The 141,062-nt window shown below is 41.8% G+C and overlaps 12 protein-coding genes across 17 annotated transcripts in view; 9 read left to right on the top strand and 3 right to left on the bottom strand.

Annotated features, from left to right (window-relative positions):
• The window catches only part of ass1 (argininosuccinate synthase 1), a 28,565-nt gene extending 26,307 nt beyond the window's left edge, over positions 1-2,258 (top strand). Inside the window, exons 14-15 of the mRNA XM_056432393.1 lie at positions 1,751-1,816; positions 1,916-2,258. Coding sequence (XP_056288368.1) covers positions 1,751-1,816; positions 1,916-1,964 — 115 coding nt within the window. The 3' untranslated portion in view covers positions 1,965-2,258. The remainder of the gene's footprint in view (positions 1-1,750; positions 1,817-1,915) is intronic.
• A 10,767-nt stretch (positions 2,259-13,025) lies between these two features.
• Positions 13,026-31,719, top strand: fubp3 (far upstream element (FUSE) binding protein 3). 3 transcript variants are annotated; one of them, XM_056432391.1, is made up of 19 exons: positions 13,026-13,150; positions 17,813-17,924; positions 19,897-19,927; positions 20,895-20,944; positions 21,098-21,169; positions 21,846-21,903; positions 22,113-22,272; positions 23,097-23,195; positions 23,378-23,482; positions 23,584-23,686; positions 23,970-24,070; positions 24,293-24,422; positions 27,965-28,125; positions 28,386-28,459; positions 28,600-28,742; positions 29,146-29,202; positions 29,472-29,522; positions 29,654-29,781; positions 30,289-31,719. In XM_056432391.1, the coding sequence occupies exons 1-19, from the start codon at positions 13,055-13,057 to the stop codon at positions 30,295-30,297; spliced, it is 1,740 nt and encodes a 579-aa protein (XP_056288366.1). In that variant the 5' UTR covers positions 13,026-13,054; the 3' UTR covers positions 30,298-31,719. The 3 variants fall into 3 exon arrangements, with proteins under 3 accessions (XP_056288366.1, XP_056288365.1, XP_056288367.1); XM_056432390.1 differs by having other exon boundaries at positions 19,894-19,927; XM_056432392.1 differs by lacking the exon at positions 29,146-29,202 and having other exon boundaries at positions 13,028-13,150; positions 19,894-19,927.
• A 4,084-nt stretch (positions 31,720-35,803) lies between these two features.
• LOC130205430 (PR domain zinc finger protein 12-like) lies at positions 35,804-40,588 on the top strand. The gene is made up of 5 exons (XM_056432801.1): positions 35,804-36,165; positions 37,553-37,743; positions 37,893-38,048; positions 38,277-38,391; positions 39,534-40,588. The coding sequence occupies exons 1-5, from the start codon at positions 35,949-35,951 to the stop codon at positions 39,962-39,964; spliced, it is 1,110 nt and encodes a 369-aa protein (XP_056288776.1). The 5' UTR covers positions 35,804-35,948; the 3' UTR covers positions 39,965-40,588.
• A 2,553-nt stretch (positions 40,589-43,141) lies between these two features.
• Positions 43,142-51,425, top strand: fbxw5 (F-box and WD repeat domain containing 5). The gene is made up of 11 exons (XM_056431813.1): positions 43,142-43,238; positions 44,453-44,648; positions 44,791-44,948; positions 47,441-47,624; positions 47,727-47,875; positions 48,000-48,320; positions 48,419-48,602; positions 48,730-48,877; positions 49,177-49,389; positions 49,806-50,096; positions 51,269-51,425. The coding sequence occupies exons 2-10, from the start codon at positions 44,462-44,464 to the stop codon at positions 50,089-50,091; spliced, it is 1,830 nt and encodes a 609-aa protein (XP_056287788.1). The 5' UTR covers positions 43,142-43,238; positions 44,453-44,461; the 3' UTR covers positions 50,092-50,096; positions 51,269-51,425.
• Positions 51,426-51,834: 409 nt separating this feature from the next.
• Positions 51,835-65,293, bottom strand: traf2b (Tnf receptor-associated factor 2b). 3 transcript variants are annotated; one of them, XM_056431816.1, is made up of 11 exons: positions 65,082-65,293; positions 60,955-61,157; positions 60,038-60,116; positions 59,722-59,820; positions 57,665-57,826; positions 57,503-57,577; positions 56,914-56,988; positions 55,978-56,202; positions 55,590-55,893; positions 55,190-55,338; positions 51,835-55,098 (listed from the first exon to the last, which is right to left on the bottom strand). In XM_056431816.1, the coding sequence occupies exons 2-11, from the start codon at positions 61,128-61,130 to the stop codon at positions 54,880-54,882; spliced, it is 1,563 nt and encodes a 520-aa protein (XP_056287791.1). In that variant the 5' UTR covers positions 61,131-61,157; positions 65,082-65,293; the 3' UTR covers positions 51,835-54,879. The 3 variants fall into 3 exon arrangements, with proteins under 3 accessions (XP_056287791.1, XP_056287792.1, XP_056287789.1); XM_056431817.1 differs by lacking the exon at positions 65,082-65,293 and adding an exon at positions 64,730-64,903; XM_056431814.1 differs by lacking the exon at positions 65,082-65,293 and having other exon boundaries at positions 60,955-64,710.
• A 17-nt stretch (positions 65,294-65,310) lies between these two features.
• coq4 (coenzyme Q4 homolog (S. cerevisiae)) lies at positions 65,311-69,843 on the top strand. Of its 2 annotated transcripts, none has more exons than XM_056431819.1 (7): positions 65,311-65,408; positions 66,022-66,165; positions 67,120-67,216; positions 67,324-67,426; positions 67,526-67,655; positions 68,047-68,140; positions 68,882-69,843. In XM_056431819.1, the coding sequence occupies exons 1-7, from the start codon at positions 65,345-65,347 to the stop codon at positions 69,120-69,122; spliced, it is 873 nt and encodes a 290-aa protein (XP_056287794.1). In that variant the 5' UTR covers positions 65,311-65,344; the 3' UTR covers positions 69,123-69,843. The 2 variants fall into 2 exon arrangements, with proteins under 2 accessions (XP_056287794.1, XP_056287793.1); XM_056431818.1 differs by having other exon boundaries at positions 66,019-66,165.
• Positions 69,844-81,072: 11,229 nt separating this feature from the next.
• On the bottom strand, positions 81,073-84,303 carry zmynd19 (zinc finger, MYND-type containing 19). Its single transcript, XM_056432786.1, has 6 exons — positions 84,068-84,303; positions 82,647-82,706; positions 82,442-82,548; positions 81,744-81,884; positions 81,373-81,553; positions 81,073-81,233 (listed from the first exon to the last, which is right to left on the bottom strand). The coding sequence occupies exons 1-6, from the start codon at positions 84,116-84,118 to the stop codon at positions 81,090-81,092; spliced, it is 684 nt and encodes a 227-aa protein (XP_056288761.1). The 5' UTR covers positions 84,119-84,303; the 3' UTR covers positions 81,073-81,089.
• A 7,880-nt stretch (positions 84,304-92,183) lies between these two features.
• bspry (B-box and SPRY domain containing) lies at positions 92,184-97,343 on the top strand. Its single transcript, XM_056432624.1, has 6 exons — positions 92,184-92,633; positions 93,315-93,413; positions 95,311-95,541; positions 95,703-95,728; positions 95,831-95,955; positions 96,363-97,343. The coding sequence occupies exons 1-6, from the start codon at positions 92,268-92,270 to the stop codon at positions 96,896-96,898; spliced, it is 1,383 nt and encodes a 460-aa protein (XP_056288599.1). The 5' UTR covers positions 92,184-92,267; the 3' UTR covers positions 96,899-97,343.
• A 6,657-nt stretch (positions 97,344-104,000) lies between these two features.
• sapcd2 (suppressor APC domain containing 2) lies at positions 104,001-115,119 on the top strand. Its single transcript, XM_056433332.1, has 6 exons — positions 104,001-104,955; positions 108,661-108,794; positions 111,837-111,983; positions 112,555-112,656; positions 113,431-113,541; positions 113,628-115,119. Exons 1-6 carry the CDS (start codon positions 104,163-104,165, stop codon positions 113,754-113,756), a joined length of 1,416 nt encoding a protein of 471 aa, XP_056289307.1. The 5' UTR covers positions 104,001-104,162; the 3' UTR covers positions 113,757-115,119.
• A 3,596-nt stretch (positions 115,120-118,715) lies between these two features.
• On the top strand, positions 118,716-119,594 carry LOC130205698 (proteinase-activated receptor 3). Its single transcript, XM_056433193.1, has one exon. It carries the CDS (start codon positions 118,716-118,718, stop codon positions 119,592-119,594), a length of 879 nt encoding a protein of 292 aa, XP_056289168.1.
• Positions 119,595-121,429: 1,835 nt separating this feature from the next.
• Positions 121,430-125,550, bottom strand: LOC130205240 (zinc finger protein 436). Its single transcript, XM_056432474.1, has 2 exons — positions 125,251-125,550; positions 121,430-124,168 (listed from the first exon to the last, which is right to left on the bottom strand). Exons 1-2 carry the CDS (start codon positions 125,447-125,449, stop codon positions 122,553-122,555), a joined length of 1,815 nt encoding a protein of 604 aa, XP_056288449.1. The 5' UTR covers positions 125,450-125,550; the 3' UTR covers positions 121,430-122,552.
• A 121-nt stretch (positions 125,551-125,671) lies between these two features.
• Positions 125,672-136,678, top strand: LOC130205239 (PH and SEC7 domain-containing protein 4). The gene is made up of 18 exons (XM_056432473.1): positions 125,672-125,880; positions 126,562-126,744; positions 126,859-126,950; positions 129,185-129,882; positions 130,204-130,285; positions 130,466-130,778; positions 130,920-131,906; positions 132,606-132,686; positions 132,778-132,890; positions 132,980-133,038; positions 133,139-133,228; positions 133,322-133,365; positions 133,456-133,628; positions 134,297-134,367; positions 134,469-134,614; positions 134,700-134,844; positions 135,577-135,723; positions 135,802-136,678. Exons 4-18 carry the CDS (start codon positions 129,349-129,351, stop codon positions 136,087-136,089), a joined length of 3,273 nt encoding a protein of 1,090 aa, XP_056288448.1. The 5' UTR covers positions 125,672-125,880; positions 126,562-126,744; positions 126,859-126,950; positions 129,185-129,348; the 3' UTR covers positions 136,090-136,678.
• Positions 136,679-141,062: the final 4,384 nt, after the last annotated feature.

The raw sequence follows: 141,062 nt of genomic DNA, 5'->3' as shown, positions 1-141,062 counted from the left end.
CTTGCCCAAGTTCTCCTCTGACCTCCACATCAACGTACTAAACCGACCCTGCCTCACAAAGACATCTGAAGTGTCAAGCTCAGTTCCTGGAGGGCAGACCCGACCCCAACCCCTCCTACTGCACCCCCGTGGCCTCTTAGCCGCAGTAACAGTGGGTTTGTTCAGGACGCTGACCCCGGATGCCCTCTGGGCAGGCTCAGCGCTGACCAAAGTAAAACCCCTCCATATGCCTCTCCATCTCCACTTCAGTCTCTCCAGTTGTACCCTAGAGTCAGAGAGCTAATGGCGTTTTCAGCCAGAGGAGAGAAGGGATTTCACTGGGCTTTTAAGAGGAAAGTACCTGGGTGTCATGCTAGTTAAGTAGGTCAGAAAGAGGGAGACGAGGAGACGTGTCTCAGGCAGCCGTTCGATTTCTTGGTCTGGTTGGGAAAGTGAAAAGTAGTCAAAGAAATTCCAATATATTGTGTCCTTTGTAAGAGAGGGAGATGAAGAGTGATACAGACTTAGTGCTGAGTGGCCATGGTATAAATGGTCATCTGTGGCATCAATTTTCATTTGTGATTCCCTCAATTTTATTCTTTTATTTTGACTTATCAAAACTTCTATAGTGCCGTTATAGCAGTACAAGCATGTCCTGTACCTAACAGTGATACACCTGGAAGCTGCAGTTTCTCTCGCACACACTTCTTTGTCACTGCAAGCAGACCTGCCACAAGCGCACACACACACACACACACACACACACACACACACACACACACACACACACAGAGAGCAGATTAGGCATGAAAGCCCCGCTGACATCCTGTTGGCTCTCCACGGGCAACAGTAAACGGCGTCATTAACACAGTGGTAATACAGCCGGTCACCGCACCCATCTGAGACAGAAATGTCACCGCGCTCGCTGTCCACTGGCTCCACTCTCAATTAGACTGCAGGGTTTCTTAAAGGAATACACAAAATATCACATGCTTGCACACATACACGCATGCACACACACACACACACGCGCATTCTTTAAAGCCACTCACTCGTAATGGTGTTCAGGTGCCGGGTAGGGAGCCTTGTATTGAGAGTTGATTATTTAGTTGTCCGTCTTTCTTTTTATGGTGTTTATCCTATCATTTGTTGGCAATTTCCTCTTTTGCTAAGTGCTTTTGAAGAACGAGTGCAAGCTGTCCATTGGTAGTTGGGGGTGTCGTAGGGGGAGAGGACTCGGTGAGGGAGTGTATTAAGCACTGCAGGTAGAAACTGCTGTAATTACACAGTACACAGGCACACTTTGAGACTCTCACACACACTAAGACGAGATGACAGCCTAAACGACAAAGAACGCGCAGTGGCACAAGTTATAGATTTGAGTGTTTTTCGTTTTTTTAGAAAAAGCAGATAAACTTGAAGACAAAAAACAACAGATTAGAAAATCCTCGAGTCACTTAGCTCACACTGATATGATGGTATTGTTTTAAAATGGGTTTATGTGTGTCTGTGTTCCTGTGTACATGATGGTGTTTTCACTCTGAGATATTGATTCCATGTCATTCGGGACAAACAATGCTAAAGGGGAGCATTCAGAGGACAATCGATCGGAACATTATTTCAAAAGAGTAGATTATCAATGATCCAGTTATATTCTAATTCTAGTTGATGAGGCCCCACGTCTCTTATGTTTACTGCAATGATACCAAACATTTCAATCCTTTTGTCAGGAGAATATCTTGTAACTCTATTTTTATTCTTTTCACTCCAGCATGGACGTGCAGGGAGACTACGACCCAAGTGATGCCTCTGGGTTCATCAGGATTAATGCAGTCAGGTTAGTGCCATTACAAGTAGTTCATCTGTACCAAACCGTTGAGTTGTCTTTCAAATGGGACGTGATCACGATCTAATTATTTGTCCTTCTCCTCCACAGGTTGAGGGAACACCACCGTCTGCAGGGTGTCTCCAGCATCAAGAAGTAGCCGTCGCAGTCCTTGGAATCGGCTTCCCTTCTTTCCTCCTCTCTCTGCCAGTGTCTTAAGCAGCAGCAGTAGTAGACTTAGTATTCAACTTTGTGCCTCCATTGTCTACTGTTGTCTTTCATCAGGTTATCTCGTACACTTGTATTGGGTGGTGAATAGTATACAAATGTGTGTGAGCGTTCTAAAAGTGTGTATTTCGTAGAGTTTACTCATTCTTGCCATCAGCTGGTCGGTGCACAAATATTCAAACTTCGAATTCTTCGTCTCAGAAATCAAATAAAGAAATTAATTGTGTTTTCTCAGCTCTTTACTTCATTAATGTCGGAAAACAGTTTGTGAGCAGTTACATGCACACACTGTGGAGATGCACCACAAGCCCCATCAGTGTGGATGTGCTGGTGATTAATAGTTCATGTCTGTGGCAGACAGCCTATTTATTGGTGTCTGCCTGTTTAACTCTTCGGGCTGTATCGCCGCTGACCTGTGAAGATTTCAGGGCAGCGAGGATGCTCTGTCTCATTTTACAATATGTAGATGAAGCGGTAGCAGTGCATGGGTTTGAATAGAATAAGGTCGACAATGTGGCTCGCTGACGGCCGCTGGAGCAGAAGTGATGAGGTCATTTCTGAGCTCTAATGGCAAGTCAGATGGAAGGAACCAATTGGCCACAGATGTATATTTCCCTACTCTGCATGGGGTCTCCGGGTTTATGGAACAGAGGAAAGGGCAAGAAGCATTTTAAAGAGTATCGTGTCATTCATTATCATTTTTGAAATATAGATCATCCTGAAATGGATGAACTTGCTGCCGTCTCATATATTATCACAAATTTAAAAGCATTTTTCAAGATGAGGAAATATGAGGCTAAACACTAAAATATAAAGAATACAAGCCACCTTATTATTTTGTGGTGCGAACACGGCTTCATCATGACCGTCACCTAGTCGGAGATGAATAACAGTGTTTTAAAATGTTTTTTCTGATCACTTCATGGAAGTTAAACTTCCTTAACGCAAAGTTTTTAAGATTTATTTATCACCCACTTAGTCCCTCAAACAGAGTTCAGTCTATGACGGCAAAGTCTGAGAGGATGTGTTTGCATATTGTAAAATGTCAAATTGATTTCCCCTATATTATGCTCCATACTCTATCACCCTTCAGCTGCTGTTTCTGTGCAGTCTCCACCTCTGAAAGAAGCCAGTCCGGCATAGAAGTGCTGGATACGGTGTGGGCCTTAAGGTGGAGTCCACAGACACAGGAGACCCCCCGCCAGGTCTAATGGGCAATGAGGGCTCCTCAGACCCTTTCAGTCCTGCAAGAGCCCCTCAGCTCCTGCTCAATTACACGGCAGGCGTCTCAGTCTTTGCCTGGTCAATTACCAGACAGCCCCTGCATTTACTGTCGTGCACTCACAGGTTGCAAGATAATCAGTGTTCAAAATTGCCCGCTTAGAATGAAGGGATGGATGGAGAGGTATTCAGATTAGTCAGTCGAGCTGACTCAATCTGGCTTCAGTGGTTGGAGGGGGAGGATCGTGGTGACCTTTCAACTTAGTTTCTGGAAAGATATGATCCCGAGGAATCTTTGCTGATGTGAAAGTGGTCTCGTACAGTGTGTGTGTTTTGGGAATGGAAAGATGGCTTCTGTTAGGGAGGTCTTCTCTGTGCTTAGTTTGATTCCTTCTTTAATTAGCCACCCTGACTGCGCGTGTATGTGCGCCTGGACACGCATCCACTTACCCACTCACCTAAGTCTCATATTCCACTTCTCCCTCCGACAAGTCTACCCAGCCAGCCAGGTATGAAAACTAGCTGACACCTGACCAAGGGAATTAATCATCCTTGACCCTCTACCAATTACCCCTCATTACCCACTCTGTGTCCACCTCTCAGGGGAGAGCCGTGTAACAATAGCGCAACATGAAAGTCAACGGCGTCACAGGGCCCTAATGGACACTCCTGTGCGACCGTGCCTCCTCAGGAGTCCAGGTCGACTAACCTTCAAGTCCTTGTCACTCTCCAACAGCACACGTACAAAGGAGGCTATTGTTCAGGATCAGGGTCTATGACCTCTTGAGATGAAGTGAAGAGGGCCGCTGGCAATGAGAGGGCAGCCATGTTGGAAATGGATGATTCTAGGGTTGAGAGAACAAGAAAGTGGAGAGACACTTGATGATGGGATGTTTGCTGACACTTTCTAATGAGACACCCTTTTAACATATGGTTTGTAAATTGAAACTAATAGCTATATTTGGTCATTCAATTCAATATATTGTTTATCCCGTAATAAATGAACCTTTGTCACTCCCTTTTTCAAAATGTAATCTGTTAAGTCATAAATAATAGATACCTATCATCTCTAATATTCTCTTTCTGTCTTGCCAGTTCATGATCTGCTTTTAAATCACAATTGTGAACACTTCTGTATGATTTTGGAGTTTTCTTTGTATTTCATTGAATTTTTTATAATTGAATTTATTGTATGTGGTGTCTTGTGAATCAACCTTTGTGCTGCAGTAAGAATTAATGGTACAATCAAACTTTTATTACAGACTCAAGGGCCAGATAGTACAAAACAAAACATAAAAATATAATAAAAATACATACACAACCTTGCATGATAGAGCTTTTTAAAACCCACAAAACACAAATGTAAAAAAATCACTGACATTGGAATTGCCAGGTTTTCACTCGGCAACAGTGATATTGTGGGAACAAAAAAAAGAATACCTGGAACAAAGCACACAGACTCTTTCACCCATCAGAATATGTTGTGGTCATTCAATCTGTTCTTCAGCTACCTGTCTGTGTGGAGAAGGCCCCCATGTTCACTGACCTCTCCTCTTTAAACACAATGAGAAAAGAACAATGACCATGGGGGTTAATTACCACCGATTAGAGACAGAAGTGGCTCTCCTTCACTATGGTTTGTGTAACCTGAACCCAGGGAGCTGTATCTTGTCTGTTTCCAGATTTTAACATTTAATTAAACTTGTGCATAGAACATTTTAACATTTTCTACTTAAACATATAAAATGTAATGAGAGTATGTCAGATAACTGGATTTTCTTTTAATTGCTTTCTTTTATTTGTCACTTATCTTTCTATTTGTTTTGCTCTTACCATTATTGTATCATATTTTATCAGTGATAGCTCAATAAAATGCCAATTGCTCCTTGTTTTTGAACATTTCACTGAATGCTACTTTACTTAGCAGGTAAGGGGTTAATGGTCAGGTCCCCCGTGGTGTGTGCAGAAAGCTAATGGGCCTGGCATAGATGATGAGGTCACTCTCTTACTGCTCAAAAACAATGAGCGATTTACAGGCCAGTATACCGTGCCAATAGTGCTGGCTTAATATTGATAAATTATTTAGATTTAAAAATTTTATATCCATGGATAGCATTAGATGGAGTTAGATAAATGGAAACAGCCAGATGTTGAGCACATATTTTCTGATCTACAATACAAGTGTGAAGAATGTGAGGATGAGAAACCCTTCTAAATGTGGTAGCTGACGAAAGAATAAGTAATAAAATTATCAAAGTGATTCTAAGTAAACCCGGAAAATCGATCAAGTACTGGGCGAGTAGGCATTTCAACAGTTGGGATTGGTATCAATTTTGTTAATGAATACTGTGGCTCAGATCACACCATTGATGTACTTGAACAGAGCTGATTTGTCCTCGTTGCTGAAATTCGTACTCTTGAAACTTGATCTCCTGCTACAACATGAAGAGACCATCTGTGAGGAACCATCCAAATAAAGCAGGATACACTTTGCCTTCCAGGCTAGCTAACATCCATGGATCCTGTGAGTGTGAGTGCAGTGCTTTTCCTTGATCTCGAAGCCTATGGTGTCAAAGGACACCCATACACTGATGTCCTCAAGATCTATAGACAGATGGGACCATTACAGTCAAAGCCTCTGGCTTTGTTTGGCCTCAGCCCGTGATGAAATATTGATGGAAAGATAGAAATATTTTGCCTGCTGCTCAATGTTGCCAAACTAAAAGGGTTAATGAGTGTGATGACTTCCCAGGCTCCTGTTACAACAGCATGGAGCTCAACCACCCACTAACATTGACTAGACCGGATTGTGCAGGCTCTACGGGGCAATCAAGAATCAATAACCTTTCTCAATGTTGGATTAAGTTACCCTGTTTTAGTTGCTCTTTTGCTGAATTTGCGAACTGTTGAGTTGTAGGTTGCTATCTTTTTGGGAATTTACATTAATAATAGGAACACTTATTGAAACCAGTTGACTGTCTTACAAATATTAATATTATATATTGTGTATGTATTTGAGACTAAAAGCAAAGAAGGAGGGGTTTCAAACAAGAAGGTTACGGAAGGATCATCTCTGAGACAGGAGCAGTGACTTCCTGGAGTCCTGCCGGCGCCTTGAGGTTGCCAAGCAAGCTTTACAGGTGTGTGTTGGTTTTGTTGCCTTTGGAGAGAGCAGGCTAGCTGTTCCCAGACTTCATGCTAAGCCAGTCTAAGTGACTCTTGGCTCAAATTAAGCTGTTTTTATTTCTACATAAACTGTAAGTTCACTCCTGAAAGATAACTTTTTCAGCAAACTGACCCCAGTACAGACTGTCATGTAATAAATGTGCTTTTCATAACTTGCTATTAGTCAGCAGCAACTTTTTGAGCCTCAGTATGACTGTGATCCAGATCCATGTGGATGGCTAAACAGCCACGACACACACACACACACACACACACACACACACACACAGATCTAATACACAGCTCCTTTGCCTGCTGTTTAGACCTGTTGAGCCTGCAGTGATTTGCCTGTTCCTATTTCATGTATACACACCAACTTCAGTTCAGGAGCCCATCTGCACGTTATGAATCACAGTAAGGTTGCAGCGTGCCGGCTGTCTGTTCCATTTCGGTTGAGTCCTGTGGCTTTATGCCTCTTTGAAGCTGCTATTATGGGCATGCTAACAAGCTCACAGTGACAATGCTGTTAATATGTTAAGGAGGTCAAATGTTAACCATGCTTACTGTCTCATGTTGGCGTGTTAGCGTGCACCCATTTGCTCAGTAGCACTAAACACAAAGTACAGGTGAAGCTGATGAGAATGTCATTGGCACAGGTATTTAGTCAGAAAGCAAAGTTTTGACAAACTTAAGTTTTGACGTGATGATGGATCAACAAAGTGTTAACAACTCATCCGGAGGGCAACGTAAACCACTTTGTTGTATTTATGAATTATAAATTCTTGTTGAGACATTTCACTAGAAGCCACACATTTTTCCATCTTGGTGGTGATAGAGGGAAAGACAGGAGATCAAGATGTAAAGTAAGACGGATTTATCCTCTGGGCACCATGAATGTCTGTACCAAACTTCATGGCAATCAAGCTAGTCGTTGGTATTTTAGTCTGGACAAAAGTCATAGACTGAAATCACGATATCTAGAGCCGTGCCAATAACCACCTTCACCATTACACCCTCCTCCACTTCCCAGATCCTCCGGGGCAGCAACAGTAATGCAGCACGCTGATCTCAAATCAATAGATTTATCTCTCTTATTTGAAAGGGACTTGGTTCCTGCCTCCCCCGTTCTCCTCCTCTCCCGGGGGTCTACTGGTGGGGTTTGTTTGCTGGCACACATTCTTTTATGTTCTTCGATCTGTTGGTCTGCGAGGAGGAGGATGGATGAGGGGCCTATCAGGTTCAAGGAGGCTGTCCTGGCAGCTTTGTCTTCCCCACTCTCAGTGAATCCCTTGGCCGGTCTAAATGTTTAATGGCGCTGGTTATTTGGTTGTTATGGCGTGTGTTATGATGGATGGTAATGCAGTGTAGGTTTTTCCGATGGTGCCTGAATAACACCACAGGGTATGCAGGCTGTTTGGGTTGGGTCTTTTAATTTTCATTAGTGGGCCAAGCAAGTATATTCTAAAATTATAGGGAAAGGATTTTGTTTTGTTTTGTTGTGATCAAATGTTTATTGCTTTTATTCCATCCTCTTTGTATACACACTGTGTAGGTGCAGCCAGACGCTATAGTGTAACCATATACACATACGTTAAATGTTGCTTACATCCACATGTGTCCAAAGTGTCAACACTTTATCATTTCAGACACAAATTATAATAATTATCATATATTCTTGAGTTAGGGCCAAAATTATTTTGTGATGTCAGAGCGGCCTTGACCTTTCACCATCAAACACTTATTAGTTCATTCTTGAGTCCAAGCGGACGTTTGTGCCCAATGTGAAGAAATTCCCTCTCTGCGTTATTGAGAAATGCTGATCAGGAGAATGTATGAGATGTAGGGACAACACAAAGACATAATACCTCCGGGCACAACTGTTGAAGGCATTAAAGATGTTAAAGAGGAGTTAAATGCCCATTGTACTCTATAAGTTCATAAAGCCTGTCGTAGAGAAGTAATAATCAGGGATTTTAAAACATTGCCTTCAAGCTAACATCCTGACAGTGGAACAGATTTGTAGTTGCTGTGTCCTTTAAAGCACAACACAGCAACGAATGAAGATGGCCAATAACTGTGATGTTTCATTTGAATGAAATGAAGAAGACTTGTTTTGCTTCATGGGGCTTGTATCCGTGTTGCCATCCTAAAGCTGTTCCAGCCGTGTGCTTCGGTTGAGCATTACTTGTCACCTTGCACCTCGGTGAGTGAACGGCACAGCAGTCGACCTCAGAGAGGGTTTTTATTTTGAAAGTAGATTCAACAGCTACAGAGAACATCAAAGATAGATTCCACTTTTATCATACCACCGACCCCAGTAAGATGAGGGTTTAAAGTGCTGAAAAGAATCACAACACTGCTTTGCTTTAGATAAATAAATAAAAACACTGTCCATCTCTGCAGCTCAGCCTGTTGCGTGTGCTTTTATTTCTGTCATGCCTGGTGTTTCGATTTGAACAGCACCCCCTGTCATCTTTAAGAAACTCTTTCCTGTGACTTGTTGTGTGGTCGCGGCAGAAGAATTACCTGCAAACACTCTTTGTCAACTCACTCTGCCGAGCGCTCACTAACAACACCATTTAGCTATTATTCCCTCGCAGATACACACTGCAAAATAAACGTTTATCAACTGTGGGAGAGGAGGAAAATAGGACAGGTGGAGAGAGAGGCCGGGAAAGAGGGATGAAGGGAAGAAGGGGTGTTATTGGAGCCGGGGAGGGGTCATGGTGTCCCAGTGGAGAGAAATAGTGGAAAACATCCGTAATTTTCACCGCGGGATCCCATGTAATTGAGTCATTTAAAATACAGATACAGAGCTGAATCAAAGCAAAGTGGCTCGTGTAGGAGGAGGAGGAGACGGCGAAGTAAAATGGAAGAGAGGTAAAAAAAACTACGAGGAAGAAGTGTGTGCCTCCTATTATTGGACAAAGCTGGTCTGTTTATCCTTTTCATCTGTCAATCTTCTCTATCAAGACAAGATGTTACCTTTGTTCTTACTTTTTTTTCATATACTCTCTTCTCAAAATGTATTTCATTTAGCAGTAAAAACACTTTTTAAAATGATTTCTCCATACTTGTTTTGTTATTTAATTCTGTGGATTTCTGATGCTTGTAATAGATTTCTGAAAACTTGCCTTATACCCATTTCACATATTCATATTTTGACAGAGATTTTAACTGACCGAGGAAAGTTTAAATATGCATATATTCCTGAATGAGAACAAAAGTTACGATTTCACACATTAAACCAACTTAAGATTTTTTTAAATCTAACTGCAGGTAGAAAAAGTTAAAAGACAAAAACCTGCTGGTTACAAGCTTTATTGAGTACAGGTCTTTGGGAGTACTACTGCAGGTGGAAAATGTTGTATTGTGTTTTTCTTCAGCGTCCAGAGAGAGCTGATCATTCGCCTCAAATATGTCACTTGAGTCAGTGTCAATTGGGGCTGAATACTACAAATGTAATAATAAACTGAATTTGAGTATTGAAATATAAGAACAGAGCTGAACAGTTTTCTTTCGCAAGCTCCTCATCTCTACGTGAGCTCGAGCCTCGCTGCTAACGTGACACACCTGAATCTCTGATCAAACGGTTGCCGCTCACGTTACATTAGGTAAACGTTTTTGAGAAGAAGGAATAATTTGTGGAATTAAAAAGATCATATCTCTGGTTCTGTTGCATATATTTAATCCTTCTTCTTTTTTTGCTGTCCCTCGTGAGTCTGACAATCTGGCTCTAGCAGTTGTGAAGAACTATTTTAGTATATTGTCAGAAAAATGTAAGAATAGATCAGTGAATAAGATAGTAAAATAATGAGGTTCATTCCGAAAATAAAAACATAATTAGAATGAAAGAAAAGGATTAAAATGGAGTTGTATAAATGATTTCTAAAAAATTTAAATGTATTTCATCCGGTGTGTTTTTCAAGTATGACAAATATGAATATATTAAAACCACTACCTATTTATTCACTGCTTCCCACTGCATGAACAATGTGTTCATGAATGAAAGCACCACAGGGATACCTTAGAGGTCTCTCAATGAAACACTATCCGTTTCTTGTATCCTGCCTTTAGAAATGTATGCCCGTAGCAGAATTGTGGTAATTATGAAGCAATTACAGTTTCATATGGCCTGTTCTTTTGAGATTTAGGAGGAGAAAGGAGGAGGTAAAAGCTCAGTAGTTAAAAAGAGTAAGTGTGCCACTATTGATGTTCCTTTTTCTAAATGCTCGGTTGTCTAGCTGGGCAGGTTGTTCAGCACACGTTGATCATTTCTTGAAATGTGTTATTCTTGAGAGACCAAATGCTTTGCTGAAGATGCACTCCAAGTGTACCCTGGGAACAAGAAACTGTTCTCTGCAAGACAATGACAGGCAGGAAGCTGTGTTTGTGTGTGACACTTGATCAGCCTGCTACGGTAACCACAGCTCCACACAAACACACGCACACACACACACTTGTTCAACTCTGAGTCAATTCCCACTGCTTGATTGGCAGGACGCCAGCGATCCACACCTGCTTTAACTACCTTTACTGCCTAACCTGTTTGACTTTATGGGGGTAGAATATATAATGGTTTTTTTTTGCACCCATACTTATGTCTGAATCTCCTGTCTGTATATGACGACCACCACCTGACTTACCCTTTGATACCAGAGCTCTAAAACCATATCCACATTGAATACTTTGGACAGCACATGGTAGCAATATGTTTGAAAAGACGGGATCATACTTCAATCATGCTAAATTAGAGGTCTTTATTTAGAGGTGCTGGTCTGGAAACAGCCTTCAGCTCCCGCTTAATTTTCCTACTTCTTTTTTTGGAGGTGATAACATGCCCAGGGGCTGACAAGGAAGGGAAATTGATATCTGTACGGATGTCTGTAAGACACAGCACGCCAATCTGTTTGTCAAGTTCGAGGTCAATCATCCCTGTTCAAGCAGCTGCATGAGCATGTTGCATATATGTAACCATACTGGGAGACGGTTATTTAAGTGTTAAGATACAGCACATATGTTATCTAAATGTATCATGAGCTTCAGCTTGTGCTTGTGCTGTCATGTTTTGTAATTATGTTTTTGTGAATAAGAGATCTGACAGATTTGAGCCTGAGATATCAGGATGGTGGCCCCACTGTACATCATTAAAACAATGCATTCAGCCTGAAGAAAAGCTTTATCAGATACCCAGAAACAAACCCTGAAATAACTATGAAGGTTTCTAATTCTGTTGGACTACACAATAATTTTTGTCCTTACTGGTCGGACTGCTCATTGAGGTTTGGATTCAATTTATGGAGCAGGAACTGTTTTGCATAAACAGTTTGAAAATGTGCAGCAATTTTACTTTCTTCTGTCTGGCTGCTGGCATGTTCCAGATGTGCAACAAGATGTTTCCACATGTGCAGCAAGGGAAAAAACAATATTCCCCAATGTGTATTTTCTTTGTGAAAAAAAATCCCAACTGGATTTTATTTTATTCTGACAAGACAGCTTGAAATAAAAATAATAATAATAATACATTACATTTTATAGCACTTTTCGAAGTACTCAAAGACGCAATGTTATGACTATACATTTCAAAAGTCAGTTTAAAAGATCTATTTGGCTCTTTTTTCCCCTTTTTTAAACAAGATTACAAAACACATTGAGGGACATGATGGAGCAAAGTGGCACAGTGCAGATGTCTCTAGTAGCTGAATAACAACTCAACATGGCTCTCTCTTTGCCATAGAGGCCTTGGCCAAGGCCTGCTGCTGTTAGCTGATGGCTTTAGTTGTCTTCAACTATATTTCAACTTTAACTTGATTTAAATTTCCACATATACATGAAATTTGATATATGTATATTCAACCCATCCTGAGGATTTTAGGAGCTGTGGGCTGCTGAAAAGATCCCAGGGAGCAACTTTGACAAGCGGACAGTAGGAGCCAGCGATCCCACTGCCAACTTTGGGATTTAAGGACCATCAGGTCCATCCTCTGAGCCACAACCACCCCAATGCATGGGAAGTATAGCAAATTTTGTTGGCCCAATTCTACCAGAATCAGAATCAATTGAATTGTCTGGGTGTATGTTCACATACAAAGATACAGGACTCCAGTTCTATTTTAACATACCTAGTTACATATAGCTGATGTGTGATATATAACACAAATAATAATCCTGCAATGATCTCTTCTTTTATCAGAATTATCTCTGGTTGAATTATTATACATAATTCATACATGCATGAAAACTATTTAATATAAACTTTGACAGCATACAATTTACATTTTTTATTTTGTTTTAAGTATATTATTAATGTATATTTGTTGTTGTTGTTGTGTATATATATATATCATATATATATCATATATATTTCATACATATACATTATTACTTACTATATATATAGTAATAATGTATTTTTTAATTATAATTTAATTATAAATTCCATACACATAAATACTCACATATGTTGCATGTTATAAAAAAATATCATCTTTATTATGGTAACGTTGTATTTGCCTACATGCTATGTAGTCCCTGATCAACTCGCGAGATCACCTGGCTCGCGGAGCTTTGGTTTGGCACGTGTGCTGTTCTTTTTTCTTCTCTTTTTTTAAGTGTGGCTCTCAGCTGCCGAGGCGGATGATGATGATGGCGGAGCTGGTTCAGGGACAGGCCTCGGTGGCTCAGCCCGGAACGAAAGATGACTTCGCAGACACGATACGCCGGGTTCGACAGGTAAAAGGCTCGTCGGCGAACGCAAGTGTCGTTCTTTCGGACCGCGAACAACGTGTTTGCACGTGGCGCAGGGCAGGACTTTGGTCGGGGCACCCCGGACCCCCTCCTACAAACACTCCTCATGCACCCAGCAAGCTAGCGAGCTAACGTTAAGTAGACGAGGCACCATAGCTGAGAGGACAGAGTAGAGTTCACACGGGACACGAGACGCATTAAGAAACCGAGTGAAAGCTGTCGGCGCGTCCACGCAAACCATGTCTGGCGCAAAACACGAAGGGCCTCTTATTGCGTCGAAGTTTGTGCAACTTTAGTAAGTTAACCCGACACACTGCAACCTGTTGTCAAGCGACATAAGTTGCAGTTAGCCAAGCTAGCTAACTTACTATCACAAGTTTGATTCCCTGACAGCGTGACCCGCGACGTGACCGTGGACAATATTTAGTTTGGACATTAATATTTAACTACCGAGCTGCCTGACGCGCTGTCAAAAAGTTAGCCGGCTAGTTTCTGCTCCTGAGTTAGCTAGCTCCAAGTTAACTGACGGTTGCCCCAGTTGAAGAGACGCACTTGTAGCTTAAACCGGGATCACGTCCGCGAATCACGTCTCCTGCCCGTCGTCAATTCAACAAAGAGCCTGTATATTAAACTTGAAGCGTGTTTTTTGTTGTTGCGTATTAGCATAAACGTGTGTACGCTAGCTGTGCCCTGGAGTTAGCTGGCGTTAGCTAGCGTGTGTGGCACAGTGTTCCGAGAGGCAGCGCCGGAGTGAGGCCATGTAATGAAACGTCATCTGTTCAAATAAGCGCCCCTCCACTCCTGCTGTTGAGCACACTTGTTTTTTTCCATTGCTGCCTGGAAAATACCAGAAAATTACAAAATGTTCACTCCAATCTGCATTTCTCTGCTCCCCTGTTTAGCTGACATTGCTTAGTTTCAGATCGTGACTGGTGCAGAGGGTCACTGGAGTTAGGCGACGATTAAGTTAATCAAAAGAAGTAGCTGTAATGGAAGATAAGTATATCATTGTGCATTGGACTTCACGCAGATAACAGTTAAGCTTTCCCTTGTGTGGATTATATCCTAAACAGCCACGTGTGCAATGCAGACTTTAATCCCCTAATTCATACATAGTAGTAGGAAGTACATGAGTAGATGGTGCAAAGATGTGTATAAGTATATGCCATAACATATATTGAGTTTAATGCTCATTATTAGTTCTTTTGAAAATATTGGAGTGTGTTGTCCAATTTTGAGTGCACCCAGATACAAACGTGACATGTCAAATCCACTGTCTGCTTTTACATCCCTTCATAAACCCTCTTTCCTCCACTTTCTCACATGTATGCTGACCCCCTGTCATGTCATGTTAGCAGTGACAACAAATAGGTTACACCGGGTTTAGTTGAGGTTATCTACCACCCTCTTGCATCATTAATTGCAGAAAGTCATAAATACTGCTGTTTATAATCTAAGATTATGATCGGAAGAATTGCATATTAACCCTTGTAAAGTTCTGTATGCCACATTGTGTTTTTCCTGATGTTAGTTACATTGGACATTTTTCATATGTACTCTAAAGAAAAGGGAAGTGATCTTGTTGTTTTGTGTCTTATCGTATGACATTGAGGTAGCAGAAGTCTGAGAGATAGGAAGTGGAGGCCAGTGTCACAGCGTCCCTACATGTACCCATCTTCATCAGAAACATAACCATTTATATTAGCCCACTGTAAACTGATCACTATATATACACACACACATTCTTGCATTATATGAAGACCATATCAAGTACAATTGAGTTCCATGAGTAACGAAGATCTGTGGACAACCCGTTCTGCCACAGCCGCTATTGGACAACATGTTCTTGGACCCTAAAAATAAACCGTACATAACTTCGTCCCATGTAACCAAATGTCACATGACTTCGTTTGTGTTATTTTTAGACAAATCCGACATTTACGTACATATTTTAAGACTTCATGGTTAAACCTGGCGGTAGTTTCAATGAACTATTTTTTTCCCTATTATACATATCAATAATTGCCTTCCAGGAGTTGAGTTGGTCTTAGAGGCCAGTCCAGGCCACAGAAGTGTTTACTCAGACGACTCCGTGAACATCAAGGGGTTTCTGCTGTAAGATGGACAGTTTTACACAAAATCCACCTGACTGTACTTGACCTGACCGATGCAAATGTTTATGTGCATGCAAATGCATCTTTGATTATATTTGCTACACTCAGGTACTTTTTTAATAGTAAGTTTAGTTCTTTAAACCCTAAAGCTGGCAACACTTTATTTATACTCGTTGTTTATGATTAAAGTCTTGGTGACCCAAATCAACAATAATTCATGACACTTAAAACTATTATCTATATTAAACAGTTTAAAATGACACAAAAAAACATGCGTCTGTACTAGCATTTTCCCGTTGTTTTCAGAGACCTCGACCACCGGTGAAACCAGAACAAAAGACAAACTGCTAAAGCTTCATCTCTGTCTTTTTCTTTTTAGTTATTCAATAACAAAATTGTGAATCGCAGCCAACATCTGGCAAGGAATGGGACGGACAAAACCTGGCAGGTCTGCTGTGTCTCGCCCTGTTACCCCTCCATTTATCCCCCTCCTGCTGTCAGATCTCCTTTACGTTGTTTTTAATAGAGCATAATTTAGTTCACATTTACATTTTTCTTCTGAGACCAAAGCGGTACTGTGTTCGTGCATGATCACAAATATTTTAAAATATAAACTCTTGTTTGCTGCTGCAACTTACCTGATATTTGTCTCACTGAACAATCAACATACAAGTTGGAATTGAATCATGTTGCAGCAGCAATCTGATCAAAAGTACCCACTTTGAGTAATAAAACAAGATACAAACAAGATCATTTGTCTTGTAAACTAAACTTGGGAACTAAATTCAACATGTCAATACAAATACTGTAAAATCCAGTAACAACCTACACCCATGCTATTCTGGCCACCTTTAAAACAGGCAGTTGACGTGTGAGATATTACTCCGGTATCTGCTCATCTGTAGTGGAATTTAACTTTTGAGTGAAACTAATTAAACTCAAAAGTTTAAGCATTTTCTTGAGGATTGACTCATCTAAAATGCTTTTCAGGCTGCTTGACATGCAGGGCTACAAAGATGTCATGGAAAACAGCAACCCCACACCTGCTTCCCTTTCTGCCTCCTTATTTTCATTGCACCCCGCTCACTTTAGGTGGGCTCTGAAGTGCATAATCATCCCTGACGGTGATGGAAGACTCTAATTGCTGTCACCATATTTTCATATCGTGAAAGAAATTCCTTTCAGGCACAGATGTCAATTTGGTGTAATTTTTCCGAAATGCTATACTTTTGTATGGAAAGAGAGGTGGCACATTCACGGCTAGTGGAACATGCTGTTGGTGCTCACATGCAGCAGATCTGAAGATTTAATTGCCCATCGCTGCAGAACACAAGTATTTACTTTAGTTTGGCAAGTGGATGATTTTGAAGGTAGAAATAGATTGGTCTTTAGCTACTCTGTGATGCAAATAACTGCGCTCTACTTTCAGTTATTTGCGGGAATTGGACACTTCATCAAAAGAGAAACACGTGAAATTTGTCTGCAACAGTGAACTATTGAAAATATTTAAGACACAAAATGCACAAAATCTAATTCCGTATTGATTTTGATTCGCAAAAGTAAACAGTTTCTTGTGTGCGCCAATACTTTTTTAGTATGGAGAGTAAAAACTGGTTGAATACCGACAGCTGATATTGATTTAAATTACATTTTTGCCGAGTTTTATTTACTGGAGGCAAAGGTCTTGTACAGCTGCGTGTAACAACACAGCTCGGTTGTTAGGGATTCATGTCTAAACTAAATGTTGGCTGTCGTCATGTTGCAGGCTACTTGATGCTTCTTGTGTCCCAGATAAACTTATCTTTCCTAGTAAGGTATCAAATTCATGATTTAGTATTGTATTGCCACTCGTGTATTCATTTGTGAGACTAACGCAAATAGAGATGCATTACAGTATAACAGTTTAAAATGACACAAACTACAGCTCATAACATTTCACTTTTTTAATATATATATATATAATCAATTGGGCAATTAAAATAGTTTTAAGATAAAGGTATTTGGCTCGGGCTGCAACAACAAACCTATAAAATTGATTATTAAAATAGTTGGCACGAATCGATAACGAATTTCATTGGTGATTTCGTTGTGTCGCGCGATTATGAAGGCTCTTGCAGTCGTGTGTCATTGTTCTGGGTAGCAGTCATATCTGTCTGCTGGCAAATTCAATCTGTTGAGGAACTGACATGCGCTGGGATGATCTGCGTGATTTGTCAGTGAAAGCGTTACAAAAAAGTTCGGTGAGACCCGACTGATGACCGATGTTTCAAGGAAAACACAAGGCTCGCTAGTCTAGACTGCTTCAAGCTGCGGTGACAATGTACAAAGTGCAGTTTTCAGCTGCTGTCAAAAAGATGACACTCCCCAACAGATGACTTTTTCAAGGCCCAACTTCACAGCAAAGAAGAAAAGAGCATGTCGCCCTTTTCATCAAGGGTTGTCTTGGAAAAAGAATTGTATGTTCAAAGATAATATCGTAGCATATCTACTTTTCACTTATTATTCCATCTGTTTTCCTGTTCTGTGTCTCCAGATGGCAGCCAAGATGGGAGGAGACCAGATGCCCAACATGAACAGTTCCCCTCCGGTCATAGACCACTCCCTCTATGGCTTTGGAGGTCAAAAACGTTCACTCGACAATGGAGGTAAGAGGCCTTCACTGCAAACGCATACATGTCATGGTTGCAGGTCTGCAGAATGATCTGATGTATTGATCCACTCGACTTAAGTCATTGCCAGATGAAATTGAGCCATGTTCAACTTGTAATGATCAGCAGTCTGAACGTGGCTCATCTCATTATTTATTGACCGTGTCTTAAATTCTCACAAAGCAGATTTTGTACAGAATATAATCAGTAAAAAGCACTTGAATTAAATAAACCATGTTAGTGGAACAATAATGAGAATATGGCAGCATTTCTTCAGTCAGGACTGTCTCAGTGTTGCTGGTAAACAACCTAAATGTTGTGTGCAAAGAAAACCTACCTGCAGAAATAAGCTTTGTCTCTACAATAAACTAATCAAAACTGTGCCCCAGTGTGATCCAGCACGACTTGGAGCTGTTTCTCTTTTTTTGTAAACAAAGTTTCTGTTTACATTCAGTGTGAACTCGCCAAAACACTGTATCCTCGAGGCCAAATAAATGCGCTGACTATTACAAAGCACGTTATTTTTTTATTTAGAAATTGGCATCGTTTACATTCATTTTATTGATCATAACCCCGGTCAGAGTATGCCAGGCAGACACACGGCTGACAAACTCGCAGCTCAACTAATTGATGTGTTGAAGACTTATTAAGAAAGTGGCTGCAGCTGTCCATGACAATGCCCGCTGTGGTGTCTGGTGCGGTTTTATTACAGTAGTGTTCCCAACTACACGAGCACAGTATCGGACCAAAAGCAGATACTGGGATTGTTGCATCCTTGGCTAACAGATTTACCGAAGGGAGGAATAATAAACCACAACGAATGCTTTCAGAGTGCAGGAGCTATGCAGGGGGAACGCTACAATCTGTATTGAGAGCCATCGCCTTGTGTTTTCATGTTTCTATGAACTATTGATGTATGGCATCGTATGGATGTGAATGTTGGTGGTGGTCGGAGGCGCTGATTGGCTGCCACGCTTCTGTCAGTCTGCCCCAGGGCAGCTGTGGCTACTGATGTAGCTTACCACCACCGGGATGACTGTGTGTGTGACTACTGGACTCTGGACTCTGTAAAGCAACTTCCGGTGTCTTGAGAAGCGCTATATAAAATAAATGATTATTATATTATTGAGTATCTTGACACTGCTGTGTTGTGAAAGACGTGTCTTTCTATCTTGCTTTCCGTCGCAGACGTACCAAACAAATAATTCATCCATTTCATCGCCATGAAGTGGAAATACTAAGTATCTAACCGGTTGTCCACTTATGTTGTCACCGCTATTTATATGTTAATGTAGTCCTGACGGCATGGATAGATGCATTGAACACAATGCTGGTTTAGACTTGTTTGCAACAAGTTGTCCTAAGTATCTTTCTGTGAAGGGGATATGACAGAAATGGTATCTTTTATCGCGCTGTGGTAGCTCTCAGTATTTAGTGATCAAATGTACTCTAAGCATTCCCATTTGATCCTTGTATAAATGCGGTACACCTCCTGTTTTATATTCATAGCTGTTCCATTCTCAAACGTTAACCCCGGTGCATTTCCAGAGGAAGTGAAATCGGTTCAAACGACCATAAAATTGATTTGAAGTTGCTAGATATCAACTCGGGTGTTCACGTTCATGGCAGCACATCCTCCACTGACCCTGCAGGACCCTTGCTTGGTGCTACCCGGCAAAATAGAATTCAGGACCAGCAGCCACTGACCCGTCTGCTGCCTCGCTTTTCTGAGCGGCTCTGATTGAAACACTCACTCAAACACTCACAGGCCTGATTACCATGCTGGGGAAAGCCCCCCGCTGTGGGTCCGACACGAAGGATTGGCAGGACCGTATCCATCTGCTCCCATCCCCAAGCATGACTCGTTCTTTTTCATTGCGCTGCTTCGTCACTTTCGTTATCTTTCTCCATGATCTCTGATTTATTTCTCATGTTAATTGGTCTGCTTTGCTCTCGCCTCTCTCAGTAGGGAACCACCTTGGTGCAATGGTACATCAAAGGTGAGCAGAGTTTCCTAACATCTGTGTTTCTGTTCATTTTAATGCACTTGGTTGTCTTTTCTCACCTGCATATACTCTTCTGCTCGAAAGTAACAGGTCACCTGACATCCTGATGTCTTGTCTTTCCTTTCATAGGGATTATTTTAACGCCAATAAAAAACTGTAGAGTTCAGACACCAAATTCCTTTACATTTGGAATGGTTTTGCCACCGAAAGAAGTCATTAAAACCTTTTGTGTACGCGATGCCTAGTTCAGTCTGCACACATTTTGATGCTGACTAAGTCTTTCAGTTTCTTTTACCAATGACAGTTGAATCGGAAAATAATTAAATCACCAGATGGATTTTTTTCTGCCGTTTCTACAGTTAGTTTAGTTGAATCCATTCCGTTTTCTTTCTCTATCTAGGAAAACATGACCCTTCATACAACATTCATTTGGAAAGAGGACTTTCAAAAGATGATTAAGAAATATGTAATAGTCCTCATCTGACTATTGAACCAAGCTATGTGGCAGGCGACTCCACTTTTCAGCAGTCGTGTTCACATTTTGCACCCCTACTAAAACATTGTAATCGAAGGAAGTAAGGAGAACAAGATGATATCTTTTGTGCTGCATATAACTGTGTGGTTATCAAAAAGCTATATGACATGAAGTCATAATAAAATACCCTATTTGAATTTCTTTGATATTTGATCAATAAATTGGAAATGATAGCATCTATATATAAAATTCTTCGTAGTGTCGTTTAGTTCATCAGAAAATAAATCGCCAATTCTGTTCTCTTAATGATTTACATCTTTTTTGTCCTCAGCCATAATGCCATAATATACTGTTCCAGCGTCTTAAATGTGTATATTTTCTGTTTTTGTACTTCTTCAATGACCGTGAACTGAATATCTTTGGGTTTTAGATCAAAGAAAAGAAGCAATCAGAAAACATTATTGATCATGTCCTAATCTCTCCCAGGGCTCTTGCTACAGAAGACTACAAAGTGCCTGATAAGATGGTGGGATTCAGTAAGTAGCTCTTCAGTTCATTATAGTCAGTATTAATGTTTGACATGTAATCATCAGTATTGACATTCTGCTCAGTTTTTGGGTCACTGCTTTAGGCCCCTGTCTAAATTCAAAAAGGCTCATAAACTCTTTTTCTCTCTCCTGCTTCTGTAGTCATTGGAAAAGGAGGAGAACAGATCTCAAGAATTCAGCTGGAATCGGGTTGTAAGATCCAGATTGCTTCAGGTAAGATGTGACGAAACACATTATCTAAGCCCCTTGTTTCTGCTTTAGGTGTGACTTTTCAAGATATCATTGTATCTCCTCAGAGGCCAGAAACATGTTTTAACTGACTGTCATGATCCATAAACTGAAATAGGCAGTAGAATATGGCTTCTTTTAAAAATTGCCATGATTTAGACTTGTGTGCAGTAGTGTTGGAAATGTTAGGTATTCGTTAGATTATCACAATGACTTTCAGACTTCTTACTCTTTCCTTTTTCAAAGGATTCAAATTGTTTGGCTTTCCAACTTTCAGGTTTGGGGCAACTACAATGTTAAATGAGCAGCAGCCTAAGTCCCCACTATTCAACATGTATGAGCATTTTTTTTACCTTGATTGGTGTCACTTTGTTTGCCCTGTAGTTGACTGGCAACTTGGGCCAGGAAGCTCTCGGTGCCTCACAATTGAATTCTGATTTAGAGGGCTGCGATGTGATTACAAAGCAATTATTGATCGTAATGCATCAAAAACTTTGTGTGATATTTTTTCTTAATGACTATTTGCTATTTAGCCAAAATAATCCATACCTTGGCTTTTAAGCCAGGTGATTGTCTAAATTTGTTCTGTGTGAATTTAAGTATTTCCATTCTTGTTTCCACATGAGCACTATCTTTAATTGTTGTGCTCATGCTGTTACAGACAGCGGAGGCATGTTGGACAGACCCTGCACGTTGACTGGAAGCCCAGAAAACATTGAGTGAGTTTCAACTTTGACAGATTTACTGAAAGTGTGCCCTATTGTTGTAACACAGAGGGCATGAACTCAATCTCTTTTCACATCGCCACTTAATTAGTCACTGACTCAACTGAACACCTCTTTCACATTTGACAAAGAAAAATGTGAGGAGAGTTTTTTTGTGTTGCGTCTGTAACTGTTGATAAATGTATTTCTTGCTCCACCCCCAGTCAGGCCAAGAGGCTGTTGAGTGAGATTGTGGAGCAGTGTCGGTATGGTCCAGGCTTTCACTGTGACATGGACGGCAGTTCGATCCAACAGATTCTCATCCCTGCCAACAAAGTTGGCCTTGTCATCGGCAAAGGAGGAGAGACCATCAAACAACTGCAGGTCTGGTAGTGGACCACACTGAATGAAACAGTTTTGTGCTTTTGACAACTGTACTCTTTTAGTCGGCCAGTTAAACATTTGAATCCATCACACATGCAGATTGCACGAAAGATAACTTCACAATAAAAACATTTATTAGAGTTGTCAAATAAAGAAATGCAGACTTTCCTCCATTTGCAGTGCACCTTTTAGCCATGTGAGGGAGCCTAGATGTTTTTACTGCTTGATAATCAGAGCCTTTTTATAACCGTCATATAAATGGCTGGTGTACGATTGTTTTACTGAGGGGTGGAAAAAAAGTCACTAAACTCTGGCTAAATTTATGTATTTGTCATTTATAGTATTTCACATGTTTTTAATGACAATATTTTTGAAATTGTTATCTCTTCCATTGTTATTTTACAAATTCCTTATGATTTATAGATGAGGCCTGTAAAGTGTCGCAGTGGTTTTTCTTTTATTTTGGATTTATTTTTAAGCTGCTAGCTAAAGGTTTCATAAACTGCTCTAAAAAGAGACACGGGATACAAGATTTATGATCCTCGTCTGAAGTGGACAAAATGCAATAAAGTACCATTAAAGGGTAATATTTTGATCACTGTATTTCAACAGATGCCTTGATTCTTTACAAATGTGGCTTCGTACCCTCCACTACACACAAACAACAACAACTTCTGGTCTAGATACAGACCAAAATTACATCAAATTATAAAACCTGTTCTTCAACATGTGGCAGAATTTCCTCCCTTCAGCGTGAATAGTCTTTTGAGCTCCAAGTAACTTCTCGCTGTGTGTTTCTCTTCCCGTCTGTTGTACCCCTGCAGGAGAGGACAGGAGTGCAGATGATAATGATTCAGGATGACCCCATGCCCACTGGAGCAGACAAGCCCCTGAGAATCACTGGGGATCCCCACAAAGTGCAGGTCGGTCTCAGGGGAGCTCAGTGCTGGCTGCTATCTGGACAGTTTACACTCAATTTTACACATTTTATACCTTTAGTGTTCCAGTTATTTTGAAAGCCTCTTTGAAAGCTATACATTTATAATTCACATTAATAATTAAACAAAAGAAGAAGAAACGGTATGTTTTTCAATCTTCTTTATAGCAAGCTCGTGAACTTGTGGTAAAGCTCATCCGGGACAAGGACCAAGGAGACTTCAGGGTTGGCAGGGCAGACTTTGGATCTAAAATGGGGGGAAGCAGCCTGGATGTAAGAGCTTTTGTTCTGCTTACCCAGATGCTAGACATCTAAGATGATTTGATTTAATTCACTCACATAATATATTTTTTGAATGTTTTCTCTTCGTCCAGGTGGTTGTGCCCAGATTTGCTGTCGGCATCATCATCGGCAGGAACGGAGAAATGATCAAGAAGATTCAGAATGATGCCGGGGTCAGGATCCAGTTCAAACAAGGTAAGAGGAGTCAACAAGTCCTCATGTCAGCAAATAAGTAAAGTAGAAATATGCGTAATCCCTAAAGCTGGTCTTTATATTCATGTTGTATTTGACTGATATTATTCCAGACCAATAATTTGAAAGTTGATCATGTTTTCCTACTTCTTATCACTTCTCACTTGACTTGTGAAATCCAAACTTTAAGTAAAAAAATATCCCCCCGGTTTTACATAATTAATTGTAATTTAAGCAGTCTTGAAACGGTTAAAAAGCTTTTGTGTCCCTTGTCTTTGTCGTTTAGATGATGGAGTCAGCCCTGACCGAATTGCTCAGGTGATGGGCCAGCCAGACCACTGCCACCACGCGGTCCACCTCATCAATGAACTGGTTCAAACTGCTCAGGTTTGTGTTTTTGCTTTGTCTTCAGTTGACATCGCTCCAGTAAATACAATTTTATTTGAATACCAGCAGCAAGACACTATTTTAATAAAAAGGATAATGTATGTTTAATAATCACTGTTGCAACCCAAAATAGGGGAAAGTAAACGCAACGGAAAGTGTCATGGGTAAATGTATATTAAATGAGAGTGGGAGCCTTAACTTTTCCTGCTTCCCTTCCTGTAGGAGCGAGATGGATTTGGAGGTGTAATCGGACGTCGGGGGCGGAGTGACTGTAACATGGGGAGCTCTGGAGGACTGCAGGAGGTGACATATGCGGTTCCTGCCGATAAGTGTGGACTCGTGATTGGCAAAGGTAAAGAACATGCTTTCATTAAGTTTCATATTTCTTTGTCTTTATAGTGCAGACTTTTTCGTGAGACTTCAGTGTGAGCCTGCCAGGTATAATCAATGTCTTGCTGTCTGAGAGAAATAATAGAGTCCATCAATATGAACAGTCTTAATAAGAGTATATCCAAATCGCCAGATTGCCTTTTCTCTTTAATAACTGAAAGCCGTTCGGTGTTCTGCCACTGCGTGAAACTGATGAGAAGAGGGGGGGTGTAACTACCCTCCTATTCTCTCTCCAGGGCTCATGTATACAGCACAAGTGGCATTCATTGGCTTCACTAAGGGCTTAATGACGGGGATAATGCGTGTAATGTGACATTAATTGTTAACGGTGCATAATAACAGCCCTCAATCATGTGGAAGGCTGCCTGGCATCTAATGAGGGTCTTTCAGCCCAATAGAGTGCAGCAAGGGAATGAATAGAAGGAATTAGCTTATTGGCTATTCATGCCCACTCTATTGCCAGCTATTTAAAAGTCATTGACCATTGCATTGGAAGGAGCTTGTGTGTGCGCATGCATGTTGCCTTGGTGTGTGCGTGTGTGTGCGTCGAGTTGTGGGCGGGTTCGGAGTGGGCCTCTTTACCTAAGATAAAAACATGGCAATAGAAATGTCAAGTGGCTTTTGTGCATGTAGTGGGGCGAGGGAAACAAATAAACCTGGGCGTTGCGTCCCCTTCTCTGTGCATTAGCATATGAAGTGGGCCAATATGGTGGGGATGGCGGTGGGTCTGGGTGCTGTCAGCCGTCCCTTAAAGGGTGCGGTGATTAATATCTTTACGATGCCATATGCAGCCCGTTGGCCCTCTGTCTTGACCCCCTACACACAGACACACCGCTTGATAAATCAAGCCACCCACCAACCTGCTCAGACTTTATTACAGGCGTGAATTCGGTGCAAGAGCCAAAACGAGCATCCCATAACTTTACCCATGAATTTTTAAATAAAAATGCAAACTTAAAGGTCCTTTTACTAGGTTTTCCAGGGCTTCCAGTCGCTTCTCGTAGTGGAAGTTGAAATTAGCTTGTTCTTTTTTGAAGCTGTGGAAAAACCTAGTAGGTGGACCATAAGTTAACATTTATTAGCCAAACTATTGCTTTTTAATGTGACTTTCACATATACTCCTGATTCAAATTGTTGCTTTAAATCCAATCTTCCATCATGTACACTTGTTTTTGCACGTTTTTGTTTATTATATTTAATCATCTATTCCCTTTTTACATAAGTATTTAATTTTTTTACTGTCATGAGGCAAAGAGAATATAGCGTCGATTTTTATCTCCATTGTACGTCTCGGTTGAAATTAAATTATTTTTTAAATGTGTTTGCAAAATTATCATAAGATGTAATTCTACGAATCTGGTCACCAAATTAATAATGGTAATTATAATGTTACAGATGTAGCATTAAGTTAGCTTTTGTTTCAGGGTTGATGGTTTACTACCCGGCTCTTTCTGCCCACATGTGGGAGTGTCTTTGGGCGAGAGACGGCACCCTAAATTGGGGATTTGTGCGTTTTCTCTGAGTTGTTGGAGGTTAGTGGACTCGTATGTGTCGATGTGAGCGTGAATGGTTGTCTGTCTCCGTCAGCCCTCTGATGGACTGGAGACGTGTCCAGGCTGTACCCCGCCTTTCGCCAAATGACAGCTGGTATCGGCTGCTACCAGCCCCCCTGCGATCCTCTCAAGGATAAGCGGATAGATGGATGGATTATCGGTTAATGTTCAATGACTCGACTAACTGATCATGTCAGCTTTAGAACAGGGTATAAGACAGATCACACTTATAAAAACACTTAATTAACATAGTGAAATATACACAAACAAGCTGGACCTTTCCTTTTCTTTAAGTTGTCGTTTGAGTTTTTCCAAAAAAACACTCTGCATCTAAATTTATCCTCAAGGATAAATCGATTGATCTCAATCTTCTTAATGGAGCTTACTAAACATGTCTTTCCTGATTATATGTTGATATCAATAAACTCGACATAATATTAACTTCAACCATACTGCATGCCCTTTTGGTTTGACATAAAACTGCTGCTGCAGTAGAAATATCCTCGATGCACCTTCTGGGAATGTTATTTTCCCTCGAGGCCTGAGACTTTTACCCCACCAGCAGCTCACCAGTCCATTGGGGTTGACTCCTTGAATGCCGTCACCAGTTGCACTTTTGTACCCCCTCCTTTTCTCCAGCTCACTAAACCAGTCTCATTAATAAGGCCCGTATTATCTGTCCTCACTACAGGCCAGTCCATGAAATGAATAGTCAGGGTCTTCATTGCACTCTGCTGTCTGACTAGAAGAGCTCATAATGGCTTCATTAAGGCAGAAGTTTCATTTGGTTGACAATGGGTTAATGGGCCGTGTGCAGTCTGTTGGCAGCAAGGAATAGGCTCCGGGAGGAGGAGAGGTTTTTGATGAGCGTTTTCATTCGGAGGTCAGCCAGGGTCATCAGTGTCAGCCACAAGTGAACAAATGTGTAATTGATGTTGGGACAGCCCCGGTGTCCCCCCGGGAAGCACCCTCAGCCTTTTTCGTTCAGATGGGTATTGTGGCGGGGGGTGGCGTCTATAACGGGGGGGTTCACTCCCTCCTCTCATCACGGAGGACAACACAGAGTCAAGAATGAAAAGGGTAAAAGAGACAAACGATATCCCAGAAGGAGGATACGCTTCAATTTTGGCCCTTTTCTCCTGCCAGCTATGTTTAATTTCTCCCTGCTGGTGTAATTGCTCTCCCCACACGTCGGGAAGCTGGCATCTGATGCAGCGGAGGGGGGGAGGGGGGGGTGGGGTGCAGAAGGAGATGTCTCCTTTTGTTTCCTGATTTGCATGGATGTTGCCACAGAATGGTAGATAAGTGGTGAGACACAATAAGGTAGCACTATCGCTCCACTTTCCAAGTCTGGCTTAATGCTACGTTCATTTCATACCGGCTGGCTGGTAAGATGGGGAAGATTTTAAAAACAAATAATTATGACAAGCATTCATGTATTTTGAGAAGTTTAAAACAATTGCATGATTCCACACTTGGACAAGTTATGGTTCGTCTTGTCTCAAAGGCATCGTTTGTGTTTCACTCCTTTCTACATAAACATAATGGTATTTTGTGATGGATGTGGAAAGAGAAGAGTTTCTGATGTCCGTTGTCTTGACGAGCATCTCATGTTGACGTGTGTTGTGAAAGTCTTGCATGAGCAGCATGTGATCCTATGTGTTAAACGTTTATAAATCAGTTGGACGATTGACAGACGTTTATCGAAATCAATGCCATGTCTTTTTTTTTATTGTTGTTTTCACCAGTTCCTGGTTCTCAATGTAAGATTGTTTTCCTATGTCTTTTGTGATGGTAAACCTCATGTTGGACAGTTGGTCCACCGTGGGCTCTTTCTGTATTTTCTGAAATTCTTAGGCTGATAAATGTATCGGTAGATTCACTAATAACAAACACAGCTGTTAGTCGCAGCCCTAGTTGAATACAATGTGTTACTGGCTGCTTTCCCCAGGTGGAGAAACCATCAAGAACATCAAAGAGCAGTCTCGTGCCCACGTGGAGCTCCAGAGAAACCCACCGCCGAACACCGACCCCAACGTGCGCATCTTCTCCATCCGAGGCACCCCTCAGCAGTTGGAAAAGGCCCGCCAGCTGATCGATGAGAGGATTGGGGTAGGTGGTCTGGCTCTGGCCCAAAACACTATTGTCTGGCCTGATATTCATGAGCGCACATGTCATTGTGGAGAGCTGCTGGGTTGCTGTGGTCCTGGTGGCCAGCAGGATGTCACCAGAGGTTAAACATAAAGAATCCATCAAATGGACTTAATGGAGTGCATCAGCGCCCGGCCCTGCCCTCTGACCTTGCCTGTTGGCTCCCTTTTAAACACAAGTGTGGTCCCTCACTTGCCTCCTCTTCCCTTTCTATGCTCTAGGGCCCAGGAATGGGGGGCAACAGCAGCTTCGGTATGAATCCCTACAACCAAGGACCAACCACTCCTCCTCAACAGTATGCTTCAATTTCTTGACAAACCATCTAAAATTTGCGTGTAATTTTCATGTTTTACCGTTCAGACGTGCACTGACAGTCAGAATGTGATTGTCACGTTTAATACTGACATTCAATTGTCTTGTTTATTTTTACATAAGTGGGGCTCAGACGTTCATGACTGGAGGAGGGTGGGGTACAACTTTTCAAATATGGCAGCCTCAAGGCCAACAACAACAACAACAACAGCAGCAGCAGCAACAGCAGCAGCAACAACAGCAGCAACAGCAGCAGCAGGAGCACAGTAAGTAAAATGCACCAATAACTATTGTAGCTGCTAAAGCAACCTGACCTGATATGAATACAATTCACAATCAATAAATCTGATGCGTTCCCAGCGAGATCGTTCTGCTCAATGAGCAAACAAAAAATATAGAAATAATTTTCTTTGGCCTTTTTTAAATGTCTGAAAGCGTAGCCGGGCTGGTTTTATGTGAGTTTCATGTGCTGCAGTGTGTTCAAAGTGTTCAGCAGGCGAGGATACAATGGCCATGCTCCCTGTGGCTAACCAGCTCTTTCCTGTACAGACTGATTTTATATTTGCTGTCGATGGAAATCATTCTGAATCGGATGAGATCAGAAGGTGAAAAGTAAAAAGCAAAGCCCCCCTCTCAGTAACTGGTGGTGTTATCTGTGTCTGGTTTCAGGTCACAAAGGATCCCATACGAGCCAGATGGACTGGGAGCAGTATTATAAAAAGCTAGGCAAGAGAAAAGGATATTTTGTTTAAACGTCCACTTTATTCTACAATCTTGTTGCACAGACCTTTTAATTTAAGTTTCTCTTTTCTTATATAAAAGTAATTTCTTCATTTTAGCCTGATGAAGCCATTTATTCACCATGTTGGAAAGATGAGCATAAATCCAATTTAAATCTTAATCTCTGGTCACTAAAACTGAACGTCAGTGGGGAAAGACTTTATTTAAGGTTAGTATTAAAATACTAAATAGAAACTCTTCTGTTGGGTTTCCAGGTCAGCAAAACCAAGCCCAGAGCACTGCTCCTGAATTCAACAAATCCTGGGGTGAGTCCTTGTGGAAGTATTTCATTAAGAGCTCTAACAGATTTCTTTTTGAGCTCAAACCTGCAGATTGACTTAATTTACTGGATTCCGGCTCTTATGTTTCTTTCCTTATTGTGTTTTTCCCCCTTAAGGCCAGACAGCTGGTCCTGGATCTCAGCAGACCTCTAATCCGGACTACAACGCCTGGGTGGATTTCTACAGACAGCCCATGGCCTACTTCAACCAGGGCGCGCAGCAAACACAAGCCCAGGGCCTTCAGGTGAGAACCGACCGCCTTCGCTCATATTTACCACCATGTTTTTCTTATTGCCAACAAATCGCTGAAAAAGACCAAAACCAATCATGTTCTGCTTCTCAACACTTTTAGACTTCCATACTTTTAGCTCTCGGCTTCTACTGACGATGTTAACGTTTTAAGAAAGGGCTCTCCAAATATTATGAATGTTTAAAAAGGCTTCGTCCCTTCCTCAAACCGCTCTGAACTGTAGTTATTAGCACATTAAACTTTTAAAAACAAGAGAGCTTAAGCGATGAGCGAATCAACAGAAAATTGACCTTTAACTTTAATCATTTAATCTGTGAAAGGAAATGTTTTTTAATAGTTGTATGTCAATGAAGCTCTATGGGACAGTTATTACTGGTTGGATTGGTTGACGGTAAGAAAATATAAAATATCATCTGATTTCTCTTTTTAAATCTCTAAACAAATGTTAGTGGAATCTGCTGCGGCATTGTGTAATGATGAACCAACTGGTTTTATTCCCAGGATCATTAAGAGAAGACGCCCAGGTGGAAGACTTGAATCACTGAGAATGAAAACAACCCTTTTTTTTTAACCGAGGGGTTCTAGATTTGCAATGCCTTGAAGACTTTTTTTCTTAGTGAGAAACACTAGCTGTAGAACGACTTATATGATAAAGTAATATTTCTAAAAATCAGGAACAGTTATTTGTTACTAAATGCTTGTGTACACTGTTATTTTGAATAGACAGTATCTGGGATCCCTTTTTGGACTTGAGAGAGCTGTTTCGTTTTTCTATATTTTCCTGTCTTTGACTCAGATTGTACCGCCAAAACTGACCGAAGAGTTGTAACATTTCAAAAGGCAATATGATCTATTTTTTCTAGTTTTGTTGAAATGAAACATGATTATGTGCTTAGCAGTCTTGAATACCATTTGTCATAAGAGGTTTAAAAGCGTGTTAAAATGTTTTCTTTTTACAAAATTCAGTGAAATGAAACTGTGATGTTTTGTTACAGGAAATGTATTTTTGTTACACGGTTTAAAAACAAGGATTAATGTCTACCAGCGGCAATAGTTCTGATTTAATTCCTGTTGTGCATTGTATGCTGTTTTTCATTGTCATTTTATTGTACTCTGGTTTAAAAAAGGTGCAATATCTAATTTCACTTTTGAAACAAAGATGGGTTCTTTAATATTTTGACCGACTTTTAACTTGTAGTTTTAAGATGTTTTTTTTTTTCAAATTGAAATGTCATGGATAATGTTATTACAATTATCTGTCATGATAGGATTTAGGGGGATGTTGCAAATAGCTTTTTTGCCTTTGCTACCTTGTACAACTATGTATATATGCTCATATATTTGACTGTTAATTTAAAATATATATGTCTCATATATATATATACTTATATAAAAAATATTTTTTCCTGTGATCAGTGTTGCAGGAAAACTGTCCCTCTTTTTCTGTTCTGTTTTCATCCTGAAAATGTTCAAAGATTGTGAATGTGTGATTTGAAATTTGATGTTGCATCTCGTTATGAAGAAAAATAAGTGATAGATTTTTGTGTATGTTCTGTACCTGAACTATTCAAGACTGCTAAGCCTCTGTACTTCTACCTGTGTAATAATTAATATAGTATTTTTATGTTTTAAGTATTATGATCAAAAACTGTCTTATTTGGTACCTCCCAGTTCACCAACGCCCCGCTAAGCCCTCGCTGTGGACTCAGTGGGGTGTTGGACTCAGTCCAATGCTAATAACTTTTTAATTAATTTTTTTATTTCTTTGTGTGGTCTAATATAAATGATATAAATGATGCGTCATTATGGAAAAATGATTCTGGTATTAACGTCATTTCTTAATGAAAAGGGATATAATTTCAAAATGTCTAATTATGGTGGTTTTTTTCCTTTGTGTACAGTTAACCATGTATTAAAAACATCCAGACTACCGTTGTTGTGCACTGTTGAGCTCATTTCCATTACATTATCAACATTTGTGTGTCTTTTGTTGCATTCTGATTGTGTTAATAATATTCTGACAAACCGTGAGAGGTTAGAAAGAATATACCGGCCAACTGTATTTTCATGAAAAAACTCAGGAGATTGTGACTCGACATGTGGGACTGTTGTTCCTGACTTTGGTATCTGGTACCGGGACCGGTTTCGTTAGTCTCGTCATAAAATCAAAATGTGAGATCTCAGGTGTGACGATTGCCTTAATAGGAACTTAATGTTGACAATTTTCTTATTTCTTCCGATTTCTGTTTGCGCGGTTACAGAATTGAGTTTGATACTCAAACAAAAAAAACTTGACTGATTGATGTCGGTCGTATCGTCTCATTGCTCCCTAAAACAATCCATGTAACATTCCCATCCCTCCCCCTCTTTGCACATGTTAAATGTCCACTTCCAGCAGCACGTCATCCCTTGGCGATCCTGTCCAACCCCCCCCCCCCCCCTCCTCTCCAGCCCCCCCTCCAGCTTTGTCACTGCACATCTTTGCACTCAGCAGGGAGACTCCTTCCACAGGGGACCCTGCGTGGCCCCATACTGTCCGCTGCATTGATGCAGGGCAGCTGTTTCCAAATCCAGCCCTTGATTTTGATCCTCTTCCTTCTTCTTAACGCGGCGGCGTCCCCGTGGACACTTCTGACCTGGTGGTCTATTGTGGCGGTCTAATGATTTGGTTGTTCCAGGATCATTCAGACTGAGTTTGAGAGGCATGATTATTATTCATATAGACCTTTCTTGCACCTTTGCTCCTTCAGGGATTATTTTCTGCTGCAGCATGTGAACCGTCCTCCTCCATAGAAACAGGAACGTAGAGTCGGACAAAGGGCTCGTGATGTTTTTATTGTACAGTGGAAAACTCTTTGGGGCAAATTGGATGTTATGCTAATTTAACTTGACAACATACAGTATTACAAGCCTTAAATAAATTACCAAACATACAATATGGGAATATTTAAAATAGTAGTTGCAGGGAAATAATTCACATTGTGTTTTATTCAATGATAAATGTTCTTTACTTAAGAATAATAATTTCCTTCTACTTTTCACTTTTTATTCCTTTAATTTTGTTTCAGCTTTTCTTACAAATTAAGTTGACTTGTTACTTAAAAAAATATATGATCAGTTTATAAAATATATTGAATAAAGCAATACAATGACACTATACCTTGGTGGAAGCAGCCTCAAGAGAACCTTTACTTTTGACACTTTAAATACATCTATCCCCTTGTATTGTACTTTTATGTGCACTACTGAGGCCCATACACTGAATCACTCCTATATAATGACTGATCGTTTTCTCAATTAGTCTTATTGATCTGTTTAAAGAGCGTTGGAAGAAGTATTCAAATCAATTTGCGATACCTCAGGGTAGAAATACTTTGTCATGGAAACAACATTTACTTGAGTAAAAGTGAAAAGGTATTTGCATCAAAATATATTTAAAAGTCCTCATTTAAAATGACCCATTTCATAAAAATACATGATTATTGAGTGTGTCACCAGTGGGTGGAGCAACTTGTAATCCTTAACATTCAATCATAAATTATTTTTTTGTATTCCGGTAATTGAAATTTGCGCTAATTAAAGCTGTCAAATAGAGTATATAGTGGAAATGGAGTGACTCGAGTACAACATTACATGTTTAGTTACTGTTCGCCTGCAGTGTGTTCGCACTACATTGAGTGATTGTTTTAATTGTTGGAGAGGATGAATACACTTTCCCAATTTAATATTTGAGGCTTAACAATTAAAAACCTGCTCTCCTCGCTGTGTAAATTAAGGTGAACTGCTCCTCCACATCAAGCAGGTGTCGTGACTCCCCCCCTGCGCTGTCCAACCAGGGAGGGTGGAGGACCCCGCTCTTTGGGGAGGGAGGAGGTGGTGGGACTTGCACCACCTCGCTCACCTTTGCAACCGATGAGCCGATCCTCGGTCTCCTCCACACTGTGGCACCGTAATCTGTTTTTAAGGACCCTGCGGAGGATCCCCAGAGACTCTCTCCTCCCAGCTGGTTGGATGACAGCACTGTGCAGGTGTGTGCGCGCGTGTCACTGATTCGTAATGTGAATAGGAGTTTTAGCCACATGTGTTTTCAAAGGGGATTATTATTTTACCAGGAAAACAACTTATATTTATCGCGAAAGTAAGAACATAAAAAAATGTCTATTTTAATCTAATTATAACGTATTCTATTTAAAAATGTGTCTTTTACTTTAAGTTATTTTGTCATTAAAGTTTAAACGTTCACATGTATTACTTTGACATGACCGAGTCTCCCCCCCCCACAACCTTTTTTCTTTTCTCTCAATAAGCTTAAACTCTATTTATCCACAAACAAAAGATTTTCTTTGATAGGTTTCCCAGCAGCTCTTTGAAATAAAACCATTACCGCATTCTTTGTGCAATAATTGTCAATCATCCACATTAAATTGATAAGCTTTAAATGGACAGAATAATAGCTTAAATTGTTTTACAATGGAACAGCTAAGCAGGATAATTTGCTATTGCTGACATGCCCGCGGCTTTACTAGCTCCAGATAATGCCATAGGTTAATGCATAAATAAGCAAATCAAATCCATGCGTTACCCCAATTCAATTCATTTAATTCCTCTTTAATAAAGAAGCGGCCCCACCCCCTGTCCTTCGCCATTTACCTCGGATTTGTGCGATGAATGCTATAAATGTAAATCAATCTAGATGAGAAACAATCCCATTGAAAGAGCAGAGAAATTTCATCTGGGAAAAGGAGACAAATGTAGGAGGGGCCCGCTCATAAAAAGCAGCTGTTTCACAGTAATCTTTTTTTCGTGCCCTGTCACTCACCTTGCCTTTTCACTATCTCCTCAGCTACAAAAAAACCTCCTTCATTGTATTTAGTTGCCATATCTTCTTTCTCATTAAATTGCCATAATCCATATTCGTCCAGCGAGAGAGAAAAAGAGAGAAAAAGAAAGAGGGAGCACAACCTGCCCCCTTTTCGGACAATCCCCTTGTAGTTGTTGGAGTGAAAAGAGGAGTGCATGGATGTCAAATTGCCCTCAAAACACCATGAAAGATTGATTTGCAGCACTTTTCAGGGCCCTGACATTACTTGGAGGGGAGCTGAATAGGAAACCTGTGAGCCGGGGATGGAATAAAGATGTCCTCTCTGCTGGAAAAGAAGGAAAACTGCCCATTTAGCCCCAGTCCATCAAGCCCGAAAAATAGGCAAGAGAGGAAAAAACACAGTGGACTGTGACTATAGAGAAGAAAAGGGCCGTATATACTCATCTAAACGTTGTCACAATACCGAAGGGGCTCCGAACAACCATGAATATTAAACCGCTTACCTCAACAAGGGCTTGAAAAAGTGAACCACGTCAAAGCAGCTTTGCATTTTTTGCATGTGAACAATGCTATAAAAAAACTCCACGTCGAGCTTGTTTCCATTCTTGTGATTCCCGCGCTAACTCCTCACAAAAAAAATTATTACTACCACATGAATAACAAATGCATGAGAAAAAAATGGGCGAGCAACTCCCAGACTCAATGACCCACTTGTGCACAGAACCATTATCACTCCAACTTCCAGAACATTGTCTTTATTCTCTGTGTACAACCTGACACCTGGTTGCATTATGGTTTTTTTGTTATAAATACAGACATGTTTTTTCGTGAAATCGTTTAATTTAATTGTATTTTACACTTCATTGCATTTGTACAACTATTTCTGGCTTTCCATGCGCGTAAAACTTTCATCATATGTTTCTTCACTCTAAAATATATGTAACGACAGTTCAGACATTTTCAGCGTCGCAAAAAAAATGTTGCTTTAATTTTGACACTTTAAATGCAGATAACACCTAAAATGAAGTTTGGGCAACGGTTATCCTCTCTAGTGGGTCGGCTGCGCGCCTTGGATGTCTGCTGGTGCGCTGCAGCGGGCAGCTCCTCGCGGCGAGGGGTGTGTCATTAATAAGTTATTAGACAGGGGTCACACTGGCCACTTATATAAAGAGACCCTGCGCAGCCGGGCAGGGCAGCTTTACGCACAGACGGTTTGGAGCAGAAGGACGCACTGAGGAGCAGCTCTACTTTCCCTTTTTTTTTCTTCTCAAATCGCTCCATTTGCAGCTGCAACCGCTGTTGTCACTTCGCAGGGTTCTTCTTTTTTTTAATTTGCAACATGGGCTCCGTGCTACCCGCCGACGCTTTGGTTCTCAAGTCTGGATTTAAGTGTCCGAGCCGCTCGCTGTCCGACGTGATCACCTCGGACATCCTGCACAGCTTCCTGTACGGCAGGTGGAGGAACGTGCTGGGCGAACACCTGGCGGAGGAGCGGCAGAGCGGCAGCCCCAAGACCGCCTTCACCGCGGAGGTGCTGGCGCAGTCCTTCGTCGGAGGTAGGCTGACACGCTGGTCCATGTGATTTCACTTGAATGTTATCATTGAGCTGTGCGCGTTTGGAACTCGGGGTTGTAATAATGTCAAGGATATATTTAGTTAAATGTGTTTTTTTCTTATTTTATTACAGATTTAATGAATCCTGTATAGCCTATATTTATTTTCCAAATAATGTGTTTAGTTTTGATTGTATCACCTTTTACTTTATTTGTTCACTGACATACACATTTGGGCATTTAGTCCCAATAATATAATCTCCTATATATCCTCCTCATTCAAAGGAGACTATACCTCGCCCAGGAACAAAACACATTCCACTGCCCGTCTCCCACATTTATTTCCCAAAGTTTCTCTCACTCAACTTGTTGCTGTTTTCTCCATTTTCCCTCGTTTGCTGCTTTTATTTCGACTCATTTAAAGCGTTAACTCTTTCATGGCGCTGGCACCTCGCGTTTCGAGGCTTGTTAGGCGTGTAGCTGCCGCTGATTGAAAGACGCAGGGCATTAAATTCATTTGGTTAACTTTGTGCTTGACCTGGGAAAGTTTCCACTTAAACCTCGAGGAGAGAAAGCTTTCCTTTCTTTGAGACGTCCCGGGTTTTTATCCCGCATTCATCAATCTCCGGACAGTCTCTTTTCCTCTCTTGGCAGCTATGGGGCTCCGGAGCTTTTCTCTTTCTCTCTCCTTAAAAGATTTGCTGTTCCTCGCATAATGCACCGTGAAGGGTAAATCTAATGCTATTCATTGCATGTCAACCTTCTAATCTCCTTTCCATTTTTTTGTTGCAGAAATTCCTGAGTCTTTTAAACAAGTCCTCATTTCATTCAGCGCAAATGTATTGCAACAAAGTTCTTGAAAGGATAATGAATTTGGAATTAGCCGTTTCTTTTCCAGTAAACTTTAATGAATATCACATCTGAAGCATGACAAATTGCTGGACCCTGGGCAATAGAGGACCATTTAACCCCTATTCGGCCGGGCTTTTTGCGAAGCCTAAAAAAAAAAAAAGATCTTTGATTTTGACATTAAAGAAGCGCACGATTTCCCCCCTTCTTTTTCCCCCTTTATGATGGGGATAAAAAAAGCTTTCCGAGGGGGTTTCTCTGCCCAACAAAAACTTTCAATTCAACTAGTTAATCGAATTAAACGGAGGATAAGGTGTAGCGTAATATTTCGTGACTAAAATAAGATCCAGTCCATTAGCTGCTTTCAAGGCTTTTCCAGCTCTCCTGTTGCATGAGGCGCATTGACATGACTCCATGTGCTTATTGGAACTGCCTTTTGGTGCAGTTGTATTGCACATATCTTAATGCAGTCTCTATTTGAAACATCTATCCATATTTAGCTTCCATTTAACATGCTCACGTTTCTTATTTCTATTTGCAGAGGTGCAGAAGCTGTCCAGCCTGGTGCTGCCCAGTGAAGTGATCATCGCCCAGAGCTCCATCCCTGGAGAAGGTCTGGGCATCTTCTCAAAGACCTGGATCAAAGCGGGGGCCGAGATGGGCCCTTTCACAGGGAGAGTCCTGTCCCCTGAACACGTGGACCTGCTCAAGAACAACAACCTCATGTGGGAGGTGAGCTCAGACTTAAACTACAGACTTAATTCATTCAGCTTGCAGCACGTGATGCGTAAAACACGACCAAGTTCAGCCGATCCAGAGTCGGTGTTTTATAACTTACTCTCGATATTTACGCGTTTTTTCTCGCTGTTGTGCGCGCTCAGGTGTTCAACGAGGACGGCACGGTGCGCTACTTCATCGATGCCAGCCAGGAGGACCAACGCAGCTGGATGACTTACATCAAGTGCGCCCGGAATGAACAAGAGCAAAACCTGGAGGTGGTGCAGATCGGCAGCAGCATCTTCTACAAGGCGTCGGAGGTGAGAATGGACTCGAGTATCTTGTGATACTAGGCCGTGAGTGGCTTTATGGGATCTTACTGGCCATGCTATGTAAATGCCCTTTAGAACAGCGCCGTCTGCCGGCCAGAGGAGGGATGATTGGATATGTGATTTCTGTAATATAATACAGCTATATATATTCATTGTCATGTTGCACCAGCCACAAAGCCACATGCTCATCAGCTGACGTGTGCCCTCTTTCCTCAGACTATCCCGCCAGACCAGGAGCTTCTTGTCTGGTATGGAAACACCCACAACACGTTCCTGGGAATCCCTGGAGTTCCGGGGATAGATGAAGAACACCTGAAGAAAAGCAGGAATGGTGAGTGCAGGCACGTGCACAGATAGAGCCCTAGTGGTGCTCAAGCACCAGCCCCTTTGCCCTGGATGAGTAAAGTGCCCTTTTTGCTGGAGACACATTTTTTTTATTCATCCGTATTTAAGAATAAAAGTTACTCTTTCTGTCATCAAGTCCCCCCAAATGTGTTTTAATATCCGACGGGGCATTTATTTGAGTTCTTGTGAGAATTTCGCCTAGACCCGCTCCGCGGCGCTCACGAGCCCCCCCTCCTCTCCCCCGCCGCGCCCCTCCCTCCTCCACTTCCTCCTCCGCGCAGTGCTCCTCGCGCCACCGAACGGCTGCACCTCCTTCTCCTCTTACCCGCAGCATCAGACACACAGATCCTGACGGTGTTTGTCCCCTAACGTTGTTTTGTGATAAATCAACCACAACATTAGCGCTGCTGAAAACATGACGTCACAACTGGTCCGACGTTTCCTAAAAAAATAAACAAACAAAAACTCCGTGATTTCAAAGCCTCGTCCAGGTGTTTACTGACGTTAGTTATGTTTAGAGAATAGAGAGAGAGGAGAGAGAGAAAAGAGAGAGAGAGAATTCTTATTCCGTTCTATTTATCAGGGGCTAGTCTAGGATTTGCGTGGCCAGACTGAAAAAAAAATCATACGGCCTCTGGTATTGTTCAGAGGGCCGGGCCAAATGTGGAGGCGGGCCGCGGGCCTTAGTTTGAGGACCACTGCTCTTGGCTGTTGATGTCTATCAATATCGCTCATTTTGAAAATGACGTAAGAGGGCAATACGGATCCGTATCAGACCAGCGAGGAGGGCAATACATGGCTGGCATGACGACCCATTAGCCGATCAGAACGCTTGTACTGTTGTTGCTATAGATAATTCATCTTTATTCATAAAGAAAATGTAAGCTAGCTGTCTGATGCTGCCCAGAGGAAACGCAGGTCGAGGACAGCATCATCAGTGTAATGCATGCTTAGGCTATGCTTCAACTCCGTCAGAATTTTTTTTTGGCATTGGTGGCCCAGATACTTTTACGGATCAATATCTGCATCATAATTGTAAAATATATCAAAATACAGATATATCTGAGCGGCAGCACCCATCTGAGACAAACTTAATCTCACCTCCCTCTTTTTTGTCCCCTCTGCCAGAGGACTCCCACTCCTGCGAGGGCCCTTCCTCTTGCTCCCCGCCCGCCCCCACGATCACCGCCGGTCGGATGCGCTGCGTCATCTGCCACCGCGGCTTCAACTCCCGCAGCAACCTGCGCTCCCACATGCGCATCCACACTCTGGACAAGCCGTTCGTCTGCCGCTTCTGCAACCGCCGCTTCAGCCAGTCGTCCACCCTCCGAAACCACGTGCGCCTGCACACCGGGGAGCGGCCCTACAAGTGTCACGTGTGTCATAGCGCCTACTCGCAGCTGGCGGGCCTCAGGGCGCACCAGAAGAGCGCGCGGCACAAACCGGCGGCGCACGCAGCTGAAGCGTCGTCCAAAGTGTCTCCTCCTCCCCCACAGACGACGGCTATGTCCCACCACCAGATGCCCCTGGTGCACCACATCCCCACCATGGTGCTATGATGACACGCGGAGGGACAGTCATGCAGAACAACGATGCACTTTAGGTTCTAGCTGTAGTGGAGAAGTAAAGGAGACGCTAATGGGACAGGCCTTCACAGGAAATAAAGGAGTTGATGTGATAACAAAGCATCAGACGTTTAAATATATTGCCTTATTTGTATTGCTTGTTTATTTCGCTATATTGTGATCAGAATTCCAGCAGAAAGATGTTTTAATTTGTGTCTGTATTTTGGAAAGATGAAAATATGCTGAAAAACAACACTGAAGATTTTACAAAAAAATTGTTATTATCTGTGTAATCTTTAAACCCGTGTCATGTACATCACCACAAATGTGAGACAAAACCGATATTTTCTACATTTTTTTATTTTGCATCACATCCTCGCCAGCTCAGGTGAAAACAGTCAGATATTTGTAGAGTAAGTCGACACTAAGGGACATGGCCATCGGTGTACATTGTTTCAGCTGCATCCTCACTGTAAACTGAAATTGTCACTTTAATCTTGCACAGACTGTATTCTATACTGTTGTGTATTGGTCAAATTGTATTGAATGCTATACTGTACATGTGAATGTAAAAACATTTGTGCTTTCTTCTATTCTAAATAAATATAAGATATAACACATGATGGTAATTATTCTCAGAAGTCACCCATCAAAAAACAGATGCTGCTGCTTTCCGGGCATGTATATACGATTCAAGATTATATACGTCTTTTCCTAATCCTTCATGGATATCATATATATATATATATATATCGTATATCACTGCAGTACGTTGGAAATACAAATAGGAATGAATCCATCACTTAAATAATTATATTATGAGGAATTAACCATTGCTGAGAAACAGGTTCTTGAAATAATATAAAGGTTTGTTTGTTTCTCATACCAGTAAAATACGTAAAGAAAGGTCTATAAACAAACCTTCCTTCCATTATCTAAACTGACTGTTCTGCATCATGGGGGATTTTGACTTTCTCAGTTGGCGACAAGTCAAGCAGAGTAAAGCAGGTGGTGGGGTCAAACACTGGACAGGTAAACAGCACATTGGCTCAGTGCCAAAGGCTTCCTCCCCCCCCCCCTTCTTAGTGTGTCTGCCCTTTGATAGACTTGCAACTTGTTCAGGGTTTACCTGGCTGCTGTTTCTCAAGGATTTACATATCCGTTTCTTAGAGAAATGGATTTTAATCTTTCGTTTTACTTTTCTGAAATGTTGTGTATTCTCTTTTGAGTTAACATACTGTCAGTGTTCTTGTTGTGTGATGTCTGTGGATGCACGTTTTGGTGTTTTGATGAATTGCCAGATGGACCAGTTTTCCACCTTTGTGGACAATAAAGTTGTCTTCATCAAAACCTTTTAATGCTTAGAAAAGTAGAAATTAATAGTTAATATATAACAAAACGGAATATTTTATGTTTATCAAAGAGGCGGACATTCGGAAAACGTTTTAATCGTACACACTACATTGTAAGTGAGTGATGAACAAATCAGTGTTCTGTCTAGCTGCTATCAGAAGGTACTTGCAGTTGTTTTGTCTTCCACAGGGTGGCGCCAGATAATCAGAAAAAGAGAGTCTCGTAAAAGAAAATTGAGCCTTTCCTAGAGAAACAGTGTGGACTTACATTACAGAGATAATGACATGATCTTCATAACCACATACACAATTCATTGGATTAACTTGCTGTATTGACCTCGTTGTATTTATTCCATATACATAATTGGTAAACAGGAGATACGCCATTTCTGAGCCACTGCTGCACATGTCTTCTGTCAGACATTATCCAACTTCCAAACAAGGAGTTTTCAGATAAGTCATCATTATAATAAGTACAGAGCAACCAAGATCAACATACTGCAAGTTAATGAACTTCAGAAATAAATAAGGTGGAGGGGAAATGTGGCCATCTCTTCTGTCCAAAAGGAATTAAAGAGGATTTTGACTGGATGTTGTCTCATCATTAGAGATTGTCCACACTTTTGAACCTGCACCTTGAAGAAAAAAAGACAGTTTAGCCATCACATCGACATTGGTTCATTATCTCAAATTAGTTTTATTTCCCAGCTGGGAGCACCTTGACACTGGTATAGTCATCCTCTAGTTGTTCTGTCCTTCTTTGAGGAGCCACAGCAAGAAGTTATCCACGCAGCGGCATTGCGCAGCGCTGAAGGAAGGAAGAAACAGACAGGAATATGTATATTATCTGTTTAAAGTATCAGTGGCACTGCTCCTGAGATCATGTTGTGGCAGGTAATCTGATCCCAACCCTATCAGGTTTAACCCGCTTACACACAATCCTACCCTGCATTTTCATGTTATAGTCTCTAGTTGATACAAATGTATTTCTCACCACAGTGAAAAATAATACGGCTGTTTATTGGGTAAAGATGTCATTCAATAACATCTAGTTAATAAAACCTTTTTTGCAACAAAAATTGCCAGTTTAAATTGTATGAAAAAGTTTGAATACTTACTTACCAGAGAATATTAGTCAAAGCATAGATCCAAATGAATTTCTTCCTTATGAGTTAGTCTTAAAGTAGTCCGTTCCAATGTGATCCAACGAGCGTTTATTCTGTAACAGAGACTCAAACTCACTGACTGATGGGCCACCACACAGATACAGGAAGTATAGTATTACCGTTATGTCTTTTCCTTAATGTTTCCTTTGCATGTTTGTTTCAAAGACATGAAAATGGTGAACAAAGACATATTGCCACAAACAGTAATTAATATAATAATTGTGTCCACGTTTATCTTTTTCAAGTCATCTTTTCATGTGTATACATAGTGTATATTAGAATATGTATATATCCATCATGAGCATTTAGTTGCAATAACAACTGCAATCAAAGACAAAAGTACATTTCATTCAAAAATATTGTAACATTGAAAAGATACATCGAAAATAATAGATATATTAATAATATTATATATAAATTTATATTAATATATTTAGTAAAAATACAAGAAAATCAGAATCAGCCTCGTGATAATGTATCTAAATTAAAAAAGGGCATATATTATGGCCAAGAGATGGTTTCATCATAATCAAGAGGAAAATGTATCTTAAAAGCCGAATAGATTGAGTTGGACTCGATTGGCCGATGATGCTGTGATCTGTTCGTACAGTCTTGAGCGATGATGCTGTGATTTGCAGTACAGTCTGGTTGACTCACCGCTACTGCAGGATTGTTGTCATTTTTTCTGTGGCTATCTATCGGCTCTAGCTAGCCGCTTGATTTTCTCACCAACATACTTTGATCCAGCAGGTGGGTCACAGTTTATGTCAACACGTGTTACCTGAGCCAAGCTCATTTCATCCTACAACGAAAACACGAGTTTATAAAAGTAACCACCTGTTGTCAGAAATAAATGTCGAAGCTAAAAGTTGAGAGCAAATGTCAGCTAACAGCTAGCTAGCTGGCTAGTTTAACGTTAGCTTGATGGGCATTTCTGCTAGCATAGTTTGAAATGAAACTTACAAAGTACAAACAAACGCACGCTCGCCATCAGATCATTATCTATGCGTCGTGTCATAAGTGACCAGAACATCGAGACAGTCTGCTTTCAGTGTAAACACAGGAACGTGTGATGGGTTTTAACTGTTATGCACATGCGACAACGATGTCCATGTTAGGTCATCTTCACCCGACGGGCTGTTTCTTCAAAGAAGAGCTGCTTGCACGCGCTCGTTGAGTTAGACGAGGGTGCCGATTATTTCTTATCAAGTGTCGTTTCCGTGCATTTCACTAACGTGATGCGCTGTTTGAGCTTTTAATTGAGGACGCCCCACGTTAACGTGGCTCTTTTCCACCAGCAACTCGGATGGTGTGCATTTCCCTCAAACCCTCCTTTTGAGTTTCCCTTTCCTCGTGCAGCGCAGTGGCCGAGGAGCCTTCATGGAGAAGCAGAACAGTGATCGCTTTAATAAGCTGCTCGGTGCTGTCCATGTATTGAAATACACACCGGTGGGCTCAAATACCCGTACAAGGTGGGACCTCTAGTTATTTTTGGATGGTGTCACAATAACCTTAATGATTGCAGGGTTTTTTCTTTTAAAATATAATATATATACTTAGTTATATGTCTTATTTCTATAAGTATCCCCCCCCGATAGTTCATATAAAAACAATTTAGTGATTAGATGTTTTTACTCAAGGTCGAGTCGGTATTTCTCTGTGCTACACACAGTGAAGGTTTTTTTTTCAAGCGAAATTACGTGGAGAGTCTGTTATTAATTTAAAATCTGGAATAAAAGAAAACGTTTCAAACTTATCGGTGGAATATTATTGCTAAGAGTAAAAACAAATACTGACTTTAGTTATTTTGCAAGACCTAGCATTTTTTTTAAATCAGTCAAGTGCATCTAATCCGATTTGAGTTCAGGTCATGGCTTTATTATTTTGACAAACGTAGAGCTACTTAAGCGGAAACTAGACATTACATCACCTCCATGTACATGTGATGTGTGTGTTGTACACAGGATGTTAGGATGGAGTGTGGCCCAGTCCTGCCGGACAGCCTGGTGTTGGAGATCTTCTTGCATCTTCCCCATGATGATGTGCTTCAAGCAGGTCTGACCTGCAGGCAGTGGCTGGCTGTCTCCAGAGATGAGTTCCTTTGGAGGGAGCTGTTCTACAGCTACTACCGCATCCCGCGTTCGGTACCCCGACACCCAGGTAAATAATCTTTTGTTCAACAGAAGAAATCAAAGTTAGTTGTATTCAGTTCAAAACAAACAAAAACATTAAAACCAGCTTTGAGTGCAGATATTGAGAGGCCTGTTGTCGGTTTAAATAACCTATATCTTTCTTTGTGCAGCGGCGGTGTCATGGTACAGGGAGTTCAGGCGCCTGTTTGACTGTATCCCCTGTGTGGAGGTTCAGACGCTGAGAGAGCACACGGACCAGGTCCTCCACCTGGCTTTTTCTCACAAGGGTCACCGCTTTTCCTCCTGCTCCAAAGACTGCACTGTTAAGGTAGAGATTAAAAGGTTATTGAGGTTACCTTCAGCCCGGAGCTTTTTTCCCCCTTCTGCCAGCGTGAAATGTGATTGTGTTTACAATTTGGTTACTTAACTTTAGTAGAGCTTTTCTTTTCTCTGGTTAACTGGTAGTCCAGCTTCAAAGTAGGCCAACACACTTTTAAGGGCCCAAGTGAGCTCCAACAAGTGAGCTCCAACAAGTGAGCTCCAACAAGTGAGCTCCAACAAGTGAGCTCCAACAAGTGAGCTCCAACAAGTGAGCTCCAACAAGTGAGCTCCAACAAGTGAGCTCCAACAAGTGAGCTCCAACAAGTGAGCTCCAACAAGTGAGCTCCAACAAGTGAGCTCCAACAAGTGAACCTAAAAGTTCAACATGTTACACGTGTGTTTCACAAATGTAAAACTAATCTCTTTGTGTTCTTATTTATTGCCCCGTTTATTTCTCCAGGTTGTAAATACTCTTTATGAGTTTCATTAGAACTTTAATTAATCTTAATCTTAATTCAATCATATTTTTTAAATGTTGGACCTTTTCTGCTGAGAAGCAGCTCACCTTGTGAATTAGAGACCCGCAAAACAGCTGATTTTAAACTCCAATCAATAATTTGGCAAAAATAGGGTCAGACTAAAAGTAACCATAACACTTTTTTATCTAGTCACCTCCTTGGCGTTCATTCTCCCTACATGGATGACGGAGCTGTTATAATGCTGATGATTTGACATGAGTCTGGATTTCTTGGTTCTTTGAAGCTTTAAAATGAATCTGGAGCTGTCAAAGCAACAAGTGATGAAACACAAATCTGAAGCAAAGCAGCTTATTAACAGCTGGATCCAGACATTTTAGGGTGAAACACAAACATTTTTATATTGCATGCTTTCTCAGATTCAACATTTAAAAAAGGAATATATATATTCCTGGTTTTAGATGAGAACAAGCAGGTTATTGAGAAGTCATTATGATCTGTTGCCTATCCATGGAACAATGTACTAAACTCCACTCCTTAGATACTGTCTACCATGGAGCATTGAGGTTCATAACTAATCTTAACCCTTGTGTTGCCTTCGGGTCATTTTGACCCGATTCAATATTTAACCCTCCTGTCGCCTTCGGGTCAATTTGACCCGATTCAATGTTTAATGTCGGTGTTCTTTCGGGAGTCAACAAACAAACATAAAGTACCTCACACTTAAACTTGGAAAACAATATTAATTCTAATAATTTTCTGGAGATTTTAATAGCTGGGGTCATATTGACCTCAAGGGTAAAATAACAGGAGGGTTAGACATTGAATCAGGTCATATTGACCCGAAGGCGACAGGAGGGTGAAACATTGAATCGGGTCAAATTGACCCGAAGGCAACACAAGGGTTAAGGCTCTGACTCACCATTGCTCCCTGTATGCTAGGGTTGGTTGGACTCCTCTGTTCATCCGCAGACAAAATCATTGGCATGTCCTTATTTATAAGGCTATTCTACACATTCTTCCATCGTATCTTTGTACTCTAATTCAGCTGAAAAATCCTGGAAGCTACCATCTTCGCTCTGTGACCTCTGCTGAAGGCCTCCTCTTGCTCTCCGTCCCTCATGTCCGTTTGGAAATGGGAAAAATAGGTTTTAAGTTTGCTGCTCCTGCGGCTTGGAATTTGCTGCAGACAGACCTGGGTCTCCGGGAGCCGGTCTCCTTAGGTGTTTTTAAAAATAGATTGAAAATATTGGAGGGAAATTCATCGAGCTGTCGATGTTTTATATGACGGAGGTATGTGCTCCTGTGTAAGCTGGGTTGTGTGACTTGAGTCTTAGTTTTGGTTTTATTCATGCTGTGATTTTGTTTTTCTCTTCTTTTTTATATATTGTCTGTCACTGTTTTATGTTGTATTGTATGGAACTTTGTGTGACGTGCTGCTGCTGCTGTCTTGGCCAGGACACTCTTGTAAAGGAGATTTTTAATCTCAATGAGGCATTTCCTGGTTAAATAAATGTAAAAAAGAAAATAAAAATAAAAATAATAACTAAACAAAAACTAATTTCTGTGAGAGAAAAAGACAACCTGAACTAAAATATGAGTATTAAAAGACCAAGAGAGCCAGAGCATGTGTCATTTAATTCAGCATTAACACGGGAAGTGTATTATTTGAACACTGATCAATTATTAACTTGCTTTGCTGAAACTTGTTAATGCAATTTCTGCTTGTTGAGAAACTTTCGTACGGTTTCATTTTCACAGCAGGTTTATGATGATCACTGTCTCCTGCATGTCCATTGGAGCTCCCCGATCAGCAGATTTCCACTAAACCCAGATGCAACATGTTAGGGAAACTCCCCGTTGACAGGTGTAAGCAGTAACCTCTGGTTACATATAGATGTAATTACAATAAACCCTCTTTATAAATGATCTGATCCCTAAATGTGTCACCACCATCTGCTGTTTTCCTTCTTATCATCCACTCACTGCTTTTCAAACCTGTCCTCTGGCTTCTTGTTTGCAGCTATGGGACACGGAGCGGCTGGACGGTAATATCTCGATGGTGCACAGCTCCAGCATGCGGGAGTTTAACTGGGGCTACACCCAGTTCTCCCAGTTCAACACTGACGACACCCTGCTGCTCGTGTCTGGTGTCTATCTGGGCCCACATCACTCCTCGTCGGGGGAAATCGCTGTGATCAGTCTGGGTAGGAACCAAAACACCCCCTCACATTTGGTCTTTCCTTAACTAAGAGTTAGTGTGTGCGTTTCAAACTCTTCCGTTCCCCCCATGTCTTTAAACACTGCAGACAACTACACGCTGTTGTCGCGTGTGAGCAACAAGCCGTACGATGTGTTCGGCTGCTGGCTGAACGAGACCCACTTGATCTCGGGGAACTTGCACTGGATCGGCAACATGACGTCCTGCTCGGTGCTCTGGCTCAACAAAGCCTTCCAGGTGAGACCCGGCGCAGCAGCTAAAGCCTCTTTGGTCAAGCCGGTCACAAACACGTTTGGTGGAGAACAAAAACAAAGACGCACTCAAGGTCTCTTTTCTCCCCCCTTTACTTTCTCCCATACAGGATGTTGAATCGGAGAACGCCAACGTAGTCAAGCGCCTTTTCAAGATCCAGAACGTCAACGCCAGCACCATTCGCACGGTGATGGTGGCCCACTGCCGTCGTCACGACACCCCGGATTTGCTGCTGGACTACGAGGCCCAATCCCAGGCTCGAAGGCAGAAAGGGCAGCAGCAGCCGCAGCAGCACCAGCCCCTCCTCTTTGATCTGGGAACTTCCGGCAGTGAGGAAGACGATGAGGGCGCGGAGAGGGGCGAGGAAGCAAGGCTTCCCAGGGCTCACTTTGCTAAGCCCTCCATCTCAGGCATGGATCATGTTATACAGGTGAGTGGGAGATAAAACTCAAGACCTCTTGATGCTTTAAAAAAATCATACTGTTCTTCATTCCGCCTCTTTTTTGTGCTTCTCTTCATCCCTGTTAGAGTTGTAAAACTGTAGGGCGCACGGAGTTGGCGATTGAGAGCCACGTGGCTAAGGTCATGGGCAAAGCCCACACGAAGGCCCCCGAGTCCAGCCTCATTGAGCCCTCTGAGCCTGGAGACGGAGAGGACAAAACGTACTTACTCTTCACCACCGGCAGCCTTACATACTCCCCTCACCAGATCGGTAAGTCAAGCTGAGGCATCAAAGCTAAAATATGAAGGAATAATGCCAGAATTTATGAAACTTTGTATCAGAAAAATTCCACACGATGCTGTCGGTGACTCACAGGGTCCTGTTTGCCCCTTTCTAGGTATTAAGCGGATCAAGCCTGACCAGATGACCACTTGTGGTCCCGTACTCGGGGAAGAGCGGAGTTCAGAAGCGTTTTTTGATTCCCTAGACCATGTTATTGATATCCATGGACACATCATTGGGATGGGCCTTTCTCCAGACCACAGGTAATACAATATGTATAGATTCGGTCTGCTTTCCAGTGGGCTCACATTAATGAACTGGAAAAGTGACGGCAACATCCAGGGCCAAATGCTGTTTTGCAAAAACAGGAGAAAATATGCCAAAATCTCATGTGATGTCTACCCAGGAGAGTGGAGGCTATTATATTACTGGAGATGTTCAGCTTTCACATATGGATCTAATGTTTGTGTTTTCTGTTTTCACAGATTTTTCAGCATAAAATCAACTTTTTTCAGATTTCTGTTTGGCATTGAATCATGAATTTACTTCTTTCATTCATCAGGTACCTTTATGTGAATAGCCGGGCGTGGCCAGCCGGGTGTGTGATCTCTGACCCCATGTCCCCCCCTCCCATTGCCGAGGAGATCGACCTGCATGTCATCGATCTGAAGAGTTTGAGGGAGGAGAGAAGGAGCCTGCGCGCTCACCGAGCCTTCACGCCGAACGATGAGTGCTTCTTCATCTTCCTCGACGTCAGCAGAGACTTTGTTGCCAGGTTGGTGTCCAAAGAGCAGCTCTTCACATAGGCAGCCCTCGCCATTCATTTGCCTATGTTTTGCCATAAAGTTGTCATGTATGATAAGGGAATTGATATTGTAACGTCAACACAAGGCTTGTGTCGTAGAATCATCTGTGTTTCCATGGTAATGTTACATTGACAGAAGCGTCACAATGCTCCCGTGTTTACATGTGACGGGAATAATTTTAAGCACCTGTTGTCGTGTCATTTATTTACATTGTCTCTAAAGCACCGACACTCGCAAGATGTCGGAGATACACCTGCATAAAAATCAAAAATGAAATAATCGCTTGTTCCAGCCCCACTAATAACAGACTCTGTTTTGCCATAATGTTGAAATAATGATATCACGAAAGCTTCTGCTGATTACGTCTCTAATCTCCTCCCCGTAGTGGAGCAGAGGACAAACATGGCTACATCTGGGACCGCCACTACAACATCTGCCTGGCACGCCTGGCGCATGACGACGTGGTGAACTCGGTGGCGTTCAGCCCCGCCGACCAGGAGCTGCTGCTGTCTGCGAGCGATGACTCCACCATTAAGGTGTGGCGTTCGCCGCGCATGGTCCGCCTGGCGCAGGCCCCCACCCGGCAGCCGAGGCCCCGCAACCTCCTGCCGTCCTGGCTGAGCCGCAACAAGAACTCACCGTCTGCCGGCAGTGTGAATGGAAAACCATGAGTCAGGTTGGAAACCACGAAGCAGGGGGTGGGGGGGGGGAATAGTGTAGCGTAGCGTGACACCTGAGTGCATAAGAAAGACGTCCACACGTGTCGCTACCCAAGCGACGGTGTTTGTCTGTTTTTTATCTGTATGAACCGGTCCGGTGCACTTTAGGTGTAACGGGATGTGACGTCAACGCTGCAGAGACAAAACCTCGTGATCGCGGCTCATCTGAGGCAAAATGCTGTAACTGAGAATTACTTCAGAAATGTATTCTCTTATTAATGGATATGTCCAATTGATGTTTTGAGTAGAAACACCCGAGAACAAATTTTTCTGATAATTATACAACCATTTAAAACCAAAAGGGACGACGACAGTCAGCTGCTTTTGGTGCAGCCAGCCTTGGTTTTTAATTATTTCTTTTCCCATTGTTTGTGTCCCTTAAATGATCGATCTCTCTATGCAAAGTAGAATGATTGAGTAATTTAATCAAGAAGAGTCGATGAGGAACAGTTGGCGTGAAGCATGACTGAACAACATTTTTGTTTGTTTGTGTGGCTTATTGTTTTTTGGGCCTATATTATGTAGAAATGTATTTATACACCTTTATTCATTTGTAGCACAATAATGCACCCTTTAATTTTGTCAGGCTTTCTTAAGCGACAGATAAATCAGAAATTGGTCTCCCAGCTATTTTTTATTTAAGAAGAAAACATGCAGATGGATCACTTGGAACCTACGAATTTATGTCTTTTTGTGACATATTATACTGTGACTTTTAAAGACATTCTATGATATGGCATTATTTTCTGGCTCTTTAATACTATACTATTTTATTTCATGACATTTTTCACATTTGTTCAGACTTTTTTTTCCCTTTAAGACTTCATACTACACTATTGCTTCTTAATAACTTTCTTTGACAATTCTTTACAATGTTTATAATTTTACATTTTCATGACATTTCACTATGGATTTTGTTTTATGACATTTATTTATATACATTGACTTATTTCCGACTTTATTTCAATATCAACCTCTTTTTTTCACGAGCTTATCTACAATGAACTTTTTCGTGACTTAATGACTATTCCACGACACTTTAAACTAAGTTAACTGACTTATATTGTGATGACCCCTTCTGTCCACCAGGGGTCAGTGTCCTGTTTCCCGGCTCTTCTTTGTCTTGCAGGGTGTTGCTCATCAGCTGATGTTGTTTCCGGTTTTAAAGCTCAACACCTAAACTTGGAGCTTCTCTTCCTCGTCTGAGACGACTGCTGTTGTTTTGTTTGCTCTTGACATTTCCAAATATCCTGACTGTATACTTCAATAAATGTGTTGTCACTGTTGCTCTCGTCCGGTCACCCGTTTGTGTTTCAGCCTTCGAGCTGCGCTGTAACCACTTTTTTTACAACATACTATAGCTTATCTTTTTTGTTTTATAACATACAACACTGCCTTTTTGGCATTTTAATAGAATACTGTCCTAAAATTATTATTCTCAGACTTAAAAAAAAATACTAATCTATAACGAAAGGGCAATGATTTCTAATATTTTGCATATCCTATATTTTTTACAACATAATATACATAATTTCTTCATGAAATACTATACTACGACATTACTTTTTCTGGCATATTATGACTACGATGCAAATGTTCACTTAATTGCTCTTCAAGCAATGTGAAGCTGAAGCTGATGGGAATCTTAAGTCTTGCAGGTTTTTAGTCTTAAAACAAGGATTGAACAAATTGTAATGAGGTAACCTGTTTCTCCAGGCATAGACTTTATTACACACCGTGTTATTCAACAACATTTATTTTCATTTTGCTTAATGATGCACTTTTGACAAAAAACAAGTACATGTATTATTTGACAGACCTCGTGTGAATGTTTGACTTTAAAGTGTCGTGCAGTCCAGGAGGTCTGTGTGTGAAAGGCTTTTACAAAGAAAGTAACATGCAACTAAGAATGAAACCAATTCCAAGATTATAATCTCACATTCTACCTCCGGTTCTTCAAATGCAGAATAAAAAACTAGATATTCAGTTTCACAGGAAGATACAAATAAAGTGTATTGATGCAAACGAAAGACATTTTTTAAACAATCTGTGAATCAGAGGTAGGATATGCTTTGAATTATTTGTAAACGCACTTCTTGTTTGAGTTTACTACAGTGAGCATTTCAAACAGCGCACGTCCACATTCGTCACAACAGCAAAACAGGAAGAGAAAATACATAATTAATGAGCTTAACATACAGCCGGCCAGAACCGGTTGTGACATCGTGGTATGTGGTTGTTATCTTTACAGGTGACATTTTCCATGCCAGAAGAGGGTTGTTACTTGTTACAACACGTCTCATCACTCTGGAGCAGACGCATCGACATGTTGCACAGAACATGAAAATGCCTCCGACGCCCACAGGGGAAATATTCATAAGTGACTATTTGGGGAAATCATGAGGTAAAAGTGATACTTTTATTCTAACCCCATTTGTGACGCTTCTCCTCACTTCACAATTTCTAGAAATATTATGATAGTTCAAAGAGTTTATCAGTACTATAACCTTAATCTAATCTATGTTAGGGTTATGCTGCGAGCTAGATTCACAAGATGAGTCAATGGCTAGGTGCTCTATAGTTTAAAAGTTCAGGTATTTTCTTTAGTAGGGTCTATCTATTATTATTTATCAATATAGAGATTATCTTATTTCTATGAAGTGTGACAAATAACATAAGACTCCCTTTAAGCCCAGGATACATATATTATAATAGGTAACCAAAAGTATTAAACAGTCCAAATCCCCCAAAACTTACATTTTCTGATTATAATTTCATGTTGATCTTTTCCACACTGTATATGCATTACTTCATAATGATATTTTGAATGGTCCCAACTGATAGTGAACATGGCATCACACTTATAAATGCATATAAAAACAATGGAACAAAAGCAGGAATAAATGTAAAATCAATTCACTATAGTACTTTATTATAGTCATTCACGTCAAAGGAGTTGTGTTTAACATCCAAAATATTAATAAAGCATATATATATACACACGTATAAACACATTTATATATGTATTCATATTCTATTGTAAAGCACTTGCATAAAGTGGAAATAAAATCAGCAATTACATGTTGTGGCTTTATCCTAATATATATATATTTATAGACTTTATGATTGAAGCATGTATAATAAGATTATAATGTGAATGTAATATTGAGCTAATATTAATTAATGATTTCTTGTAAATTGTAACTAGGAGCACTAGCACTGATTTGCACTAAATAGTAAAAGGTATACGTTAACAAAAACAAAAAAAACAAAAAATATATTTATATATACGTTAACAAAAACAAAAAAAACAAAAATATATTTATATATATTCAACTGCTAAGAATTTAATTAAAACCCGACCAGAATAGCAGGCATCAGTACCAAGCTTCAGTGGTGTGAGGTGCAGACGTATCTGCTGACGTGCAACCACACCACAATAAACAAAATGTTAACCTATGACTTAATTCTATGTCAGTCTTGTGTTGGTGTTCCCTGTAAGGAAACTTTAACATTGGTTTCAATGTTTAATAGGGGCAGGGGAAACACAGGCCTATGTTTTGATTGTTTATTTCTTTAATTAATTTGTATTATTTTCAATACATTTGAGTAATAAAACATTGTCATAGGGACAGTTTGGGTTCTGTTGGTAACAAATCTGTTTTCGGTAAACTGTGGAATGTAAACTGAATTCACAGGGTACTCGAAGATAAATTATATAATCACTTTTAAATGAACTAGTCGGTTGCATATGATTACATTTCAGCTTGTTGCGTTGTTCAGACGGCCCGGTGCAGTCGGGTACACGACGTGCCTCTTCACGTGGGGGCAGTATTAGATGTTACGGTCATATTTAGGATTTAAACAAATAAATCCTGCAAAAGTTGAAATGGAAATGGCCACCTGTGAGATGGATTTGACCCATTTGACCCGGGTGTGACGAACCACATAATGCAATTCGGCGTATTCTAATTATTATAAAATAGTCTATACTATATACAAAGTATTTGATACAAATATTTGTTATATGATTTAGTTATAAGTTGTAAGCTTTCATTTGAATGCCAACAGGGTCACATTAAGATGATTGCAGGTCTTTTTTTTATCATGACAGAGATATTTAAGTGGCATCCTGATATTTCAGTGTTGGATGATTAATAATTTCTATGAGTGAAAACAATAGAGTTCAGCAGCAGGATGTTTTGGCTGCTTCCAAAAATGTCATACTAACTTACTATTTTTCAGAATTGTGTTTCAAAATTTGTTTTGTGTATGAAAACTGTCATACAGCATTTCCTCCCAGTAATGTCGTTACAGACACCCAGTTTGTAATAATGCGAATATTCATAACATTGCCACTTTAATGTTCCTAAAACTCAACGCCGTAACTCTTGCTGACGACTTTAAACCAAAATACTAACTTTTAATGTCATTTTAAGCACTGCCAAAGTCTTAACTTTACGAGCTATAAACAGAAATAGCTAAACCTCCATAAAGCTCGGGGGCTACGACTGACTCAGAGTTACGGGATTACCATGAACATCACAGATCCACCATGCGATTGAACACAACCTTGTGCATCCTTCATAATGTGACACTTGGTGACATTCTTCTTGTATAGTTGAGATATAATGTAATAATAGTCAAATTATGCATACTTAATTATTATAGATACTATCATAATATAAAATATAGATATATATTTATTTTTGCTTTGGTGTAACTTCCACAGACTACACCTTACAAGCCTGTGAGGTCTACGATAGCTTTGATGAAGATGGTATCATCTCTCAGGTAGGGGCTCTTGCCCGCCAGCTTAGCCAGCGGACAGAAGAGCGGGCAGCCGCTGGCGATGTTCATCTCACTGATTGGCCGCTGAAAGGAGGTGGAGGTGACGTCAGGGCGGAACGCATCGATAATGTGCTCCCTGTTGTTTTGATCCAAGAGCATGAGAGTCACCTGGGGAAAGAGGAGGAGCTTGTTTTCAGCTATTTGTTGCGGCGTTTGTGGATCAAAATGGGCAGAAAGACTGTTTTTAAAGCGCTGCTACCTTCTGGCTGAACGGCCATTTGAGCAGAGCGTCACACTTTCCCCTCATGACGACGAAGAACAGCGAGAGGTGAGTTCCCCGACCCGTCCCGTCGCCGTTCAAATACAGCCTCAGACACATCTTGTAGCCGTATTTGCTGGTGTAAAACGCTGCGAGGAGAGAAAAGAGGAATGGACACTGTGACCGCGAGCTTGAAAACAGGCTCCCGTGTTAATGGGAGTGACATGTTCACTCCCTCAAACACAACACGGGTGGAGGGAAGGGAAATTCCCCTCGACTACACGCCAACACAACATGCAACCCACATGATCTCAGCTCACTCAAATTCATTTGACCCAGGACACGCCATGTGTACAGAGGACCTTTAAGTGGGGGGGGGGCAGTGCGTCCTTCCTCTCACCTGGGGAGAACATCGCAGGCGTTCGACCGGCCACAGCATCCTGTCTGCGCCGGGCGAAGTCGGAGACTTTCCACACGAATATGCCGTCGTAGGTGCAGAACTGGAGTTCTCTGAGCAGCTGTTCGGTTTCAGACAGCTGCAGGTCTCTCATGGAGACGGTCCGCTCGAGCTGACGCACTTTATTGGAGAGGTTTTCAATCTTTTCCTGGTCTAATCGATGCTGATGGGAGAAAGCCTCCAACGTCATGGAGTTGCGCTCCACCTCTCGGTTCAAGACGCACACAATGTTTTCTAAAGCGTTCACCTGTCAAAACAACAACAAATGCATTCAGAACCTGTGAACATCAGCTATGCATCAACAAAGAGCATTAAAGCCATTGAGACTCACCTTTTTCTCCACATCCACAGACTGCATGGAGGCTGCAGCTCCGGTTTCCGTAGCGACTCCCTCCTCAGGAGCCCTGTACAGACCCAGACCCGAGTCCTCCTGCCACTCTCCTTGACCGGGAGCCTCGGCACACGCCCGAGACATGGACAGCACCATGGGCAGCAGCAGACGCAAGTGCTCCATGGTGCTGCTGTGCTCGTGGTCGCCGAGCTTCCCGTTGTCCATCTGAGGAACGACGGAGCTCGTTGAGACGCTATTGTAACTTAAACACAACTGAAGTGAAAACTTTAACACTGCAGGACGTACATGATGTTACTTTTTAGGATAGTACCATGTTGTCCATCGGTTTTAAGGTAACAAATGTTTTTAATTAAATACATCTTGTGAAATAGAGACTATAGATTGTCAAATAGACAATTTTGAATCATTTTAAGAATTTATATTTCTTGCGCCAATGCTAATGAATAGTTGAGAGAAAAATCATTGCGATAATGAATTTTCAACTAATTGTTTTAACACACATCAGGCACACACATTTTTCATAGGGATCTCCTGAAAAACTGGTTTGAAATATTAACTTTATATATTAACATTTATAACATGAACTATTTAACATATTAACTAATAAGCAACACAATTAAGTTCTGATCTGCGACATCAACGCAACTGGAGGCAGATGATAGAGCTATGCTAGCTGCTAGTTAGCTTCCGGTTCCTTTCTTTATGCTCAGCTAACCTTGCAGACATATTCATCTTCTCATATAACTCTTGGCCATAAAGTGAATGTGCACATTTCCTAAAATGTCAAACTTCCATTAAAACACGCCACCCTCCAAAAACAATATTTGCATCAATGTTTTTGGGAACCTGCTTCACTAAAAAATAAAGGAAATAAATGAACTTTGACATTATATTTCATTAGATTACAGTACATACCACATATTTACAGCCCACATCACTGAACGGACAGGCACTCTTTGACTTGGCACATAACTTGCTGTGCTCAGTGAACTGAAGGTGGAATGGTAAAAAGAAAAGAGAAACGGTCATGAGTCGGTGGACCAACTCCAAACCGGCATCAACATGAAACAGAAAAGTAAAAGTGAAGCTCAGATCACGTCAGACAGGAACTAGAGGTCATAAAGGGAATTTGAAGTCTGCCTCCATTCAAAATAATACGTTCACTGTTGTGGAATTCACATGCATCTAGTTTCGTGGTATATTTCCTGTAACTTGTAATGTTCTTTCTGTTGTTTGTGTTTTCATGTATTTTGGATCACTCAGGGGCAGGTGTTGCATGTGTGCTGAAGCTATGAATGCTCTCTGTAGCATTACTCCATTCAGTGACTATTCTATGCTGAGGAACAGCACAAAGAAGCTACCTGTCACTCTATAGTTTTATTTTACGAGTATAACGTCAAGGAGCCTTTGGTCATAAAGTTGTCAAGCATTATATTACAGATTTCTTTGAAACCACTTCACTCCAGAAAGGGATTGATACTGAAAGTTGAGGCGCAGCTCTAACCTTTTCTCTTGGGATCTTCTTCTTGCCACAGTCCTTGCATTGTAAGGGAAACCTTAAACAGATCTCATCATGGGCCTAGAAGACACCATGCAGGAGCAAGGACATATTATTTTGTGTCCTGTGTACAAAACAACTGTTTCACACTTGATCTCAATCCCTGACCTTGATTTCTTTAAAGTTGAAGGTCGTTTTGCAGTATTTACAGTTGAGCGTTCGTGCTTCACATTCTCTCTCGTCATGTCGCTCCTTCTCCGTACGAAGGATGGAGGTTTGGCAGGCCTCGCACTGCATCTTTTCAAATTCACAGCGGTCTTCATGCTGAGCCTTAAGATGGAGGACAGATATATTATTACTATGTTCTAACTGCCCGCACGGATCTGGAGTTCATTGTGATTTTTAAATGACTCCAAAGAAAAGCCGTTGGTGTTACAGCATCTGTGCGTGCAGATGGTGTAATTCACATGGCAGCATGCCACGAAAGCGTGTCAGTTTCTGTTATATGAAGACGGCACACCCTCGACAATCTTTGTTCAACTGAATGCTCCGAGCACATAGAAGTGCCAGACACGCCTGCATGTGTGGTACAGGATGTACCGACAGCTGAAATGTGGAAAAACAACCTCTATCTGATTCTTCTCCAGCGTATACAAAGCAAATGAAAGGTATCACCTCAGCGCACTTACTTACAAAAGGGATTAAAAGTCATGATAATTAAGTTGTTTTCTGGTGTAGTTATGATGATCTTCCTGTTATTAAATTAGGAGAACTATGTACAATTTAATTATTTGTACTATATCATTGTTAAAACACAAAGTATCATAAAGCAGCACAAACCAAACAGAAACGCCAGAAGATGAATAAATGAAATGACAGTGCGTGACAATACGTAACATTACTTGGAAGCAAACTTTAATACCTCAAACATTTTTGAAAAGGGCCGGGAGACGAAAGGGGCGGACCGGTCGGTGACGCGTTAACGACAAGGAAGTGATTCTCTTTCAGAATGACTACCCACAGCACGCTGGAGCCACCGAGCAGACCACAGGTAGGCGAGTCCGCTGACCGCTTTGACTGCTCACTCTGCAGACACGCCACACTGGAAACTCTCAAACCGAATATGAATCATCTTTCACGGCTTTCCAGTCGAATCCCGCCCGCACCACTCACGCCGCGTTTAGTTCATTTTTCCAGCTATTTTTGGGAGTGATTGGAAAGATCTGCACAGTTGTTAGCTAGCCGAGTATTTTGGTGTATTACACAGCATAGTAATCATTTCATAAAAAATGATATCCAGTTACACTTTGATCACATGGTCAATAATAGGGATCGTGCAGGTTTTTTACAGCGTCAGCAAGCTAACCAGTCAGAGCCACATCATGCAAATCATGCTAAAATAATCTCCAGCTCGATGCTCTCATTGTAAATATGACCCGCCATCACATCGTTTCAATATTTCCTGTTTAAAGTCTGATCTAGATTGGTTAAACAGTACAATTGTTCAAAACCACAAACATCCCTCTTCACAGAAAAAGCATCAGGACGTCAACTCTTTACTCAACAATCTAACTTGCCACACACATATTTAGTCAAAGCAAAATTAAAAAGAGATGAGGCAACATGGGATTCAGATGGGGGCTTTTCTGTGATCGTACACACCACAGTTGACCTGCTGACTGTGGTGTGTACGATCACAGAAAAGGTTCTTTGTCTGAACGAGTTACTTTTATATGGAATTAACCGTGAGTAGAAATGAAGTAGTTCCCTTGTGCAGCCTTATCTCTAGTTTCATGGTCATGTAATGATTAACGTTACTCTTTATCAGGAGTTGAAATGGCCTTTTATATCCTGGTACTTTCCCACTGAGTTATTGTTGTTATCTGAGCTGGTAACATGGGGACTTTCCAGGCTGCATGTTAAGTTTCACTTCCTGTTCCTCAGCCTCTACAGCATTGCTGCAGTGTGCAATACAACCACAGTTTCATCTGAAATGCTAGCACGAGGCTGCAGCGGAACAAAGTGACCCTGACAAACGGATGCAGACAGTAGATGTCAGGGCAAACTCTGCGCGCTTTAGAAATATTGAAAAGATACCGACAGTACAGGTTTGGGTGGAACAAATCAACACTTGTACACGGTTAATCTGGGCCAGAGAGGACAATCACTTAAGAAGAAAGCAAAAACCCACAGGGACTAAATAAAAGCTGAACTTAATACTTTACCTCATACTCTTTTATTGAGCCTGTCCAATCACAGCCCTGGTTCAAACACCTGGCAGGCAGACTTGCTATTTCTCGACCAGCTGCATTGTCTGGAAATGCCTGGTGGCCGAACACAGATGAAAGTGAGGGGGAATCCTACAGCAAATCATTATAATAGCGAACAGACATAAGAGCATTGTGTGCCGGAGGAAACCCCCATTGGGCTAGTCACAGTTCCATCATTTGAATCAGAGGGAGTGAGGAATAGTATACAAATTACTCAGAAGACGTCTCAAACAACCATGTTGGCTGACAAATGATGTACTTCATAACTTACCTCATTGCAATTGAGAATGGAAAAAGGTTCCTCATATATCTCCTCTTGGCGGCAGGCTTCACAAGGCTTCGGCCCACAACTAACAAACAAAACAGGTATGTGACTTTAGCAAAGACAAATAACTGGATGGTTCTAGAAACCAGAAACTATTTGCTGCTGATTCATTACAGCAACAAGTGCTGAACACCAGTATGGCCCACAGCTCAATAAGCTGACTAATGAAAATAACAAAATACAACAGGAGCGATAGAAGTTTAGCGCTATATAAATAATGCAACTTGAAACCTTTCATGAGGTGTGGGAAATGTATGAAAACAAGTTTCAGCTTTTGCAAGACACATGAACAAGTGCATAGGAATGTCTTTATAACACGATGTATTCTCATGTAGAAGCAGACGTGGGTTTCCAACAGGTCACATGAAATTTAAATGTCCCCTGTTTTGTATAAAGGTTAAAAAGTAGTACATGTGAAGCAATATTTCACGTGTAAGGGAAGTCACAGGACACAGGTTTTGAAACCATTCACATGAGTCACGTGAAAATAAAGGGATTTTGCCATTGTGTGAATGTTGGAAGATTATGCCTAATGATACCGTCAAACAATCATTAGAAATAAGGTGATAGACCAATGTATTTGTTGTAAATTCCCTTTTCATAAGTCAGTGACAGGAGAAAGACAAAGAAAAGAAATGGAGACCTTTAAAAAGTATCAGCATTGTCAGATCCTTGCAATTCACTGATTTCAGAAAAACAAGTCCAATCATATGAGGGATGAGTCTGAATAAATTATTTGATCTTGGGTGCAAAAAATCCCCAGAGGCCAGCAGAGATAAGAACACGGGGCGTGCTGGAGCATGTCCGGTAAGAGGGAAGGATCAGGGGGTAAGGGGTTTGCGGTCTGAGGACCTCCGGCCTACCTGGTGAGCTGCTTGAAGCAGTGGACACAGAAGCGGTGGCCGCACTGAGCCTGGACAGGCTTCCTCAGGACCTGGAGACACTGCTGACATTTGTACTTATTCTCCATGGGCACCGACAGCACACTCAGGGGGATCCCTGGTAGAGTGTTGGGGCAGTCCAACGAGATTCGGGCCATTCTTCTCCATCAATCTTGTGCTATATCCTGTGAATGAATACCACAAATAACAGCTGTTATCAGTTAAAGTGTTTTCGCTGACATACACATAATGACTGACAGTTACCCTCGATTACTTCGGGGTCAGAGTTACATATCCTGGAAGTGTCAGCACATGGGACATTCAACAGTGGGACTGAAAGCGCAATATGGGCAGCATGAAAGCCTTTAATCACAGGATTGTACAATGAGAGTCTGAGGCTGATTCATCATTGTGAAACCTCTCATCTGCAAGCCAAATGATGTTTGCATGTTGTAATAAATGGGATGGTCATTTTGCAATATATGCAAATAACACATGGTTTTGCATACAATTCAAACGGATGTAAAACCATCGAGACTTCAATGGAACTCGTCTGCGACAAGGAAAACATGTGAGGAAAACATTTTTGTGTTTGTTTAGAAATTGTACAAAGGGTAATAATAGCAGAACCATTGTCTAATTCACCAACAGGATGTCTTTGCTGTGAACCTTATTCATGCACCATGGTCAAATGGTTTGTCCTTCCAAAATGCTTTCCTTATCCACGAAGCAGAGATTCGAAGTCTTTCCAAAAACATCGTGGTGAGAGATTTGTTTGATGAGTTGCTGTAGAAGTTAAACATGGTGGGGCTGTGGTGGTTCAGTAAAGACTAAACACTGACACCAAGAGACATTTCCCAATATCAGGGAAACGGAAGACATTTTCACTTCATAGTTCAGAATTACTTACCGAATTAAAAACACTTCCCAAAGTTTACAAACGAAACAGAGCCAACCTAACACAGTTCAGGAGATGCATCCCAAACATGCACCACGATGTACTCAATCCGTCACTGAGTTTTCTCTCTCTCGTTACGCCATCGACATTTTAATGCTTCCAGTCTTCCAAACTGTTGCTAGGGGCCAGTGAACTCCAGCTATGAGTCATAAACGCGACTTGCTACATTTTCGCAAACACTTTTGTTTTTAAACATGTGCACCATTTACGACTCAAAAGATAGACTTTCATCACAGTTAACACAAGGCCAATAAGTGTGCCTGTGCTGCCATTAAGTAGTCACTATATACTATGTACACTATATATGCAGAACAACATAAAGCACAATACACAATCAATAAAAGTTGGGTGTGGTTCCAATATTGACAATAATAACCTTTTCTTGTCTGGTATCTGTGCTTTACAACTATTTAAAGCCCTTGTGTTTATGAATGGAAGATTCTTTGCTTGGGAACTACCAAAACATTGTTGTGAAATCTTTGTACGGACCAAAAGAAGTCTCAAGTGTTTGCAAGTTTTCCATCCAATAAAACAATATGTTGCTTTAGGAATGTTAAGCGCTACGAGGAGCTGTTGCATCAAGTCTTTTAAGGTAATAAAATTGTTACACTGACCTCTACGGGTCAAAGTGGTTCTGGTTCAAATATTTTCTCTGTTGCACTCTGGACGACACTGACCAGTGTTCAGCAAGGCTGAACATTGGAGACTCAACCTCTGTGTCACTCCTGCTGCTGCAAAGGTTGACGAGATCTTGGCTGGTGATGCGTGACGTCATAACCTTATCCCTTTATCCAGGGTAAATAAGGGCATGGATAAGATATCTCATCAACTCCCTACTCTCAAACAATAAAAGCATTGTTCATCAGATTAAGCTGGAAGTATCGCTGCCAGGAACTGAGCATGTGTTCTACATTGGTGTTAGTAAAAGGCGACGTCAAAGTCTGACTAAATAACAAATTGTTTGCGACCATAATTTCCCCTCACAAGGTTGTGTTACCTCAGTACAAGAAACATGCAAATGTTTCCCTGTCACAGTGCCAAGTGGGTTAAGTAATGCACACAGATGCAGAAAATGGAATTGTATCAGTGTGCATGCAAGTACAGTGTGCCACATACCATATAGTTAATGTGTCTCAGCAAACTCTCCAAAGAACATAAGCAGATTGCAGCTCTGCGTGCCACGACATGAAACTGCAACTGGTTTTCTGCAATGTTTCAGGTTAAGGTTGATTGATAATATGTAGTTTATCTGGTTTGAACTCTACTCTAGAAAGCCAAATAGTAGAGCACTGTTGTCTCAACCTTTTAATTTGCTTAAGTCATCATATATTTGACTTAATTCACCCTTTAATTAAAATTCTGTGCAAGTCAAAATGACACCAATTTTATTTTTTTATTGTACGAGAAGTTTTTATAGAATGCAAAGCTGTCTGTTCATATTTCTTTATTTGATACATTTCCAAACATAGCATTGTTTGGTTACAAAAAACTGTAATTATTCTGGAGGAAAATGTATGGAAATTATGTGCCTTGGTAAAAAAAAAGACAGCCAGCCAAACAGTTGAGGCGGATATAAGCTTACTGAGCTGTGGTGATGTGGCTTAAAAGGACATTTCTGAACCCTCTTTTTGGTAAGACTTATTTTTAGGAATTTAAGCCTTTTCCCAGACACAGGAAATCTCCCAAAACGTTTGTGTAAGGAAGTGAAATTATGAGTGGCTCTGGGATCAAAACTACACAGCTACGCAAATGACACACACACACACACACACTTTTCACATACACAAAGGCAAGAAAGAGACATGTTTCAATGAAAGTTTCAACCAAGTAAATACAAAATTACATGGTGTGTGAAAAAGCAATTTGGGTTATCTTACAGTGAATGTTCTAGAATAATGATACTCATAAAATTGTCTTCTTCCACTCTATAGATCATGTCAACCTCAAGAAGACTGCTGTTTGAGGCAAGAAGATAAATACTTCAATTCTTAGAAAACCCTGATGCTGTTTATCATTGGAAAGCCACTGGCGTTTTACTGGCATCATTCCCCGAATGCATATCTCATCACCACATCCAGTACACGATGACGAATACGTGTATAGATTTCTACATGCTACTCATGTTGAAACCCGTTTTGTATTTTGCACTTTAAAATGTGTTTAAACATGTCCACATGGAACCGAAAGCTAAAATTATTTCATTACCTGTAAAACATTGTTCAGTGATGTGAAAAACAGCCTCAAACTGAACAGTGAGGCAAACCGTATTTAGGGCATGAATACACCCAAACTCTCGTTTAGTTTATGCCCATATCGAAACTTTGAGATACAAACCAAGTGAAACCCTAAAATCAAGAATGATGGAGAAAACATCTGCCGATTTCCTTTGCATACACTCCGACATCCGGAACAGGCTGAAACAAGAACTGAAGTAACATGACAAGCACCCATTCACCAAACACAACGAAGACCGAACTGCATCTGGACTTTAAGTTACACTTGTTGAAAGTTTCTGAAATAATAATGAACACGAGTAGCTGCACTCTCTATCAAAACAACGCCTTACAAAACGAGTCCTATCAAAGTGTCCCTTCAGTCTTCACATCAATTCCTTTGTGTCACAAATAACTGCTCCTCGTTGCGTTTGAAAGCTAGTGGCAGCTGTTTGAAGCCTGAACAGCAGCCTCTACTCTGCCTGCTCCCTGTGAACTCGCCTTCTCTGTTCGCCATGTTCTTGCAGAGTTGTGGAGCTGCAAACCTCTGAGATGCTGCGCAGTGAACAGCCGAATATCTACTCACCCAGTTCAGAAAGTCTGCCCGTTTACGTCGTAATCGCGCACCGCCCAAGCTTAGTATTTAAGTAAAGTCACACCCACAACCCACGTGGGTATTTTCGTAGTCACCCCTTCGTGCTACAGACCAACATTTTGACTCAAGCGGGTGACGTTACTTCCCTTTGGTGATTGAGTTAAACGTTGACCTCCATTTCACTTCTGGGTTTGTGTGAGTGACGTTAGCTAGCGGACACAACTTTAGGCAGTTAGCTTAGCTAACTCAGGAGGTGTTTATAGGTTCGGCAAATTATCTCCTCAAATGGCAAACTGCGAAGTCATTCACATGGAACGCAGAAACACGGAGTTGTTTTTCTAACCTCGGCCTCTTCACCTCTTCGTCAATAACGAAACTAGTATATGCCCGCTGTCGCATGAAGAAGGACATCTCGCCATTTAGCTGTGTTTACCATTTCATTGCTACGTGCGCTTACTTTCATACATGGCAGCGGGCGGCAAAGCGAAGTCACTCTCTGCATTAGTGCGTTCAGCAAAACTGGCCAACACCGCCCCTTCGCCCGGGCTGCCCCGGAGTACAAAGTAAGTGCGGTTATGAGATGACGCATGCGCATTAGCGTCCAAAATGTGGCAGCCCGTACTAGGTCGACCTTGCCAGCGCTTACATCGGCTATATTTGATTTCCAAAGGTATGAGTTTCTACAGATAGCTAGGCGTTTCCGCGTTAGTTGAAATGAAAAGCTACCACTACTTTTCAAATTAGTCTTACTAACTCGATGTAAGTTAACAGTTTTAACACAGAACTCTATGAATGTCGGAGCCTAGTGGCATCATTTGCCAGAGACGATGGGCTACACACCCCTCCGCTAATCCTTGGAATTATTAAAACATATTTAAATGTTATTTATTCTCCCTAAACTAAACTGGTATTATAATTTAGTAGCCTACAAAGGAACAGACCGCTTATGAATTATGATTCGTCTCGCTTTGCTTGTCTTGTTGCAGGCATACATGTCAACTGAGGAGCACTACATCATAACAGATGCACTCAAACTTTGGTTATATTTCCCCAAATAACATACACTCTCAAGCATGCACCAGTACTGGTCCCAGTATATATGCTTTATACTGCATTAGTACACTTACTGGCTCCTGGAGAGCATGTCGAATGGTTTTGCTTTGACAAACATCAATAAACTAAGTTTTTATGAGGTCAACATGTATCAATTAGTATATAATAACATAGCCTTTTCCCAGGAGTGTAAGTGTTTCTAACGCTGTCCCACATTGCTGCTCAAGCAGCATGTGTCCATAGCAGTAGCAGCGTGCTGACAGACAGCTGCTATGATGGGCTGTATCCTGGACATATCCACACCACCCCCTTCCAGAAAGCCCTGCTGGCTGTTGGGTCAGGTGTGGCTGCACTACAAAACCCCTACAGACACGGTGAGACTACTGTCTTCTTCTTTTTTCTTTTATTAAAAATTCATGAACCCTCAAGCTCAATTCAACAAACTTGATGGTCTTTTTCAGACCTGGATACATTATTCTGTTATTTGGTTTGTAAATTGATTAACTTTGAGAATCAATTGTGTTAAATTGATCTCATTAGCAATTGCATTCTAACTGAATACTATAACGTATAATTCAAATTGTGTTTGCCTTTCAGTACATTCAAAGATAAAGACTTGAATGTCTCATCATACATAACGTTTTCAGTGAAATTTAACCAACAGTTGGGGACTGTACCCAAGGTTTCTTTTCTCATGTATTGTTGAGGTACAGTTTCTCATTTCTCAATCTATTGATCTCAGGAGACCACTGTTACACACTTTGAAATTTCTTGGAAACAGAATTGAGAATAAATACAAAGCAAGGCCATATGTCGATGCAGTTACCCTGAAACTTTCAGGGAGGAAGAGAGCACTAACACCTGTCCTGTGACATTTAGTGTAGAGTCTGCAGGTGTCATTAATGTTCTCCTCCTGCCTGTAAACAGCCATGTTATTCTAACTCCACACCCACCCTTTTAATGCAGGCTTTCTGTTTACCGTTAAAACAAGATAAACCCGATGACATCAGAATTGATAGTTTCAGCCAGACATTCTGTCAGACTTAAACAATCTCCTTCAAAGCAGACAATAAGCAGCTGTTTTCACCGGCTGACTCTTACTCCCGGTGATGAGTAAACTGATTATTATGTGGAAAATGTCTGTAATGGCCCTGAAATCAAGTACATTTAAACTATATTACACAATCTACTTGAAGCATATTATCAATCTAACATATTGTATAATCTTTAAGTCAAATTGTACATGATTCTATGGGAATCAATTGTAGATTCAGCAGTAACCCATCTCTATTGTACATTTAATACTATAACTGCATGAAACTCTACAGACATGGTTGCAGTGCTCGGGGAGACGACAGGACACCTAGCGTTAATAAAAATCAGGGACAAGATGAGAAACGACCCTGAAGGCCACACGATCCTTACGTGAGTCACTGTAGCACCGTACAGTAACTCTCTGATTTATAGGCACTTTTATACAGCCTTTTCTCTTCCGTGAATGACATTTTATTATGTATGACTTGTGATCGCAGAGAAAGGCCCAGGATCCGGCTGTCTACACTTGATTTGAACGAGATGGCCTCTCTGCCTGACGGCTCTTTTGGGAGAGAATACCTTCGTTTTCTAGAGGACAATGTGAGTGTTGGTGTTCAGACTGATTACATTTCCTAAGAATTCCCTCTTTTAAGTTTCTGTTTCATCTTCACTCACACTTTCACTTTCCTGTTCTGTCAGCTCGTGACCCCTGACTCGAGGGCAGACGTGAGGTTTGTGGATGATGAGGAGCTAGCGTACGTCATGCAGAGATACAGAGAGGTCCATGATTTGCTCCACACCTTACTGGGCATGCCCACCAACATGCTGGGTGAGTCAGGCTTCACAATTTGAAACTGAAATGGGTACCCAAGATATTAAGTCATGATATTTCAGTCCATCATTATCCTGCACATATCTTGTATCTCCCATCCTTTTTCAGTAAATCCTTTATTAAGGAGATTTAGAGCGAAGCAGTTTAATAGGACAACAAATGGTGTTCGAAAGAATTACTGTGTGCATGACAGACAAAGACAATTTAAGGGTGCACCTGGAGCTACCTGTTGGATTGCTGACAAAACAATAACATTCTCACCAAAACTTAATGATTGTGTTTCATTGTTGTGAGTTTTCTTTTTTGCTGACAATGCCAAACTTCCGTCCAGTTTTCCCCTCTCCTTTCATCTGGATAAGTCTGTTTCTGCCCCTTTTGCTGCTTTCAGGGGAAGTGGCGGTGAAATGGTTCGAAGCTGCTCAGACGGGGCTACCCATGTGTGCTCTTGGAGCTGTGTTGGGGCCTCTTCGGCTGAATCCAAGGTACAATACCAGTGTTTGGATCAGAGTTTGAACTGCAGTATGGTCCTGCTGGACCACGAGACATTTAGTAGCTGTATGGAGCGGAGGTACAGTCTGCAACTAACGGTTATTTTCATTCGCGATTCATTTGCCAATTATTTTCTTGATTAACAAATCATTTTATAAGAATTTGTGAAGAATGACTGTCAATCTCTCAAAACCCAAATTAGCACGATGTCTATTTTTTGGAGAAACAGTCCAGATTCTAAAAATACTCAGTTTTATATATTATTATATTTAAAAAAATATATTAAAAAAACATTATTGAAACAATACATTAAGAACATAGTTGCCAATAGATTGTATTTGACTTATATATTAGTCAGCGTATCATTTCAGCTTTCCTTTGGTTTAAAACAAATTGTACCTAACATTTTGAAAATCCTTTTTTTTTTTTTACATTACACCAACACTGAAAACAATGCGGCCTTCTGAATATTCTATCAAAAATAAATGTACGAAGAGTAAACATATATGAGGTTTTTGTCCGTCCGATAAGAGGAAACACTATATTATACTTCATTAATACTGTTATGATGAACAAATTCCTGTACACTGTGTCTTTACCTGTAAATCATGAATTCTTCCTCATTCAATAACTAAATTTCCTTGTTCTTTTGGGGAACTGATTGATCAGAGATGAATATATTTTGTCATTGTTCCAACATGCTGAACCTTTCCTTTCGTTTCACCTTCGTCAAGCCGCTTACAGTCGCTGTTCACATCCTTGGGTCCTTGGGCTCTGCAGAATGGTCGTCGAGCTCGCTGTGTCCTCAGCATCTTCTACGAGAGACGATGGGCACAAAGCGTCGAAGACCTCCGACAAGAGCTCAACATAGAGCCCCCGCCTGTCATTCTCACTGCTACCAACAGTAAAAACATCAGAGGAAGACAAAGAAATCCGAGGAATGAGGAAATTGGCAAACGTTTAAAATGTGAATAATTTGGAGTGAAGTACTTTCAGCTGATCACATGTTTGGTTCGACAAGTCAAGTTCACTCACCACCAGCTGTTGAGAAAGTGTACTTGTATGAATCAATTAAAAAATGAAGTATGTCCGTTATTAAATACTGAACTATACGATACTTACCTGGTGTGAGTTTAAAAATCATTTAATAAAATTATAATTCATATTTGAATTATAATTTTCATGCTAATATTTGGCAAGTACATTGGTATTTCTTTTTCTGTTCTTCTCATTTAAAACTGCTAACAAGTTATGAAGAATTTGTGTCATTTAGTGTTGCTTAAAAAAGAACATCAGTGCAGCTGCATCTGTTATCTCATCACAAACTTGGTCAGGGTTAGGGTCTCCTTTTTACAGAAACAGTGACGTTAGCAGGTAGTCACAGTGTGTACTGCGTGGTAGGTGTAGAGATAAATCAGGTGAAAAACACAGTTTTTAATATTCTAGTTTAAAGCATTTTCTTTGTGAGAAGCAATTTCAAGTTTTGTTTAACTGTTAAATCCACAGATCAGAAAACATGAAGAGAACCGTTTTATTAAATGATGTTGCATCATACATTTAGTTTAGTGTCGCTGTGAAATTAAATATCTTGATGCACACATTCAAGCCATCGTTGTATATATGACAGTTAAATGTGAAAGATAAACCCCAATGGTGATACTTTTCCCTCCAAATAAAGGATTTGAAAAAAAACCTACATCTTTATTGTTGTCCATCAAATGTGATCATTTATTTCTATAGTTAGGCCAAATAAACTGTGAATTATATTTCAAGTTATCCTTATTCAGTGAAATGGCAACGAATGGGCTGTTATGTTACAGCTCAGGAATCACAACCAAGAGCCTGACTTGCTATATTCGTGAAGATCCCTGACTTCACCCACCCAGAAACGATTGAAATAATTCTTAAAATGAGGTAGGACATTATTCTTAGACATGACCATTAGTGCTATAAATAGGGATGGGTATCGTTTGGGTTTTTTCCGATACCGGTGCTAAACCGGTACTTTTAAAACGATACCGGTGCCTAAACGGTGCCTGAACCGATACTTTTTTTTTTTAAACGCACAATGAGGACATTAAAAACCTCTTCGGCCATATTCCCTGTAGAAGCCGTTATCATGGAGCACCGACACACAACGGATATCAGACTGTTAACATACACAATATATGTTCTCCATTATATGAGGTGATATGTATTGTCATGTGCAGCCTTTATAGGGTTAATCCTGTCACTGTTGATGGGCAAAGAGAACAACCAATCAGAGGGACTGAAGATGACACGTGACAAATAAAGTTTTGCTTCTGACAGCGAGAGTTACACTGAAACAAAGTGACGCCCCACGGTCTTTATTCCTCCGTCATTATATTCCCGGTAACACCGGGTATACAGCCGGGACCGCTGGACATCAACACATCTGATAGCAGACTGTCACGCTCGTAGCTCGTAGCTCGCGCTAGCTACGAGCTAGCTTAAGCATGGTTATAATGGCTAATTTATTATATCTTAGATAGATAGATAGATATATACTTTATTAATCCCCAAGGGGAAATTTGTCGTGACAGTAGCAGCAACACACAAGAATAAAAACAAAACACAAAATATAAAAAACAGGGATGAAAGATATAGAAGTATAAAAGTAAAATACAAAACAAAATATATATGTAAATATACAACACACATGCATTATCTTGGCCTACTTTTATGAATGCAAGACTTGCAATCAACGTTACGGTACTAATCTGAGTTGAGGCTGCTCGTCATAATCGGTCTCCACGTGTTCAGGGGGACCGGTGACGGCCTCCCCATCGCGTCCAGCCTGACGCTGGTGTGCTCCACACGGCCTCACGCCGTCACACACGGCGCAGCCTCCGCTGTCAAACTTAAATATGAGAGGCTATCGCAACCTGCTGACAGGGCGGAGTCACCAGAGAAGTTCACAACAATAGTTTTTTTCAATTTCAATCGGCTCAGGCACCGGAAAGAAGCACCGAAATGTGCGTTGCGTTTCGGTCCGGGTAATACCGGTTGTATTGGAACCGGTACCATATTGGCACCGGGTTTCGGTACCCAACCCTAGCTATAAACAATGCCTTATTTGGATTTTAAATGCCACTGTAGTGAGTCAGAGAGGTCATGACGGGATCATAGTGTTTCCCTTTCCCTCAATTGTCCACACCTTTCGTCGCCTAGAGTTTCTAGATCTCTTCACACTTCTTCCTTTGGGGTTGTTGCTCTCATACTTCCTAAAACATACATGCATCTGATGTTAAAGCTATATGCCAATTGTCTTTTGCAACGTTTAAATTCACAAACATTCACTCAACAGCTACCATGTATGTGCTCAGTTTGTCTGAGTTTTAGTCTGATTCAAATCAGCACCTGTAGCTGTCCAGCCCTGGAGAAACAGGCCTGATCTGAGAAGCATCATCATGACATGAGCTCACTGCTGCATCATCATCATCATCATCATCATCATCATCATCATCATCATGACGAAGAGCTCACTGCTGCATCATCATCATCATGACATGAGCTCACTGCTGCATCATCATCATCATCATCATCATCATGACGAAGAGCTCACTGCTGCATCATCATCATCATGACATGAGCTCACTGCTGCATCATCATCGTCATCATCATGACGAAGAGCTCACTGCTGCATCATCATCATCATGACATGAGCTCACTGCTGCAACATCGTGAGCACACAGGGAGCTGCAGGGCTCATGTTTGTGATCTTGGTAGTGAAGGTTTAATTAGTTGTAATGCTTCAGCAGTCTAACTATTGTTCTTGTCTTCTTTAATAAACTTATTATTATATTTTTTCCGTACCATTTTTGTCCCTCTTCTAGTCCTTCATATATTCAGCTATTTAAACCATTCAAATATTTAAAAAAATGCAGCTTCTTCAGGAATAGAGGGGAATGACTTTTCATATTTCTAACTCTTCAGCTGTTGATATTATAAATATTTTATGGTTATTATTTTGAATGGGATCACAATGGAGAAAGTCTTCAACTTTAAAAGCTTCTAAGATCTTCATACTTTCAGCTAATTCAATCATGTAATTTTTTTTGGACATAATCTTCAACTTTTACTGTATATTTTCAGATTTTTTAAATCTTTCCACATTATCAAATGATTAATATTTGTATGGAATAAATAATGAATGGTTTCCTATGGAGCAAAGCTTCAAATCCGCTTAAACTTGTTCAAATTTAAAAGCTTACACAATAAGCATACATTCAGCAAAAGAAACAATTCTATGTTTAAAATATTAACAAAACTGTTAGCACTGTTGCCTCACAGCAAGAGGGCTGTGGGTTCAATTCCCGGTCATGGTGGTCCTTCTGTGTGGAGTTCTGTTCATGTTCTCCCCTTGGCAGCATGGGTTCCCTCTCCAGCTTCCTCCCACAGTCCAAAGACATGCTCATGTTAATTGATCTCTAAATTGCCCATAGGTGTGAATGGTTTTTAATACTTTATTACATTTGTATTACTTGTTCACCTTTTAACTTTTTTATAACGTTTTAACTGTTTGTAACTTTTTTGTAACTTCATTACTTTTTTACTACTTTTTATCTTTTTTATTACTATTTAACTTTTTTAAATGGAGGTTAGTTTTTAAGGTCAGATGGGAGGGGCTGCACGGTGGTGTAGTGGCTAGCACTGTCGCCTCACAGCTAGAAGGCTCAATTCCCGGTCGGGGTGCCTCTGTGTGGAGTTTGCATGTTCTCCCCTTGGCAGTGTGGGTTCCCTCTCCAGCTCCCTCCCACAGTCCAAAGACATGCTCATGTTAATTTATCTCTAAATTTGCCATAGATGTGAGTGCAAACGGTGTTTAGAAGCTTCTGTATCTTTTCCTGCTAGTTGTAGCTTTAGCAGTGTCATGGTCATCTTTTCTTTGTTTTCCTTCTCCTCTTCTTCATCTTCGATGTGCTGGGCAATGAGGTGGCTGATACATTCCTTCCATATCTCATAGGTGACATCTCTGTCGTGCCTGTAGCTGATTGCCAGACTTTTGCCGCTCGTGACAAGTAGGCCTCAGCATCTTCATCTGGTCTTAACTTGATGCCAGACAGGTTGGCCATGTCAGGGGTAAAGGGCCACCGTGTTCTGATGGCAGCGAACAGGTGTATATTGACAGTGTCCACATCTTGGCTGTTATGGGCAGATGAGCAGCCAGCATCTCTCTCCAGGTCGTCTAGCTCTCTCAGCGAGGAGCATTTTTCCAGGATTGCCCTCATGTCTCCTACTGCCAAGGGGATCCCGGTGGTGGCAGCATCGAGTGCCTTTATCCAGGGGACTCCTCCTCCCGATGTGGGGGGCAGCTGGTCCGTGATGAAGTGCATATCCCTTGGGCTGTACGGCTTGTACTGGGTGACCCCGGTGCTCGGTGTTATGAGTGGGGCTTGGATATGTTGTTGTTCCGCTTTGTCTTGGGGGCACTCTGTCTGTAGTTGATGCTGGAAGTCATCTGTTGGCGGAGTCTGCTTGGCTCTCCGTGGTGACCTATGTTCTCTGGTCCAGCTTGTAGGCACGTTCAATGTGCCCTTGAAGTCCAATTCTTGGGATGAGTCTTTCGTCGGGTGTTGGGGTGCACTCATGCACGCTGCTCCATTGTTGACTGCAGGGGCTGGGGGACTTGACTGATGGGTCCGGGGTGGACATGGGGCGGGGTGGTCCTCGGTGTCAAAGCATGTTGATGGGCCGGGGGATGGGGCTGGGGAGCTCTAGACGTCGCTTGCCGGGGGATGGAGCTGGGGAGCTCTAGCCATCGAAACATCTTGATGGGCCGGAGGATGGGGCTGGGGGGTCTGTACTGGGGGTGGGGGTCGATGCGGCACTAATGGGGGAAAGGGAGTTATCTTGGTTGCATCTAGCTTCCAGTGGCATCTGTGGCTGGGCTCTGGGCTGAGCAGGGGATGACGGGGCACTTTCTTTCTCTTCGCTTCTCTTCCTTTCTTTTCCGACTTTTTTCAGCTTTCTGCCTCTCCTCGTCTCTCCTCTCCTCGTCTCTCCTCTCCTCTTCCATCTGTTTCTCACGTATTTTAACTTTCTGTCTCTCCTCTTCTTCTCGCTGTCGCTCCCTTGTCCTGGACTCAGCTAAATCCTTCTGCAGCTGTGCGACCATGCTACGTAGGTATGACTCAACTCTGCCTCCTTTGAGTTCAACCACTGGGGCCTTGGTTCCGGGGCTGCCTCTTTATGCAGGGTTCCAGTCGGGGGAGCTTCTTCTTTGGGGACGTTCTTGGGGGTGCTGTTCCTTGCTGCTGGGCTTGAAGCTGCCTTGCTTTGGTGATGGATTGGCATACCATGCAACAGACGCCTCGCTTGCACCACAGCATCATTGGCTTTGGCGCTCTCTGCTGGTCGGGATCGGAACCACTTCTTCCCTTGCCCAAACTTGGCACACATGTTCTGGGTGGTTAGCTGCGTCGTCAGATATTTTTTGGTAAATTCGATTTAACGGGCCCAGAGTTTCGGTTTCTTTTTCGTGTGATAGCCCATGACCACCCGGTTCCAGGCATGTGCTTTTGTCCCGGTAACCCCAGGAATCGTCCCGCTAAAGGCGTTGGAATGCCCAAAATTGACGAAACTTTGAAACGCTGTAACTCCTCAGGGAAACGTCCGATCGACCCCAAACTTGGCACACATGTTCTGGGTGGGTAGCTGCGTCGACTCACCAGGTCCGATATTTTTTGGTAAATTTGATTTAAACAGGCTCCGTCCCCGTCACGAAAAACAGGCTCCGCCCCCGTGACAAAAACCAAACTCCGCCCACGTGACGAAAAACAAACTCCACCCCCCTCACGAAAAACAGGCTCCGCCCCGTGACAAAAAACAAACTCCGCCCCGTCACGAAAAACAAACTCCGCCCACGTGACAAAAAAAACTCCGCCTCGTGACGAAAAACAAACTCCGCCCCCGTGAAAAAAAACAACTCCGCCCCCGTGACAAAAAACAAACTCCGCCCCGTCACGAAAAACAAACTCCGCCCACGTGACAAAAAAAACTCTGCCTCGTGACGAAAAACAAACTCCGCCCCCGTGAAAAAAAACAACTCCGCCCCCGTGACGAAAAACAAACTCCGCCCCGTCACGAAAAACAGGCTCCGCCCCCGTGACGAAAACCAAACTCCGCCCCCGTGACGAAAAACAAACTCCGCCCCCGTCACGAAAACCAAACTATTTATTTATTTATTTCTAGTTATATGGCCCATTTGTATGTTCCCAAAAAATGCATGAAATCAAAAACACATTGTCCCGTGTTCTCCCACGGTCCAAAAACGGTGTGCTCCACCTACTGCTCCCACTGATTATATTGGCCTCTGTCCTAATTGACAGTGGCCCTACGCCCCCCACAACAGAGCATTTTCAATTGTCGGGAATTACACATCTCTTACCAAGTATAAAGGTCCCAGTCCCCATCATGAAAGCACAAGACTGACAGGCAGCAAAACTCTGTAAGCCCTGAGAGAAGAAGTGAGAAAACAAACAGCATTTTAGGCACGATTTGACCTGCATGAATATTTGTGCGGCTCAATCTGTTGACTGTCGGCGTCCTCCGGGGTCAGCAGGCTACAGTGATGTAAGAGAAAGATACAAACTAACAACCCACCGGATGTTTTGCTGCCAGCGTATGGTCCACTTTTGTGAGACCGATATTGACCATTATGTTGCTGCTGTTGTAAACTGGGGGTCAAAATATTACACGGAGATTAACATTATTTTATGATGCGACCGTGTTCATTTCTAACTTCCGCGTTGCAAACCAAAACATACACACAGAGAGGACCGGCTGTTTGTATAAACACTAGCGACGCCTGGCGGGGATGACGAAGTACTGCAGTCCCTCGCCAACGAAAATTATAATCCAAAATACACAGTAAATAATGTAATTTTTGTTTGTTTTTGTAATGCACATTGATAAAAACATTGCAGTAAATGTGCCAGAGTAAGCCAAGAGGCTATTTTCCATCTGTAGTCCCAATGTTGCTGATGTTAAGAACAAAGACTGAAGCAAAGAGGAAGCAATTGAAAAAGTATAAAACAAATAAAGACATGGAAATGTATCAAAAGTAAACTATTACAAGTCATTCTGACTAAAAATAAGACTTAATATGTGTTATTATGTTTGTGAAAGTTTGCTAAAGCTCAAAATAAGGGTGACGTTAAAGTTACATATGTAGACGTTTTTACACCCGAATGAAGGTGTCCAAAATAAAAAGAAAATGTATAGGTGACATCATATTGATTTAGAAATGTAACCTTGCCATGTGTGTGTGTTACCTGCCAGGAGGCGGCAGTGAAAAACACGGTCCAGTTGTTTTGACCAGTGGTGACATTACCCAGATTAGTTATGGTGGCAAAGCGTGATGCTTCTTCGTAAAGCTAATTTCTTAGAAGACAATTTAGATCTCTACAGATTTTTATTCTGCTTTGTTATCCTGCAACAATCCTTCAATTATGTCTTGTGATTCCTTTGGAAAAGCCACTTGCATTGACTATAAAAGTTGATATTTGTCTATTTAGATAGACAAAAAGAAAATCATCTATCTGAATTTTTTCGACATTATAGTGAGTATATATATATTATTCACCAAAGCTAAGAATGATCTGTCATTAGAGATAATTTCCCACATATTACAAGATGAATTTGGTGTTTCAATATCATCTTGCTCAACTTTGGTCACTAAACAAGAATATATTTATTATTTGGTGACAATACTTTAAATGCATGTAAAAAGCAGTATTAAGTTCAAGTAAACAAATTAACTCTTCAATAAGTCATCATTCCAGCCTGTCTTTGTGTATGTAAAACTCCATGTGCGACCTCAGGCCTTCCACAACAGCACAGCCCCCCCCCCCCCCTCTGTTGAACTTTGACCCCACAGGGACTTCAAGGGTTCCGCTGGAGGCGAGACATGAGCAGGAGGAAGAAGAGGCAGATGGAGAGCGTAGAACTACTGCTGAGACACAAGTAAGAACACAGAGGCTTACGTTACCAGACATCTGTTCCTTGTTACACAGGAGAAAGAAGAGATGAACTCCCGAGATACGAGTGATGAAGCCAACGAGTTAATAAAGGGATTACTATGGTTTTAAAGATATTTCAAACACAGGGTACACAGAATAACACATGCACTACAAGTATAAAGGTGGCCCAGTGGTAAGCGCTGTTGCAGCACTGTGTGGTAAACACATATCAATCTCGAGGAGCAAGAGTTACATCTGTGAAGCCATCAGTCCAAAAAACAGATGGTTAATCAGATTTAACGGTAGAAATATCTGAATTCAAGTCTTTGAGAATAACATGTAACTCACAATCAAATAAGGGGGGCGGGGGTTGGCGGTGATGGAGGAAAATGACCTGAATGTGGTTTGAGTGGGGGATTAAAAATTATGGTTCCCTGTAGCAGATATCATGTAAAAACCACTTCATAGAAGAATTTTTTTTTAAATATATGGGGAGAGTAGGGCTACAACTTGTGGTTATTTTCATAATCTATAATCTTTTGATATTTTATGTTTTTAATAATTCAAGATTCAAGATTCAAGATTCAAGATATTTTATTTGTCACATACACACACAGGGTGTGCAGTGAAATGAAAGTGGCAATGCTCAGCAGGAATGTGCAAGGGCAACAAGTACACACTATTTACAAAAAAAAACAACACAATATTGTGTGTGTGTGTGTGTGTGTGTGTGTGTGTGTGTGTGCCTAAGAGGGGCAGTTGTGTGGGTCTGGTGGGGGTGAGGTCGGAGTTCACAATCCTGATGGCCTGAGGAAAGAAACTCCGTCTCTCTCTCTTCAGCGTGACTACGGAGGCGCCTGCCTGACCGCAGCAGCTGAAACAGTCTGTTGTTGGGGTGGTGAGGATCCTTCATGATCCTGCCGGCTCTGGTTCTGCACCTCCTGGTGTACAAGTCCTGCAGGGTGGGAGTGTTCCAATAGTGCGCTCAGCCGAACGCACTACTCTCTGCAGAGCCTTCCTGTCCTGAGCGGAGCAGTTGCCAAACCAGGCTGTGATGCTTCCTGTGTTTACCAAGTAAAATTCTAGAAAACTGAAAAAGGCAACATCAATCTATACATTTAATTTAGTTATATGAAATATAAAATACAATTTGAGAAGCCTGAACCGGCAAAATACTTAATGTTAAACAATCTCTAATTTAATTTTCAATCTTTCAAATATTTGTAACATAATGCATGTATATGAGCATATGGGGCTGTATAGTTAAAATACTCGGTATCAACCAACGTCTCTTAATTAATGTAGGCATTTAAAGCTGTGGAAACATTCAATATGTGTTTTATAACACACCATAAAGTACTTTTAGGCAGATAGAAGATTGTAAATGTGTTTGTTAACAACCTCTTGTGGGCACCTATGGACAGTGCAGGTAGAGTTGAGAAAACAAATAAATATGCCAACTCTCATTGAGTAACTCTCATTTGACAATTTTAGACTCATCAGGTTGATTTTCTGTGAACTAACGTTCATTATTGAGGCGTTTCAAATGTTTTTCGGTCTTTGACCAAAATGTCCTCAAAATGAATTTCTTCTTTACAAGCAACCTTGAATTGAACATAGTTTGAAATTATACTAGATAAATTATAATGGATACTTTTATCGTCATTCACATTTTGAGGACTCCACAAGTTGACTCCTAGCGTGAGGTTCATTTTATTTATTATCATTTTACATTGGAAAAGCAACGGTCAATTATCTCTCTCCCCCCCCCACCCCCACCCAACTGTACCTCCATTCACATATTGTAGCTTTATTTCTAGGTGATTAATGTTTACATTTTTACAAAACGAGAAGATGTCAGACACAATTTGTACACTCCAAATCATCCAAATCACCTCCCGCCCTTTAACCCATCCCAGACAAATACATTAACAAGGTGAGCCACATTTTTAGTGCAGTGATGAAAACCTGTTAGCACACATAAAAAATAAACAATCAACAAGTCGCATGTACAACTGTGAATAACATGCTTACTATGTGTCTGGCCTCATCACCTCGGACACATTAAGCAGGTGTGCGTTGTAGTAATACAAGGAAGGCCGGCGGTTGTGGGTAAAGTGGACTCACGACACGACGACTGTTGAGTAAAACAAAAGCAGGAAATCGTTCAGTTCATATAACCACTCTTCAAATAAAATCTACCAAAAAGGTGTGTAAAAGAAGGAGTTAGGGGGGGTTCAAGTTTTACACTCCAAGACATCTCTTGCGTGGAAGATTTTTAGTGACATTGATGTGTGCAGTATTTTCATGGAAAACTAGACGGGCAACACAGAGGAAGTGGACTCACTCATTCATTCAGGACAAGGAAAGGAAAAAACTAAATAATTAACTGGGTTAAAGTGTTCCGTCCCCCTCCTTACCCAAAAAGACGCGACATAAAAAAGGTCCCATATAGTCCACTTTGTTTTCTTTAGAACATTTGCCTTCAAATATCACCAGGACAAAAACATGTTTCACAATCAAATGTTTTAAATAAATATAGCTCCATTGATAGAATTTCTTCCAAAAAAATAACTCCTTAGAGCAAACCCTGACCGAAACACACGCATACCAAAACCCAGCAGGTGCAAACAAATACAGTTGAAAAGACAGGTGTCTGTTAAAAACCAGCAAGACTAAGACCGACTGGAGGGACTTAAAACAGTTGATACAGGAGTGCCAAAACTACAGGAGAGTACTTTGGTAGGTAATCAGAAAAAAAGATATTTGTGTCTGGAACATTGTATAATTATTTTGAGATCACAATAAAGTAGTATCTTATACCGTGACCAAAACAACAAGCGTTGTTTATGTGAGATCATGACACAGGCCTGTCAAAGTACTGAGATCACCATGAACAGCCTAATAACTGGAGAATCTTTTTGTTTGTTTTCAAAGTGGTAATTAAAACGTTGTACCTAGTCTCAAACAACATAAGTCTGATCAAATCGATAGAAAAATAAATTAACTCATGGGTCAAGAAAACGTCTAGAAAATGGTTTGCCTTTATTTGGCAGCTACTTTATTATAGAACAGTGAAAATATTTAACCCATCAATTTACGATTAAATATGAAATTTAAAACTGTGTAATATGGCCCCTTTAAGAAGAGAAAAGACATACATTAACCTGGTCCGAAACCAATGTTGACCATTTCAATGTCCTTCAGTACATATTGGCAGCACATGCATACAAACACACGCACACACACACACACACACACACACACACATCCACACTCAATACTGGTAGTGTGATCCAATCAGTGAAATCAATCTGATGTGTTTCGCAGTTGGAACGACAGTCAGGGAGGCGGCTAAGGTGACGATGACCATGACAACAGCAGCTGTGTGCAGAGGTCAGAGAGGGAGTGATACAGTGAAAAGGTCCATGTCCCGTTGTACCAGTTGAACGACGGGTACTGCAGCCCATTGGGTCCCCCGTTTGCACAGACGTCACCACACCCAGCGGCTGGGTGGAGGAACTAAAGTGGATGACGACGACTGTCTATATTGTGGTCCAAATAAGCTTGTCCAGTTTGTCAACAAGACAACTCCACCCCCCCCCCCCCCCCCACATACAAAACCATAGCAGCAGGTAGATCTCAAGGGTCTCCCCCCTCAAGAAAAATAATGAGAAATAAAATAAAATAATAATACCTTTCCCCGTCATCCAGCAAGCAAGCTATGGAGCATTACCAGCTCTGGAAAGTGGCAAATGTCTTTTTTGCCTTATTCTCCTTCCCATCCATCTTCTTACCATCCATCAAACAATCAAGCAACCAACATTGTCCTTAGTTGTTAGTCTCTTGTCAGCAATTTCCCCAATGTTTGCACTTCATCCCCGCGCCCCTCCCATAAGTCCAGCTCGACCCCCCCCACCCCACTGTTCTCCCTGCTCCTCTCCCAGACGAGGGCAGATCATCGTTCGGGCTCCGACTCGAGAGCCAGCGCCCGCTTGCGCTCGCGACACTGCTTCTTGTGGGCGGGCCAGTCCCTCTGCTGGCACTGGGAGCCACAGTAGCGCGCCACCTGGCAGCGACCGCAGATGTTGAACTCACGGAGCTGTTGACAGACGAGGAACCAGATTATGTTTGGCTCTGCGTCTCATGCTTTGGTACTGTGACCCGAGGTAACAATTTTGCCAGACGCACCCACATCTAGTTGGGTTTATAATATATCATGCGAGTTTCACAGTACGTACCCTCCTCTCAATGAGTGAACAAGGAGGATAATGACACTCGTAGTAGGTGCAGGAGCACTCCTCTTCCTCCACCAGCTCCCCGTTAGCGTTGTAGTAGCGTGTGCGGCTCAGCTCCAGATATTGCTCCTCCACAGGGTCAGCTGGTACCTGCTGGATGGCCAGCCAGTACAGAGACTGCTCTCTGGACAAGTCAGGGAACATGGAAGAAATATTTGCAAAAAACTAAATGCCAATTTCGTTTTCAAAGAAATTAAGTAAACATCCCTTTTTTTCAGGCTAAGCCTTAATGAATCTGACTGGCTTCGCAAATCACACACAGCATACGGCTTGTGCCGTGCTACGCCCGTAGCACTAGTGTAGCTGTAGTCTACCTCTGTTTGCTGGAAATCTCTTCCGGCTTGGGGCTCCAGCCCGCTGGCACCAGTCGCAGGTTATCTAGCCGGTTGTCCACCGTCACCGAGTTGATGTGGATGACTTGAAAACTGGGGGCGATGCCTCCTCTATGCTTCTCCCTGTGTCAAGACATATGTTTCATAAGTCAACCAGCCTCTTTAACAATTACAAAACACCTGATTAAGATGAGATCCACTTATGTAGCGGTGTTAGCAGGACAGCTAGGCCTGCATTTTGTCCACTTCATTGTTTATTTCAACACTGATCTCATGTTATAAGAGCATGAATTATAAAAGGCAACAAGAAGATCCGTTAAACTTTCTCTCGGTCATAAAAATATGTGCAGCTCACTATAAAAATGATAATATAACGATGTAAAAAGGATCAATAAATAGCTCCAACTCCACAAATAAGTTTACAGATGGTGGATCTTAAGAGTAGTCAACAGCTTTACTGGCTGCTGGAAACTGGCCTCTTCAGCATTGATTTTGCACATTGAACTCTTTTCATATAAGACTATTGCAACCATATTTATCTGTGTTCAAACGCCCTATGTCAATAATTGGGTTAACTATAATTGAAAGACAGCACAACTCCACAATAAGAATGCTTGTCAATGTATTGAGCCCAGGTGCTGCTTATTGCACACCTGATATATAATTATCAAAGTACTTACCAGAGCAGCTCATGCAAAGGCCTTCCTGCCCAGCGGCCTTTGCCAATGTCGAAAGCGTAGGCAAAGATCTTAGCTCCATTGCCATCCGCATCTACCTCCATGCGCGCCTGAAAATTACATAATGTCATGTTTTAACAAAGACAATAAGAAAAGTGATATCCGCAATACTTCTCAGAAACACAAGTTTGATGAATGTTCAGTTTACCTCAAATGCATAGTTTTCCACAAGCGGTATGTCTTGCTCATCAATCAGTGTGTATTTTGTCTAAAAGGAGAGAAGAGAGAAAGAATACTTTCATGTCAACACCTGGGACACATACAGGAGCAGCTATCTTTTCATGGCCTGCTTTTCGGAACATTTACACGAAAACCCAGGGGGTAAAACAAAAAGGCAATCGGCGTGCAGGACCATATAAGACGACGTGCATTTCAAATCGCATTTCACAAAGAGCATTATGAAACGTTATACGCAAACAGTAAATGATTAAAGACTTCAATCTGTGATGATAATTTATAGAATCATCTGATAAGCCTGTGCTTGCCTATCACAGAACAACTTCCTGTTTTTATTAACAGTGTTTTCAACCAACATTGAACCACATCCAGACTCAAAATGCATATTTAAAAAGTAGCAACACAGTCTTGTGTTGACCAAGTGATCTAAACTATGAGTTAGGAGGTGGGACTTTCAAATGCACGTGACAAGATACCAACACAGTAGCCCGTGGCACAAAACAGCACCGGGTGTTGTCCACAAACCGAAAAAGGTCCAAACATGCGATGTGGCATTTTGTCTCATCTGCCAGACTATTGTCTAAATCTTAACATGCGACATGTAATTTTAAAAAATATGTCTAGGAGCACTGTAACGCAGCAGGTGGGCAACCGCTCCAACCCAAACGGTCTGGCCAGTCTACCCGAAGTGCAAGTGTCTTGTGACACCAGCAGCTCGACACGAGTCTCTCTTGACCATCATCCAGCCACACTTTAACGTCGCATTACGTTGCACAGTTTCAACTCTGCAACTTAAGCCCAAAAAACCCCTCTGTTTTCGGCTACAGATGGAGACAAGTGTGCCGGCCTGCCGGTGCTTTGTCACGTTGCACAAAAGACTCAGTTGATGCATTGGGCCAATGGCTTCCTCATCAGCAGACACGACACCGTGTAATCTAAATAACAAGGCTAGCGTTGCACTGCTAACTGTATCGCCGGCCGTTAGGACGATAGGACCCAGCTCCGATTCAGAAATACTTGAATGGTCTTCTCCGTTTCAACCCGACACTGGGGACGGACCCGTTGGTTTACCTTTGAGGAACTATTCTGCCATTTAACGCCCGCTAACTGCTAACGCACCCGGCTACATGCTAGTTAGCTTAATCGCGAGACGGTTGGTGGCGGCGGAGGAACAAGACAACCAACCAGTCTGGCTCGGCCGGCTCCTCTAATCCATTAAAATACAGTTAAAATCGGCAAAGACGTGCCCCTCCCGCGTCGGCAACGGGTTGATAACCATGAAAGCTATCGACCGACACCGACTCGTCGCCGCAAAACCCGTTTTTCATCAACGTTTGTGGTCCCCGCGGGCCCTCCCCCGGCCGCACATGGCAGTCCTGGGCTCCTGCTCACCTTCCCGGCCACACGGCCGAGCCGCACGATCCCGAGCTTGAAATCCGACATCGGGAGGACGGGTGGTTGTGGCGACGGAGAGAGAGAGAGAGAGACGCAGGGTCCAACCGACGCTGTAGTCGGGTTTAAAACTCGCAGGGGGAGCCCCTCAGCCCCACTGCGATGCCAGTTTGGGTTAACTGGATGGGTGTTCGCCCTGACTCCGAGTCTCTCCGGCGGCAGCCCAACCTCCGTGACACACCGCTGCTGGCGCAGGATAGCCGAGCTGGCTGCTGGGGGCGGGGCCAAGGCGGGACCAGCCGCTCACCAGAGCGTCCAATCAAACGCGACGTTAATTTTTTTCTGATGGGAAGCTTCCTATGGTCTGGTCAAATAGAAAACTAGTATTTATCAACGACCGCCTGTTTTTGTTATTACCTCTTTAAACTCTCGTGACCACTTTTTTTTCGCGCGAAATGTTTGATGGCGAGGCTTTTGCCATTGGTGTTCTCGAGCGCTACATGCTACTAAATTTACTTCAGTAGCCTGAAAGCATTTCCCACTTAGGCCAGCATTTAAAAAAACATATCTATAACAGTGTTGTCAATTTAAAACTGCAAGAACTCTTTAATCCATTTTGTATTTCTAAAACTTCCCAGATCCTTAAAAGGTTATTTTTGGCATGTCGTCATTGTGTTATAAAGCCAGAGTCCGCGTGGGAAACGCGAATTGCATCTTTGAGTTTGGTATCCAATCCATGACTTTCACTCATCTGGGGCCGGTATTTCAAAATTTGTAATCCAGATCAGAATGATCCGGATAACTAGTGTTGTTACGAGATGTGCCGACGCTTCGAAGCGGGTGTCGAGGAATGGAGGGGGCGTTTCCCCGAAGCGCGTATCGAGGCGTGCTTCATTTAGGGGAGGAGCCAAAAATGATGACGTCCGAAGCCTCGCTGCTCGGCTGTACCACGTGACTGCTTCGGGAAATGGTTCAGATTTTGCCGGGAGGTTTGACAGCAATATAAACCCCTCAGGCTCCATTCAAAATGTGGGTTGTTGGTTGAGAGTTTGGAGAGTTTAGAGAGAGAGATAGTTTGGAGAGTGAGGAGAGTGAGGAGAGAAGGTTAGGTGATCAAACGCTGAGACGGAGTTTCTTTCCTCAGGCCATCAGGATTGTGAACTCCGACCTCACCAGGACCCCCACATAGACCCACACAACTGCCCCTCTTAGGCACACACACACACACACACACACACACACACACACACACACACACACACACACACACACACACACACACACTTACTGTAAATATTGTGTTGTTTTTTATTGTAAATAGTGTGTACTTGTTGCCCTTGCACATTCCTGCTGAGCATTGCCACTTTCATTTCACTGCACACCCTGTGTGTGTATGTGACAAATAAAACATCTTGAATCTTGAATCTTGAATCAAATGTAACTGTTGAGAAACTGTTATTTCTGAATAAAAATGAATAAAATGTCCCTTGTCCTGTACATCACTGTCCAAGTTACATAAGCATATTCATGAAATGTAACTGTTGAGAAACTGTTATTTCTGAATACAAATGAATAAAATGTCCCTTGTCCTGTACATCACTGTCCAAGTTACATAAGCATATTCAGTCCCCTCTTCCTAGTTACACACAGTGTTGGGCAAGTTACTGAAAATTAGTAGTTAGTTATAGTTACTAGTTACTTCTTTTAAAAGTAATTTAATTACTTTACTAGTTACTGTATATCAAAAGTAATTAGTTACTCGGGAAAGTAACTTTTAAGTTACTTTTATGTCTGCTTTTTTAATGTGATGAACAGTACTGAACAGTCAAACACAATAAACATATGTTGTTGACCTATTTATTGCAATCAACAGGGCAACATGCCTTCAAATCAAGCAGTCGTACAAAAGTCCCTTTTAATACTTAACTTAATACAAAATAACTGTCTGTCATTTAACTTTTTTTTTTTTTACCACATTAAACCCAATGAAATAAAAGTGATTGGCCTACACTGGAAGTGGCTGTCAATCACAGTGTGGCACCGTGATGCTGATCGAGGGAGCGTGCCTGTGATTGGCGGAGTAGAGGGGAGGCGGGGTTAACCTCCCGGAAAACGGAAGTTACGGGTGGTTGACGGGAACCGTTGTTGTTGACGTTCGAGCTGCTGAGCCGAGAGGAGCAGCTGTCTGTGTTGGTGAATGCCCAATAAAGGGAGGAATAATAACGTCGTCCCGTCTCCGTGTCATCAGTCCATAACGTCCGAGACGTTACAATATCATTGTGCCACCAAGGTCCTGCGATGTCGGATCAGAAGCAGCTAAAGTAGCCTAGCTTGTCTTCTTGTCTGCAAGTGTTCATTTTTCACAAGAGAGTAACGCGAGTAACGAACTCATTTAAATTTCAGTAACTGTAACTGCGTTAGTTGATTTAAAAAATACTTCGTTACACGCTCGTTACCGCTAAAAGTAGTGGAATTACAGTAACGCGTTACTCCCAACACTGGTTACACACACACGTTCACTGTCCTCTGCCTGCTTAAGCCCATGCCATTTTCCTAAAGTGACATAATAACATTATTACACAACCTGCCATATCATATGATACTACCATTTTGGGAACATTTACACACACAGAATACATTCAAAAAATATTTTATTATGCACATATGTGATAATTTATGTACAGAAATGATTTGGTCATACATTTTTGTAATTCATAGTCATTCCCAACAGCCATAACAGACACACAAATTCAATGCATCATATTATGTGGTTAGATACAGCTGCCTGTGATTATGCACTTGGCCAGTAGGTGGTTTCGTGAGCACATGAAGCTTCGAGAAATGAACCCTTTCTCGAACCAATTGGCTGAAGTGGTTCGATGCCTCATGAGGCTTCATCTCACCATCACTTCGGATAACTAAATCCCCCTTTCCTCAGCCACAGATCAACCTGATCCATCCGAGTATTTCAAAACTTTGCGGGATTGGATCAGAGTGATCCTGATACCGGCAGATTGGGATTTCCAAATCCGTCCCCGCCCCCTGGATCACAGACAGGTAACAGGAAGTGGAGCGAACATTTTACGGAAAAAAGGAGAAGCTGGCACAACGATCGTCTCTAAATCTAAGTATAATCTTGGTCAGTGTTGATGCGTCCTAAAACGAGATGAAAGGCAATCACTATATTAAGTTAACAAATTACGTAAATCCGCACAAAGTTGAAAGAATAGCTCGGCGAAGTAAAATAAAGCCGAGTTCGCGCTAACGCGAGCTAACGCTGCTCCATTGACTTCTGTGTTAAGGAGCTAACAAGCTAGTAAAGAGGCTAGCGTCTGTACGTCGCGCTCCACATTGTAATGCATTTACTCGCAATGCATTGGGTGTAGATTTTAAAATGTGTTGTACATATCTCCGATGTGAGGTCCTCGGACGGATGTCTATGTGTACAGTGTGTAAAGCCCTCTGAGGCAAATTTGTAATTTCTGATAATGTGCTATACAAAATAAACTCAATTAAGTTGCATTTTTAGGAAACAGTTGTCAACAAAAGAGATACAACCTTGATATGTGTTCTCTTTAAATATGTTTGTGGAAAGAGAAGACAGACAGTTAACACAGAGCTGCTCCAAATGCCATAACCGTTCAAGCTTTGGCTATGAACATTAAGTGTGTGTGCTGAATGCATGTTAATAAATACATTTGACTGATTTTCAACGAATACGTTGTATTTTTTTTTTTACTTCAATTTTTCACTGTGTTTTCTGAAAAAGAATGGAACGTGCAAAGAAAATAAACATTGATCAAACAGCAGTCTAGCTATATCTGTATCAAACAATGAATTTTGGGAGCAGTTACACTTCGGCTGGTCCAACCTTTTCATGTAATCTCCCTCAAATCCACCTCTGAGGTGGGATCAGGGTAATCCTGATTTTTAGGATCAAACTGATCCAGATTTCCCACTAAAGTTTTGAAATACTCAACAGCAGTGTTTAATCCGGATAAAAGGCAGGATTGAATTACCAAATCCGAATCTTCAGGATCAGATTTGCTTTGAAATACCCGTTTATGGGATCTGATCAGGATTTAATCCAATCCAGGATGAGGTGGATCATTTTGAAATACCGGCCCCTGTTCAGTGGTGATTGATCTCCTATTGTAAGACATGTGCTGCGAAATTAAAGCCTTAATGATGCAGTTCCATTGAGTGGTATATGCTCTCAGTATCACAATCTTGCACCTGCACTCCTGCAGAAGCACAAATAAAGGAATAATGATATAAATATACATCAATAATGAACAAAAACAGTTTCCAATTTAATCACATGTAATAAGTTAATTGATATTGCACCTCTCAGTCCTTTTTATGGAATTGATGATATTCTGTGTAGTTTGTTTATGAGTCAATTATTTATATATTATATGTTAACATTCAGCATGTTTAAATGTGTCACCGCTAAGAAGGGCTTGAATTGTTTTTGAGTGCTGTACCTGGAACAATATCACTGTTATTGGATCAATATCACTGCAAAGTAATACATATTAATGAACTTAGACAAAATAATAAAGTAATAAAAAGTAATGGAAAAGTACAAAAGTAATGAAAAGTACAAAAGTAATAAAAAGTAATTAAAAAGTAATAAAAAAATATAAAAAAGTAATAAAAAAATAATAAAAACTTAAAAATTAATACAAAAGTTTAAAAAACTTACAAAGTAATAAAGTTTTAAAAAGTAATCAAATAAAGTAAAACATTTAAAGTTATATAAAATTATTAAAAAGTTAAAAAGTTCTAAAAAAGTTTAAAAGTTATAAGAAATTATTAAAAAGTACTAAAAAGTTTTTAAAAGTTAAAAAGCAATACAAATTAATAAAGGAATAAAAAGTTAAAAAGTAATGAAAAGTAATAAAAATAAGGGAAAGAAGTAATACCGTACCAAGCTTGATTCTAAACTACTATTAAAACCAAATACAGTTACTAACCAAGTAATTCAGTTGGTATGAGTCTGCGTTAATCTTGTTGCATCTGGTCAGGTTACAGTCAGGAGAAAAGGCTGAAAGACGACAGAGCGCGAGATCTGCCACATGTGCAAAGGGTAGTCCCCAGTTAAACACAGTTATTTTGCATTGATATGCACAGCATCTTACCTAAATCAATCTAATAAATGAAATTATTCCTACATCTTGTGTTACACCCATTAAATATAAATATCTTCATTTGTGTAATTGATTTAATTAAATGTATCGAACCATATTTAAAGAAAAGTACATTTTTATTTAGGTAAAGGATTGATATTTTTAAGTATCAGATGCAGAACTTAGTCCCCTTTTGAGTGTTTATTCTACTACTTAATTTTTTACTTTTGTAATGCCAGTAATACCTGACATTTAAATTCATTTAAAAGGATGCACCACATAGGATGTCTTCCACACACACCATGACGCTCAAATTGCAGCACACAAGAGGACATATTCAATTGCATTCATCACTCTAATAAAATCCAGGGCCTGAGCACAAACGTGTCTTCTCTCCTAAGGGCTCGAACACACCAGACGAGCCTCTCAAAAACGCGTCGCCCGCAAAACCATTGATTCCCTATGGTACGACTTTCAGACGCGCCTTTTAAATACCACGCGGTGCGGTTTTTTTGCGTTTTTCAGGGGTGGTTTAAAGTTAAAATATTCTCAACTTTAAGGGCGAGACGCGGAGGCGCACCGAGCTGTTTTGCCCAGCAGGTTTTTGACAAGGCGTTTTTGGTGCGGCTGCGCTTTTTAGAGGCGCGTCTGGTGTGTTCGAGCCCTAACACATCTGTGACTTAAGTGTGTGAGCACCTTCTGGAGATCAGGATCTGTATTACAGAAACCTAGAAATGTGTAAGGGTGTACATTTAGATAAGACCATTTTAAAATTTAGTGGATGATGATTTATTATTTATGACATAAATTATCACTGTAATATTTGTAGAGTTTCTATTAAAAAACAAGTTTCCAATAGTTCTTCATGTTGCTGGCAGGTGAAACACTTAATCTATTTTCAGTTTTCTGACCTTTTAGAAACACATGATTTTCATTCAACACAACAATATTATTTGGATTCATTGGTAAGGTACTGATGATGTTTCCCACCAAATCTTACAAATCAATATCTCGTGCATACCAGAGATGTCCCAACACTGATTAACCCAATTAATAGTAAACATGTGTTAATTGAGTATCAGTATATTATATATATATTCTATTCTCGCATTTTGTGTCAGGGATAGAAGTTGCAAACATCAAAACCCCAATTTATTATCATGTTACCATGCTCTTTGAGAGTGACAACAGACATAATTAGCTTTTATTTATTTTTGGCATTTATTTTTTTAAAGTAGAAAGGTGAGCGTAATCTTTTTTTAAATAAAGATTACTGGTATTTAAAAAGTTGTTTTCCACTTATAGTATAACGCAGCATCTCTATCGCCCACAACATAGTGTGCATGTATCCCTTGCCTGTTTCATGATGTAAACACATCTTGTGTTTTCTACCTTTTTTCTATTACATAATAGCTATTTATGTCAGAAACAATGGGAGCCCTGTGCCTCTGCTGTTCCCATTTCAAAATGAAATGTCTGAGCCAGAAGGAACAACTCTCTTCTGTCAATCACTCCTCTCCAGTTACTCACAGAGCTGGGAGGAGTGGGATGTGTGTGTCGTTCCTTGTGGAGGTTTGAATTTCTTGAGATTTGATCGCTGTCCTTCCAAACATATGTGCTTTAATAAAAAGTATTTCATTAAGCTCAGATTTTAAAATGATGGGATTGAAAGCGATACAAGGAGGATGATAAATGCAAAGCCTTTTTTACCTCTTCTTCAAGAATTTAACATAACAGGAAACTTGTATTATTGGCATCCACTTGTGAAAGCTTAAGCACATGGAAAGGGTATGAATACACTACTAAATCAAGTTAAAACAATATCACAATGACTAAATAACAGTCCATTAAATCACATATCCAGTTACTCGCAGACACAGAGCTGGGAGGAATGGGATGTGTATGTTTTGTTCCTTATTTTAAATTCCTTATTTTACTGTAACGTTTTTTTAGTTTAGCATTATCAACGGATTACTTTTGTATTTGTATTTTATAGTTGTAAAAATGTAATAATTTGTTTATGAATGGTCCTGATTAAGGCAGACCCGAAAAAGACATTTAAAGTTTATATTCTTTGGATTCAAGAGCTTTTCCAGACAGTGGGTGTTGCTCACTATTGCTAAACAGAGCTGTCTCTGGTGTGTCTGCACCTCAGATCCCTGGGTACACCTATGATGATATTGTATATCCCACCATATCCACCCTGGAACATCTGATTACTCTGCCACTGTGTTCTCACAATGGTATTGAGAAATATTAGCAAAGGAAAATAGGAGGATAGTTTTTGAATAGCTGACTGCTATAGCAAAATTCAAGTCAGTAGAATTGTTTTAATTCAGGAATGCAGGTTCAAATCCTGTGATTTGAATTTTGAAAATGCGGGGAGCAACTCTTTAAGTTAAAATTGTTTTTTGTGTGCATTTGTTTAACCATTGCAGTCAATGACAGGCTTTTTTTGGTGGTAGTTTAAACTAAAACAAATCATTAAAATGTATGTCGACGTATACTTCTCATGTTTTCCATGTACAATGTTGCAATTCCTAAAGTAGCAATCTTGCAGATTTTCATGTCAATAAATGTATATTATGTCGCTAACACAATTATAAATGAGCCTTATGGTTCACTGATGAATATTTATCAATGTGCAGTTATAGATGTGTGCTGACATCACCGTTTCTCTTCATTTTATGCGCACAAAAATGCTCCTAAATCTGAAAGCTTGAAGCTCACTTTGGATCACAGCTGAACACTTGAAACGTTTTAGGGCCCGAAATACAAACACGGGAAGAGAAACAGGAAAACAAGGCAAGCTAAAAACAAACAATAAAATACATTACAATATGATAATTGGTATCTATCGATGCTACATTACAACGGTACTGGTTCACGCCCAAATCAAACAACTGATACTAGCAGAGCAGAAACCTTGATTTCCTTCTCTCAGCTCTGACCTCTGGTGTCGGTGTTACTTCCGGGTTCAGCTCACCTGTTACACCTGTATTACAGCGCTGTAGGATACTAAAGGTGCGACTCCAGCTCCGCCGGTGCACCTGTTGCTTTATTGTGCCATGACCGAGGAGCTCACAACGTGCGACTTAACATGCCCATCTTCACCGACTGCCTCGGAGAAGACTTCAATCGGCCCGAACACGAAGGAGATGGATTTTGAGCAGCCTATTTTCTCGGTGTTGAGCGGCGGTGTGAAGCGGCACCAGGCGGAGGACAGCGCGGTGGCGACCTCACCGGCTAGGACCACTGCCGACTCCGAGTCCGGGATCTTCTCTGGTGAATACGAGGTGTGCGTGGAGCATGACGCCGAGCTGGACTGGTTCTGTGGCACCGAGTCGAAACTCATCTGCTCCCACTGCGCCATCGTGGGCCCCTGCCGCCGACACACCGTGACCCCTCTGGCCACCAGAGTAACCGCAGTCAGAGTGAGTATGTGTAAAGGCCTATAACAGCTTGCTGTATTTTCTATTCAACACAGGTTTACTTCTATTTCTGGATGTATTCACTGGGCTGTGGGATGATATAGCTCTTGGAAATGTACATTCAAACGTAACTCAAATGTGCGATTCCTTTTACCGTTTCAAAATAAAAGTTTATAAAATATATACAAATTTATATATGAGAGAAGGTAGCACAAAGCCTCTATAAATTCTTCAAACAAAACAATATTATCTTGGCCTACGTCAGTAAATGTTTTAATATATTTTTTACCGAAGGTACCTGTTGGGTTATAAATACCCAGGTAGGTTACTTTAATTTAGTGTGAACACCTTTATTTTTCCTTTTTTTCAACTTTCAAACAGGTCTTTTACTAATTGTACCTCACTATAAAGCTGTATCCATCTAAGTTTATTTTAAGATTTTTTTTCAATGACTCACTTTGCTAAAGGGTTGTTGTTATAAAGCAATGAAGACTGACTGATAATGTCTGGAAAACTGTTTACACATTTGACAGTGCAATAGAGATATTTCTTCATTCTTTCTTGGGTGTGCCACTTTTTGCATGTTCATTTTTGTGTTGATTCCTCTTCATGGTATTTAAAAAGACAGGATTTTCGTGTTGTGTCTCCAGCTGATGAGTGTGTGTGTGTTTGTGTTTTCACCAGAACCAACTAGTGGATGTTTGTGAGAAAATGCAGCTGCAGGCAATGAGGGTTGAGAAGTTCATCAACCAGACGCTGACAGCCAAAGAGCAAAAGCTTCAGGTGAGAAATCCCACTAACCCCCTTCCAGTTAACCTCCCACTAATGACCACGCCGACACAGTTTCAGTCCCAATACTGATCACATTGCTCAGCGAAACCAAGTATACAAGTTTCACAAGTACATTGTTTTGATGTTGGCTGGCTCGGCTTTATGAAAAAGTCCTGTGTGACAACCTACCTGTGCTTTATGGACACATGATTGAAGTCTCTTTGCATTAAAGCTGCAACTAAAGATTATGGTATTGACAATTAATCTGTGAGCTGTTTCTTCAAGTATCTGGTTCATTGTTAAATCTATAAGAATATAGTAAGAAATAACTCCCCAACTCTTCTTCAAATTTATTGTATGGTTCCAATACCCAAAGACATTCAGTATATAATTACATAAAACTGAGAAAAGCTGAAAACCTGCACCTTTGAGAAGCTGGAACGAGGTTGGCATTTTGACTGATAAAGAACTGAATAGATTATTGTCTCACCACTTCATTGCATGTGAAGCTTTTATTGTGGCATCAGCATGGAGAGGAAATTGTAAAGAAATCATATAGTCATATATACTTAAAATGCATGTTCTTTTACATTCAAGTTCATGTTTAAATATGTTGAATCATTTAAACATGCAGAAATACAGAATTAAATATCAGTATAATGCTTTCTAAATCTAAATTATTTTGAATATCAGAGTTGTAGTTGTGCTGCGTCCACAATTTACTTTTCTAACAATAACTAAGAGTGATTTTATATCTCATTATTCCAAACAAGTATATATTTGCAGTGAGTAACATAAATACAAATTGTTAATTAATAAAGTATATCTTGCTGATTCAGTAAATTTCTTACCACCAGGAAACAAAGCAAAGGTTGCCTCTTCCCGTTCACCCACAGCCTATTTATTAACCTCCCTCAACACAATGGGTCTCTAAAGTGGTCAGAGCCATGCGTGTGTAAATCCACGAGTAAATCAAACCTCAACAAACAACAAAGGCAGGTACAACAAACAGGCTGACAACTTATCTGATCAAGAATCAAATCACCAAACCAATACGGGTATCAACCTCAAACAAACTTACTCCACACTATGGAAACAATGCTTTGGGTTTAAAATCTGGTCAATTAATCTCTGTAGCTATTGGGTGTGTTTGTTTGTTGGTTGTTTATGGATAGACGTGGGAAGTCAACTCTGTGAAATTCAACAGCCTCTGCACCCTAATGGGAGCTCCCCATCAAGGTTCTGGAAGTTTGACCCACATGTTTCCTAATGTTTGATGTAGGAGATACTTTGCTTAACATCGTGGGATAAATACGGCCGCCCTCCCGACTAGACCTCTTAAAACCTGCAAACAAACCTGCAATAATGGATATGTTGGCCACCCTGGGGCAGCAGAAACAAGCTGTGAACACAACACTCTGTTCACCAGCTCACTCGCTGCTGTTTGGTGCTGAGCAGGTCACAGTGGATGCTAGAGCTTTTTTGTGGACCAGAAAGCTAAAAGATAAGCTGAAATTCACTATAAAGCTCTGTGAAACCGACGGTAGCTGCAGGTTCAGATCGTAATGGCCACATTGTAAATTGATTCATTGTCATGGTAAATTGAATATCCATTGCTGTTTTTCATCTAATCTGAATTTGAAGAGTTTGGGCTCTAGGAAAGTGTAATGATAATTATTTTACCGATTTTCTGACATTTTGTAGATTAAACAGTTAGTTGAAAAAAAGTGTTATTGCGAGATTCAAAGAATATCTGATCATAAACGATGAGGGTATTTATAAATTTGAAAACAACAACCTTTTGACTACTGTCACACAATATTTTGATTATGCAAGTCAATTCAACGCCATGTCGTTTTTTCCACTGGTCTACGAGTTGTCTAATATCTCTTCGTGTCCCTTGGCGTAGGTCGCGGCGAGCAGTGCGAGGGAGCAGGTCTTGGCTCAGGTCAACGCAGCGCGTGACGCCCTGGAGGAGGAGGAGCAGCGTCTCTTGGAGAAGGTGCAGCGAGAGGAGGAGCGAGTGGAGCAGTGCCTCCTCACCCAGAAGGCCCACTGGAGCAAGGCTTTGGCGAGTCTGACGCAAACGCGCTCCAGCCTGGTTCACACGCTGACACACACTCCAGACGCACAGCTGGTGGTGAGCGATGGGACATCTTTGTTAGGAAGTTCAGGGATGACGGGAAGATTTTTGAACAATAGAGGAACTCGTGCTTGAAATCCATGTAACCTGACAATGAACATACATTGCTAAAGTACAAGAATACCCAGAAGACTCATTACTTTCTTCCTGTCTTTCAGACTAGTGTCCAGGAGATATCTGACAGGTAATCTTTTATACATGACATTGCTTGTGAATGTTTCTTTTCTTGTTTCGGATACCAGAGAGGTAACATCTCTTCTTTCTCTCTGTGTTTTCTTTGTGTCAGGGTGGAGGAGGCCGACGGGGTCGGGGAGCCATGTGACACAAACCAGCTCAGCCTGAAAGCAGACTGCAGTGACAGCAAGCTGCTGAGAGGTCTGTGGGCCACTGCAGTGCTGCTGGGGCCAAACGGTTAGTGCATTGGTATTCAATCCTCATGAACAACATGACAGATGCAGCAGGATCATACAGGGTGATTATACATACATCAAGTATGGTATTTATAGCATACCTGCAAAATCGAAAGATCCAGAAAGAAATAGTATCGATGCTCCAAATAGAAACCCGCTGAGAAACTGTACAAGCCAACATTTCAATAAGAATCTTGAAGGTGGACAACGAGATATTGTAAATAGGATTACAGGAAGTGATCAGCTCAGTGACCGACCCTTCAATTTTGACATCCATTGTGTGTGGGACGAAGAGCCAGCTGTGCCATTACAGGAAAAGAAAGGATTCTCAAGCCTCCTCAAAACATGTCTGCTCATATTAATGCATCAGCTGATGTCATTAACGCCATCTTTTCCTTCTTCTCCCAGCTTATGGATCATCTTTGTTACGGTTCGATGAGCGCACCCTGAGCCCTCTCCTGTCCCTCTCAGAAGACTTATACACTTTGACCTTCTTTTACAAAAAAGCTCGCCAATCGCTGCCCTACGACCCAGCACGCTTTGACTGTTGGCCCAATGCACTGGGTTCACTGGCCATGTCCTCTGGCAGCCACAGCTGGGTGGTGGATGTGGGCCAGAGTGGTGCCTTTAAGGTCGGGGTCTGCTACACCTCTATGGAGCGCAAAGGCTCTGGAAACGAGGCCCGACTGGGCCATAACGCTCAGTCTTGGGTGCTGTCTCACTACGACGGGGACTACTCCTTCTGCCACGCTGGGAAGAAGGTGCCCCTGCAGGTGGTGAGGAAACCCCAGAGGATCGGCCTGCTGCTGGACTGGCCGAGCCAGACGCTGTTGTTTTATGAGGCGGACTCCAGCAACGTGCTGCACTCTGTCACACATGACTTCAGCGCCGCGCTGCTGCCGGCGTTTGCCGTGACGGACCGCAGCATCACCATACTGCATTGACACAAAGCCAAAAACACGGAATGACCACAAACGTGAAGAAATGCCTTTGTCTAATGTGAATATGATCAGCAGCTAAAGATCCTCCATCGGACGATGCAGTTTAGAAAGGCATACATTTCTATTTATTTTATTAGCTTTTATAAATGTTTGAAAGATTCAATAGAGTTTGATTTAGAGATGATCAGATAATTTAACTTTTTCTGTTGATCATAATATACAGTAGTGCTGTAACAGCATTTCGTTTGACTGACAGTGCTAGTTTTTTAAATCTTTGTAATAGCATCGGTTTGATTTGTGCAATCAAGCTTCTCCAAGTCGCTTTCTAGAAAATATTAATAACACTGGTTGATCCAGGCCTGTTTTGAATGTTGTGTGACAAAGAAATCACTCCAGAAATACTTGAGATCATGTTGTATAAATAAATGTTATATGTTCAGTGAACCAATTTTCGACTGAAATGTCTGACTCTGTAATATACCTTTTGGTAAATAGAATAACACAAGCTATGGTTTTGAGATTTATCTTACATTAGAATATTATCAGAGCTGAAAATCCCATTGTTTGGTTTGCACAGTCAAATACAATAAGAAATACATTACAATATTAGGTGTCCTTCAGGGACTTAACATGAACATAAGATATGTTAACAGAACTCAAAAACACTTGTCATTGTTGCCCAGTGTTGTAATAAACTCAGTCGTGAAGGATCTGAGAACACAGTGAAGGTCCTGCATTGACAATGTTTCTCAAGTTAAATTATGTAAGGTGAATCAGGAAAATGTACTACAAGTATTACAAGTAGCGTCCCCATGTGACGGTTACAATTCTTACGACATCATGTCATTAGATTATTATTATGCATTAATCATTAATGTGTCACTAGCATTTTATTGTTGTAGTCGGTTGAGGTGGAGCTCAGTTTTAACTACGTTTTCTCAGGCTGTGTTTGAGTCTATTTTATTTGTTTTGTTAAATAACTACAAGGCGTGGCAGTTACAAATGACACAATCAGTGTGCGTCCATCATCAGTTGACACACACACAGTTGTGTCGTGTGGACGTCATTACATTTTTTAATTGTATACCATTCGTCAAGCCATATAACAAAAAAGGATCATGTTTATTTAGCTACGGTTTTTTATGTTGAACTTAGGTCTGTTTGATACTTTGATGCACAGGTGTAGTGTAGTTTATTTTACTTTACTATATTTTTTTTTTAAGTACTTTTTTTTGTTTTTCTGTACTTATTTTACTTTATTTTTTTTACTTTTATTTTTTTACAGCATTTTAAACTTGTACTATTACAAAACTATTACAAGAAAAAATACACACATCGTTAAACGGAAAAACAATGAGAAAAATCGCAACTGTTGTGAAGCACCCCGCAGCGCACCTGAACGCACCCGAAACGGACAGTTGTCGACACACGCAGGGAACACACCGCAGCGCACCTACACGCAGCAGGGACTGGACTGTTCGCACCTGAACGCAGCACGAACACCAGGTTGGAGGTCAGGGTCCTGTGCCGCGCTTTCTTATTCAAAGTGATGTGATGCCCAGGATAGAGCGAAACAGATACGACTCATTTCCATTTCATGTGGAGCAGCAATGGAAGCCCAACGGGACCACAAAGAGGGGTCAAAGATCAACGCGGCAGGTTTCTTTCTGTTCTTCTTTGAGTTTATGCTTAAGTTTCTTCCTGACCGATGAAGATATGGCCGGACCAACCGGAGTACGGGAGGAACAACATTGAACCAACAAACCAAAATTAACCATGAGCCGTAAATATTAATTATGTTCATAAACGTAAATCGTTAATATATCATAAACCTGTTGTTAAGATATTATCTAGTTGTGTCTCAGGAAGTTAGTGGGGTGGCAGTGGGAGCAGGAGAGTGCATTGTTTGACGATTATGCTAACGCTAGCTGTTGTATGTTTAGGCTACGTTCAAATGCTATGACACAATTAGGAGAGACAATTAGCGGAGAGGAGAGATAGCGAATCTATAGTTAGTGTTGTGAGTTTGTGTTAGTTGTTTGATTTGTGATTTGCTTCTATATACATAATGCTAATCATATATATTTTATAATTATTTTATTTAATATTATATTTTATTTAATATTATACGTATGACGATATTGATTTGTTATTGTTATTGATTAACTACAGTGTCACAATTCACTACAGACATACACATACATATTCACGACAAAACTGGAATGTATGAAACTAAATAAATAAAAAAAACAAAATTTCAAATAAAAAATTTAGTACACTTTAGGACATGTTAGGAAGTGTTATTAATTTAATCTTATCTGTATACTCTTTCACTTTATTTCACATCAAGCAGCACATGGCAGCTACATCAAGCAGCCTGGAAGCATGATGCCACCCAGTTCATCCACCATCATCGGAAGAAGATCGGACTTTTCGTCATCTCAAGCGAGACAGCAGCAAACAGCATGGAGACGGGATCACGTTGACTTGCTGAAACAAGCTGAACTGCTGCTGCTGTGTGCTGTAGCTGTGACCACTACTGCACCAGGGCCTGTGAAGTGAGACTACACCCACCTCTACTACACCAGGTGAACGCAGCATCGCAGGACTTCTCTCTTCAGCCCCAGAAGAGCTTAACAATTGAAATTTTTTTTTTTGAAAATCAATGAACTTTGAAAGATGAACCATTTTTTTCTTGAAAGTGTGATTCTTCTGGTTGTTTTTTTGTTCTGTTTTTTTTCTGTGTTTTTTTTTTTTTATTATAGTAATTATATACATATATATTATCTCTAAGTATCCTCAAGCTTCATCTTTGTTCATGGCGGCCACAGCACCCAAATAAATAAACTTCATAATTCAATTCTGACCTTTTTTTTTTTTAATTTACATTTTTTACTTTACTTTACTTTCAATATTTAAGCACATTTATCATCAGAAAATTTTTTACTACTAAGTAAAAAAAAAAAATACTTTTTTATACTTTTTACTCAAGTAGTTCTCTCATAGGTGACTTTTTTTTTTTTGAGAGTTTTTTCAGTCATATCTCTTTTTACTACTCAAGTATGACTTTTGGGTACTTTATGCACCACTGTTGATGCACGCCAAACTATAGCAGCTTAACTTAGTTGCGTAACTACACTGATTCATTCACGAAGTCACTTGCTGCAACCCAAATCCAAACCTTCAATCAACCAACTCACCAGTAATACACAAACATTTCTTTAAAAAATATATATTAATAATTGCACGTGAAAGAAGCAAATCTTTTTCTTATAATTTTCCTTTAAATTGTTGCACTTAGTTGACTTTCTGTCAATCACTGGAGAAAAAAAAAAATCGAAAATAATTTGAGAAGAAGCGTTTCACAGTGGTGCCGTTCAACTCCCGCCAGTGCTTCAAGAATCGGATCGTGTATTTGAATTTTATGGTTTTGTACTTTTGGTAGAGAAGAGAACTTGATGCAGTGTGAAAAGGAAACTTCATGTAGGTGCTGTGGCTTAGTGGGTTGAAGTCTGTGTTTGGTAAACACGAAGTCCTGGGTTCAAGCCCCGGCAGTGGGAAAAAAAAAAACGGGTGTAGAGTTTAGGTTACCTAAAAGTAAACCATACAATATATGAAAGACTATATATATTTGGTGTTAATGTAGACATGTAGCTCTTATTCCTTTTGAGTTTGAATGCACTTTAAGTTACTTGGGAAAAAGTTTGTGTATGTAAAAGTATGTGTGATGTTTTTAGTCAATTATGTCAATATATAGAATACAATAAGACTACACAGATCCATCGTTCCCTCATCCAGAGAAACAAAGACAACCATATGTTCATGTTTTTAACAAACAAAGGGGAAAAAGAACAACGTACCGTGAAAGATAAATACCAAGCACCTCTAACCATCATTAATGCAGAGTAAAAATATCACAACATATGTCAAAGATGCAGATATCTATACCTCAAAAACATTCATCAAATTAACACAAAGGTACGACAATACAATCAGGGTTGTCTCTGTAAAATGACATACACTGTATATGACCTGGCCAATACTGCAACATAAGAAGTATATAATGCATTCTTAAATTACAATGCATATACCATTCCCTCATGCCTTTTGAATCAAAGGCAAGATTGATAGAAGTTTGAATTTTAAACTCCCAGTTCAGATAAAAGACACAGTACCAGAAAATGATGAGCTTATCCAGGTGCAGCATTCAACCCTTCACAAAGCAGATGTTTTCAGCTGTAAGTTATTACACATGGTTGCATATTGAGTAGAGGCCGGTCGAGACATTTAAGATTGGTAGACAATCTTTATTGCGACTTAAAACTGCAGCCAGTGGTACGCCTGCAGATGAGCTGAAAATGCATCTCAATGAGACATTACCTTTTTTTTATTTGCAATAATAGTGCAAGAATGCCTAACAGCATTAAAGCTCTGTCGACCCAGAATCCCTTAGTGTTGGTAAACCTGTCAACAAAATAAAAATGTGCTCCAGTTTATTTGCATAGCTGAAATGGTTTGTACATTACAGTGTGAGCAACATAAATTATGCACCATGCTGTGCAACCCATTGAAACAATTGAGTCTTTCAGGCTTCAACACCTCGAGTGAATGAAGCGACCAAAGTCCAGGGCCTTGATTCACTAAGAACAAGCTAAAGAAAGTTCACTAAATCCCAAAACACCAGATTATACTGGGAAACGTTTGTTACAGCATTTGTATCAGAACAATGTTGCCAAGTAAAGGGAATCTGAACCAGGGGAGATGAGAATGTAGCTTTGCTTTAATGTTCATCTGTTCTTCCCCATCTTTGTGCAGCCTGAATCCACTCCCACTCTAGCTTCCACTCCCACTCTCGTCCTTGCACTGTAATTCAAATCGGATTTATCGCCTCCAAGATTTTAATGTTTTTAATTCTCTTTCTGCCGCTCTCCATTCCAGAAAAGTCTTCATGAATTGAATAAGCTCTCAAATCCTTTGTTACATGCACACAGATGATGCTGAAGGAAGAGACTGCTGAGAAAAAGAGAACAGGAGATAATGAGGGAAAAGACTGTGGGTGTGTGTGTGTGCGTGTGTGTGTGTTACATGAGGGGAGTGACTGCTTGGCGACCACTGGCATGGCTTGTAAAGTGTGTGTGTGTGTGTGTGTTTGGCAGCAGTGTATGTGCGAAAGAGAGATGAGGAGAGCAGGAGTGAGTTCTCAGCTCTCGGACCCTGTGAGTCAAGTGATCCCTGCAAATGGATAGTGAGTGTGTCTCTTCCTCCTCTTTCTATCACTTTCTATTTTGTGTTGGTTCTTTGACATTGAGCCTGGGAAAAAGCCCCAAAACAAACACAATTAACAGCATTTTTATTTCATCCCCACCGTGCATCTCTATTCTGAAACACTACTATTTAGCCTTGAGTCATAATCAATGCCCACAAATTGATATGTTAACCAGAACAACTGGCGTGTGATTGAATGTCATAGAGGATGACAGCATATGTTGTAAAGGGATTTATTGATTGTGTGTCCTCTCTTTCAACCTCGTCTGTCATATGGAAAAAGTGCCTTTGATAAACATAGCAGGGGAAATTTGTGATTCAACACCTGGTCTGACAGGAAAAATAACTGAATAATATGCACCAGGCAGTTGGCAAATCACAGGGAGTCCTTTGTGATAGTGACAGTGTCTTCAACATGAATCACAGCTAAAGGTTTGCACAAACGAAGACGAGAGGAGCGCTCAAGTCTGGGCAGGTCAGAGATAAACACGGGCCTGTGCAGGGAGAGTTGCTCTCGCGTGACTCATCCCTGAGGAAAAGAAAAACTGAGGTGACGCCGGAAACAGGGGAGATAGTTTTTGATTCAAATGAAAGCATTTGTGCAGGGATGTGGAAGGCTGCTTTCCTGCATGAGAAAAAAACCTTCCCATCACAGTATAGGTTGTATAAAAGCTGCTGATGAAAGGGTCTTCAAGGGAGGAAGAAACACAGTTCACACTTTATTTAGATGGGATTATACATTGTGATTGTTGTCACTTGAGAGAAGCCTAATTTGGGGGTTAGGGTTTATGGTAAGAGTAATCAAATCAAATGACAGGTTTATGCTTTAATTATAACTTGTTACAAATCAGTGGTTACTTTACAATGCATACAAGCAGGTAACTGGTGTATGGAAAATAAGATTATTTTGAATTCTAGTAGAGGATTATGAACAATTATATGCTTAATAGCAAGGATGTGTGTCCAATAATGCACTCATTAGAACTTGCATTGTTTTTGCCAGAGAGGTATTGAACACGATATTTTTATATGTTTTTTGAGTTCCACAATACTCCGTGGATTGGGATATATATTGTCTTTATATGTTTCTTACAATTTCCACGCCCTTCCCATTTGGTGGTTGGCATTTCTTCTTATAATCTGAGGGAGGAAGTGCTTTGTGGGTTGAGAACATGTTTCTACTTCTTAAGCTAAATAAACTTGGAGCTAGAAATGCTGAATAAAGTATTGTCGATAAAGAAAGTACTTGAATAAGTGTACAGAAAATTACTGTAATGGCTTCTAGTTGCATTAGGCCTACTTTCTAGTAACTGTGCCATTATTTACAGTGAATTATAGTAAAATATAAAATATGACAGACTGCATGCTTCTGTAAAATCACTATATTGAACAGGTTACAATTAACAATAATATTACATTTTGAGATTCATAAAGAGCATAAAAGGGTGAACTATCTATTCATTCAAATTACTTCCATTTAAAGTTTAACATTATTTAATTATGTGAAACAAAGTCCCTCTGTTCCCCATTGCGACTGCGCGTGGGGCTGGAAGGTGATAGTTTATCCAGCTCTTTCTGATTAGGTGGAGGGGATAATAAAACCCAGCCTTTATGAATAACGTCTCAGCATTAGTAATAACAAAAGCACAACTCAAACTGGAGCCTACCTCAGGTCTCAACCAATGAGAGCCGAGCTCGTGCACACCGCGGCCAATAGCTGGTCGCGGGACGCTCGCGCACAACCGTTTGAAGGGCGGTCCTCTCTGGAAAAAAGAAAGTATGGCTCACAGAGCAGCGGTGGGTCGACCCGAAGGTAGGCGGCCAACACGGTTAAATAAAGGGCACGTTTTTAGCCTAAAACAAGGTATTAGGAGATGCATTGTGATGCGTAGTAAGCGTGTATTCTTATTCTTATTCTGTATTATTCGGCTGTGTGTTTATATAAAGTTCGCCAACTTGTTTTGATGTGTATTTGATTGATTAGTCGGTTATCATTACATTCATGGCTTTGATAGCGACCGACCAGGGCTGCAAATTGAACGGGACCTCGGTGATTTACGGCCGAGTTGGACCAAGAAAAGAAGTGTTTCAAGGCAATGCAGAGGGCTTTAAAAGTGTCAAAATGCACCCGAAAGAGACGGAGTATTCAACAGATGGCCTGCCCAAAGCCTTCCTGCACAGCCTGAGGACACTGTTTAACATTTTGGATGATGCTGGACGGGGCTATGTCCACATCTCGGAGATCGAGACCCGCTGGCAGGGGGCAGACACCCGGGATCTGCCCGGCGGGGTGCTGGGCTGCCTCAGGAGGGTCACTCCGCCGCATGGCTGCCTCACCTTTGAGCGGTTCGTTGCGGGGCTGCGGTACTCGATGCTCAACCCGGAGCACAGCGCACACTTCAGGGCCCAGGCTGCCGTGCACTCGCAGCAGGCACCAAAGCAGACCCAGAAACCCGCCCCGCTGTCCGCATGCAGTGTCGGGACACGGGTTGAGAACAAGGTCCGTCCGCTGGGGCCGAGCAACGTGACCAACACCCAGCGGCACCGCGCGTCCTCCCTGCAGAGCCGCGCCAGGCCAGAGGAATTGGGGCTCGGGTACCCCGCGTGTGGACCGGTGCGCTACGGCGCCGGCTTCGAGAGGTCCGGTCGGACTTTGGAGCAGAATTCGGTCGCTCCAGGGGGCGCGCGTTACCGGGCCGACCCGGGACATGCCACCAACCCCACACAGCCCCAGCAGAGCCGGATCAGGTCCATTGAGTCCCTGGCTCTGGAGTCACCGCAGCACCAAGGACCAGGTAAGTGGTACCATGAAAGCCAAATAGTTATGAATGATGTGGGTAAGAAGGGTTTTAGGGACAGTTTACTGAGTGCATGGAAGACTTATGTCAATAAGTTAAACCCCTGTCTGTCGAAATCCAGTTATAACATCAACACACACACTCAAAGAAATGACTCATTGGATGAACTCAATTAAATTGTTGGCAGGTTTTCCATCCAATAATTATATGCAACTCCAACTCAAATTTAGCACATCAGTGCAATACAATGTAATTAAGTTAGTCCAACTCATTTGTATCAAATACATCTAAAATAAAATAACGATATTCATTAAATTAAATTAATTTGTGTTTGTCCAACTCAAAATATAAACTAACTAACTAAGAAAATATGCAAACTCCAGACAGTAGGAAAGCCCCGACTGGGAATTGAACCCACAGACCTTTGGCTTTGAGGCGACGGTGCTAGCCACTACACCACCATACAGCCCTGGAAGTGTCTTCACCTTGTAAACAACTGATTTTCAGCTGGCGCATGCGCAAAGGGTAGTCCTCAATGAAACACATTTATTTTGAGTTGATATGCACACCATCTAACCTAAATAAATCTAATAAATGAAAGTATTCATACATTTTGTGTTCCACCCATTAAATATAAATATCTATTTTTGCAATTGATTTATTTAAATGTATCAAACAATATTTAAATGTGTTACCTCGAAGAAGGGCTTGAATCGTTTTTGTGAGTGTAACCTAAATAAATCTAATAAATGAAAGTATTCATACATTTTGTGTTACACCCATTCAAAATAAATATCTTCGTTTTGTAATTGATTTATTTAAATGTATCAAACAATATTTAAATAGATAGATAGATAGATAGATATATACTTTATTAATCCCCAAGGGGAAATTTGTCGAGTCAGTAGCAGCAACACACAAGAATAAAAAACCAAAACACAAAATATAAGAAGGGTTAGGGTGATCTGGCAAGAGGTGAACTGTTGTAGAGCCTCATAGCCGTCGGCAGGAATGTTCTCCTGTATCTCTCCTTGTGGCAGCGGCGTGAGGGAGACGTCTGGAGAAAGAACTCCTCTGTCCCTGTAGGAGGTGGTGGAGAGGGTGGTCCGGGTTGTCCAATATGGACACCAGTTTCTTCAACGTCCTCCTCTCCACCACCTGTTCCAGGTGCTCCAGCTGGCAGCCGATGATGGAGCCAGCCTTCCTAACCAGTTTGTTAAGACGGCTGGTGTCACCGGCTCCGATGCTGCTCCCCCAGCAGACAATGGCAAAGTGCAGCACACTGGCCACAACCGACTGGTAGAACAACTCCAACATCTTGCTGCACACGTTGAAGGATCGAAGCTTTCTCTAAGAAGGGCTTGAATCGTTTTTTTGAGTGCACTCTTAATACAAAATACAATCATCCGCCAATCAACAGCTTAAGCAAGCTGTTGCTGCCATGCAGTTGGAGCTGCATCTCTTCTCACTTCCTTCGCCCTTTTATTGATGTGTAACTAGAGCTGCAAAGATTTAGTATTTTATTACTATTTTTTTCTATTAATAGCTAAAAAGATATCCCATCACGGAAGCCCATGGTGAAGTCTTTAAATTGCTTGTTTTGTTTGACCGACTGTAAAATATATTAATATATTAAAATTAATTTATATTATATGAAAAAGAAAACGGTGCATCTGCATAATCAAATTATGTATGCAGATGCTACTGCCTGTTTGTGCCTCAGTTTCAATATACGACGGACTAAGAACAAAGACAAACTCTTATATGGAAACCAACACAATGTGCATGAGAGTTAGAAGTAAAGCTGCTGTGTGCCTAAATGCCCACAAAACAAAATACACATAAGACTGAATTCATGAGCAAGCCATTTGATTGCATGCATTACTGAGTTGATATGTCAACTGTAGTCTTGCCAGCTTCAATCTCATATTCTGATTAAATTGGATGCAGTGGTACATGATGCCCCACAAAGGTAAACGCGGTAACTTTAAAAGGAAGTCTTTCCTGAATTGTCTTTGGCGGTCAACAACAGTAATTGTTGGGCTTTGACAAGACAGTCCTCAAGTATCAGTGTTATGTCACAGCTTAAACAGACCCTGTTAAAGGGCCTCACTGATGGGTGGCTAGTGGAATAATTGCCGTTGTTAACCCCAGGTCATGTCATAGGTCGTGTCAGACATTCCTGCAGAAATGTATCCATCTTGAATGTTCGACTTGGGTTTGCCATGGCCCCTCTGACTGGGGAACGGGTGATGGTCAGTTGTGTTTGTGTTAATTTGTTCTGCTTTCCCCGGTGAGCTGGATGCAGGAGCTGCTGAGACATTCCCAGTTCGCCTGCTCATTATCTTGTTCATGCAGGCTCTCACTCTCTTACAAACTCACTTTTGTTCCTGGTCACAATCAGACAACAGTTATTTCACATGATCTCACACACACACACACACACACACAAACACAGCAAGTCTGTCCGAGTTTGCCTGATCTCTGTAAAGCCAGGCCGGTCTGGAGCTACTAGAGTGACACTCTTGCACACTCTCTTTGTCGAGCCCCCGGGGCGTCCACTCCTCACATCACTTGCTACACTCGTACAGGGGTTTGCTATAATAGATAAATGGACAGATATGCCACATGGCTTAAAGTTGTCATACTTGTCTGTACTTTCTTTGTTAGCTCTAATGAAGGGAAATCAGTCTGGAATATTACGTCCACTCACTTTCTTCGGGCGTCCACCATTAGACCTGCAGCGTCCGTGCCGTAATCTCTCGCATGCAGCCAAATACTGTTGGATTAGACCAGATTACATCAGAAAGGCCAGGGCTCACTGAATCACGGCAATGGTGAAATCCTACCTAACACCCTGGACATCACCACGATAGTCCTGCCGCTCTCACTCTCCACTTCATCAGAGCTGTGGAATGATAGGATATCCTCAGAAGCATTTCATGCAAGTTTAAGGGGTATCGAGCAGCAAAATCTTTTCATGTGTTCTTTTTGGAATAACCGATTTTGATTTTTAAACTTCGTTCTGGAGTTAGGAAACGGCAGCTCACAAAATAAGTTCAACATTAGGTCTATTTCATAGCAATTTTGGAGCTTTCAATCAAATCACATGATCTTCCTTGGCAGATGTGGTTTGCTAAAGTGAACAGATGTCTGACTCGGACTCACTTAAGTAATTAAACAAGGGGCCATGATTGAGTTCAGCTTCTAGACACATTGGTAGAGTACAGCTCCCTCTTGTGGTATAAACTGGCAACTCCGATTCCTTATCAGGCCAAATGAATGTTTTGCCTGTTGTGTTGTTTGTTGGTCCTCCTCAATACTTTGTCTTTTTTTGCCAATAAATATGAATATGAATAAATGTCTTAATTTAATTTAAATTGACCAAGAATCCAAAACAGTGTACTTATTTAAACATTTTTTTTTAAAAATAAATAAAATTATTTTTTTAGACTCAGCTTGATTATGTTGAACCTAAATCTGGCAAACACCTTTTTTAAGGGGATGCAATTTAAGTTTTTCTCTCTGCAGAAGGAACAACACATAATTCTACATTCAGTATATTATAAACCATTGCATAAAGGCTGTCTTTGTTACCTAAATGGCAATAACACAGTTATGTCAAACTGGAGTTATTATAAAGTGCATACCAGACTACAGTGTTGACATTTTTTAAATCTGTGATGTTTCATGTTTCTCTAGGTGTTGTAAGATCAGGTTTACCAAGATCTCAGAGCGAATCAGCTACAGGATTTAATGGCGGCTCCAGGCGTCACGGGCGGAGTCGGGAAGAGCAGAGGCGGCATACCATATCCAACGGAGTGGATTATGGAATGGTTGGTACACACACACACACACACACACACACACTCACCCTCAAACCGTCTGCGTCTTAAAGGTTTTTATAAAAGTGCCGCACCTTTGCCGTAGTCTTACTCATGTTTCGGTTAGAAACTGTTCTGAATGACTTTTTCATTAAAAACGGGTTGAACAGTAAACCAGGTCATGGGTCAATAATAGTGATACATGAGTCTTCTGTGGATCCACCCAGTTTCTATTTACCTGAGAAGAACCCTGTTAGACAGCTGCACCCACCATTTTAATCCAGCTTCTTCAAAAATATCACTTCATTTGAAAGGTAAACCTATTAAACCTGCACATCACTCGTTATCTGATGGAACACCTCAGTGGAGATTTGACGATAAGAGACCAAACTCAGCGACGTTTGGCTGATTTTAATGTATAAAGCTACTGGAGCAGTTACTGGAGCTGCCCATTGAGTTTATCATTTCTGTCAACTAAATTATAATTAACGTCAGTGTGATTGGATATAAGATATTTGTCAGAAAATAATGTATGGATATGAGAAAGTAAACAGTGGAAGCATGGTTCCAGGAAAAGGTTTTCTCATAGAGGCTCTTCTCCAGTTCACTCTCTATTGCCCCCCCACCCCCACATTCTCCTCCCCTCCCTCCCCCTCAGTCTGCCCCTCCCACCCTCCTGTCGGGAGCTCATGCCTCCCTTCACTCTTCGTCTCTCTCCCTCTGCCTCACCATTTCTCACTCTCTCCAGTTCGCCTCCTCTCCCTCTTTCTCTCCCCGTTTGTGTCGCCGTCTCCGTCTCTTTCCCCCCTTTGGCCTCTGTGTCTGGAGCGGCTGACTGACCGGCTCCCCTCCTTCTCACTCCCTCACTGCCTCCTCCTCCCCCTTCCCCCTGGCCCTCTTACCCAGGCCGCCTTGGCCTGCTGCTGCTCTGATGGTAGTGAGCCGGGTCGGGCCCAGGGGCCTGATAGACGTAGAGGACTCGCTCGGCCGGCCCGGCCCGGCCTGGACAGCTGTGTTGGCTGCCTACACTACCGTCTTCATCCCCCTTAGCAGTAGCCTGTACAGCGGCAAGGCCCTGCACTTTTTCCTCTGGGTGAGTAGGACGAGAGGGGGAGAGAGACATAGAAGGAAATGGAGGGAGAGTGCTGCAGAGGAGAGACAATTTAAGTTTGTCTTTGAGATGGTTATGCAATGAGTGCTTTTCAGGATTTGAAGGAGGTTGTTTTGATATTTTATTGTGAGATAAAGAATAAGTTGAATTCGGTGTTTGATGTTGACCAGGTTAAACTATTTATTTGGTCTAGTTTTAGGGACCAGCTGAGGTATTGTTGAGCTTTAGGATTCAAATCACTGCTGATTAACCATTTAGTAGATTGCCAGAATTTAATCGACGACCATTTTTAAAGTTTTTCACCAAGTGTGCGCTGGTTAAAGTTTCTGAAATGTGAGGAGTTACTATTGTTTTCTCTTTTAGATCATCGTCATTTAATATCTTTGACTTAAGAACTGATTGTTTGACAAAACAAGCAATTTAACGATTAATTGATTAATCCAAAAGTAACTGACAGATCGATCATGAAAAATAAATCCTCTTTTAGGGACTTTGGGTCTGGTTGATAGCTCTAACTTGTAAGTAGTTGATTGATAGAAAAGAATTGCCATGAGCCATTAATAAAGAAAGAAATTGTGAATAAATCCTGGTTTAATTAGCTGTTTTTCTCTCTTTAATCCAGAGCTACATTTAATATATTTGGATTTTATACTGTCAATAATAAATAATCAATTAATCAGGAAAAATTGTGGACATGTGCATGTAAATAGTTGTTAGTTGCAGCTCACAACGTCTTTGTTTCGGGGACTTTTGGACTTGTATATTGCCAGCCACTGCTCTGCTGGTACATTGTAGAGCTTCAAGGTTCGGACCACACTGTTTCATGGTGCTTTCTAGTTGAACGGCCGTTGTGTTCTTCTTTGTGTTTTACCTCAACAGCTGATGCAACGGGTGTCATGTGATTGTATGAGTGTTGTTGTGTGCATTCATGCCTGCTCATTCAGCCAGCACACAAACATAGATGCACATGTTTTCCCATCAGCTTTCAGACATTTGCTGTTCTGCTCCGACTCTGTGAGAATTTTCTTTTTTCTCTCTCTCTCTTTAAAAAAAAACTGCGTGTGGACTACCACACATTCAAGCAGCGTGACACCGGGTCATGCTTCATTCTTGACACCCTACCCCTCCGATCCCCTCCTCTTTGCCACCTCTTCCCCAAAACTCCCCCCTTCCTCTCTGTGTACTCTCACTTTGGGCTTTAGGAAAGAGACCAAATATTTTAAACAGAGTGTGATTTGAGACTGTTTGGCAACATGTATCGCTGCGTATGAGCTGTGTTTTAAACAGCACTGATGAGCGATGATCAAAGGAATGTACGCAGCGACACAGGGGACATGATGGGATAGAAAGCTTGACACACCATGTGGCTGAATGCCAGCAATGAGGCCTGGCCTGTGGCAGTGTGCTGCATGGACAGCCTGGTCAGCACAACTTAATGCAGCCTTGCTGGGGTGGACACACAAACACACACTGGGGTGGCCATAGTTGAAGTGCTGTTTACCCCATTCTTAGGTTGCTGCACGGTTGCCATGGCGCCCGACTGATTGCTCCTCTAAACAGTGTTCAGGATGGGAGCGAGTCCGGCACAATTGGTTCGGCGCCATTGTCTCCGCCAGCACAAAAGAGTTTGCTGCAGATGCCCTTGTGAAAAGATGGAAGTTTGTCTAGCGTGCAGGCCGCTGGCAGCCAAAAATCAATAATTAGATTTAATCTTGGCGTTGCCATGAAAGCTGTCTTGGTGATGGCATTGGGAAAATAAACATTAAATGTGTTCGGTCTCTATGTGAGATCTGCACAGAAATTGACTTCAGGCAGGTTCGTTTTTGTCTGTTCCAAATCAAATGCGTTCTCTTTCCTCTGCTTCCCCTTTCCTGTCCCCCTCCATTTCTTTTTTTTAAACTTTCCAACAATATATCCTCCACTTTAACTTTGGACTCACACAGCTGAAGCAAATGAAAGAGCTGGAGCAGGAGAAGGACTCTCTGCTGGCGGGCCTGGAAGTGGTGGAGCGGGCCCGCGAGTGGTACCAAGGCCAAATCCACAATGTCACAGAGAGACAGCGGCAGGTCGGCCAGAGCTCCCTCTCCACGGTCAGTTCAAACACGGGTCCAAAACTGGTAAAAAGATCATCTACATGGATGACTGGATGACAAAAGTGCAGATATCTCATCTCCAGCACATATGTAATAAAGATTCATAGCTTTTTGTTTTCTAAATACAAATTGTTGACCATGAAAATGAACTCAAAGTCTGTTGGGAGAGATTTATTGTCCGACCCAAACATAAACACTAAGTAATAGATATTAGTGTCAGAAAGGAAAATGAAGGTCTTCTTCGTGGTCACTCGTCAAACAGAGTAAAATACCTTGTGGTAGAAGACAAGGCAGACATTTCTTCTTCCCACAGTAGCTGCAGTAATATCGTGGTTTTCATCCATTATGTACTGGCGGTTTCATAACAATATACTCTCAAGTATTGCTAAACCTATTTGGCATGGTTCTTCCGGAGAGTATCCTGCTTATTAACTATTTTAAATCAACCTCCTTTTACCAAAGTTGGTCCTTGGTTGGTTGAGCCATCATTCCTGCTTGTCACCTCGTTTGACCTTTTGCTACTTTCTTGAATTTTATTTTAATTGTCTTTTATGTTTTCTCCTCTCAGGATTTCTTCACAGAAGCCAATCAGAGTCGCATGAATGTTCTAATACCCAAATTGCAAGAAGTCAACCGCTGCCTAAATGACCTTATTTCCTGCTCTGGGATTGTGAGTGTTTTTCCGTTTTAAAGAATTTCTTACAATCTAAATATAATATATGAATTATCATTTGGATGGACACATGCATACGGGATGTTTGTATGTATGTGTTGATACTTGGTAACTATTAGGATCCATGTTGTGATTTTCAGTGTTGCACACAACTAGAACTACACCATGTTTCATTAAATTGGATGCTGAAGAGAGAGAGTGACCGGATGGGATCGATTTCTGCTCCACAAGAAGCTTTGACACATTACAGAATATTCAATCATCAAATGTTAAAAATGCCACCAAAAATAAACACCAGTATGTTCGTGGTTAAAGTAAATGTATTTGATATAAAAGGATTCTAATGAATTACACATGGTGATATGGCTTGAGGGATGGCAGTGTCATAAAAAACATTCATGTTCCCCTCAGTAGGAATTGTAAAAACTTGGTCAAAACCTTCATACTTTCATAACTATTCCAATTCCCATCAGCCTCAGCTGCACTTTGTGTGGTCCAAACCTTTGAATCCGTCCACTTCACAGAGTTTAAGTTAACCGGGTTTCATAATTTTGTGTGATTTCAGGCAAAATTACCCCATTTTAGCAAACTAGCATGCTAAACCAAGAATAAGACCATGATGCACATAACACCTGCGGTCACTAGGAGCATGCTAGTACCATTAGCATTTAGCTCTCAATACTGCTGTGCCTACATGGAGCCATGGAGCTGCTGACATGGCTTTACAATGTAAATGATGACACTTTAAGACTGGTCCCTCTTTGTTGCCAGAAGTCTTTTCCTTCGGGCTCTGCTCAGACAGCAGCTAACCCCCAGCCTCCGGGTCCAGCTCCCCCTCAAGCCATCCAGAGACTGAAGGACCAGAACCGACTTCTCACGCAGGTTCGACACATTCTGCATTAATAGACAGAGGTCACTACTAGTTTTCAGTCACTCACTTCATTTATTTTCCTTCTTTTTCGTTAAAGGAGGTGACGGAGAGGAGCGAGCGGATCGCCCAGCTGGAGCAGGAGAAGTCGGCGTTGATAAAACAACTTTTTGAGGCTCGAGCCCGCAGTGTGCAAGACACCAGCAATATGGACTCCACCTTCATCTGAAAACATTTACACTCCACCCAACACCTTCCAATGTTAGAGAAACGTGTTCAGCTGGGAATCATCATGAGCAAACTTGTATAAGACTGTGAGCTGACTGCTGTTTACCAATACATGGAGCACCTTTTAGCCATGACGCGCCAACGCCCTCGACCACTTCCCCCCAAACCAACCCACATACTACCTAGATGTGACTGGACCCGGGAGTCCTTTACTTGCTGACTTTTACGTTTCCTGCACACTCCAACTAAACTGAAAAGACACCTTCAACAAAACCAGCAGGGTCTCATGAGATCCCATCACTCCAATTACTGCAGGACTACTGCATCTGCAAGATTTACACTGCCAATCCCAAAAGACTGCTTTTATTTTGGGGGGGGGGGGGGTATTGGTTGGTTTCTGTTGGAATAAAATGCCATATTCTCACAGTTTACTATGAAAACAAATCATCAGCTACATCTGCTTGCTGTGACCTAACAATTACCTTTTGATTTGGTGTGCTACTTTACTCTTAATGATAATAAGATACACCTTGCCCATGTCATTCAGTATTTCCTTCCTTTTAATGTAAATTATAACATGTTTACTTGATTTTAGCTTCCTGGGTTTTAGAGTGTTTAAATGATGAGAGACTAGAATTAAAAAACTGTTTTTTTATATCATGGTAGCATATGTTCAATGTTAAGACCTTTTAGGAATTTTGAATTTCTTTTAAGGTTGAAAACAAAAAGAGAGATGGGAGAAGAGACTAAAGCCTGTAGAGGCAGAGATGGACGAAAGAAGTTTGGAAGTTTGCACTTAAAGAGAGCCGAGGAGGACAAACAGAAGACGGTGAATGTGTCGGAGCGAGAGCTCCTTGGTTGGGAGATCTTCTGACGTCAGAAACAAAAGAAAATCACTTTGGCTACCTAATGCTGCATCCCCTATATGTGTTTACTGTTGATGATTTGCAATGTCATATTTTAACATCCAAAATATTCATCTTTTGAACAGATTTTCTGTTTAAAACCTGGAGATTAGCACAAATGTAAAAATAAACTTGTGTCCCCTTTACCAGGATCAACTTGGAAACAGTTTGTTTTAGACTAAAACTGTAAAACACAGCCATCCACAAAGTTTACAATATAAGTATTTCGTGAGTGGGTGGCGGTAGAACATTGTAGTTTTATAATGGATCTGTATGGTACTACTGGGATGTCTGCACATAACGTATTGTTGATGTCTGTTTCCCACGTGTTTGATTGTATGTTTTTTGCTGCTCAAACTGCATTATGTGAGTGAAACTCTTTTCCTTCTGCTTTCTCTTGAGTACTCAAATTCAGAAAAAAAGTTAAATAATAAATACGACCAAACGAGGTTGACTAGATTCTGTGGTTCCTTGCTGTGTGTTTCCCCCGCTATCTAAAGGTTCATATAGTTGAAACACTTTTATATCTAAGTAGGAAATCATGGATTGAGAATATGTTTAAACCAAAGCACTGCATATCAAATTGATCAAATGTACAATACCAAGATAATTACAAATATTTTCTCACATTTCTTCAATGATACGTCAGTTTGAATGAGAGATCTCTAGATAAATATAAATATGATAACGGCAACAACTCTGCACAGACACATTACTTTGATTAATCTATATTAGGAACTGTGTTGCATTAAACAATGCAAAGATTAAGTGACAAATTATTTCTGTGCACATATATACATGAATATTAAACTTCCTGTGGTCACTACTGTCGCTAACATATCCAGGTTTATTTATTTATTATTTATATTGATTAATGAATGTTCTTCTAACGTACCCTGCTATGTCTTTGCATTATAGAACACCTTTAAATATGAATATATATCACTGGCTTGTATTTTGACTTTCATTTGAAGCACTTCCGTTCTATTGTTTTTGGTTTCAGACGACAGAAATGGAATACAGAAGTGGTTTTCCGTTTTTCCGTTTTTGGTTTCAAACGGAAAATGAAGAAACCACGTTATTTCCTTATTCCGTATTTGGAATGAAAAGAAAAAACAAACAATCAAAACGTTTTGATCGTTTGTTTTTTCAACATTGACAAATGACAATAGACAATAGTTGGATTAAAAGAATAAACATTTATATACATGTTTATTATACATGACCTGTTGCTCTGAGCTAAAGAAGGTCATGACCTGTAGCTCTGAACTAAAGAAGGTCTTGAGCTGCTAATGTAAATGTGTTAGTGTAACCAAGGGAACCCAATCGCCCTGTTGCTCAGTTTTACAGGAACAGCAAACTACCTCAATTGTTATTTATATAATCAGAATCAGCTTTAAGTGTGTACAAATAATATGACTATTATAAACTATGTGAGACATCTGAGAAGTATGCATGTTTGTGTGTGTGTGTGTGTGTTTCCGCTCTGATGCAGAATTTAACAAATCTGTGAGAATCTTACAGGAGGGAGCCATAACTTCTTCCTTGTAGGAGGGAGACACAACTCCCGTGCACCTGACACCAATACTAACACGCTCAGAGACCGACACACAAAGGTAAACAAACCTGGGTCAAGTTTCATCAGTGGGCTAGTCAAGCCATTCAAACAGCCTGACACACACACAACCCACTGTAACACCACAACACAACATACACAACCTGCAGTGCACTGATGAAGAAGTGATTAAATATGAAATAGTCAAAAGGCCTTCATAGCAACATGTTCATATCATGTAATACTTTGAACTTTGTAAACATTGATTTGCGATGTTAATAAACTACTGTATTAAATACTGTACTTTTTTCTCGACTACATTCGTTAGACAACTTTAGTCACTATACTTTTCAGATTCAGATCTAAGAATACAACATGTTATCAACAAATACATTATGATAATATGATATTAGTAAGACTTTATTTATCCCAGTGAACATGTCATATTTCTATTGATTAATTATTCGATGACCATAATACAATAATGTATAGCATACATCAATCTGAAGTGGCCTATTCTGCTAAATGAGGACTTTTACTCTTCAAAGTTCAAGTTTTTTATTTGCCATTTGTGCCGAGACCAACAGTCCAGACACGTTGGAGTTGTTTTGCAGGGCTCTCTGAGTCAACAGAGGTACAAACAGACTATAATAATAAGAACAAATATAAAAACACACTGTACATAAGGTGGTAGGATATACAGTATTAGGTACAGTTAAAAACAAACAGGTTATCAACATAAAAAAGGAGATGGCAGAGGTTAATAAATAAATAGGCTAGTGCTGAGTGCTGGTACATTGAGATCCTTTTACTTTTGTACTTGTATATGACATTTACTTATAACAGAGTATTTGTGGTACGGCTACTTTAAAGTGAAAGTTCTGACTTCAGCCTCCGACAATGCTTTTTAAAGTTGGTCAAAGGTCATCTGAGAGGTCATTCAATAAGCCTCAAAACTAACACCACCTAACAAGCTTAGACCCAGAAATAAACACAATTAAATACATACTGTGAGTGTGAATCGCGGTGCGGGGAGTCTGTCGCTCTCGGTAGAGACACATGTCCCTGTTCGGCTTGTTGGGTGCAGCACAAACCCATCTACGGAGTCACACCTTGAAACATGTCAGCCTCACGTAACATATTACACATCGTTACACTGACTTGAATCAGAAGTGATTTTCTGGATTGTTGCATCAGTTGTTTACTGACGATTTTCCGTCAGGCGCCATCGGTTTGTTGCATCATTGCCAATCGGTGTGAATGGATGATGTCTTGCCACAACAAGTACGCCACACAAACCTGTTTTTATATTTCACAGCTCTGTCCCCCAACTCACCTTCACCCCCCACCCCCCCCGACTCATCCTAATCCTTATTTCATGATTATTTTATGATTTTATTTGAAATGTGTGATGGATCTACGCAGGGCCAAACAAGACATCGTAGCATCGAGGGAAAGTCCTCAGCTCCCACGCCCTCGTCTGATTGGATGATCAGGATCCCTGAAGTGTTGGGTCATCTTCCAAAAGATGTTTTCCATATAGTTTTAGGTAAGGGCTCTGTATTTGCTCACACTGGGGCAAACATACACAGGAGTCAGAAGGACTACGTGGAGAGAGGGGATTCCAGTCACTGTAGGAAGGTGCTGCAGCATCCTATTGAACGGGTGAGTGTTCTTTCTACTCCTGACCTCTAAATTAAAATACTGCAATTGTACATCCACGGCTTGTGTCTTGAGAGAGTTCTTCATCCTCAGAGCTGTGTCTTTTACTGTGGTAACTTTCTGCAGACTTTATTAGATGTGTTACATTTCCTGCAAGAGACAAGCATCTCTCTGTGTAGTCCGGTTACACATTTGCTTAGACACAGAGAAAGTGAAATGAGCCGCCTGTTGACATGGTGGAAAAATAGAGGAAGACATGCAAACAGTTGTGTGAGCCTTTTCATAAACTCTCGACATACTGCCATTTAATTGTCTGTGGAAATTAAATCTGCAGTCAGTGTGACAGTGAGACCGTGAGACACAGACAGTTGAGGGAACATCAGCTCATTACATGACTAAGTGCCAGTTTCTTATGTACGAGACCACTTTCTGTGTGTTGGTTTGTTTGCCAAGTTCAATAACGGCATGATAAATAAAATATTAAAGTATTTGAGGCAGACTTGTTCGATGTAACAGTGTTGTATGTTTTATTTTGCTCTTTTTGATCGAGTGCATGAGCTGACAACATATGCATTTTTCTTTATTACTCTTAGCAAGTGACGTGCCGCAGACTTAATTTTTGTTTCACTGTGGGTAGCATCACAGTTTTGCTTGAACAGTGAGGAGGGTTTTCCTTTTTTTTTTTTTACAGAGGCTATTTTGGGGAAGTATATTTCTTAAATAGAATTGTACTTTTAAAATTAGACATGTATAGTTCACCACTGTCTCTGCAGTGAATCAAGGAGTGTGCTTGTTCCGTTTCTCTGACAGCTCTTCGTTCCTCCTGCTATGTCCTCTGATGGAGGTTTTATACAGCAACTCCTCCCTGCTCGTCGTTGCTCACAGACCCCCCAACCACACCGTTGCCGAGTGGACCGTGTATGAGCAATGCAAAGACATGCCCGCTGCTATCATTTGGTACCTGGGCCTGCAGTTCATCAACATGTTCCTGGGCATCCCAGCCAACATCATGGTGCTGTGGCTCATCCACAGGAACAAGGGGGACTCCACCACCTCAGATATCTTCATCTCCCATCTAGCCATTTTAGACGTTTTCTTCTGTCTCACCCCTCCGCTTGAGCTGGCCAACATAGTCTTCCTCACCACCAGCAGCACCTGGTACGTACTGCGCTTCTTTTACGGCATCAAAGACTCCTCGCCTCTCCTCCTCTCCTGCATCTGCCTGGACCGCTACATGGCCGTGGTCCACCCCATCATCTTCACCGACCTCAAGGACCGCAATCACAGAGCAGTCCTGACCATCGTCGTCTGGCTGATCACTCTGGCGTACGCCGCCGCCAAATGCGTGGGCAACATTGCCAACTTCGGCAGGGTCTTCACGGCGATGATCCTGGCGGCGTTCGCCTTCATGCTGTTCTGCAACATTTCGATCCTCTGTGCGCTGAGGAAGTCTGGACCCGGCAGAGACGAGATGCATCCTGTGAAGAAGAGAGCCTTCAAGATGGTCATCATCATCCTGGGTATCATAGTGTTCAACTACTTCCCGCCCGTCGCACTGTTCCCCTTCCAGCAGTACTTCTCTCCCGAAGTGTTTCAATGCTACATCCACTATGTCACGTTCGGCTTGATGGACTTCAGCAGCAGCATTCAGCCGATGCTCTATCTGTCCAAGGAGAAGCTCAACTGCTGCCAGAGAAGCACGACACAACTCAACTAGGGATACACGTTTGTTTCTATATATATATATACACATTACCGTTCAAAGGTTTGGGGTCACTTCGAAAAAGAGAAAAGAAACTTGGAAATGTCCTTATTTATTTATTTAAGAAAAGCAGTTTTTTTTCAATGAAGATAACATCAAATTAATTAGAAATACACTCTATACATCGTTAATGTGGTAAATGACTATTCTAGGTGGAAACGTCTGAATTTTAATTAAATATCTACATAGGTGTATATTATAGAGACCCATCTCCAGTGTTCTAATGGTACATTGTGTTTGCTCATCGCCTTAGAAGACTAATGGAGGGTTATGAAACCCCTTGTGCAATTATGTTAGCACAGCTGAAAACAGTTATGCTGGTGAGAGAAGCTATACAACTTTTTTGAGTTGTATCGCTTGTATATTCATGTTGCAAATCATTTGATAAATAAAGATGAGTTTTCAAGATAAACACCAAATTGTCTGGGTGACCCCACACTTTTGAATGGTAGTATATATGTTCTGTTGTTGTGAAACATAGGAGAATATATCCTGTTCTTGTTTGATCTGATTATTAAAAATATGTATTGTTGCACTGGTTTCCAACCTGTAGAATGGGTCCTCCAAGGATGGCTCAAAAAAGTTCTATAGTTAAGATTTATAGACTTCTCAAAATGATCTCTTTTACTCTAAAGTAGCGGTTAAAAAAAAAGACAAAACACTTCTCAGTTCCCTTGTGTTGCATGTAGCCGTGCTGATAGCCGGGGCGCCTCTTCAAGTTTAGACAATTAAACTACCGGTTGATCAATAGAAAATTAATCACAAACATTTTTATCTTTAAATATTTAGCATGAATTAGAAAAAGATTGTAAGTTCTATAGTTTTTAAAATTAAAGGATAATTTTATTTTTCACATTTTAGTAAATATTTAGGACTGGAAAAAATGGTTGATAGCATTCACCGCTACTCTTTTTATTACACAAAACAATTATTTAATGAATTGAAAACATTCTACACATTAATCTATAATGAAAATATGTTTTGCAGACCTGATACCAAATCTTTCCTGTGTCAATGCAATGGAGGTCAATGGAATTTTGTTATATTTAAAATATTAATTAAAATATTTATTTAACATATTCTAATTTGACAATAATTTCAGATAGGGATATTTCAATGTTTTGAGTCCAACGTATGAAATCAAATCCATCTCATTGCATTGAGTAAATAAAATAAAAAATAAAAAAATAAATAAATAAAAAGAGGGGGCAGCTGTAGCTCAGTGGGGTAAGAGGGTCGTCCTGCAACCCCAAGGTTGTCGGTTCGATCCCGGCTCTCCCCATTAGTTGTTGCAAGTCGAAGTGTCCTTGAGCAAGGCACTGAACCCCCAGTTGCTTCCTGGGCGCATCACTGCAGCCCACTGCTCCTTAATAACTAAGGATGGGTTAAATGCAGAGAACTAATTTCCCCTTGGGGATTAATAAAAGTATATATCATCATATCATCAAATCACTTTCACTTTGTCGACTAGTCGTACAAAGTATGACTATTTTACTAGTAAAATAACAAACCATATCTAAAAGCAAAACATTGCTGTAATTAATAAAAGCCATAAAGTTCCCTCAGCAGAAACTAAACCTTTGTGTGAAGTTATTAAGCTGCAGGTTTTATACTTTGCGGAATACAAGCTGGGAACATCTTGTAATATATACCGGCACTTCACTATACACTGTGTAGTATTCACTTTCCTGGTTGCATTAATGTTTACAAACGTATGTCTTTTACTTATGGGAATACAGAACATAAAAAAGGCCCACTAATACATAAAGAATAAATAAGCCATACAGAAATCAGTTGGTTAACTTTTCTCTTTAATTTAGTTACAGATAGTATACATTCAATTTACATTGCTGTGCAGGTATATCAACGAGTTGCACAACAAACAGTTGCCTCATCATAAAAATAACATTATACTTCTGTGTGTCGGTTGCAGATAATTCTCCATTAGAGATGCGTTTCCTGGACGGTGGACAACCTAAAACAAATCCTCAGACGTTCTTTGATATCAACATGGCTTACAAAACAATTATGAATTTAATATCGAAAGCTGCTCAATCAAAACAGAACATTTGAAGTAACATTAACTTCAGTAAAACTATTATATAAATACATTCATGTCAGCTCAGCGGCTCAGACTGCTGACTATAATAGTTAAAGCTATATACAACAATTTATTAATAATTTCTAATCGTCCTTTAGAAACCGTTTCTAACCCTCTGGCTACTACAACATGTATACATTGGTGTAGAAGCAGCATAACATTTTAGTTCTAAAACAATTATATTGTAATTGTATTTTTACAAAGAGGCAGGACTGTTGACAAATTTCATTTTCTCAACAGGGTTTTTCAAAGGTCAGGACCACAATAAAAACCTGGACCTGGGATTCAGTGTCTCGTGTCAGCAGTGCGGTTCAATGACTCATCGTCATCGCTCTGAATGACGTATATTACCAACATGTTGGTGACATGACGGTTCTTTTAGTTCCTGTCTTCTGTCTCTGGACACAGTGTTGAGACTACCTGATGGCTCAGTATTTGGATCTCCTATATCACAGCAAAGATAAGACAACAGTGTATCGCCCGGGACCACAAACACACAGGTTTGAGCTTGACAGCACAATATTCCTCTGCAACAGCAGCACAATAGAATAATCTGAACAGCTTTTCCTGGACGGTTCAAGCCCTGCACCCAACAGCCGCTCTGCATTAAAGAACGTTTGAGTAACAGATCAAAGCGCTTGAATGCTTATTAGACACCAAAATACACGACAGTTGACAATACCGCGCTGATGTCGGCTGTGAGACGCGCATCTGAAAAGGCGAGGAAATCGACCTTGAATTAAGATGATTTTGTAAAATCACACAACGCACTCACTGAGCTTGTGAATCGCTCATCTCCTTAGAACTCGGCTCTAACTTCCATCGGTGTCCGAAAGAGTCTCCGAGGCCGACGGGCGGCTCGTTTCGGCCTCGCTGGTGCTCCCGTCGCTGTGAGCCTTCTTGGCCGCGTGTGTCTTCAGGTGCTTCTTCAGGGAGGACTGGTCGGTGTAGGGCTTCCCACACTGGCTGCAGAGGTAGAACCTCTCTTTGGTGTGGACCAGCTCGTGTCTCTTCAGGTGACCCGACCTGCTGAAGCTCTTGCTGCAGTACGAGCAGCTGTACTCCTTCTCCCCCGTGTGAGTCCTCTGGTGCAGCTTGAGGCTGCTGGCCACCGTGAACTTCTTGCCGCACTCGGCGCAGCTGTACGGCCTCTCTCCCGTGTGCATCCGCATGTGGATGGTGAGGTGGCCCGTCTGGCTGAAGGTCTTCTGGCAGAGCTCGCAGCTGTAGGGCCTCTCTCCCGTGTGGATCCGGTAGTGTGTTTTGAGGTCACCCAAGCCGTTGAACCTCTTCCCGCACTGAGCGCAGCAGTAGGGCTTCTCCCCGGTGTGGATCCTCTCGTGTATTCGCAGGTTGCTCGCGTTGCTGAAGGTCTTGCTACACTCCTGGCAGCTGTACGGCCTCTCCCCCGTGTGCGTCCGCAGGTGAACTTTGAGCTGGTTGTGCTCATTGAAGCGCTTCCCGCAGTGCGAGCAGCAGTACGGCTTCTCTCCGGTGTGGACGCGTTTGTGTATCCTGAGCTGGCTGGGATGGGCGTACGTTTTAGCGCAGAGGTTGCAAACGTAGGGTCGCTCTCCTGTGTGGGTGCGCTTGTGGGACTTGAGGAGATCGGCCCGGCCGAAGCGCTTGCCGCAGTGGCTGCAGCCGTGGGCCTTTTCCCCGCTGTGCGTCTTGATGTGGACGTTGAGCGAGGCCGCCCGACTAAATGTTTTGGGACAGGTGGGGCAGCGCAAGAAGTTGTCACGAATCCCCAAAGACGGATCTGCGGGAACAGCAGCATTTCCCTCACGCACCACTACTTCTGGCACCACGACCTGGATGCTTGCTGCCTCGGGGTCCGCTTCCGATTCAGGGCAACATCTCAACGCATGCTTTGACTCTTGCTGAGAGTCATTGTTACCGTACTGCGACACCCCATCCTGCTCCTCTTCCTCCGTCTTAACGAACTGTCTATCCGGTATGCAAGTGTCAGAAACAACGGTGACTTGAATTTCATCGTCGCTGCCTCTGGGTTCTTCTTTGACGCCTGTAGATGGCGGCAGAGGTTCATATGCACCATGACTGAGAACACTGACCTCAGTGCTCTCATTTTTTACTGGCCTCATTGTCAGATTGGGAAGGGATACAGGCTGGGAGAGGTCAATGGCACCGCTTCCATCCAGCTCTGGCTCTGCTTTTACAGATATCAAGACTTGGGTGGACACGCATAACATTCCTGTGTCCGCACATGGCCGTTCTACCGTTTGATCAGTCTGCAGTAAAGATGAGGAGGATACCCGTTCCCTCATCTTGTCTTTTTGCCTTCTCCTGAAGCTCTTCTTGTCACTGCTGCATATGGACATCGTGAATCTGCCCTGAGTGGAGATGATGGGACAGCTGTTCAATTCTGAAGTCGAACGATTTTCTGTGCCATCTTGTTCACAAATATCTGTAAAAAGACAAAGTCATAATAATGAACCAACTAGTACAGACTGTGGAACGATAACCTAGGGGAATAACTGAATGACATTGTGGAAGCAAGCAACCAAACAGCCTGAACAAACTCAACTGACTTAAAGTGTGAAGTTGCATCAATATATGTTTTGTCTTCACTACCAGAGGGAATTATTTTATTATTTAGCTGCTAAAAGCTCCACTATGTTCATAGGCTAACTGTGCCCGTCTGGCGTCGCACAGTCCAGCGAGCTTAACAACGCTGTTTCTCTGGCTGAAGCAGCCGTCAATCGTAACTGAAACTGAGGTGGAGTAAAATAAATGACCTAAACGACACTAGAATGCTCCATAGAGCAGACAGGACAATGCGTTTTTAACATTAAGACCTTGATTACTGCAACTTCAACAATAGGATGCTTAAAGGCCCCCTGCTGAGTTTTGAGTTAACAATATAATATGTGTATTATGAATGCTGAACTAAACATGATGAATGTATTTGATAGCACAGATTATTCATGCAATGTTATGAAAAACAGTCTGGAACATAACCAACATTATAGCTGTTGTAATACTAAAGGCAGTGGGGCTGCTGTTTATATTTACGCCAACACCTATTGGTTTAAGTAGATGCTATTTAAGCTCAGACTCACAGTTTCATCTCAGCTATCTATGAATCAGTGAAGCTGCGTACACACATATTGTGGTTCACTGTAGAATCGCCTGTGTCGTGGTGCCATCATTAGTATGGGCAGTAATGTACTACAGTGAAGGAGAGTACTGCATATCCAGGCTGATTTATTACTTCAAAACACGTTTGCACGGTCCTGTTTTGCAGCCACTGCTTTGTTTACGTCTGCTTGCTTGTTTTTTCTGCCTCTAACGCTGCGTTACGAATTTACGCAGAATTTCACTGTCGCTTTGCCGCCTTTTATTGATGTCTCGGGACTGGAGACACACACAGGCACAATGTTCTGACGATGCAGATGAACAAGAGGCTCGGAGCTACACGCTGCACTGCCGCGACGCACACACAAACAAATACTCACACACACATGCACCGAGTGGAGACACACGTACCTCCTGCAGCAGACTCGGGGCTCTTCTGTGCAAACAGCAGCTGCTTTAGGCCCTCGTTTTCGGACTCGATCCTCTGGATTGTGCCCTGGTACTCGGACAGGGTCCGGTCCACCGAGTCCAGGATGTCGCTCACTGTGGCCTTAAATATCTCATTCAGAGAGGACTCCAGGAAGAGCTTCAGTTCACTACACTTCGCCATGTTGGACCGAGCAGCTGCGGACGACTCGCCAGATGGTTTGTACACGATTGAAAGTATCGGTGGCGGTGGTGGGGGTGAAGTGGGTGTCTGCGACTGCGATGCCGTGTGCGGAACAAACAAAGCAGAGACCGTCGCACGAAAGTGACGTCGAGATGATAATTGGTTTCACTAACACGTGCTGCAGCGCCCCCGCTGGTGTGGAGGGGAATCGTCAGATTAGCCCCGGCCCTAGCTAACGTCATTGTGATATTGTGTACACAAATAACCACGATGATAAATGGTGTTTATATAAGAAGAAGAGCTGCACAACTACAGCAGCATCACTGGGCCATCACTAATACTACTAGCACCACGACTACCACTACTACAACCACTAGCTAGCAACTAACTCACTCCAACTGCAAGGATGCTCACATAGATGCTAACGCTAGGTAATGCTAACGTTTTAATACGAACTGTGATGTTATTGACAATGTTTCCTTAGGTTACATAAGAGACACTGCTAATCACGGAACGCTAACTCTAACTTGATACGAATATCACTTATGTAACGTTGTAATGTTAGTAACGTGGCTTATCTTCGTGTAATGTGTGTTAGTATGATTTACGTTAACTTGACGCCAGAGTGCATCTTCTCATAAATAGTAATGTATCGACTTCTCGCGTTAGTCACGTGAGTGAGTGATGATTGCTAATTGTGCAAATACTCAGTGTTTACACCAATTAAGTAACAGTAAATACTCATAATTGGTCCATTAAAAAGATGCAATCTATTTAGTCGTCTTATTGTTGGGAAGCCTAACAACATAAACTCATGTCTGTGTTAAACAGGCTTTTCTGCTCACAGCCAGAAACCAGAGCACATCTAATGACTTAGCGTTAGGTATCATGAACAGGAACACCTTCTGGTTGTACAACATGATTCCTAGAGGTCGTTTGCAGGAATGAAGCTGCGCCACTCCCCTCCCCTCACCTGGCCTGTGCTCGCATGCCTTCAGGCTTGTGGGCGTGGACTGAGGACTCTCAGGTGTCTCTGAGCGCCTGCCAATCACAATGTGTCTTGTCTTTCTTCCTCTTACAACTCACATTCTCCCTATCTTTTTCTTCTACAGCCGAACCTGCTGGGAGAGGAACAGGACAGAGGGAGACTGACGTCTGATCTTGATCTTTACAAAATGGACAGGAAGCCTGAAGAAGAAGAAGGGGGAGGACCTGGCTCAGACTAGGACTTGTGACTTGCAGGCATCGTTATGCGACACCACAGACAGAGGCTGCTCGGCTTAAACAGGACGGATGTGAGGCTTGTTTGTTGTGCGTAGAAGGTTCAGGCTCAATCAACTGAGGGTTATTTGTATGCTGGGGGAATATGTCTGTGAAGGTGCAGCACTTTGACAGCGATATTTTCCCAGTCTAAAGCAGCAGTGTGCCTGTCCTTCCCACAAGACTTTAAACCTCACAAGCTGCCTGATCATATGATGTTGCTGTAAAGACCCTGGAGTGGGTAAGTCACGTTTCACAGTTGAAAAGAATTCTACTAATGAGATTTTTTATTTGCAGCTCTTTAATGTTTGAAAATGTTCATGTCTTTGCCATGTTCGCTAGTGGTAATGAATGACAGAGTGTTTATCCTTCTTTAGAGACATTCTATTATTATACTTACACACATTTATAATACATTTCTCAGCTTTCTATTTACCGAGGGTGGCTGTGTTCCTCTTTTTATTTAAAAATATACTTTGACTTCTTCTTTAATATTTTGTCAATCATCTTCTCCCGCCTGTGATGTGTTGTGTACACTTCCCATGCATTGTACACAACTTCTCCTGGTGTTCTCCGCTTAGGGCATACTGCAGTTTGTTTGAGTAACGTCCTGATTATTTTTTCTTCTATTTAGTTAAATTAATCTCAAAATCCCTGCAGATATCTGAGCATTTCTTCACAGTGTTGCCAAAGATAGCGTCCCAGACAGATAATTAAATGTGTTATCATGTGAAACACAAAATGTTATCAGAGTGCAGCAATCAGTATTGTATATACAGGACTGTCTCAGAAAATTAGAATATTGTGATAAAGTTCTTTATTTTCTGTAATGCAATTAAAAAAACAAAAATGTCATGCATTCTGGATTCATTACAAATCAACTGAAATATTGCAAGCCTTTTATTCTTTTAATATTGCTGATTATGGCTTACAGTTTAAGAAAACTCTAAAATCCTATCTCATAAAATTTGAATATTTCCTCAGACCAAGTAAAAAAAAAGATTTATAACAGCAAAACAAAATCAAACATTTGAAAATGTGTTTCCAGGTGTTTCGAGTTAATTAGACGATTCAAGTAATTTGTTTAATACCCTACTAGTATACTTTTTCATGATATTCTAATATTTAGAGATAGGATATTTGAGTTTTCTTAAGCTGTAAGCCATAATCAGCAATATTAAAAGAATAAAAGGCTTGCAATATTTCAGTTGATTTGTAATGAATCCAGAATGCATGACATTTTTGTTTTTTTAATTGCATTACAGAAAATAAAGAACTTTATCACAATATTCTAATTTTCTGAGACAGTCCTGTATAGTCCACATTATTTTTAAATTCAGTTCATCAAACTCCGATTGTCACGAATTAAAGTCACAGATGACCATCTGTGTTAATCTTCATGTACTGTAGCACTTGTTGCACCCTGACAGGAACTGAGAAGTGAGCACCCACACAGGAAATGTGGTCAATGTCTGTCCCGGATGTTGGTAGCATGGCGTGAGTAGAATAATGAAGACAGGCTCAGAAGTAAAGGCATGAAAAAAAAGTTTGACAGAGAGAGAGCAAGATCAAATCAAAGATTACATTTGGCAGAAGCTGATAAGATATTAGGTGTGACATTTATCTTCGTCACCTGAATAAGCACATGACATTTGTTCCCGTAGCTGGCCTTTGCTTGTGTTGACAACAAGAAGTTTGTATCCTTTGCTCAGACTCACCGTGCAGCGTAGCGATAAAATGATAAACACAGGACGCAGGCAGTTAAACTGCTCACCCGAAACATCCCCGCAACCCCCCCCCCCCCCCCCGTCCATAATCCGCAGCACACACCTCTATCTCTCTCGCTCACTTGCTCGGCTGATTGACTGTCTCTGTGGTCAGGAAGTACAAACTGGCTTTTGTGACATTTCACTAAAAGTCTGTGGCACTGCACACCTGCAGAGCCACAGCAAGAACGTCTAAACAGTTGAACAATTAGCATTGCGGGCTAGAAAATAAGACAAAACCCTTCTCCAGATTGGATTATGTTGACATACAAGTGGTGAGTGTTTTTGTGCCATCAGGGCTGCTAATAGTTTTAAGTCAATTTTGTTTTTGCTCGGAGGTTCTTGTGTAATTTAAAATGCTGTCCTCAGTAGTTTTAAATGTACAATTTCTCACAGATGAATAGAAAAAAAGTAGAGCCAAAGGCAACCCATGATTCATCACTATTCCTCAACAACCAAATACAGTATAGTTGAGTCTTATGAATGGCCTTTTTGTCTCTCAGCAAATCAGATGGTCCTCCCCGAGGTTCCCCAACACATTTGTATTTTTTTGTTCATGAAGAATCTATTCATCAGAATCCTTTTGAGTTTGTTGTTGCATGATGGTACGATTCCCACAATGTTTGGGATGAATTTCTCTTGCTGCTTCAGATGGGAGTGAAGTAAAATATCTTTGAACCTCAACACTTATCCCTCTCTCTCTTAACAGATCAGAGAATGGCGCCATCGGAGGTTGTAACATTCTTCAGGAATTCAGACTTTTGGGATCCTACAGAATGATCATTCTTCGTACGGCCGAGCAGGACGTTTTGTAACGACAGCATCTTTCACCAAAACCCACAAACACCCCAACAACGGAACTGACTGAGATACATGCTAATGGAGGAGGAAAACGTGTGCTCCACCCAACCAGATGTCACAGATTCAGTCCTCCAGCAGCCTCAACAAGACTCATGGACGTCCATGGACCACCAGTACGTGAATGGAGAGGAGGAGACCATCGCGTGGGGCGACACAGAGGTTCAGATGAACCGGGCACACGGGACGGATCAACTCGGTCTGTTCCTCGAGGCAGGCCGAGAGAGCCCCGAGGAGGCGGAACAGTGGGAGCAGATCGTGTGGCCGGCGCACCCCGTGACCTGTGCCGGCGCGCCGCTTTCCTTCGCCACCGTGCAGTGGGACATGCCCGATCCCTCGGCAGCGACACCTTCATTCAGGGCTGACGGCGGCGTGGCCAATGAGCCGAGCTCCGGCGGCTCAGAGAGTCTCGGCACCGCTTCCCCCTCACTTCACCAGTCTCAACGCGTCAATGCTGATCTTTTCATACGGCAGGGCAGAGTGGACAGAGATGAGGTTGATTCTCGGTTTCTCAACTTCCATCGAGAGCGGACAGGAAACGGCTCAGAGGTATGTACTGTGTGTGAGCGGAGATACAAAGCGAGGTGTGATGTCGTTTTGTTATTTCGAGTTTCGTCTCTTTCAGTGCGGTCTCTGTGCCTGAGCACCTTCAGATTTCCTGTGTCATTAACCCGTTCTTCACTGAGCGCTGACTCAGAAGAGACTTGGTTGGGGTTACTGTAGTAGGTTGAGCAGCGGTGGGAGGAATACAGTGGACGTAATGTGGGTCAGATGAGAATCAGAGGGCAGCTTCTTGCTCGTGAACTCGCTGGCAATCACAAGCTTTCTTGCACAACTCATATTCATGATCAACTGTGTTGCAATTTCCAGCCATGTGACGCTGCAGATGTGCAAGAGCCGCCGACACAGGAAAGAGAAGATTCAACACACGAGCTGTTGGGAAGTAATAACGGTATGTATACAACTTGAATTAGTTGTTGAGCAAATGTTTTTTCTTTAGTGGCTCAGTTTGACAACTCGTACGATCATGATTCTCAGTTTCTTGTGGCCGTCTCATTTTTATTAGAAAATAGTACAGGTTTGAACTGCAAAACTGTGACGTGTACCTTCTTCTTTTTCAAAAACCATCCAGGCATCCCACTGAGGGCCGACTCAAAAGAACAAGAGGAGGGATGCTCGGGAACCTCATATCCTGTTGAAACTGTGGTCTTAATCAACATTCTTGAAGGGAATGACATCTCAGAAGTTGAAGTGGACAGTTGTGTCGATTCGAAGCTAGAAGAGGAACAAGTGGAACCCGGCGTTCTGCTGACTGGACAGGGAGACTCTTCAGCGAACGGTGTTGAGGACGAGGAAGAAGGCGAGGAAGACGAAGAGAAGCAGATAAACGAGTCCTGTACTGAAGAAAGTGAAGATGCAAAAGATGTCCGTTGTCTGAGTAATGTGTGAGTATCATGGACTTAACTTTAGAAAGGGGAACAGGAAGTATGTATCAACCCGAAATGCTTTCGGTATCTTAATCATGACGCAGTATTATGTGCTAATATAACATTAACTGGAATCGATATTTCATCCGCATATTGTAGGGAGTTTCCTGCTGAGCAAACTGATGGTACTGGACCGACTGTAAGCCCAGACGAGCTGATTGATCGGAAGCACTCAGAGCTCCTGGAGGAAAGGCAACACTCAGGGCCTGAAGAGGCCATCGCGCTACTCCAACGGTTCCATGAAGATCCCAACGGTCAGACTGCAGAGCCAGATATGTCTGAAGATGTAGACCATGAACAGTCGGATGCTGCGGACGACCACGAAGAACCGTGGATTAAGGCGGCAGACAACACAGAGAGGATAGAAAACTCACCAGAGATAATCGAGCTGACGGAAGAACCGAAGGAGACGAGTCGTTTAGAGGAACGACATTGCGGCCGGGTCGATCTTTCCCTGCAGCCTCAACGAGCCGAGTCCGAGCGGCTCGAGATGACCGGCGAGTCAAAGCAGATCCAAGCGGAGGTGTCGCGGGACTCCGACCGGCGAGGGAAGTCCCAGCGCCCGAAACAGCCACCGGAGATGGAACTGCCGGAGGAGTCCACCCGACGTGAGGCGGCCGCCCTGCCGGAGGACTCCACTCAGTCAGAGCTGACAGCTTCTGCCGGAGTGGCGGAGCGGCGAGAACAGACGGAGCCGTCGGAGCAGAATGAGCAGATGCCGCAAACGAGCGACTCGTCTCAGCCGGCGCTCTCTGGGCAGCTTGCGCAGCCGGAGACGGATGAGTCCGAAGCAACGGAGCATCTGTCTCCCGAGCCCGAGGTCACGCGGCAGACAGCGCGGGCCGAGTTCAACCAGGTGGACAAACAGGCTGAGACGTCCCATCGGGGCGAAGAAGCGGGAGATGCTGAGGACGGCTCCGTGCGAACAACCGTCGCAAATGAAGAGCGACCCGAATCCCCCGAGACGGCAGCGCCTCAGATGAACGGAGACGCGGTGACCAGAGAGATGGCCCGGCGCCTCGCGGAACGGCTGTACGGGTTGGACGGCATCCAACGCGCGGACGTGGTGAAGCACTTAGACAAAGAGTAAGCACATATTATTTATTTTTCATATCGTCCTTTTCTTTCTATCTTGATTGTGTCGATGATGTTATGAAGTTCACAACTTTAAATAGTAACTTAACCCCAAGTTGAAGCGCTCCCACTGGTTGCTGATGATGTCATTTGGTCGTGGTCATCATGAAACTTTTGATTCATCTTTAGATTAGTTATTATAAAATATAACCCTTTTCCTGGTGACCGGTCACATTATACTACATTTATACCGTTATTTATTTATGACGGCTTGAGTTCAGTGGAATAAATCTTGAGTTGTCGTCATCAGAAGCCATCTTTTAAAAAAACATCCAGAGCCAAAGGGGAGAAGAGCGGGTCGTCCTTTTCGTCCCAAGGATGCCGATCTGATCCCTTGATCCTCCTGTCGGCCTGCCGTAGTGCCCTTGAGCAACAAACAGAAACCCAAGTGAATGTTGGGTCAATGAGATGCAAAACTGTAAAGCGTTTTGTCCGGCAAGGTCCAAAGTAAATACAGTCGATCTACCGTTCACGCCTTCCTCCTTTACCTCCAGTTTAGATTATATGCCGGCAATTATCATCCCTGAAAAATAAAGTTAAAGTTACATTATTTGTTTTCTCTTCCGACCCCGAAAAAAAGGCTTCGGACTGATTCATTGTTAAGAAATAAAGTCATAACTCTGACACCGAATGTGCTTTGTTTCTGTTTAGTAACGACTTCAGTCGAGCTGTCGGGGAGGAATACCTGAAACTATTTGACTTCACCGGGGAAACGCTGGATTTTGCCGTGAGGTGAGAACTTCAGAGGCGCAACTCCGATTCTAAAGCACTGACATGTCTCACAAAACACGCCCAGAAAATATTTTCTCTCTCTCTCTCCCAGGTCTTTCCTGAAAGTGGTGGTACTGATCGGAGAAACCCAGGAGAGGGAGCGTGTGCTGCAGCATTTCGCCTGCCGCTTCCATCAGTGCAACCCCGACTCCTTTACCTCTTCAGGTGGGCTTCAGTGGCGGCTCACAGCAGCGAGTGCCCTCATGTGACAGATGCATGTGTCATTTCCCCTTTTTTCCCCCCTACATCCTCAGAGTCGGTGTTGGCACTCACATGTTCCCTGATGCTTCTCAACACTGACCTGCATGGACAGGTGGGAAACCTTTATGACATCTTAAGTTCTGTTCTGATGTGGCACCAGCTGGTCTGCGTGAGGCATTTAGTCAATCACACGCTTTGTGTGTTTTCAACAGAACGTAGGGAAATCAATGTCCTCGACTAAATTTGTGTCCAACCTCGATGGGATGAATGAAGGAGAAAACTTCAGCAAGGATCTCTTGAAGGTAATACTGATGTTTGTCTTTTTCTTTTAAAAAGCCAAGTCAAATGCTTTCGGGGGAAATTATTTCACTTTTCTCACCTTCACCTCCTTTCAGAGTCTCTACAACTCTATAAAGAGTGAGCCGCTGCAGTGGGCGATGTAAGTCCTAACGCATCGTCTGTTCTGCGTCATTCCTCACGTATATATCGCCTCAGACATACAGTAAGGGTCTGTCTCTGCATGTTAAAGTGACGAGGAGGAGCTGAAGAGCTCTGTGTTGGTGGACGAGGACGCAGCAGGAGATGCGCCGCTGCGCTCGAAGGCGAACCCCTTCCAGGACATTCCTCATGACAAAACGGCTTCTGTGGCCAAGCAGGGGTTCCTCCAGAGGAAGCTGCACGCCGACATCGACGGCAAGCGCAGTGAGTGACACGCAAACAAGCATCTTGTTTCTTCAGTCAGGAGTTAAAGGCACAATCAGTCATTTAGGTCATTTTACACACAAAAAACAACACACACGTTGGATAGTGAGTTGGATAGGGTTTGGTGCAGGGTGTTGAGGAACGTGACAGTGGAAACAATAAGGGCAGTAAAGTGTTTCACTCAACTGTTATCTTTAACGGCAAATACTTAGTTTGTTATGTAAAATTATTGTACATTTTATATATATTACGGATATTTCATAGACAAGAGCCATAACTCTGAGTTAAAATGACATGTGGCAGCTGTGTAGTGAAGTGTAATGTTTCTTTTAAATTATTTGTGTTTAGGTTTGCTTATATAATAATAATAATAATAATAGTAATTTGTATTATTATTATTATTTCAAGTAAATGCACTGAATATGCGCACACCACATCATGCTGTAAAGCATATTGTGTGGGTAACATAGTCAACAGCACAGTCAATTAAAGAAACAAAGAGATCGTAAACAGGTTCAACTATTTCGAGAGAGTTGAGACAACGCATCGGCAGCTTCAGCTCTTCCTGACTTGATTAATCCATTTTGACCATTTCTGGTCTTGTTGATCATTATTAACGGCATTTTTACCAAATCTTCACACACCTGCTGAATGTTTCTGTGTGGCAGCTCCGTGGGGAAAGAGAGGCTGGAAGACTTTCTATGGAGTGGTGAGGGGAATGGTCCTTTACCTGCAGAAGGTCAGTGGCTCATCCAAGGGGATTCTCAACAGCACGCCACGTCAATATTGGTGATTTGTCTCCCGTCAGTGTCGATAATGGAGTGTGTCTCTGTGCGTCAGGATGATTACAGGAGGGATCAGCCGCTTGACGAGGAAGTGGTGAGTTTGCATCACTCTCTGGCCGAGCAGGCGGCCGAATACACCAAGAAGCCACACGTCCTCCGTCTGCAGACGGCTGACTGGAGGGTTTTACTCTTTCAGGCCTCGTAAGTCACAGCGCTGTGCGTGTGTGTGTGTGTGTGTGTGTGTGTGTGTCGGACGGTCAGAGCCAATGTTTCCTCTTTCTCTCAGATCCAAAATGGAGATGCACTCATGGATCAGCCGCATCAACCTGGTCTCGGCTCTTCACTCCTCGCCTCCGTTCCCCGCCGCCGTCGGCTCTCAGAGGAGATTCTGCAGACCCATCCTCCCCTCAGCGCAGTCGGCTCAAACTCTGGTGCACACTCTCGCTGAAGTCATTTTGTGTATGAGTGTGTTATTTTCATAAGCAGATGAAAATATCACAGGTTGAATTCCTGGGAGATTTAATCAAACCCAGCTCCTTTTTTTCCACAGGCAAAGCCACCACTGTATTTTACCTGCTCCAAAGTTTTTTGTTTTTCATCGTACAAAATTCTAACTGAACCTGTTTTATGACATGTGTTATGAATCCAGCTTGTGCTTCCTTTAGCATGACCTTAAATACTTGTTGTACGATTCAACTTCAACTCCAAAGTCACATTTCATATTTACAGGCCATGGTATACATGTGCAGTTGTTTAAGTGAATTTCCTAAAATCGCAATTGTTTCCGATTTCCATTTGCAAACGATCGCTTTTATCCTTTTTTGTATTAATGTATACAATTGAATTTTTGCTGAACACTGCCCGCTGTGGCTTCATGTAGTCAGTACATTATATTATATTATACATACCAGCAACATCTGAGAGAAATAAAGTGAGCAACGGGGCATTTTTATCGCTGAATTGAATTCAACTTCCTTCCGACATGAATAAATAATTAGGACGCATCGTTCAGCTGATACACACCTGTACAGTAAACCGCTGCCGTGCTTCACCGGCTGTAGTACGACGGGGTTCGTGCTTTGTGTTGGTCCCTCAGCAGGATCTGCTTCACAGTGATTTGCATGACGCCTCTTATCTAACGTTCTGCTCTTGTTCCTGTGCAGGAGCGTCAGCTGCAGTCGTATGCAGGAACACTGCAGTCCTTCAAAGACGACTTATTGTACCTGCAGCAAAACATGCCCGAGGGCAAAAGAGCCAAAGCCAAGGAGCTGGAGGAGCATCGCGTCAAAGCGGAGTACCTGCAGCACGAGGTAACGTGTGTGTGTGTGTGTGTGTGTACAAGTGTAAAAGTCCCCATGAGTGATCCTCTGCCTGTTGAAACCCTGCAGATGTGTCGCTATGAGCTCTACATCCAGGGCCTGGAGGCCTGGAGGAGCGTGAAGACGACAGGCGGCAGCGCGTTGAGCGTCGCGGACCTGAAACAGTTTGATAAAGCAGTGTGTGGCGACTCTGTGGGGGAGGGAGACGAGGTCGCTGGCGGACTGAAGAAGTCCCACTCCAGCCCCTCTCTGGAGCTGGAGATGGTCGTTCCCACGGTGATCAAAGTCAAACGCAACATCTCAGAGAGACGGACTTATCGCAGGACCGTCATTCCTCGGTGGAATAAAGAGGTTTAAGCTGTTTTTTATGAGCTGCTGCTGTGAGCTGACCGCTCGATTAGTTGTGGAAGCACTGAGCAGAGAAGGAAAGATACACCAGCATTTATCTGAGGCTTTAGTAAGTTAGTATTTTGTTTTTATGCATTTTTTTTATCTTGTGCACTTTTATAAAATTTAACCTCAGGGAATCCCGAACCCTCAAGAAAGAAAGCGGGAACCTGATTAATTTGTCTGAGTGACTCAAAATGTCTGGAGCTAAGTTATTTAGTTTAGTTGTGTGAACTTTGTTCTTTAGTATTACTCAACAAGGTACGAATTTGCTTTTGTTTGTTCTTTTTACTTTGCGAAAGAATTGTCGCTTTTTAACATGTCCACCACTAGAGGGTGCTGTAGCATAGAACAACTGTAAGTGAATGGAGGGGAACAAGGTGTGTGTGTGTGTGTGTTTTTAAATAGCTGAATTGCACTTTTATTGTTTTTTAATATTGTGTACAATATGTTGATGACATTGTTACATATTGTTTTCAAATGAAGGGTTTGTTTCCAAAATGTCATGTATTATTTTTTCTCGTTCGGGAACAATAAAATGTTACTTCTGTTCATCTTTCATTATGCGTGAGACGATTCATGGTGTCAACACTTGAGGGCCTGTAATTCAGTTTAAATTTAGATAAGAATAGTAGTAATTCAAACTGTTACAGGTTTTGCAAGATGTAATGTCAGATACAACAATAACAGGTGCAGCAATAACTTTTCAGTGTCACTTTTGTAACACTTTAAACTTTTCATTCATCAATTTGTGTTTGATTTCTCTCAAAAGAAAAATGCTTTCTTATTGATAATTAAAACACACTAAAATATGTTTGCTGTGCGTGTCATCAAGCATGTCACATAATCTTATAGTTTTAAATATTTAAATATCTCAAAATATATATTTCTTGGTATGAAACTAAGGAAAAATACTTTTACAATATGAATCACGAGACTGATTAAACTGATATATTTGGAAAAAAATTGAATTATTCTGTCGCCTCAACTACAAAAACGACTGTGTGTGTGTGTGTGTGTGCGTGTATATAATCGCTCTTAGTGGCACAGGGCCCATTTTGTTCTCTTTCAGCCTGACATGTTGAGCAGCAGTCAACCTGGGGCGGTCAACAATAAGAGCAGGATGTCTGGAATTAAGCCCCCCCTGCTCCACACACACACACACACACACACACACACACAGGAATGTGATGTGACAATAGGAAACGCAATGAAGAACACAGACAATACAGACGGGGGCTGTTTGGGTGTCTGAATTGGATCAAGGCACCGGACAAGCGGACGTTGCATTAAAGCCGAAGCTCCTTGTTCCGATTTATTGAGGACTTTTTCATCCTGGACCGACAGGTGAACCTCTGACGGCTCATCGGTGGCGCTTAGTTAACGTGATAAAGCTCAACCTCTTGTCCGATGAAAGGAAGCCGTCTCCATTCACAGGAATAACAACAGCTCATTAAGATAAAGTCAGATCCAGCAGATGAGGGAGACTGATGGGCCCCGTGAGTGACGGGCGCTCGGGGCCCTCATAGCACCTTTTCGAGAGGGGCGGGAGGCGACGCCATCTTGCCGAACCCAAATGCTCTTGGGCCTGTGACGAAGTGTTCTACGGCAAGAGGCAGCCGTTAGTGCCCGTTGTTCTTCGGATCAAATTGAAATGTTTAATAATCTGTTATGCTCCGACCGGGACGCGCCGTCTGCGCTGGAGGCTTCTCGCTGTGTGCCGGCGTCACACAGGAGCTCTCGATCCAAAAAAAGAAGAAGAAAGAAGCTTCTTCTCACATGGCCTGTGGACCATGAGTGCAGCGGCGGCGGTGGCCGTGTTTTGGAGTGCCATCTCTCTTCTCCTCCCGAACAACAATAATGACCGGCTGCAGCAGCAGGGGCTGCATTAGCTGCTGGGTTCAGAGGGCATCCTTCCCAAGGAATTGGCCTGTTTTTGTTCCATCTGCGCCACTCCATTCTCAAGCTTTGTGCGACTCAGTCAGGCCTGGGCGGGTAATTAAAAAGGCAAGAGCTCAAGTTGTGATCATTAGGGGCTTGTCCAGCACTCGCTCCGACAAAAAAAGGACCCCTGACACGTAAGGTCACTCTCTTTTCCCTGTTTTCCTCCTCCCCCCCACACACACACATCGTTGCTTTGAACATTGCTCGGCATTCTCAATGACTCTGAAAATGCTCTGTAAATATTAGCACCTGCGAACAATGCCAGCGGGCATAAACCGTGCTGTAAACACTCACATTCACCCCTCTGGTTTCTGCCTTTTTTTTCCCTCCCTCAATGCCCCTCCTGACGCACATTCTCCATCTGCTGTCGACGCCTGGCACGCTCTTCTTGTTACTTTTGATCTCTTATCGCCACCAACACTTGATTTCTTCCACTCGATTGAGAAAAAAATAGCTCTTCACTGCTGTTGTCGTCTAGAGCCCTCGAAGCCTCTCTGCGGTCCTTTCAGGGGGTTTGTTTTTCCTCTCTTTCACTGAGGCATTAACTAATAACGCTCTTCTTTCTCTCTCCAAGCCTCCACTTGTACCAGTGCCCTGTACGTCTGTGCGAACGCACTCAACACATTTGGCTTCCCTGTGAGTGTACTTTCCAGCGGGAAGTGATATTCTTTTATCGCTGTAACTTGATTTGAAAGAAATGGGAGGCATTGAAGAAAAACATCTCCCGTGCCCTTTCCCCCCCGCAGACTGCTCTCATTAGTATTACTTCTCCCATGCCCAGACATTTTCATTTTATTTGCCTATCAGACCCAAACACAAATCACTCTTTAGATTTCCTTAGAGCCGGCCCTCCAAACCTCTTATACAAATGCCGTCTTTTTGTGGCAACGGAGCCTCTCTTTGAGAGAGTTAAGGCAAGTGCCTTGCTTAAGGGCGTTGAAACGCATGACCTCTTTTTGCCCTCTCCTCTTCCACACACTCACACACTCCTGCCTCTGACAACACTCCTCGGGCACAGACTCTGGCTTTTAAGATACAGGACAAACAGCGGCCGGCGCTCTGTAGGTTAATGCAACGTATGGAGCGGAGCAAGAATGTCAGGGAAGTTATCTCCTCCATCTTATCTCATTTCATCTCGAAACAGGACTCGGTTTTAACTTTAATCTAATAGATATTTGCATTAATTCTGTCTCTGATTCCTGATCTTGAACCTACAGTTTAATTTGAGGGTAAACCAGCGTTATCGGGATGTGTTTGCGCCGCTGAATGAGCCGTGTTTGACTCCCCCGGCCTCCACAGGTCAGCCCTCTCCCTCAGGGCAGCACCTGATACCTGGCAGATTTTATCCACTTCCATGTGTGTGTATAGTGTTGAATGTGTGTGTGCCTTGAAAGGTGCGTTTTTCTTGATGTCTTCCAGTCAATAGCAGCTTCCTGCCTTCAGGGCCTGTGTGTTGTTTAATAGGCTGGTCGGACACAGGGCACCTGTGTTTCCTCCTCCGCCTGCTCCCAAACAGAAACACCCTCTGTTTCCCCACTTTGCTCTGTTTGACTGGCACATTTGTTCCAGGTGCATTATGGCTAAAGGTGGAGGAGATTAGATAGCTTATTGAAATTTGAGGAAGATGTTGTCATTTGAAGTCCGCTCAGGTGTTCGGAGGCCCTTTGTCTCTTGGACCAGCGTTCGGTCGGTCAACCACTTTGGTCCACACTGAAATATCTCAACAACTGTTTGATGGATTTTCAAGACATTTTGCAGAGACATTGTAGGTCCCCAGAGGATGAATCCCTGGGAATTAATTTCATCTTTGATATTAGAAGCACCAGAAAGATCAGTGTTTCAATTACCCAGTGAAATATCCTCGCACTCCCTGGATGGAAAAGCACAAACTTTTATTTCATCATTTATGGTTCCTAGAGGATGAATCCTGTTGCTGTCAGTGGTCTCAGCTATTCATTGTTTAGTTTGGAGGTTAGTGTTAGTCCTCGAAAACAGAAAAAAGGATGAATGTAACGATGCATTCAACCACAAGGGTTTTACGCTGAGAGAGGTTGAAGATAAATCTAGCAGGTATTCATATCTACCTGAGGATGAATTGTAACATCTTTAGTGATTCCTTAACTTAAAGTGCCATTATCAGGTCAAACAATGGTGTCCAATGCTTTGTCTTTTGTTTTAATGACAAATACTGGAACAAATAAAGCACCCCCTTCAGCCCCAACATTACCTTTATGTTCACGATGTTGTACGTGGGTGTCTCTACGTAAGAGAAGTAAGAGAAGTAGTTTCAAGTGTGAAAAATAAACAAAGAGAGCTAGAGAGAAATTAAATTCTGCCGACCCTCCCCTGGCTACACGCTGGATAACTGTTCGGCCGGGATTATCAGACCGTTGGTTTCGGACCCAGCTCGCACACGTCCAGCAGTCAGAAAGCAGAACTTGTGACACTGTTGGTCCTGTTACGTGTATGAAGCAAAAGGAGAATGAGACGCATCAACACAACGAGATGAGAGTCTCACACTCTGAAAGGCCGGCTAAATATTCAAAGACAAAGAGGATGGGTTAATGCAACAAAAAGAAGATAACATCGGGTTCAAAACAATCATCCAGGCTTTGGCTAAACAATTAACAGACAAGGTGATGGGCTCACTCACACAACTTGGGTTTTCTGGGAGGGCCACAAAGAAGCCTGAACCGGGCGCGGTCCAGCACAGCAGCGCTGCCATTCAGAGTTTAAAACAACAGCGTGTCCTGCAGCTCATTTGGACGGACACATTCTGTCAGCCTGCATAATGCTTATTTGCCAGGCTGAGTTGGTGGGCCCAGTGTCTCGAGCCCAGAGATAAGTGGAGAACTTTCCAGATGACTGGCGCAGGACAACCCCAACCCGTCAGCCCACTGATTGCCACACACTCCTCTGCTGCCTTTTTGGCAGCGATTTCTCCAGGGGCCCCCCATTCTGTCTTTGAGTTTGTCCTCATAATGGTGATGGGACACATG

Source organism: Pseudoliparis swirei, chromosome 15 (genome assembly GCF_029220125.1).
Source record: "Pseudoliparis swirei isolate HS2019 ecotype Mariana Trench chromosome 15, NWPU_hadal_v1, whole genome shotgun sequence".
NCBI lineage: Eukaryota > Metazoa > Chordata > Actinopteri > Perciformes > Liparidae > Pseudoliparis > Pseudoliparis swirei.
This window is presented reverse-complemented; position numbering and strand designations above follow the sequence as displayed.

Excerpts from the sequence above, each read along its gene's own strand:
- fubp3 (XM_056432390.1), top strand. The coding sequence starts at position 13,055 with ATGATGATGATGGCGGAGCTGGTTCAGGGACAGGCCTCGGTGGCTCAG. Across the intron at positions 13,151-17,812 it reads CGATACGCCGGGTTCGACAG|ATGGCAGCCAAGATGGGAGG; the intron begins GTAAAAGGCTCG and ends CTGTGTCTCCAG. Across the intron at positions 23,483-23,583 it reads TGGGGGGAAGCAGCCTGGAT|GTGGTTGTGCCCAGATTTGC; the intron begins GTAAGAGCTTTT and ends CTCTTCGTCCAG.
- LOC130205430 (XM_056432801.1), top strand. The coding sequence starts at position 35,949 with ATGGGCTCCGTGCTACCCGCCGACGCTTTGGTTCTCAAGTCTGGATTT. Across the intron at positions 36,166-37,552 it reads GGCGCAGTCCTTCGTCGGAG|AGGTGCAGAAGCTGTCCAGC; the intron begins GTAGGCTGACAC and ends TTCTATTTGCAG. Across the intron at positions 38,392-39,533 it reads CCTGAAGAAAAGCAGGAATG|AGGACTCCCACTCCTGCGAG; the intron begins GTGAGTGCAGGC and ends CCCCTCTGCCAG.
- fbxw5 (XM_056431813.1), top strand. The coding sequence starts at position 44,462 with ATGGAGTGTGGCCCAGTCCTGCCGGACAGCCTGGTGTTGGAGATCTTC. Across the intron at positions 47,625-47,726 it reads AATCGCTGTGATCAGTCTGG|ACAACTACACGCTGTTGTCG; the intron begins GTAGGAACCAAA and ends TAAACACTGCAG. Across the intron at positions 48,603-48,729 it reads ATACTCCCCTCACCAGATCG|GTATTAAGCGGATCAAGCCT; the intron begins GTAAGTCAAGCT and ends GCCCCTTTCTAG.
- traf2b (XM_056431816.1), bottom strand. The coding sequence starts at position 61,130 with ATGGCCCGAATCTCGTTGGACTGCCCCAACACTCTACCAGGGATCCCC. Across the intron at positions 57,578-57,664 it reads TCAACTTTAAAGAAATCAAG|GCCCATGATGAGATCTGTTT; the intron begins GTCAGGGATTGA and ends GGTGTCTTCTAG. Across the intron at positions 55,339-55,589 it reads GCCTGCGATGTTCTCCCCAG|CGTTTTACACCAGCAAATAC; the intron begins GTGAGAGGAAGG and ends CTCTCCTCGCAG.
- coq4 (XM_056431818.1), top strand. The coding sequence starts at position 65,345 with ATGTGGCAGCCCGTACTAGGTCGACCTTGCCAGCGCTTACATCGGCTA. Across the intron at positions 66,166-67,119 it reads ACAAAACCCCTACAGACACG|ACATGGTTGCAGTGCTCGGG; the intron begins GTGAGACTACTG and ends GAAACTCTACAG. Across the intron at positions 67,656-68,046 it reads CATGCCCACCAACATGCTGG|GGGAAGTGGCGGTGAAATGG; the intron begins GTGAGTCAGGCT and ends TGCTGCTTTCAG.
- zmynd19 (XM_056432786.1), bottom strand. The coding sequence starts at position 84,118 with ATGTCGGATTTCAAGCTCGGGATCGTGCGGCTCGGCCGTGTGGCCGGG. Across the intron at positions 82,707-84,067 it reads TCGGCCGTGTGGCCGGGAAG|ACAAAATACACACTGATTGA; the intron begins GTGAGCAGGAGC and ends CTCTCCTTTTAG. Across the intron at positions 82,549-82,646 it reads TGGAAAACTATGCATTTGAG|GCGCGCATGGAGGTAGATGC; the intron begins GTAAACTGAACA and ends TGTAATTTTCAG.
- bspry (XM_056432624.1), top strand. The coding sequence starts at position 92,268 with ATGACCGAGGAGCTCACAACGTGCGACTTAACATGCCCATCTTCACCG. Across the intron at positions 92,634-93,314 it reads CCAGAGTAACCGCAGTCAGA|AACCAACTAGTGGATGTTTG; the intron begins GTGAGTATGTGT and ends TGTTTTCACCAG. Across the intron at positions 93,414-95,310 it reads CCAAAGAGCAAAAGCTTCAG|GTCGCGGCGAGCAGTGCGAG; the intron begins GTGAGAAATCCC and ends CCCTTGGCGTAG.
- sapcd2 (XM_056433332.1), top strand. The coding sequence starts at position 104,163 with ATGGCTTTGATAGCGACCGACCAGGGCTGCAAATTGAACGGGACCTCG. Across the intron at positions 104,956-108,660 it reads ACCGCAGCACCAAGGACCAG|GTGTTGTAAGATCAGGTTTA; the intron begins GTAAGTGGTACC and ends ATGTTTCTCTAG. Across the intron at positions 113,542-113,627 it reads AGAACCGACTTCTCACGCAG|GAGGTGACGGAGAGGAGCGA; the intron begins GTTCGACACATT and ends TTTTCGTTAAAG.
- LOC130205698 (XM_056433193.1), top strand. The coding sequence starts at position 118,716 with ATGGAGGTTTTATACAGCAACTCCTCCCTGCTCGTCGTTGCTCACAGA.
- LOC130205240 (XM_056432474.1), bottom strand. The coding sequence starts at position 125,449 with ATGGCGAAGTGTAGTGAACTGAAGCTCTTCCTGGAGTCCTCTCTGAAT. Across the intron at positions 124,169-125,250 it reads CCCCGAGTCTGCTGCAGGAG|ATATTTGTGAACAAGATGGC; the intron begins GTACGTGTGTCT and ends GTCTTTTTACAG.
- LOC130205239 (XM_056432473.1), top strand. The coding sequence starts at position 129,349 with ATGCTAATGGAGGAGGAAAACGTGTGCTCCACCCAACCAGATGTCACA. Across the intron at positions 130,779-130,919 it reads GTCCGTTGTCTGAGTAATGT|GGAGTTTCCTGCTGAGCAAA; the intron begins GTGAGTATCATG and ends CGCATATTGTAG. Across the intron at positions 134,368-134,468 it reads TGGTCCTTTACCTGCAGAAG|GATGATTACAGGAGGGATCA; the intron begins GTCAGTGGCTCA and ends TCTGTGCGTCAG.